The sequence below is a fragment of the Schistocerca piceifrons genome, chromosome 6 (assembly GCF_021461385.2).
Source record: "Schistocerca piceifrons isolate TAMUIC-IGC-003096 chromosome 6, iqSchPice1.1, whole genome shotgun sequence".
NCBI lineage: Eukaryota > Metazoa > Arthropoda > Insecta > Orthoptera > Acrididae > Schistocerca > Schistocerca piceifrons.
In genome coordinates, this window is record NC_060143.1 from 189079361 (window position 1) to 189223539 (window position 144179).

The 144179-nt window shown below is 40.4% G+C and overlaps 1 protein-coding gene across 1 annotated transcript; it reads right to left on the bottom strand.

Moving 5' to 3' along the window:
* Positions 1-4062: 4062 nt before the first annotated feature.
* On the bottom strand, positions 4063-121062 carry LOC124803225 (ornithine decarboxylase-like). Its single transcript, XM_047264405.1, has 9 exons — positions 120928-121062; positions 120686-120782; positions 120430-120506; positions 87034-87206; positions 43113-43410; positions 42610-42861; positions 28606-28621; positions 4385-4577; positions 4063-4186 (listed from the first exon to the last, which is right to left on the bottom strand). Exons 1-9 carry the CDS (start codon positions 121015-121017, stop codon positions 4063-4065), a joined length of 1320 nt encoding a protein of 439 aa, XP_047120361.1. The 5' UTR covers positions 121018-121062.
* Between the last annotated feature and the right edge of the window lie 23117 nt (positions 121063-144179).

Sequence of the window (144179 nt, forward strand, 5' to 3'; positions counted from 1 at the left end):
CTTTACAGAAGCTCTCCTGCAGACCCTGCAGAACTAGCACTCCTGAAAGAAAGGATATTGTGGAGACATGGCTTAGCCACAGCCAGGGGGATGTTTCCAGAATGAGATTTTCACTCTGCAGCAGAGTGCACGCTGATATGAAACTCCCTGGCAGATTAAAACTGTGTGCTGGACCAAGACTCGAACTTGGGACCTTTGCCTTTCACGGGCAAGTGCTCTACCAACTGAGCTACCCAAGCACGGCTCACGCCCCGTCCTCACAGCTTTACTTCTGCCAGTATCTCGTCTCCTACCTGCATGGTCCACAGGAGAGCTTCTGTAAAGTTTGGAAGGTAGGAGATGAGGTACTGGCAGAAGTAAAGCTGTGAGGACGGGGCTTGAGTCATGCTTGGGTAGCTCAGTTGGTAGAACACTTGCCCGCGAAAGGCAAAGGTCCCGAGTTCGAGTCTCGGTCCGGCACACAGGTTTAATCCGCCAGGAAGTTTCATATAAGCGCACACTCTGCTGCAGAGTGAAAATCTCATTCTGGAAACATCCCCCAGGCTGTGGCTAAGCCATGTCTCCACAATATCCTTTCTTTCAGGAGTGCTAGTTCTGCAGGGTCCACAGGCGAGCTTCTGTAAAGTTTGGAAGGTAAGAGACGAGGTACTGGCAGAAGTAAAGCTGTGAGGATGGGGTGTGAGTCATGCTTGGGCAGCTCAGTTGGTAGAGCACTTGCCCGCAAAAGGCAAAGGTCCCGAGTTCAAGTCTCGGTCCGGCACACAGTTTTAATCTGCCAAGAAGTTTCATATCAGCACACACTCCGCTGCAGAGTGAAAATCTCATTCTGAATGCATTACTCATAATTACAGATGCTGGCTAAATACCTTCATCTCATAGGTGGTAAGCTAATTAGCTATACTACATCATGTACATAATGTATGCGCTATCACCTGATCATAAATCTTGAGGCAAAATTACAAATTGTGTTCTGTGTAATGCAAATTGGATGGTATACCAGAAAGCTGTCTTATGCAGTACTGAACATTTCATAAAGTGTCACTCATTAAGCCCTATTACAGCTCTATCCCATTCAGTTTAACTTTTACTACAAATTACAAAGCAAAAACAAACTTCCACTGCATGAGACACCAGCAATGGCTACACAAACCTCTAAGAACAATCATTTCATATACACAGCATCTCCACGATGTCACAGAATGATAAATAACATCACTACTCATTTCACTCAAGATCACTTGAGCTATACACTTAGGTTTCTGGCTAACCTCAGCCTCAACAAACTTGTCACATTACAAAAAAATTGAAATAACTGTAAGAAACAACGTGATCTTTGTAATCAATTATTGTTTTACATTCAATAATTTAAATTGTTCTCTTAAGTTTCTGACTAAACTTACTCTCAGAAATAGTGCCAAATACAGAAAGAAATAGCCAAATATTTGACAGAAAAGAATAAAAATATAATCACTGGTAGTTTACTTATCAATAATTTAAGCTGTGCTCTCGGGTTCCACCCCAACCACACTGTCATACATCATGGCATATTTGGAATAAGCAGCATAGTTCACAAATATCATAGATTACACTAAATACTAAGACAACTGAAGATAAAATTTAATAATTTGCAGTTGTATCCTTAGTAATGTAAGCTCATGACGTCAAACAGAATGTCTTTGGTCAAAGCAGATGCTTGAAATCAGATCATGTACTGGACCTTAGATGTGACCACTAATGAACTGTCCTCACAAACGAATGGCCACAACAAAATTGTGGCCAATAACACTGCCAGAACATGCAGCAGAGCATGACTTGCTCAATTCCAATGATCACTTCACATCCTGTATCATCTTGGTCCTTACCCTTAGCAGAAGCTTTTCTGAACTTTGTAGATGGGAGTTTTGCTTGCAAAACTTCCTTCATTCCTATAATCCTCCTGGCCTCAATCTCCAATAACCCCCTGCATCACACCTGTCTCCAACATGCCCCATAACTCCAATTTGACCCATCCTGCACTCACATCCTCTTCCCCATAGTCACCTTATCCTCTGTTCTGCCCCCCTCCCAGTTCACTCCTCTACAACATTGTCGTCATGTGCTGCATGAACTCATTGGGGATAGTGTCCATCATGTCTCTAATCTCTGTCCCACGCACCACGCACCTGCAGCCTCTCCCTGTGTGTGTGTGTGTGTGTGTGTGTGTGTGTGTGTGTGTGTGTGTTGGTGTTACTGCAATGATCCTTGTTTCTGTTAAAATACCTTTGCAACAGTGAAATGGTCTATAACATGCAATCAATAAAGATGCAAAAAACAAAGCACACTGTAGTCCAACAACTGCAAGAGGCAAAATCACTGTGATGTAGTTGCCGTCAGTCTAGGCACAGCTCAGCATTGTGTTGGTGTGCAGCTCTTCCATTGTTTTCACTGAATCCATACACTAGGTGCTTTTCTGCCAAGTTTTCATCAGTAAACTTATCCATAATACTGCTGTGTATCATTGTTAACCCAAAATTAACACTGTACAGAAACAACATTTTTGGCAGACCTGAGCTGTACTGAATGTCAGCTTGAGACTAATAGGTTGAAGAGGACATTACTGTTGTCAAAAGCATTTACCATATAGGAATGAAAACACAACACACAGTGAGTACCACCGACATCTGCACCATTGTGCTGTATTTTTAGTGTAATAATGATACAAAGCTAACTGGGGCAAGGCATCAAATGCAATGCAATAGCTGTAACAAGCTGCCAAAGACCATGGTTCCCTTATACCAAAATACTCAGAAGGTATTCACGGAGCTTTGCAGTTATGTATCACTATTTCTGAATCACAAAATTTATTTACATCATTATATCTATCTAATTAACTATTAAACAGAGAAAATTTTATGAAAATAAATGCCTGTTATGGGTGAAAAAGTATAGTAACCCAAGACAAAGAAAATAAAAAGGAATAAAACTTAAGGAAGCCAGGTTCGAATTTAATATCCCTAAATGTTAGAGTCACTATGGATATATGAATTTAGCTACAAACATAGAAGGATTATTTGCATTTTAACAGACACAAAAAACAGAGAAGTCATCTCTATGACACTAACTAATGAGGACCACCCTAACGATGTTTCAGAGCAGCTACACAGAGTTCTTCCCAAGAATTAAGTATTTAAACATTTAACAGTGATAAAGTAGTTAATATAAAGATGTTTTCAATTTTCCACACTGAAAAATGCACAGAAAATTTCATTGCACTGAACAAAGGATCATTTGAAACCCTCCATCTCATTATGCTATTGCAGGAGATTTTGAACTGCACTCCATTCACATGCCGCAGACAGTTAATATCCTTGAAGAAATGCATGCAGTTCAAATAAGAACTAGTATGTAATCACATTTAGCATTTTTAAAAAGGTATTTTTGAATGAACTGTGAATCTCAAATGACCAAAATGTTTGTGAACATGACATATATGGAGATTTATAGCTCAGTTGCTTTATTAAGCTTAACGCATCAAGTAATGGTATACAGTGCACAATGTTATTTAACAAACCATGCCTTAACAGTCTGACAAAACATATACTCAAAAAATATACATGAAAATCACATTATGAATCCAGTCTTGTGTAACACCACACATGTCATGTTGTGCCTAAGACTGCAGTGTTCTTTGTGGCATTTAAAAATAACCTGCACAGAAAAAGGTAAGATTCTGCTGTAATAATACTAGACACTTACATCAGATCCATACAGATACATACAGAAATGCTATACATAACAAAGTGTTGCATCTATACCACCAAGAAAGGTTGTGTATACATTGGAGTTTGTCAAAATGAGACATTAACGTAAAGACCAAGTAACATATGGCTGTTGATGTAGCTATTAGCGTATCTTTGCACAGAAGATGAGCACAACAAATGTTTATCTGTCATTCATGAAGCACAAAAATACAATTTATATTGCAGCTGTCATGTTCTGTCTAATAATAATTTCAAAAATCTTGTATATATAATGTCCCACCTCAGTAGGTTAATATACAAAACCTGAAAATATATTGGAGTCTTATGTTGAGAAGACAGACTTTTCATCAATGGTGTCCCTGCCAGTCCCTGGAGGCAAGTTTGGTGGGGAGTTTCCAATGACAAAATGAGTTTCTTTCATCAGATCCTTATTTCTAAGCAGCCTCCTGGAGTCAGAAGTAAAGAAACAAATGTCATAATATGGGAATCAAGTAGAGAATAAATATTTTCCATATCTGATTAGATTAAATTAAACAATGAATAAAATAACTTGACTGACAAATAACTGAAACTGTTTCAAAAAGTTTCATGTTCATAAACACATTAGACCCTATAACTAATTTTTAATGAAAAATTTCACTCACCAGCCATGTTCATCAATCACTGTGTGCACTTTTGGGGTGGGAAAGCCACTAAAGGGAGATGCCACTTGTAAATTGTAAGCACCCATATTCTCAAATACCAGCCAGTCACCAATGCTCAGCTGTGGCAGCAAAATTAAGTTTACTACTTTATCTATGTCTTCACAAGTTGGACCCCAGATAGAACTGGGGTATACTGCATGCTTTGTTCCCTTTAAAAGAAGTATTAAATTAAATTAAGAGTGGTTTAATGCACATTGTTAAATAACAAGTCATAGTATGGCTGCTTTCAAAGTCAATAATAATACATCTGAAGATATTTAAAAAACAAAATTATATGTAGAAAACTGTATTCTGATAATATTATCCTTTAACATTAATGGTTTGATTGTATGACAGCTGCATTTATTGAATTAGACTGAAATCCAACTTCGTGATTTGTTAGAAACAAAGGAAGTTTGTCAATGATGATGATGCATGCAGTATTCCATAAAGCAAAACTACAAGAAAATACAGTCATCTCACCAGATTAAAACACTGTGTGAAAAATTATACAAATATGCTATTTTAAGAGACAATATTTAAGAAAGGCTGTTGCTTTTCTATTTTAAAATACCATGTTTAAGTAATAGCTCCCTCTCCAATGGAAATCAACTTTTCAAAGTAGTGACCATGCAGGCAGGGAGACTTGCATGTTCGCATGAAGCTGTGGGCTATGTCGGCTGTAGCACAGCTACTGGCAGGGTCTCCCACGCTGGAGAGGTGTCAGCAGATGAATCATACATAGTGCATCCCAGAACACCCAATCTCTCCCACATCAATTCCCACAGACCTTCCCCAGGTACCCATTCAAAAGTGTAATGCAATCCATGCTGAGGGGTGCATGGTACATGGGAAGATGTGTCATGAATGGAACCTCAGGGATACTGGTCATCCTCCATTAGCCTTGCACCTTGTGGGTACCCATGGTGTGGACTTAATATATCCCCAATTCACATGGGGCCAAAATGGAAAACACGGAACAAAACCAAACAAAAACTGAGAGCTTGGTGAGACCTAAAACACCAAAGCATCAGGACTGGAAATGATGGAAGTTCTTCCACAACAGAATTGGGCACCAGACCAGTTCGAGAAGTGGAAATTGTCACTGAGAAATTGGACAGGGTCAAGATCAAAGCCTTGGTTGTGACTCAGAGAAGAAAACTTCTCAGAGAACAAAAGGGAAAGGAAGGAAATGAATGGCTTCTGAAACATAAATGGAATGGATTAAGGGTCTCAAACCTAAAACCTCCAAAAAAGACTGTCTCAGAGTGAAGGGACTAAACAGACTCCTTCTACTTCCAAGACAGGCAACAAGGATTGAGTCTAATACTCCCACTTCTCCGAGCAAATGAATTCAGAAAAGTAAAGGCAAGAAATAGGAAAAGAGACCTATAGTGCTGCACTCTCAGTTTTCAGGATGGCGGTTACAAAACAGGGCTAACCACATCAGGTGGAACTTGTTCAGATGGCTCTCTTTGAGAGGGTCAAAGGGAGGGTTGCACATTCAGGTCCCAAATTCAGGATGATGTATCTGGACAAGAGTGCTCAATTTTTTTTGGGGGGGGGGGGGGGGAGGGGGGCCAAGAACAGTGAATTGGCTTAAGGAGATGTTGACCAAAATATCATCATGGGAGGAGGTGAAGCTGCTGGTCAAGACAGCTCCTGAACTCTTAAAGACCACTAAGATATCAGTTTTGGTACCGAAACTTCTTAAGGATACTTACACAATGACTTTGTTCATGAAAGTATGAGTGCAGGACCAGAAGGTCTCAATAGAGGACTAGAGTGCAACTAACCAAAAGGTTATACTGGATGGCCTAATCCTTGAGGTAAAAGTCAGTGAAGAATACCTGAGAGCCATGAAAGAACAGGACCTGAAACTGTGCTTAGGGCTCTCATAGTTTACCAGCAGGATAATCAAAGCCATTAGGAATGGTCATGGCTGCAAGTTGGTGGCTACAAGTGTTGCAGATGGACCTGCAGTGCAGCAAGGAGGCCACTGCTGTCCTGAGTTGCCTTCTGAGAGGACAGGTGGTGGACATTACACTTATCTAGGAAAATTTGATTTATGCTAGAAATCTAAAGAACTACAGAACATGCATTTATGTCAACAATGTAATTTCATTCATGCTGATGGTGGACATTTGTGTCAGGGACTTAGTGACTATAAGGATGCTGCAAAAGGAAGGTATCAAGAGGGAAATTGCACTGGCCTTGGCTTATATTCCTTATGAGGACAGTGTTCCTCCTTCCAAGGACATGAGGAGACTGGTAGACAGCTGTTCACAGCTAAATGAACAGCTGTTGGTTGGTTGTGGTGCCAATGCACACAACTTGCTGTGGGAAGTAGTGACACCAAAAGCAGAATTGAGTACCTTCTCGAATATTTACTCTAGAGTGACCTGGAGATCCTGAACAGGGGTAGCAAACCTTCCTTCAGGAATAGAAGGAGAGATGAAGTAACTGACATAACTTTTGGAATCATCTTAATAGATAGTTATATCAAACAGCATCCTGTGGTGGTGGAACCATCCTTATCTGACTAGGTGTATATCAAGTTCTTGGTTGAAATAGGTCCTAAACAGACCATGACCAACAGAAATCATAGGAAAACAGACTGGGACTTATATAAAAAAGACTAACACTCAACCTATCTGAAGTCAGAACTACAATACAGTATCTAATAGCTGTTGAAAAGTGTGTGTGAATGTTTAGTGCTTATGGACACTTAGCAGCAGGGTTATCAGCACCCTTACACGCATTAAAAGAAACAAATGTGGAAAAATATTTTAAAATGTGATCATACCCACTAAGACAACAGGAAAGAATAAAAGATGCAATAAAGGAGACTAAAACATAAGTAAAACAAGAAGGGAGCAAAAAGGAAGGCACAGGAAAATGTCAATCGCTGATCACTTACATAAAATGTGGACAAGCCAGTCACCCTGCAAACATATTAAAACCACCTCTCTAAAATCTTGATAAAAAAATTTGACAGTTCAAAAAACTTTAATACTCTAACCATATTCATCTGATCATCACCTAAAATATATTGCAGATCGGTCAGAAAATCAGCCAAGGCCCACCGGTCAGAAAATAAAATGCAGTCCAATAAAAGACGTCACACAATGATCTATACACCTCAAGTGCCACATACTGGATGGTCCTCTTGCCAGATCAAGAAGCCATGCATCATATGGCTGTGGCCTATGCAAAGTCAAGTGAAGAAAACCTCATCCTGTGTATGTGGATGGAAGGAAATACACCACAGCCGTGGTGTGGGCTTTACTACACGGAGCTTATAATCAGTCACTTCGAGCCACTCGTATTCCCACCGATGCAAGAATCTTGAGCTCAACAACAAGGTGATGGCATGCAGAGGGATACCACAATGAAATACCTGAGGATCAAGACATGCCTCCTTGGCTGCTAGACCTGCCCTTTTGTTACCTGCCCTAGTACATAGCGTAAAAACACCTCCTTCCCCAGTTGTTGCAGTTGGAGCAGGGCATCCTGGACAGTCTGGACTACATTATCTTCTGAGTACAAAAGTTTCAGCACATGGAGCATACTTAGAGAATGTGAACAGACAAGAAATTTAGCATTGGAAGATCATATCATCTGCTCCAGTTTTTGTGATGGTACGTTTTCCGTGAAATGTTTGTAAGATGATAGTTGACTTTTTGTGTTGGCTTCAGTCATCTAGTGAAAGTAGAATGCAGTTTCATCGGCTGCAGAAATGACCTAGTTCAATGTGTTTGCCTCATTTTTGGTGCTTCAAATACCATTTCTTCGAATGTGGTTCCTTCTTGATGTTTATATAAAAAAAAGTAGTACCATAATTCATTTTTCCTGTTCACTAGCAAATTATTACAACGGCGACCTGCACATTGTTCCACTCTCACACACACCGAGAGTTCACTGCTGACTGACTACAGTCAAAGATGACTCCAGCATCAAAGACATTTCACACAACACACAAGCTTCCACTTGTAACCAGTCTCTTTGATATTCTTCGTCACATCTACTAATATTAATCAATATGCTGTCACTCTCAAACATATAAGCAAATTAGTATAAAATAAGGAAAATTACAATTCACAAAAAAATATTCTGCCAAAAATATAAGAAAACATTTACAACCTCCATCATTAGATTTGGTATCGACAAATCTGGTAGAAAATAACACATCTCCCAGATCCATGACACAGTGCACGCAATATCGCATATAATTCTGTATCAAATATAGTAATGGCTTAAGGCAGTGGGACCTAGAGGCCATGATCCAAGAAAACAACAGAGCAACCAACACAGTTCCTCAGTTTTGATCCATCAGTAAAAACAACTACATAGTTTTGGTGCTCGGATAAAATGTCAGAAAATATCGCATTAAAAACAGAAGCAGGAGTGCAATATCTCCTCCACTGCACTAAATCTAAAATTATGCTGGACCTCAGCAGTAACCAGGGTAGCAGATGGTGGTGGTTGTTGTTGTTGTTGTTGTTGTTGTTGTGGTCTTCGGTCCAGAGACTGGTTTGATGCAGCTCTCCATGCTACTCTATCCTGTGCAAGCTTCTTCATCTCCCAGTAACTATTGCAACCTACATCCTTCTGAATCTGCTTAGTGCATTCATCTCTCAGTCTCCCTCTATGATTTTTACCCTCCAAGCTGCCCTCCAATACTAAAGTGGTGACCCATTGATGCCTCAGAACATGTCCTACTGACCGATCCCTTCTTCTAGTCAAGTTGTGCCACAAACTCCTCTTCTCCCCAGTTCCATTCAATACCTCCTCATTAGTTATGTGATCTACCCATCTAATCTTCAGCATTCTTCTGTAGCACCACATTCCCTTCTTGTCCAATTTATTTATCGTCCAGGTTTCACTTCCATACAAGGCCACACTCCATACAAATACTTTCAGAAACGACTTCCTGACACTTAAATCTATACTCGATGTTAACAAATTTCTCTTCTTCAGAAACGCTTTCCTTGCCATTGCCAGTCTACATTCTATATCCTCTATACTTTGACCATCATCAGTTATTTTGCTTCCCAAATAGCAAAACTCATTTACTACTTTAAGCATCTCATTTCCTAATCTAATACCCTCAGCATCACCCAATTTAATTCAACTGCATTCCATTATCCTCATTTTGCATTTGTTGATGTTCATCTTATATCCTCCTTTCAAGACACTGTCCATTCCGTTCAGCTGCTCTTCCAGATCCTTTGCTTTCTCTGCCAGAATTACAATGTCGACAGTGAACTTCAAAGCTTTTATTTTTTTCCCATGGATTTTAATTCCTACTCCATATTTTTCTTTTGTTTCCTTTACTGCTTGCTCAATACACAGATTGAATAACATCGGGGAGAGGCTACAACCCTGTCTCCCTCCCTTCCCAACCACTGCTTCCCTTTCATGCCCCTCGACTCTTATAACTGCCATTTGGTTTCCGTACAAATTGTAAACAGCCATTCGCTCCATGTATTTTACCCCTGCCACCTTCAGAATTTGAAAGAGGGTATTCCAGTCAACACTGTCAAAAGTTTTCTCTAAGTCTACAAATGCTAGAAACATAGGTTTGCATTTCCTTAATCTATTTTCTAAGATAAGTTGTAGGGTCATTATTGCCTCATGTGTTCCAACTTTTCTATGTAATTCAAACTGATCTTCTCCAAGGTTGGCTTCTACCAGTTTTTCCATTCGTCTGTAAAGAATTCATGTTAGTATTTTGCAGCAATGGCTTATTAAACTGAGAGTTCAGTAATCTTCACATCTGTCAACACGTGCTTTCTTTGGGATTGGAATTATTATATTCTTCTTGTAGTCTGAGGGTATTTTGCCAGTCTCATACATCTTGCTCACCAGATGGCAGAGTTCAGTCAGGGCTGGCTCTCCCAAGGCTATCAGTAGTTCTAATGAAATGTTGTCTACCCCCATGGCCGTGTTTTGGCTTAGGTATTTCAGTGCTCTATCAAACTCTTCATGCAGTATCATATCTCCCATTTCAACTTCATCTACATACTCTTCCATTTTCATAATACAGGGTGATTCAAAAAGAATACCACAACTTTAGGAATTTAAAACTCTGCAACGACAAAAGGCAGAGCTAAACACTATCTGTCGGCGAATTAAGGGAGCTATAAAGTTTCATTTAGTTGTACATTTGTTCGCTTGAGGCACTGTTGACTAGGCGTCAGCGTCAGTTGATGCTAAGATGGCGACCGCTCAACAGAAAGCTTTTTGTGTTATTGAGTACAGCAGAAGTGAATCGACGACAGTTGTTCAGCGTGCATTTCGAACGAAGTATGGTGTTAAACCTCCTGATAGGTGGTGTATTAAACGTTGGTATAAACAGTTTACAGAGAATGGGTGTTTGTGCAAAGGGAAAAGTTCTGGACGGCGTAGAACGAGTGATGAAAATGTAGCAGGCATGTTGTGAGATGTTAGAGAATTGGCTGTTCCCTCAGCTCGAACAAGAAGCACAACAATTCATATTTCAGCAGGATGGAGCGCCACCACATTGGCACTTATCTGTCCATAACTACCTGAACATCAACTACCCGAGGCGATGGATCGGCCGCCAGGCAGCCCGTGACAGAGCACTTCATCACTGGCCTCCAAGAAGCCCTGATCTTACCCCCTGCGATTTTTTCTTATGGGGGTATGTTAAGGATATGGTGTTTCAGCCACCTCTCCCAGCCACCATTGATGATTTGAAACGAGAAATAACAGCAGCTATCCAAACTGTTACGCCTGATATGCTACAGATTGTGTGGAACGAGTTGGAGTATCGGGTTGATATTGCTCGAGTGTCTGGAGGGGGCCATATTGAACATCTCTGAACTTGTTTTTGAGTGAAAAAAAAACCTTTTAAATACTCTTTGTAATGATGTATAACAGAATGTTATATTATATTTCTTTCATTAAATACACATTTTTAAAGTTGTGGTATTCTTTTTGAATCACCCTGTATTGTCCTCAAGTCTATCACCCTTGTACAGACCCTCTATATACTCCTTCCACCTTTCTGCTTTCTCTTCTATACTTAGAACTGGGTTTCCATCTGAGCTCTTGACATTAATGCAAGTGGTTCTCTTTTCTCCAAAGCTCTCTTCAATTTTTCTGTAAGCAGTATCTATCTTAACCCTAGTGATGTACACCTCTACATCCTTACATTTGTGCTTTAGCCATTCCTGCTTAGCCATTTTGCACTTCCTGTCGATCTCATTTTTGAGACATTTGTATTCCTTTTTGTCTGCTTCATTTACTGCATTTTGATATTTTCTCCTTTCATCAATTAAATTCAATATATCTTCTGTTACCCAAGCCTTTCTACTAGCCCTCATCTTTTTACCTACTTGATCCTCTGCTGCCTTCACTATTTCATCCCTCAAAGCTACCCATTCTTCTTCTATTGGATTTCTTTCCCCCATTCCTCTCAATCATTCCCTAATGCTCTCCCTGAAACTGTCTACAACCTCTGGTTCTGTCAGTTTATCCAGATCCCATCTCCTTAAATTCCCACCTTTTAGCAGTTTCTTCAGTTTTAATCTACAGTTCATAACCAATAGATTGTGGTCAGAGTCCACATCTGCCCCTGGAAATATCTTACAATTTAAAACCTGGTTCGTAAATCTCTGTCTTATATAATCTATCTGAAACCTTCGAGTATCTCCAGGCCTCTTCCATGTATACAACCTTCTTTTATGATTCTTGAACCAAGTGTTAGCTATCATTAAGTTATGCTCTGTGCAAAATTCTGCCAGGCGGCTTCCTCTTTCATTTCTTACCCTCATTCCATATTCACCTACTACGTTTCCTTCTCTTCCTTTTCATACTACCGAATTCCAGTCACCCATGTCAATTAAATTTTCATGTCGCTTCACTATCTGGATAATTTCTTTTACCTCATCATACATTTCATCAATCTCTTCGTCATCTGTGGAGCTAGTTGGAATATAAACTTGTACTACTGTGGTAGGCATGGGCTTCATGTGTATCTTGGCCACAATAATGGGTTCACAATGCTGTTTGTAGTAGCTTACCCACACTCCTATTTTTTACTCCTGCATTACCCCTATTTGATTTTGTATTTATAGCCCTGTATTCACCTGACCAGAAGTTTTGTTCCTCCTGCCACCAAACTTCACTAATTCCCACTATATGTAACTTTAGTCTATCCATATCCCTTTTTAAATTTTGTAACCTTCCTGCCTGATTAAGGGATCTGACATTCCACACTCCGATCCGTAGAACGGCAGTTTTCTTTCTGCTGATAACGACATCCTCCTGAATAGTCCCCACCTGGAGATCCAAATGAGGGACTATTTTACCTCCGGAATATTTTACCCAAGAGGACGCCATCATCATTTAACCATACAGTAAAGCTGCATGCCCTGAGGAAAAATTACAGCTGTAGTTTCCCCTTGCTTTCAGCCGTTCGCAGTACCAGCACTGAGGGGCCGGTTTGGTTAGTGTCACAAGGCCAGATCAGTCAATCATCCAGACTGCTGCCCCTGCAACTACTGAAAAGGCTGTTGCCCTCTTCAGGAACCACACGTTTGTCTGGCCTCTCAACAGATACCCCTCCATTGTGGTTGCACCTACGGTACGGCTATCTGTATCACTGAGGCATGCAAGCCTCTCCACCAACAGCAAGGTCCATGGTTCATGAGGGGGGAGCAGATGGTTAGCAGATGGTTAAAACCATGGATTTGGGGTTGCAGTCACTCCACAACAAGTGACTCCAGTACATGCTACATGAGAATTCCAAACAGCATTGTCACTCATGGACAGCTGGAGAAAAGTTATTTCAGAAGCAGACGAGCTACTGTATGGTATGAAATTGAATTCAGCACTGCAAGGAGATTATGTGCTTGACACATCGTGAGCAGCTGCTGCTGGATGGTGAGTGGAAGTTCCCCAGCCTCAGCACAGAGACTGGGTATGGGACTGGTCCTGTATGCACCTGTGGCCAGCCAAATCGCCTCAGGGTGAAAGTGTTAATGATCTTCAAATAAGAAGCGCTCATCAATCCACATACTGTGCACCCACAGTGCAGCTGAGAACACATGAAACGCCTATAAAACTGGAGCAGACATGCCCTGTCCCCTCTCCAAGACCTTTGAATAAGACACTTTAAGGTATTTAGTGCCTTCAGGGTTCTGGCTATCAGATCTCTCAGGTGTGGCAACAACGACAATTGTTGATGTTGTTGTTGTTGTGGTCTTCAGTCCTGAGACTGGTTTGATGCGGCTCTCCATGCTACTCTATCCTGTGCAAGCTTCTTCAACTCCCAGTACCTACTGCAACCTACATCCTTCTGAATCTGCTTAGTGTAGTCATCTCTTGGTCTCCCTCTACGATTTTTACCCTCCATGCTGCCCTCCAATGCTAAATTTGTGATCCCTTGATGCCTCAACAATTATGAAACAAAAATGAGGCTCAGAAATCTCATTGAGTCTCTAAAATGTAGAATGGTGTCATTCACAGTAATACTGGTAAATTAAAAACACGCTGAGAACAATTAAAATGAATACACACATACTTATCTGCAGGAAACTGAAAACCTGTCTTTACAGCACACTCTAACCTCTGCACTGTAAGTTGCAACTGACAGCTTGCTGCTACAACACTGGAGGAGGAACACAAAACAGTGAATTCGTCACAAAGAAGGAGCACTGTACAGGACTCCATACTGTAGATGTGATGCTGTTTATGGCTATGGCAAAGAGGGTAACACTTAAAACCCTGTCCTGACTGGCATGGTACTCCTGCTCAAATCGATTGTGAGTCACCAAGTTAGGTCCTTAAAAGCTGCTGAGACAGGAAAGACTGTATGAAGTTGGGGAGATGGTCATGAAAGCCCCTTTGATGCATAATACGTAGTCTCCAAATGGTATCATATGCATTACTGACATTGAAGAATATGCCAACACACTGATTTTTCAATAGGAAAGCCTACTGAATCACTGTCTCTAGTAAAGTCAAATTGTTGACAGTGGACCAAAATCTTTGGAATCCATACCAAGAGTGGCTAAAGACTTGCCTGGCCTCTAACAACCTGACCAGATGATGGTTAACCATTTGCTCCAGGGTCTTTCCTATAACACTCGAAGACGGTACTCTGATAAGTACTGGGACATGTGTTGCCTTTTACAGTTTTGAGAGGATGTACCAAAGTTGCCTCTCTTCATGAGATTGGGATGTTACTTGTATGCCACATGAGATTAAAGCATTCAAGGAGGATTTCTTTTGATGCTGCAGGAAAATGTCTAAGACTGGTGTACTAGATCTGGTAGTGACTGGGTGCAACATCACAAGTCTGAGACAGGGGCCAGGGCTCATTTCAGCTCCCACATGGAGAAATGGTAGTTGTACCTGTAAGTCTTGGAATTGTTGGATCTAAATTCCAATTCTCCCCTCTCTACAATCGCACGTTAGTGACAAAATGCTGGATTCTGGCTTGCACAATTCTCTGCCAGCACCTGAGCGATGTCTCCGGAAGTTGTTTGGTGACACCCCTGTGCCAGTACTGTTGCTGTTGGTTAATGATTGCGTTTACCAGGTTACTGATTGCATTTTCCTGATGGCTTCCCGTACTTTCATAGAACAGGTGGAATGGCTAATGGAGACTAGAGACCTGTTCTTGCTCTCCTTAAGCATGCATTGGGCTTTGGCTTTAGCAACTCAGAAGGTTAGGGGACTGTATTAGATTAAATTAGATAAGATTAGTTTTTTGTTCCATAGACCAGTGCTGAGGAGATCCTCGTGGATGTGTAACATGTCAATATTTTTTTTAAAGCTCAAATAACAATACTAATAGTACGAATACATACAATACATCATTTGTTTCTATTAAAAATTCGTCAATGGAGTAGAAGGAGCTGACCACTAGTAAGTCATTCAGGCTCCTTTTAAACTGATCTTTATTTGTAACTAAATTTTTTATGTTTGCTAGCAAATTATTGAAGATGAGTATTCCTGAGTAGTGGATCCCTTTTTGAACTAAAGTAAGTGCTTTTAAGTCCTTGTGCAGATCATTTTTGTTCCTGGTATTGTATGTATGAACTGAGCTGTTTGTTGGAAAAAGAGATATATTATTTACCACAAATTTCATTAAGGAGTAAATATACAGAGAGGCAGTAATTAGTATACCTAGTTCTTTGAAGAGGTTTCTACAGGACATCCGTGAATTTACTCCACAAATAATACGTATTACATACTTTTGGACTCTGAAAACTTTTGTTTGACTTGAAGAGTTACCCCAAAATATTATACCGTATGACATTATGGAATCAAAGTAGGCAAAGTATGCAAGCTTTTTCATTTTTATGTCACCTATGTCAGCTAACACTCAAATTGCAAATACAGATTTGTTAAGGCGTTTCTGCAGTTCTGTGGTGTGCTCCTCCCAACTGAATTTATTATCAAGTTGTAATCCCAGGAATTTAAGACTGTTAACCTCTTCTATCTGCTCTTCTTCATACTTTATGCATACGCTGGGTGGAAACCTCTTACAGGTTCTGAATTGCATATAGTGATTCTTTTCAAAGTTCAATGTCATTGAGTTAGCTTTAAACCATTTATTAATATCCATGAAAATATCATTAGCTGATCTTTCTAGAACTACCCTTGACATACTATTTATTGCAATACTTGTGTCATCTGCAAACAGAACGAATTCTGCTTCTGGCAGTGTAACTGATGAGAGATCATTAATGCACACAAGAAAAAGCAATGGCCCTAAGATGGATCCTGGTGGGACACCACATGTAATTTCTTCCCATTCTGATGATGACTGATTACTTAATTCACTAGTCCCTTGCACTGACACCCTTTGTTTCCTGTTAGCAAGGTATGACTTGAACTGTTTTGCAGCACTGCCCGTGATACCATAGAATTCTAATTTGTTTAAAAGGATATTGTGGTTCACACAATCAAATGCCTTTGACAAATCACAGAAAATACAAGCTGCTTGTAATTTGTTATTTAATGAATTAAGTACATTTTCACTGTAGGTGTAAATAGCCTTTTCGATATCAGAACCCTTCAGAAATCCAAACTGTGTTCTTGATAATATATTATTTGTGGTCAGATGGTTTAGAAGCTGCCTGTACATTACTTTTTCTAAAATTTTTGAGAATGCTGGCAAAAGTGAAATCGGTCTGTAGTTTGATGGTATCTCTTTATCCCCTTTCTTGAATAGAGGCTTAACGTCTGCATATTTTAGCCAGTCAGGAAATGTCCCAGTTATAATTGACTGGCTACACAAGTAACTTAGAATTGTACTAAACTCACAAGAACATGCCTTAATTAACTTTGTTGATATTTCATCGTAACCACTAAAATGTTTTGTTTTTAAAGATTTTATTATGGAAGTTATTTCTTTTGGTGAAGTGAGTGACATATTCATGTACCTGAAGCTATTTGTAACAGCTAGTTTCAGAAATTCAAGGGCATTATTTACTGATCCTCACAATCCCATTCAATCAGTAACGGATATAAAGTACTTGTTAAATAGATTTGCCACACTATGCCCATCGGTTACTAATGTGTCTTCTACCCTTAATGCTATTTGCTCCTGTTCCTTTCTGGTTCTACCAGTCTCCTCTTTCACTATATACCATATTGTTTTTATTTTGTTCCCTGACATTGCTATCTTCTTCTCGTAGTGCATTTGTTTAGATGTCTGAATTACTGTTTTTAATATTTTACAGTATTCCTTGCATTTAGCTAAATCATCAGCATTGGAGCTGTTCTTGGTCGACAGATACATTTTCCTTTTTGTCTTACAGGAAATCTTTATTCCTTGTGTAATCCATGGTTTTATTATAGACTTCTGTATAATTTGTGTGAATTTTAGAGGAAAACAGTTTTCAAACATGGTACTAACATTGTTCATGAATGTGTTATATTTTTCATTCATGTCATGAGCACTATAAACATCTTTCCAGTTCATATCTTTGAGCAGTTTTCTAAAACAGTCAATTTTTGGTTGATTGACTACTCTCCTGTACTCAGATTTAGCAGTCTTGATAATCTGCTTAGAATTTACATCTAAAACAAGGAGCTGCATGTCATGATCTGATAGTCCATTTATTACAGGTTTTATGATATGATTTTGTTCCTTTGATTTGTCTATAAAAATGTTATCAATGGTTGTCTTTGAGAATTTAGTCAATCTAGTTGGAAAGTTTACAGTGTGAGTTAGATTGAAAGACAACATTACTAACTGCAGTAAATGTTTACTGGAAGATTGCATTAGAAAATCTGTATTAAAGTCACCAGTAATCAAAATTTCTTTGTTTCTTCCTGTTAAATAACCAAAAAGAGCTTCCAAATGATTTATGAATAGATTATAATTTCCTGCAGGTGCTCAGTAAATAGTTACTATTATGTAGGATCTGTTATGGAACTCTACTTCTGTTGCACATGCTTCTAGATTCTGCTCTAAACAGAATTTATTAATGTCAATGTTCTTGAATTTATGGCAGTTTTTAATAAATGTGGCAACTCCTCCTTTGTCCATACCTACTCTGCAGAAGTAGGAAGCTAGCTTAAATCCTGAAATGTCTAACATATCTATACCAGTGGTCACTTGACGTTCAGAGAGGCAGATTATGTCAATTTGGTTAGATGAATTCATTTAATCCATACAAATGAGTAGTTCATCAACTTTATTTCTGAGTCCTGGAATGTTCTGGTGTATTAAAGATAACTGATACTGCATACTAATGGCATTATTACTGCTTTGGTGAATATGAACTGGCAGTTTCTGATTCCTTTCTGTTAAACATTGTTCAAATGGAGGCTGTATGCTAAAATCTGACTCCTGTTCATCTGTTTTCTCAAACTGAGTGTATCTGCCAATCTCTCTTAAAACTCGTTTTCTTTCCCCCTTCCCTATCCTAAAAAAGGCATCTCTCTGACGCCTGTGACCACTGGTATTTTACCACTTGTGACAGTGTCCTCCCTTACGTTTTCTACAATCAACCCAGACAGTTTTCCCTTCCCTTTCCTATTGAGGTGAAGGTCATGCCTAGTGTAGTCCCACCTATCGATAGCATCCACAGGAATCAAACCGATATGGGACCCTATATCTGTCCTAAGCAGCCACTCCAACTCTAAGTTCACCCTCCTGATGGAAGAGTTCAAATCGGGCTGATCATGGCATCTCAATACAGACACAAATCCCACACTCATATGCTTCGTTGCTGATGCTATCTTCACCAGGTCACTCTCTATGGAATATTCAGAGTCTCTGTCAATGCTATGCTGTAGGGCAGCTTTTAAATCATCATCCACCCATTCCTGGATGCAGCTGCAATGCTCAAACACAACTAGCTGGCTGAACAGCATCTAGTTAGCCTTGATGACTTTCCATATTGGTGGCTTCCCTTCAGGTAGTGCTCCATCTGGTATGTGAAATTGAAGTGGGAAATGGTTAATGGAATGGAAGTCATCTATGACCTCCCACTGAAAAGAGTCTGCAAAGTCTGGAAAACAGAAAGAGAGGTTGGTGGCTCAGAATGAATCAGTTACAGTACAGAAATGTGTGTGAGTACCTGTGTTGATGATGCACAGCTCATGGGAGGTCATGAGGATCTCCAAAACCTGACTGTGAGGAATAGTAGAGACCGAACCCCACAAAACATGATGGGGATTGAAGCTTCCAGTAGGAGAAATGGTCACAGGAGTTGTTCCAAAAGATCTATGAGCGCCTCAGAGTCGATCACATCTTGTGGAGGGAGATACAGTGAGCAAACAATGATCCTCTGACACCCATGAATTTCAACAACAACTGCTTGCTGGTCAGCAGCCAGGGGGAGAGCAGAGGAGTGATGCATGTTATTGACAAACACAGCAACATCTCCCTTAAATCTGTTCCCAGTCAGGTGATCCTTGCAGTGAAGGCTACAGTCACAAAGCACAGGGGTGTCAGTGGCTTTGAAACGTGTTTCTTGTAAACACAGACACAGAGAGCGTTCCTGCCCTAGTGGTTTCACTTCCTCCACAAGTGTCCTGAACCCATTAATTTTCCATTGTAATATGGATGCCACCTATTAACGGGGTTGCACTTTCACCCTACCTTTACGCCAGGGAGGGAATCCAGTAATAGATGGGGGCTCAGTCTTGGGGCGAGATGATTGGCTCACTCAGACATCAAGCTCCATTGGTTCTACCAAAGGGTCAAGAGAGATGTCAGATGATAAGATGTAGACTCATTGGATCATTTACTTCCCAACTCCATCAGTGGTTGTTTTTTGGCCTTTGATTTTTTTCCCTGGCTAGCCTTCAGAGCCAAAACCACAGCAGTGGTAGTGGCACTGCTCGACAGTGGACTGGACTGAAACTATGAAGAAGCAGGGAGCACCGTAATGTGAGAGATAACAGACTTGTCTTATGTTTTGGGAGAAAAAGTAGGCTTTGAAAGAACTGCAGTGGCACAAGTGCACTGGCAAACGCAGGTGCTAGTGCTGACACTAGCAACCTCCATATGGGTAGCAGCTTCGGTTTCCTGAACTGATTGAGAACAAACATAATGGAGGTAGCAAACTTTAGGGGCTGCATGGCCTTATAGATCTTTCTGATATCTCCATGTGAGATACATTTAGTTCTTTTGGTTTCTGGTACCTTCCTATCTTCAAGAAAGAAACTGCAGTCCCTACTTCGGACAGAGTGATGGCCAACACCTTCAAGACTAACCTTACTACATCTGCCACATGTGGCTGTTCCCTTACAACCTGAGGTGGTGTGCCTAAAGTGCTGGCATGTAAAACAGCCATCGGGTTAGGAAAATAAGGCCGCACACCAAGGCAGAGGAAACCAGCCTTAATGTGCTCTGAAGTTTTGTACTGCCAAAAGTCAGTATAGAAATGTCTGATTTCAAGAGATCACCATCCATGCATTACATTATGTTCTGTAAATCAGTGATGCTTCCTGGGACCACTTGGGACCTCTCAGCTTTCAGTCAACCAGATCCCTGCAAGTCACAACACCTTTGCTATAGTTTAAGACGTTGTGAAGTTCATTTTCTATTGCATACTCCAGGGGTCACTAACCTTTCTGGGTATTATTCACTTGTTGGGAATTGGATGTTTCTACCGACAGTGTCCCATTTCAAAAACACTTGACAGATTTTAAGCTTCTAGCAATTCTTTCTAACCCTTTTTGTAAGTAAAAAGGTGAAACTTTCTCAAAGCTCTCTTCTTTCCGTTTAATTACAAGAAACACATTCTGGCCACCAGCAAACATTCTGTTACTCAATACTTATAGAGTCTGTGTAAAGCCTAAGTCTGGAGGAGTGGCTACATGAGCACCCTTGCTTGATTGGGTGTTGGTACCTTCTAGAGGCCCACCATTTCTGCTGGGAGGAGGAAGAAAATATTTTGAAGGATCTATGATGGCCCTGCAAGTAGCTAGGGAAATAAAGGTCAATCTAGACAGACGCCCACATGCCTAGCTAAGCCTTATACAACTGAAGTGCGGCAAGTTTCCCAGAGGTTGTCCGCTAACAACTATTCTACCTCAACAGCCATGCATCTCATCAGCACACAGCACCCTTAAGATTGGGAACTTTTTACAGAGGTTTTAGCATCCTCATGATCTGGGAGGTCAAGCCAATATCCCCATTCCGTGTGACACACAACATTCCACAACCACACTGAATGATGGTCACTGAAGCAGGCCCAGAGTTTATGGCGACAAGAGCACTGGCAGTGCTTACCAGTCCCCAGCTCAGGAACCCTGGGATCGCCAAGTCCATTCTCAGCAGATGAATGCTGAACCCCTGAGGGAGCTATTGAGGGAATGGTAGATGAAGTGACATCTGTCATTATGATTTCATACGTAGAAAACTGTCCTGCCACCAAGAAGTACACAAACTGGAATGTACCTTGGTGGGATGAGAACCTGGAACTGCAAAGGATGCAGGCAAGAAGACTGTTTAATGCTGCAAGAAGGAAAAGACAATGGGCAAAACATCAGGAGGCCCTTGGAAAGTACAACCTCATGACTCAACAAGCAAAACTATCATCCTGGAAGGTATTCTGTGAGAACATGGAAGGTACAGTAACATGCACCAAACTTAACAAAGTTCTCACATGAATACCAAATAATTCAAGAGGCACTCTAAGAGAAGAGGGTGATTCAATCCCTGGGAGGTACTGATTTGCAGGAAACCAACAGGAGAACTTCCAATCTGCCAGAGAATGTGTTGATTACAAAAAAATCTAGTAGACAGTGGGAATATTTTAACCATTAAAGTCACTAGGGCCACAGGGAATCTTTCTGGCTGGACTGCAACAAGCAGGAGAGAGATTAATTAGATTCCTACGCAGACTATTTAGAGTCAGCATAGCAGTGGGAGTCTTTCCTATTGTTTGGAAGCAGTGAGGGTTACTTTCATTCTGGATACAGTTAGAAGTAATCATACCAGATGAAGGATATGAGATTGATGAGCCTGGCTTCCTTCCTCCCAAGGACTATAGAAAGACTGGTTAACATGCAAGTTAGCGAAGGTAGGTTCCTCACCATATAAACAACATGCATATCAACTAGGTAAATCATGCAAAACACCACTCCACTAACAGATGGGATGGTGAAAAAACACTCCACTATCAGAAAATTGCTTTGTGTTCCTAGACATCATAAGGGCTTTTGGCACTATGACCTCCAAATCCATGGTTAGATGTTCAGATGTGTGTGAAATCTTATGGGACTTAACTGCTAAGGTCATCAGTCCCTAAGCTTACACACTACTTAACCTAAATTATCCTAAGGACAAACACACACACCCATGCCCGAGGGAGGACTCAAACCTCCGCCGGGACCAGCCGCACAATCCATGACTGCAGCGCCTTAGACCGCTCGGCTAATCATGCGCAGCCCATGGTTAGAGGTGTAGAAGAACATATCATTAAGACCACCATATGTAGATGGATTAAGACCCTGCTGAGTAAACAGAAGGTAGAAGCCATCATATTGAATGATAAAATGGTGGTCAATACCACCAGAGGGTGTCTACAAGGAGGGTTCTGTCCTCACCACTTTGGAACATAGCGATGAACAAACTCATTAAAGACTTAAATACTAGAGGTTACTTTTGCCAAGGATACATGGCTGACATAGTCATAGCAATACTTGGCAAACTAGAGACTAAACCAACAAAGTTTTCCACTGGAAGGGAGGAGAGGGTACTTAGTGGCAGCTAGCTGAAAATACTACTCATAGGGTATGTTGGAGAGGTCTGAAGTCCCACAACAAGGGCTCCATCCAGGATCTGATTGAAGGGCTAAGATTAGCCAGCACATGGATAGGCACAGAGAATCAGCAGAGTACTGTGGAGAAGTGGATGTGCACCTCCAGTGCAAGGAGGTGTACTTTTAGATCTATTTCTGCACATGTGACTCTATGGAGAGAAGTTGATCCTTTTTGAGGAGGACCCTCATGGAGCTTGACCCACTGTCTATCAGTTGCAATGTGATGCTCACCAGCGGCCACAGTAATGGGAGACCAAGCCAAGGAGGTATGCTTGTATGCATTGCCTTACCATCCACCTGGTTGCCTGCCCATCAGGCATACTACTAATATATGACATACCTCCTCTGCAAGATGAGGAGAGAGATGGTAGCCAGTCTCAAAGTCAGGGTCAACCTCCATGGTGTCAGCAGGTACTCTTGGCATGTGTTGGTCCAGGGCACACTGGCCTGTTGCCATTGGGGTTGACCAGGGAGTAGGCACTGTACAGTTGCCATATGCTTTTCAGTATGTAGGTAGTGATTGGGTGACACCTTCTGGCTTTGCAGTTGACGACACTGGAATAAATAAAATGGCTGAGCTCACATCGGAATCCAACAACACATGCCTGTGGCAGACTTTGTGCAGATGTTTGAGGCAGTACAAACCATCTGAAAGTTGTACTTCCACCACTGCTCAGCTCAATAGTCATGTAACTACCTGCAGAGTCCAACAGCGATCATGTTGGGGAAATCTCAGGGCCCAGATATCACCACGAAGGGAAAAATGGTGCCAGAGAGCCCACGAAGGAGGCTTTGTCAGCTGTCAGGCGTGCAGAAGAGGGAGGTGTGACTGCTGTGGATTCATTCAGCTCAAATGGCGCCCTCCTGCAGGAATGCCTGATAATAGGCCAGGAAGTTGGAGAGTGTGCCATCCAGTGAGTGTTGATGGTAGATCTTCAACAGTTGATACTTAAATATTGGATGAACCATTCTTCCAGATCATTGGACACAGAGTAAAAGAGCACTATGTGGATGAGAGTGATTCCATTGGAAACACAGAAGGATATAAGCTCTGTGGACGTAAACTAAGGCCTGTTGTCCATGACTAATGTTTTGGGAAGACCTTCAGTCATGAAGATCGATGTCACGGCTTGGATCACATGCATGGAGGACACACAAGACATCTGACAGATGTAGGGAAAGCCAGATTCAACATCATGAATCATGAATGATGCAGGAAAGAGTCTGCAAAATCCAGATGGAGTTGTGATGGTGTCAGTGCCTTTGGTGATGGGAAATAGTGACACATAGGCAACTTGCTTTCTTTGGCAAGATGTAAACGTTGCCACCATCGTGGCAATGTTGGCATCAGTCCCTTTCCAACACACACGTTGAGGCACCAGGCGTTTAGTTAGCACGAAGATCCAATGACCATGGTGAAGCATGTGTATGATCTGGCATTGGAATGAGAGCATGGGAATGAGCCTAGCCCAGCCATTTTCACCCTGGAGCAGCAGGAAGCCACTGAGGGCAAAGATTTGACTTGTGATTCCAATAACTTTGAAAGTCTTGGTTGACCAAGTTCCAGCAATCTGATGGCCATCACCACTGGACCAGAATGAGGAAGCTTGCAAACAATCTTGTCTTCTGCTGAAAGCCAGGCCACCTGTTTGCATCAATAGAGAGTGAGGCAATGGCTTCTTCATCATTGGCATCCAAGTGGCAGCAAACTTCCAGATTGAGTCGAAAGAAGAAGTCCTGACCCACTGACCATATTGAAAGTAAGTCAGCATTGGCATAGTGGGGCACAGAGTGGCACTGGATATGGCAGGTCTAACTGGTGAGAAACAAAGCCCACTGTTGAAGACAGTGAGCAAATTTTGTGGGAATATTTGCATCAGATCAAGATAAGGGCAGCAGTGGTTTGTGTTCTGCCAGTAGAGTAAAATGATGCCCATACATATAATTGTCAAATTTTTTCAAAGCAGAAATAATGGCCAGAGCCTATTTTTCAATCTGTCCATAACTGCACTGACTCGATTGTCAATACTTTTGAGTGACTGGCCATTCCACACCAACGACAATGTGCTAGAGGACAGTTTCTAATCCATTATCAGATGTGTCTGCTGTATCAACCCAGGGACTGTGGGACCATAAGCCATCAGAAGGTTCAGCAGTTTTGTGATTGTGGCAACATGGGGGATGAACTTATGATACTAATTCAATTGGTCCAATACAGACTGAAGTTGCTTCACATTCTTCAGAGGTGTAAAATTCTGCATATCTTTGACATATTTTGGGCAGACTGCCAAACAACAATTATGTCATCCAGGTAATTGGTCGCACCCAGCAGTTCCAATATATGATGTTCTCTATACCTCTGAAATATCACTGGGGCGCTCATAGTACCAAAGGGCAGTTGATTCTAGTGGAAGATACCGAAGGCAATGTTGATCATAAGCAAGTCCCATGATGCCACATCCAACGGAAGCTCTAAATATGTGTCCTTAAGATGAATTTTCATGAAGCTTTTGCCATCAGCTAGCTGAGCAAGAACCTTGTTCACCTTCAATATAGGGTAAGAATTAACTGTGCATTAATGGTGTTCTTGAAGTCACCACATATGTAGAGGTAGACGTCCAGTTAGTTGACCAGCACAGTGGATGGTGTCCACTGACTGCTGGAAACAGCCATCAAATGCCAGCATCCTGCAAATGTTGCACCTCTGCCAGTAACTTATCCCAAAGGGCAAACAGGACATTAAGTGCCTTGAAAAAACAGAGCATGACCTTCAGTAGGAGGGTGATGTGGGCTTAAAATCCCATGACACCAGTAGTAAAATGAACAATACTTTGAGTGAAGAATTTTCTGTGCTGGGCTGGATGCTATTGGTTGTATCATGCACTTCAAGCACCAAAAGATCAAACAGATAAAGTCCCAATAAGTCCGTTGCCCCTGGTGTATCAATTACAAGGAGGTGCATCATGCGTTTTGTAACACCATGCTGAAGAAGAGCTATTAACTGTCTTTTGACCACCACTATGTCATTGCTTTAACTGCCAAGGCACTGGTTGAATGTTTGAAGTGGAGGGTAGCCTAACTGCTGATAGGTGGTCCATGGAAAGATCAGACAGGTAGAAGTGGTGTACCCCTGAAAATTGCCTAGGTGGCCATCGACAAACACCTGCAAGGTCATTTATCAATCCCACATGGGGAGTACTGTGTGGATGTGGAGGACCTCTGAGTCTACCATGTCAAGTTCTTCTACTGGGAAGGATGTGTAAGCAGACTTCTACTTTGTGACCTGTTTCATCACACAAGGCACATTTGGCACGGAAAATCTCGCACTGGCACACAGGATAGATACTTCTTGGAAGTGATGTTGGTGAGGTCTGAAGTCCCACAGCAGTGACTCCATCCATGCTCTGATGGAAGGGCTAGGATTAGCAGGCACATGATTTGGCCCATAGCATCAGCAGAGAACTGCGAATGAGTGGAGCTGTGCCATTATAAATAGCAGGTATGTGGAGGTATACTTGTAGATCTATTTCCATGCATGTGACTCAGCAGAGGGAAGTACATCCCCAGTGAGAAGGATCTCTGGTGGTACTTACACGCTATCTATTGGTTGTGATATGACGCTCACCAGTGGCCAAAGTCCTGGAAGGTGACACCTTGGAGGTATGCACTTACATGATGCCTCTCTGCTTGCCTTGTTACTGGTCCATCAGGCTTGCTTCTGATATATGATATATGATAGAGGGGACAGTGAAGTATTTGAGGGTAATACTGGATGCGAAACTACCTTGGACCTCACACATAAAGAATATATGTTCCAAGATGAAAGGTACTCTTATGTGTGCTTGAAGAGCCTGTGGTAGAAATTGTGTTCTTTGCCCCAGGAGTGTGTACTGGATATACACCACTGTAATAAGATTTGTGATAAGTTATGGGGTTACAGTATGATGAAATAAAGTGCAAGAAAAGGTGACTGCTAAGGACCTTAGCAAGGTGCAGAGAGTGGCCTGCTTAGCCATAGCAAGTGGAATTAGCAGCACGCTCACTATATAGGGGAGGGGCCCAAACTGGCTATGCCTCCATTACACTTTTGGGTTATAATGGAGGCAGCAGCAGAACCATAAGTTTAAAAACTGGAAACAGCTGGAAGCTTTTAGGAAATCCAGAATCCCACACCAGTGTAGTGAATTTGGCAAATATACGAATGCTCAGGGAAATGCTTGTTGTCTATACAATAAGTTCCAGCTGCTTCAATACAACTTTCACGGTAATAATTAGAAGCAAGGCATTATGGAATAATGAACTGCAATACTGCTCAGAAGACAGTCTGGTCTGCTGACAGGCTGAAAACAGATGAAGATGCTGGGGTGGACTACATGTGGTCTATCCTAGATTAGAGAGAGCAGCCTTCTGGGGAAGCCAGCCACAGTATTCCAGGCAAAAATATCTGCTGTTAGAGTGTATATGAAAGAAAATCTGCAAAATTGCTACAAAAATTGTGGCACCAACATTCAATGAGACTGCCCACCAGCTCTCAAATCTCTATCAGCTCCTGCAACAAGATCAAAGATCATTTCAGAATGCCATGAGGCCATTGTAAGACTAGGGGAAAGCAACAGGGGGGTTCCTGGTCACTCAGGAAGCAGTGGAAATGAACAATCTGATAAGTTGGCAAAGCTGTCACTTAGGTGTTGGTACAAACAAAACTGTATTGCCAGAGTTGGAGGCAAAACAGACTATTGGACTAAGATCCAGAAACAGAAACATGTCAAGCTAATGATTCTAGAACCACATTTTCAGAGAAGTTGTATAATTCTGTGCTCATAGTAGGACTTTATGAATCACCTACATGTGATGGATATTGAGAAAGAAGTTCCTAAATGCAGACCATGTGGTAAGGGGAATGAAACAACGCCACATATAATCTTCTAATGCAAAGTGTTCAAAGCCAAGAGACACAGAATATTCAGGTTATTATTTCCAGAAGAAATTGTGCCTGATGAAAAAGTTATAATGAAAAAGTAGTAATAGCAAGCAATGGAAAATCGTAACAATATAATGAAAAGGATAGTTGCTACTCACCATATAGCGGAGACAGTGAGTTGCAGGAAGACAGAGCAGAAAGAATGTCAGATAGTAAGATTTTGGACAACAAGGCCTTTGACAAAGGTCTTGGTTGCTGAAAGCTAACTTTCTGACAGCCTTTTTGTTGTTCCTTTCTGCAACTCAGCATCTCTGCCATATGGTGAGCAGCAACTATCCTATTCATTATATAGAAGTAGTAATAAGCCTCTTGTAACTCTTTCATGGTATCAGCTGTTTACTAGATTAACAGAGAGAGAAACCACACATAAAACTCAGTTTTGATATGGGAAATAGTGAGCTAAGAACACTGTTGTTTTGTCTTCCTGCATAAATTAATCAATCAAGCAATAGCTATGAATGTTCAACAGCTTAAAACTATTTTGTATCACTTCCTAAATAATCTGTGTTGCCTAAGTCATCTCATTCATAAAAACTGTCAACTTTTTCTGCAAGATGTTCTAAAATAATCTTCACAAACACAATAATGTATGTTTCACAAATGGGGAGCGGTAGAAAGGTGTGACTTGTGGCACAATGCTCAGACACACTTAGAGTCTTAGTGGGCATTTAACAGACTTCAATGTGTGCACCATATGCAGCACACAGGATACCTGAACAATATTTCAGTTCCTCCTATCTCTGGTCTGGCATGTGCTCATTAATGTATGCAATTGCTGTTCTGATGTGAGCTCACAGTTTCTGCAGGTCCTGCAGTGGCATCTGGCAACAGTATCCTTCACAAAGCCCCAAAAAATCTAATAGGGTTGTATCTGGATACCTTGGGGACCATGATATGGGTCCTCCTTCGCCAATCAAGTACATTGGAAATGCGTTGTCCAAAGCCTTTCTAATGAACAAGACCCACTCAGTAGGGGTGCCACCCTGCTGTAGCATGATGTCTAGTTGCAGTTCTTTGACCTGTGGAGATGCAAACTGTTCCAGCATGTTCAGATAAAATCTCTATTGACACCTCTGCAAAGAAAAACAGTCCCACCACACAGTCATGAAGCAGACCACAACACATGTCTACTTTTGGAATGTCACACACAATTTCCACAATAAAATGGAAGTTTTCACAGCTCCAAATCCTCACATTGTTTTGGTTTACCTTCCAGGACACACGAAAGCATCACTTTTCCAGTTAGTCTGTGTCATAGTTGATTCAACTTGGACTCTCAATTGCAAATCTTTTTCACTTTGGTGTGCCATAGATTGAAGTGCATGCAGCAGCTGTAGTTTGGGCTCAAGGTAATTCTCTGTTGGACACATTCCACATCTACATTGCTCATGCTCAGATGCCCAGAACTTTTCCTCTCCATGACACTTCTGGATTCCTTTAACTCAGAGTACCACTGTCTTATGGCCAGATGTGATGGTGGTATACTTTGTGAAGTGTATGGAAATTCTACTGGACCTGGGTGTCAGATAAGATCGCTATCTGCCATTCTACACATTCTGCCATTTTTGGCAACAACTAACCTGGGAAGAAGAGCACAACTAGAAATAGAGACTGTTAGCCCTTTTCTACATAAATTACAAATTTATTTTGGCATAGAGATTCTTCAGATGCCTTAGGAAGTCATCGGACTGTTCATCACCATGGCTTGATATGACTAAGGTACCATCGACATACCTGCACCACACCTCAGGTTTACCAGGTGCCAAGTCCAGTACCAACTCAGCGAAGATATTGGCAAACACTGAACCCATGGAAATATAGTCTAGAAGTGTCTCAAAACACAACATTTGGCAAAGCAACACATGGGTAGAAGAAATATCAGATATGGCCATTCTGCCATACATTCACATGGTGATGGGCAGAACTGGCCACTTATTGTGCAAAAATGACATGAGTATGATTTACAAACCATCCAAGAAGATCAAAGTGTGTCTTTTGGAGAGAAAATCTGCTTTTCATCTTAATTTCCACAAATGTTAAGGAAAATGAACAATCAACTTACAAATTCCATTCTCGTAAAAATATGCTACCTGATTTGCCAACCTATAATGAACAATACCACTGAGTGAGGTGGCACAATGGTTAGTACACTGGACTCGAATTTGGGAGAATGAAGATTCATGTCTACATATGGCCATTCACATTTAGGTTTCCTGTGATGTCTCAAAAATGCTTATGGCAAATGACAGGCTGGTTCCTTTCAAAGGGCATAGGCAATTTTCTTCTACTTCATTCCCTATGTCTCTAATAAGCTTATTGTATCTGAGAAATTAAACTCTATAAACTTCTTTCCTTCCCAAACAGTACTTACCTAACCCTTTGTAACTGAATAATTTAAATTTAGGTAAAGTAGGTAAAATTGTGTACTTTAGTAAACATAGTATGAGAGAAAAATTATTTAAAAAAATAATTTCTCCACAATTTACACTGTGTAATTCAGTTTCTTATTATAGTACTAATGCTGAGGATCCCATCTTGGTGGATCTTGCAATGGTTCCTTGCTAGGTGTACAACTACATCTGAGGAAACTTCTGTATTTTCTTCTCCATCTCTTGCAAAATTTTCCTTGTCTGTTTCAACCTAAAACTTGTAAGCAAAGTCAGTTACACAACTGAACACAAAATTCTTTTTCTAACCACACTTTTGCAGTTTGACATGTACCATTTCATACTGTTATGAGATTTTGCTCAGCACATTTGTTCACCAACAGCCAGATATTGCTCAAGTGGCATTTTACAACACATATCACTGAGTTTATTTGCTAGCGGTCTTATTTTGAACAACCTGTTACAGACAGAGTCTTTAGTAGAAAGCAAATAGCTGTTATCGCTGAAGTGAATCAGCTCTCTCATCTTGAGCATCATGCATGAAATAGTTGATTTCTGAGGATCGTATTTAAACAATGTTGCATTTCTGGATCAGATAAATGTCTTCACTTATATGTATAAAGCAGAATAGTTTCCAAAATCTGTCTATCAGAGTGTATGACATGAAAGCATACCTGTTAAATACAGTGTCAGTTAAGTCTTACATAATACTTGTTTCTGACTTTTGTTCTGCAAAAACAGTGGACTTCAGATAAATATATTCTTGGAAAACAACTGACGAATACTTGCAGCAGAGATATTTGGTGGAATCCCTGGGAACTTATAAGGAAAATGGAATGCTGAAGCACTGCTACATTGTGAATCTTCTGTATGGGATATTTACTGCAAATTCAGGTACATCAGGCCCATCTATATCCCACTGGTCTTTGAAATGGAGATAGGAAGCTTAGTAAGTTCCTGTGTACATCAGGAGATACAAAAAGGCACTCATCTACAAACAGGTTGTGTCTTGTACATCAGAGGAGATCCCAAACAATCATGATCATCATGTGCATGTCAGTGTACTTAGCAATGTCAGCTATCAATTTATCATCAAAATAAAGACAGAAAACTTCCATTACAGACTTTGGTGGCTTATACAAAATTGTGTTGTGTAATTTGGGTCTTCTCCTATGACTAACTGGTTTTATCTGCCATTCAGTCTGCCCATCTTTACTGACGTAGCAATTTTTAACAACAAATGACATTGAAATTTATCACTTGAAGGGTAAACCACATCTGAATCCATACCATGCTCATTTATTTCAAAGTTGTCACTTCTGAACTTTCCTCAGATAGAGACTGTCATCAGTTCATTGCAAGTTTGATGTAAATCCCTCATCTGTGAGAAATGTTTCTGAAAGGACCTGAGAATCAATGTTGGAACATACTGTGTAAAAAAGGACACTCCCTGAAACATTAAACTAGTTATAAAAGTGATAACAACAAATTTACTTATGAAATGATGCACATAAAATACTGAGATAGTGATTGCCTGTAAATGCTCACATTGTATCACTTCACTGAAATACTGAGTAACACAGATTGTCATGTTGGATCAAAACACACAGTATAAGTAGATCTCAGGAGACAGTCATACAATAGAGGAATTAACATGGGGCAGGCTACCTTCTTCTGCGAAGCTTCTGTAAAATCTGGAAGGTAGGAGATGAGGTACTGGCAGAAGTAAAGCTGTGAGGACGGGGCGTGAGTCGTGCTTGGGTAGCTCAGTTGGTAGGGCACTTTCCCGCAAAAGGCAAAGGTCCCAAGTTCGAGTCTCAGTCTGGCACACAGTTTTAATCTGCCAGGAAGTTTCATATCAGTGCACACTTAGCTGCAGAGTGAAAATCTCATTCTGGAGACAATTAACGTGCGTCTGTTCACATGAGTGGCCACTGCCAAACTGTGGCCAAGAGACACTGGCCACCCAGTTGGTGAAAAGGCTGAGCAACATGATTTGTTTCACTTCAGTGATTGTTTCACACCCTGTTCTATCTAGATTCTCTCTAACAGCACCATCTTTTCTGAATTGCACAGGTGGGAACCCTTCCTACATAATATCCTTCATTTCCACGACATCCCTGGCACCAGCCTTCAAGTCCCTGTCCTCCACCTGCTCTTTTCCTCTCCTCTTCATGTCACCTCTTCCCTCACCATTTCCCCCTTCCTCAGTCCCATCCCTTCATCACAACCTCCTGACACTGCACCTAGCAGCTCTTCCTGTCCCCAGAATGGCCCTGTATGCCCCCACAGACAGCATTACATCTTCCTGCATTTGTACGCTGCTAGCCCTCCCTGCCCCATGCCTTCTCCTGTACTCACCACTCACCCCAGAAGGTGTTCATGTCATATACAGCTGCAGTCCACGGTTGGGCCCCAGAGCCTGAAGATAGTGGGCATGTGTGTATGAGTTGTGCTTGTGTAAATTTGTGTGTATTCTCTATTTCAGAAGAAGACCTTTTTTTCCAAAAGCTTAAATTTTTTTCATTGTGGCTGTTGCAACTCATTGCCATCTTTATGTGGTGAGTAGCAATCTATCTTTTCATATTGTTGTTTTTCTATCCTGGAGTCTCCAGTGTTTGTTTTATTTTATTTTATTTTACATGTCTAGTTCCATTGGACCAAATTGAGGAGCAAATCTCTGAGGTCATGGAATGTGTCAGTACATGAAATTACAACATAAAGGTAATGAAAGATAAAATAAAATGTTTATGAACGCAAAAGAAGACAAGCCATAAGTTTAAGTGAATGCAATCAACAATGTAACATAGGAATAAGATTAATTTTTCAAGGAACTCCTCAACGGAACAGAAGATGTGACCTATGATGAAACTCTTCAGTTTTTATTTGATAGCACATGGATTACTGCTAAGATTTTTGAATTCTTGTGGAAGCTTATTGAAAATTAAGTGTACTGCAAACCTTTCTGCACAACAGTCAAGGAAATGCGATCCAAACGCAGTTTGGGTTTCTGCCTAGTATTAACTGCGTGAAAGCTGCTATTTCTTGGAAATAAGCTGATATTGTAAACAAGGAATGACAGTACGGAATATGAGAGGCCAATGTCAGAATACCCCGACTAGTGAACAATGGTCAACAAGAGATTCACTAACTTATACCACTTATTGCCCGTTCTGCCCATATCTGAGCCAAAAATATCCTTTGAGAATGGGAAGGGCTACCCCAAAATACAATACCATATGACATAACTAAATGAAAATAAGCAAAGTAGACTACTTCTCATGTTGAACTATCACTTACTTCAGATACTGTTCAAATAGTAAAAATTGCAGCATTAAGTCTTCGAGCAAGATCCTGTATGTGGGCTTTCCACAACAGTTTATTATCTATCTAAACACTTAGAAATCTGAACTGTTCAGTTTCACTAATCATATGGCGATTCTGTGAAATGAAAACGTTGGGTTTTGTTGAATTGTGTGTTAACAACTGTAAAACGTGAGTCTTACTGTGATTTAGCGTTAGTTTATTTTGTACATGCCATGAACTTATTACATGAACTGCACTATTTGAAACAGAGCCAACATTGCACACAGCATCCTTTACTACCAAGTTACTGTCATCAGCAAACAGAACTATTTTTGAATTATCTATAATACTAGAGGGCATATCATTTATATAAATATGGAATAGCAGTGGCCTAAGCATTGATCCCTCGAGAACACTACATTTGACCATACCCCATTCAGATTCCACTTCACACCCATTCTCAACACTGTGAATCATGACCTTTTGCTGTCCATTGTTAAAGCAAGAGGTGAACCAATTGTGAGCTACTCCTCATATTCCATAATGGCCCAGTTTCTAAGGAAATATTTTGTGACCAACACAGCCACACCTAAGTTAAAACAAAAAAGATGCCTGGCATGCAAAACCTTTTGTTAATTCATCCAGTACATCACAGGGAAAATAAAACATAGTGTATTCAGTTGTTAAAACACTTGCAAGGCCGAACTGTACATTTGATAGCAAATTATGTGATAGAAAATCATCAATTACCCTGACATACACAGCCTTTTCAATAACATTAGTACACACTTATGGCATAGAAATAGGTCTAAAATTGTCTACATTATCCTGTTCTCCCATCTTATAAAATGGCTTTACTACTGAATACTTTAATTGTTTAGGAAACTGACCATTTGTAAAGGAAAAATTGCAAATATAACTAAGCACAGGGCTAACACATGCAGCAAAGTGCTTTAATATTCTGCTACACTCTCCATCATATCCATGAGAGTACCTAGTATTCAGTGATTTAATTACTGACTCAGTCTCACCCCTGTCAGTATCACAGAGAAGCATTTCCGACATCCGTCTCAGAAAGACATTTTCCAAGAGAGTTATATGATTCCCTGTAGAAATTAAGTTCTTGTTTAATTCATCAGCAATGCTTAGCAAATGAGTGTTAAATACTGTACATATATCTGAATTATCAGTAACATAAATATTTTTATTATGAACTGACTTTTTATTGTCGAACTTGTGCTGCGGACCAGACACTTCCCGCACAACTGACCATATGGTTTTAACTTTATTCTGGGAATAAGCTATTCTATTTGCATACCACATACTCTTTGCTTCCTAATAACAATTTTAATCACCTTATAATACTGTTTGAAATGGGCTACTGTAGCTTGATTGTGACTACTTCTACATTTTTCTATAATCCCCACTTTGTTTTACATTATATCCTTATCCCACTAGTCAGCCACCCAGGCCATCTTTTACTGCTAGTACCCTGTTCAGAATGTTCTAATGAAAAGCAACTCTCAAAGAGCATCGAAAATCTGTTAAAGAATGCATTATATTTGTCATCTATGTTTTTGGTACTATAAACGTCCTGCCACTCTTGTTCCTTAAGCAGGTTTAAAAAACTCTCCATGGCCATGGATTAGTTTTTCTACATAGTTTGTAATTATATACAACATTTGTTTGAGTACAAAAACCTTTTGGTGTTAAAGTTTGTGCATCGTGGTCTGAAAGGCCATTCACCTTTTTACTAACAGAATGCCCATCTAGTAATGAAGAATGAATAAAAATACTGTACATGGCTGTGCTACTGTTCTCCTGCATCCTGGTTGGAAAAAACACAGTCTGCATCAGACTATGTGAATGATGAGGGAACAGGATATGGTGAAGGTGCTGTAATGAATGAATATTGGCTTAGGCAGTCACCAGTAATTAGACTGTCAAAACAGTAAACCACTGAACTATTTCATCTGTATCAGAAAAGTGTGTCTGCATGAAAAATAATTAGGTATTCAGATTGATGGATTGATATAGCAGTAAAGAAGTGAACAGCAGACATCAGTGAAAATAGCTTACTGAGCTTTTGGTAGCTGACTGGATAGCGGTGCAGTATCACTCAGATGTATACTACCAGTACCCCAACATTGCAAATAATTTTAAATATGGTGAAAACTTCTTTTACAATATTTGCTAATTAACTGAAATTAAATAAGCACTATTTTGTAGTTCCAATTCAGTTCATGTGTTTTCTTTGCAGTGGAGAGAGCATTCTTTTGGTTGCTTTAGATGTTTTTATATGTTTTGTTGTGGCCAATTGTATTGAACTGATAACTCCCAGTACCTCACTGACACAATAAAAGAACCATGAATCTTCTAGACAGAAACAATACAAGAGCATAACAAAGTTTTCAACATTGACAATCTTTGTCTCATGGGATTTTTAATGTGAAATGAGGCTAGTGACCCTATTACAAAATATTGGATGAGAAACAAAGAGGATATTACAATGGCATACCTGGATTAAGAATAGCGGAGTAGCTTCTCCCTAATAGGAAGTTTTCAATAAAGTTACACATCTGCTCCAATCTTCTATGTGCACATAATTTGACGTGTTTCTTCAATTTCTCCCAGCATATATCTTGCTCAAATTGTCCACGGGTGTACTGCTGGTCCATAGTGTCCAATGGGCACAATATTTCAGTGATCAGACATGTTGCCATCATCAGGTACACTGACATACTGAGCTCCTGAGGGTACGTGGCCGTATTAAATCCCCTCCCCTTGTGAGGCGTTCTCTCAGCGGTCCGCACCCGCACATCAGCGGTCAGTGAGAAAATGGCGTCAGCGTCTGTGGTGGCGTTGGTGTAATTGCCTCATCCGCCCTAGTCACCTGTTCATTTCCTTTGCTGAGCATCTTTTTAATTAGACTCAATGCTGGTTCCAATGCCCTGCTGAGATTGTAGCCGCAATCTTGGTTGATGAGTCTACCACTGGTACAAATTTCGATAGCCCCTCTAACAACGCTGTCCCAGTATTTAGATGTCTGTGCCAAGACCCTGGTATGTTGGTAATCCATTTCGTGATTTAGAGACAAACAGTGCTCTGTGACTGCTTGTTGGGATACCCAAGTCAAGTGTTCCTCTGATGTTCTCAGCAATGATCTTTGATGGGGTGCACTGTAGGTCCAATATGTCTTCCCACATTGGCACAGAATCTGGCATATGCCGGCATTCCACAAACGGAGATCATCTTATAATATTTCAGTTATTATATATTACATATAACATATAATCTTCCTTCTGCTTTGGTCTCCATAGTGAATTTGATGTTCGGATGTATGGAAATCAGGTGTGTTGTTGCCTACTTTCAACCTTTGAACTACCTTATCCAGCCAGTTATAGGGAGACTTACAGCTGAAAGACTCAGATATCCTGGTGAATTTTGATGTTGTTTCATTATTTACCAGTGTACCCCTTCGATAGTCCGTTGAGCTTACTGCACAGAAATTTGACGAGAAGACGACTGACCTTTTCAAGCATGTTCTGACCTCCATGTGTTTCCATTTTAATGGAGATTACTATGAAGAAACAGAAGGAGTCGCAATGAGGAGCCGACTCTTGCCTGTGGTTGCAAATTTCTAAGTGGGAGTACTTCGAAGAGGAAGCTTTGGCATCATCCAAATGGAAACTTACTTGTTTTCTACATTATGTGGATGACACATTTGTGATCTGGCCCCATGGAAGAGACAAGCTCTTAGACTTCCTTACACACCCGAACTCCATACATCCAAACATCAAATTCACTATGGAGACTGAAGCAGAAGGAAGATTACCATTCCTGGATGTCATGGTCAAAAGAAGAGCAGATGGCACACTGGGCCATCGGACATACAGGAAGAAAATGTACACCAATCTGTATTTGCAAGTGGATAGCTGCCACAGAGGAATGGGGTGTTAAAAACGCTGGTGCACAGGGTGTGCATCATCTCTGATGCAGAGAGACTGCCTCAAGAGCTGGAACACCTCAAAACTGTGTTCCGGAAAAACAGGTACTCAGTATGGTAAAGCAGACACGCTCTCCACCCCACCTCTACAGTACAGCGTGTGGAGGTGGAAGAAGTCACAGAGAAAGAGATAGCCACTGCCTATATACCATATAGTGGTGCACTATCAGGGAAAACAGGATGAATATCGAGGAAACACCGAGTAGGAACTGTCTGTTGACCACCAAATAAAACGCGAGCAGTATTGGGAAGTGTCAAAGATGATACTGGTTTGCAGAAGGCCAGCATATACCAGATTCCATATCAATGTGGGAAAACTTATATTGGACAGACAGTGCGCACCATTGAAGATCGTTGCCGAGAACATCACAGGCACACTTGACTTGGGTACCCCAATGAGTCAGCGGTTACAGAGCACTGTTTGTCTGAAAATCATGAAATGGACTACCAACATACCAGGGTCTTGGCACAGACACATTGGGACAGCGTCATTAGAGAGGCTATTGCAATTTGTACCAGGGACGGACTCATCAACCTAGATTGTGGCTACAACCTCAGCAGGGCATGGGAACCAGCATTGAGTCTAATTAAAAAGATGCTCATCAAATGAAATGAATGGGTGACTAGGGCGGATGAGGCAATTACACTGATGCCACCACAGATACAATCACCAGTGTCTAACCAACCATTGACGTGCGGGTGTGGACCGCCAAGAGAATGCCTCGTGAGGGGAGGGGATTTAAGATGGCCGCCCGCCCTCAGGAGATCAGTTTGTCAGTGCACCTGATGATGGCGACATGTCTGATCACCGAAATATTGTGCTTATTGGACTCTACGGACCGGCAGTACACCCGTGGACTGTTCATGCATATAATTTGTTTAGGTGGCAGAGCAGAACTTTACTGAAAACGTTTTGGAAGTCAACCAACACTGCATTAATCTGGGTTCCACTAATTGCAGCCTTCTGGGTCTTCTGAATGGACAAAAGAAGCTTTGTTTCAAATCATCAGTAAATTCAGAACCCATAAGAAGTGCTTGGTGTCAAGAAAAGTAATCATACATGAGCACCGAGAGTTTATCATAATATTACCAGATATTGACATCAAAGAGACAGGGTGTAATTTCACACAACTCTTCTGTGACTCCTCTTAAAGGTTGAAATGATGTGCACCTTTTCCCAATTGCAAGTGCTGTTCTATTGTTTTAGCAACCTGTGACAGACTGTTGAGGAAATGAGTATTCCCACGCATTGAATATTAAATCTGATTGATCCACCATCTAGTTGACCTTCCTCAAACAGGAATTGTCAGTTGTTTCCTCAGTTCAGTGTTCATTTATTTATATATCTGTGATTCTTGTATCCACATAATGGTTGAACATAGGAACTGTGTAGTGATAATCTTCAGTGAAGCAATATCAGATCAGAGAATTTAGTACTTCAACCTAATTTTATGGCATTCCATTTCAGTGCCCTCATAATCAGTGCACATCTGCACATATGACTGATTTTATGTAGTATTAAAGTTTCACAATATACTGATAACTTGGCATCAGTGTTGAAAAAAACTGAGAGAATTAACATTTGGATGGATTTATCACATTGTTCTATTGTAGGTGAAGGTAGGTCATTTTGATTCATTTATAGTATTGGCAAAATAATAGTAAACTGCAGCTATATAATGAAATAAGTTTCTTATTAACCACTTGTGTGACATGCACCAAAACAGTCCTTAACCATATATGAGTATGTTGGGATCCATTGCACATTATGATAGCAGGATATGTAAACTATCAGATAGTCAGAGAAAAATGCTTATTACCTGTTGAAAATACACTCAAAAAATTTTCAGAAGTCATTCTCCGCAAAGAACTTAGGAATGTCTTAAGACTCACTACATATTACACCCTTGTAAGGATCTTTAAAATAAGATGAGGCTAATTACAGTCCTATATAATCTATTATTCTTTTTACACTTTCTCTATGATTGGAACAGCATGAAAATATAATATACAGGGTGAGTTGCTAACTATTGCCATCAAGAATAATTCCAAAAATATGGTAGGAGCTCAAAAGTTTGTGGGACAAAAGTTCCTTGGACAATGGGGGCCTTAATATGATGTTGGTTTTTCGTTGCTAGGTTGGGTCATTTAAGAGATATCAAGATCAGCTTGGTTTTTTTTAAATGGGATGCTATAGTCTGGTACTCAATTTCTGGTTCAAATGGCTCTGAGCACTATGGGACTTAACATCTATGGTCATCAGTCCACTAGAGCTTAGAACTACTTAAACCTAACTAACCTAAGGACAGCACACAACACCCAGCCATCACGAGGCAGAGAAAATCCCTGACCCCACCAGGAATCGAACCCGGGAACCCGGGCGTGGGAAGCGAGAATGCTACCGCACGACCATCATTTTCTGGTAACAGCTATCAGATGAATCCAATGATGTGTAACAGTAAGGTCTTTTGTAGGTCAATGAAGGTCACAAAGGTGGCATGAATGGCAATTTACAGAAGATGTTCAAAGTGATGACCATTGGTATCAATGCAGAGCTGCAATCCTCTTATCTTGGATTGATTGGTATTTCTTATCACATCGGCACTTATTAAAGCACATGCTCTGACAATTCTTTCTTGCATATCTTCTGATGTAGTTGGGAATTCTCTATAAACAATGTCTTTTATGAATCCCCACAAGAAAAAAATCCAGAGACATCAAGTCTGAACAAGCCGGCCATGACACATCTCCTCCATGTCCAACCCAATGATTTGGGAACTGTCTCTGCAGCTCATTTCTAGCCATCAGAAAAAAATATGCCAGACACCCATCATGTTGATATCACATTCTGTTCTTTGTTCCTAAAGGTATTTCTTCCAATAACAGACCTAATGTTTCTTGGAGGAATGTGGTGCACTTCCTACCATTAAGATTTCCTTCAATGAAATAAGGGCCTATAATTCTGTCCTCCGAATCCCTCACCATACATTCACCAACCAAGGTTTTTGGTGTGCAACTTGCCACAGCCAACATGGATTTTCAGTTACCCAATAATGCATGTTATGTAAATAACATTTTCATAGTTTGTGAATGTAGCCTCATTAGTAAATAAAATCAGATTAATAAATGTGTCATCCGTATGAATCTGATGTCGAGCCCATCGGCAGAATTCAATGTGACGCATACAATCCGTACCAGATAATTCTTCATGCTGACTGAAATGGTAAGTTTGACATTTATGGCGATGCAAAACATGAACAACACTACTCTAGCTCAAACCAGATTCCCTTGCAATTTGATGTGAACTAACACAAGAATCTCAAACCACAGTGGCAAGAGTACCAGTTTCCGTTTCCTTGTTAGTAGCTTTCCTTTGCTGGATATGTTTCCGATGCATTAAAGATCCAGTTGTTCTCAATTTATCATACGTATATTTAAATGTATGACTTGTAGGGTGAGTATATTGAGGATATCTTTCAGTATATAAGTCTCTAGCTCTCACTGAATTTCGTTGGCATTCTCCATAAATGAAAAGTATATCGACTTGTTCTTTGAAGGAATACATCATTCACATTCGCTTGATTCAACGATACTAGTCTTGCCATTCCCATTAGTGTTGTATTGTGAAACCATCGAATGGTGTTTACATGGCAATGGCACATTAGATGGATATGCCGTATTCGGCAAATATTTACTATTTGCACAATATATGAGAGAGAACTGTCAGAGCATGTGCTTTGATAAGTGCCAAAATGACAAGGAATACCCACTCAATCCATGATAAGAAGATTGAAGCAGTGCAATGATACCAATGGTCATCACTTCGAACACCTTCTGTAAATTGATGCTCATGCCATCTTTGTGACCGCTGGCCTTCTAAGACCTTACCGTTACACATCATTGGATTCCTTTCAATAGCCCTTATCAGAAAATAAGTACCAAACTATACCATCCTATTTAAAAAAAGAGAAACAAAGTTGATCTTCATATCTCTGATGCCACCCCACCTAGCAACAAAAAACCAAAGTCATATTATGGCCCCCATTGTCCTATGTAACATTTGTCCCACAAACTTTTCAGCTACTATCATACTTCCGGAGTTATTCTGGGTGGCAATAGTTAGTGACTCACTCTGTATAGTAGAGAAGTAAAAGTAACCTTTGCTACACATTTTGCAGTGACTTACAGAGCACAAGGTTCCTGGTGAGCTAGAATTAGATTCAGCTGAAGAAAGAGAATCATATGCACTGTCAATAAAAAATTGCACTGCATTATAAAGTGAAAGCTTCTGATAATGTTGACCATAATAAATCTGTTGGGCAAGAACATTAAATTGTGTGTTATTTAAGAGTAGTGGACTATGTTACATGTTTTCTCTTCATCACCATCATCATCAACAACAACACAACAATAATGATGGCAGCAGCAACAACATAAGAAACACAACATTACATTCCATGTGCACTCATTACAGTACACTGAGCAGTTAGACTTAAGAAACACAGCATGCAAGCTGCTGAAATGGCTTTAATTAGAAATGACTGTTCCAGTTACAAGCCATTTCGTACACCAAACCATTAATTACACAAGCAAATGTATTTTATAAAGAAGAACACAATGCATATATATGTGTATAACAGATCTTGAAAAGCAGTAATACTACTCACAGAATATTATAAAAATTTTTACACATTATTTTGCTATAGTGCCATATTATTATTCTTTGGAAAATGCCTGATTGTCAAATTAAGCCCACATTTTCAGCGAGGCATAAATACAATCCCAGTATGATGAAGTAACACAGATGGGACCTCAATTTTCCATTATGACATGCACTGTATTTATTATGTATGCATTTACAAAACAAATAACTACATGATTCTGGTGTGCATTGAGAACTGAAACAGAAGTAGTTCAGATTAAAAGTAATTCCAGTTAAAATACATTTGATCTGAATGATTACGTACGTTGTTGCTAAGTGATATATTAATAAAATTTGAAGTGAAGATAACTAATGTAAATGCATAACTCTGAAACAGACTATTAGCATGGCAAGAAGAAGCTGAAATGAAAGAAGCAGTGAATAATTTTTAAATTACTTAGAGCACAGTTTCTTTTCATTCATTTTAATTTGCTCCTTATTTTCAAGAAGCAGCATAGGGAAATTATAAGATGTGATTTACCCATTTCACACAATATTAATGATAATAATTATGCAAAAACTGTACCAAACTTACTTTAAGAGGAATTGGTGTCACTTTTGCAGGTGCATACAATATGAAGTTAAAACTACCATATACTCCATCATTTATATAGTATATGACTGACGTTATGGATCCATCCTTTACATTACTAAGTTCTCTTTTGGAGTGGACATTTGCAGCAAGTGTGTAAGCAGAAGCAACATAAAAGCGCCCTGGTTCTGCTATAACTTGTGTGCCACAATCAGGAAAGAATTCTTCCAGAGCATTATTCACCACCTCTGCTATCTGTAAAATTGAAAGAAAAATTATATGTTACACAACACTGTGTAGTGAATTTCTTTATATGTGAAAGTTCTACTTCAGAATGAGATCCAAAAAAAATGTATGTATGCTTGAAATATAGCAAACAACACTGTGTATACAGGAAATACAAAATAAGCTTTTGCAAGTATTTTTTACTTATTGTAGAAAAAAAATTATGCAAGGTTTCCGTAAACCAAGAAGTTCTCTAACAAGTAAGAGACTTATAATATTACCTTGTCTAAAGAACAACCCTTTTCACCAGGAAAACCACCACCAATATCAATTAGTTTCATGGAGAAACCCAGAAACACCCCATGGTCAAAAACCTTTCGGGATGCTGCAATAGCTTTGTGATAAATAGGTGGATCACCACAGCCAGAACCAACATGGAAACTGACACCCACAATCTCTAGTCCTAATGAGTGCGCCACATTCATTAGGTGTGGTGCCTCTCTCTCTGGGTCACAACCAAATTTCTTCCCCAGGCAGCTTTTTGCTATAGCTGCATCACATCGTATCCGTATCACCAGCCTAAAAAATGAAAGACCGAGTAATACATTAAACTAATTTCTTGATTTTTATTGTCTTACACAGTATTTTCAGAAAATATAGTTATCCAAGCAAACCAAATGTTCTTTCATGTTTCTTCTTACAATATTTATTTATTTATTTACATCAAAAGGAAAATTGATTGAAAAAACTGCAAATTACAGGGAGACAGGATGGTTGGTCACTACACACATTTAGAGGGTGAAATTCTAAGACTGCTGATATACATGCCCAATGAAAGAAAAAGAACAAATTATGCATTGCTTTTGGAAGTGTAAGGTCAAATGGTTCAAATGGCTCTGAGCACTATGGGACTTAACATCTATGGTCATCAGTCCCCTAGAACTTAGAACTACTTAAACCTAACTAACCTAAGGACAGCACACAACACCCAGCCATCACGAGGCAGAGAAAATGCCTGACCCCGCCGGGAATCGAACCCGGGAACGTGGGCGTGGGAAGTGAGAACGCTACCGCACGACCACGAGATGCGGGCAAGTGTAAGGTCAATCTGGTTCAGTGGCTTAGTGGTCAAGTGCCAGACTACAAATCCAAAGGTCTTGGGATCGATCTCTGGTCAGTTATAGGATTTTAACTGTAATTTACAACTTCATTCACTTCTAGCAATATTGTCTTATGTGAAAAATGCTGAGCTCCACCATGGTTCGGGATCCACATTACACTGTAGGTCTCCCTATAACTGGCTGGATAAGGCAGTTCAAAGGTCAAAAGAAGGCAACAACACACTACCTCCAACAGAACGATGCCTGGTAAAGTACATTACTGGGCATTAAAATTGCTACACCATGAAGATGACGTGCTACAGATGCAAAATTTAACCAATAGGAAGAAGGTGCTGTGATATGCAAATGATTAACTTTTCAGAGCATTCACACAAGGTTGGCACCGGTGACAACACCTACAACGTGCTGACAAGAGGAAAGTTTCCAACCGATTTCTCATACACAAACAGCAGTTGACCGGCATTGCCTGGTGAAACATTGTTGTGATGCCTCGTGTAAGGAGGAGAAATGTGTACCATCACATTTCCGACTTTGATAAAGGTCAGATTGTAGCCTATCGCGATTATGGTTTATCGTATCGCGACATTGCTGCTCGCGTTGATCAAGATCCAATGACTGTTAGCACAATATGGAATCGGTGGGTTCAGGAGGGTAATACAGAATGCTGTGCTGGATCCCAATGGCCTCGTATCACTAGCAGTCGAGATCATGCAGCCACGTCTCAATCCCTGAGTCAACAGATGGGGACGTTTGCAAGACAACAACCATCTGCTTGAACAGTTCGACGATGTTTGCAGCAGCATGGACCATCACGTCAGAGACCATGGCTGCAGTTACCCTTGACAATGCATCACAGACAGGAGCACCTGCGATGGTGTACTCAATGACGAACCTGGGTGCACGAATGGCAAAACGTCATTTTTTCGGATGAATCCAGGTTCTGTTTACAGCATCATGATGGTCACATCTGTGTTTGGCTACATCATGGTGAACGCACATTTGAAGCATGTATTCATCATCACCATACTGGCATATCACCCGGCATGATGCTATGGGGTGCCACTGGTTACACGTCTCGGTCACCTCTTGTTCGCATTGATGGCACTTTGAACAGTATACGTTACATTTCAGATATGTTACGACCCATGGCTCCACTCTTCATTCGATCCCTGCGAAACCCCACATTTCAGCAGGATAATGCACGACCGCATGTTGCAGGTCCTGTACAGGCCTTTCTGGATACAGAAAATGTTTGACTGCTGCCCTGGCCAGCACATTCTCCAGATCTCTCACCAATTGAAAATGTCTGGTCAATGGTGACCGAGCAACTGGCTCATCACAATACGCCAGTCACTACTCTTGATGAACTGTGGTATCGTGTTGAAGCTGCATGGGCAGCTGCACCTGTACATGCCATCCAAGCTCTGTTTGACTCAATGTCCAGGTGTATCAAGGCCATTATTATGGCCAGAGGTGGTTGTTCTGGGTACTGATTTCTCAGGATCTATGCTCCCAAATTGCGCGAAAATGTAATCACATGTGGTTCTAGTATAATATATTTGTCCAATGAATACCCGTTTATCATCTGCATTTCTTCTTGGTGTAGCAATTTTAATGGCCAGTAGTGTACTTTGGTGTTCAAAATAGTCTTCTTTAGATTGATAACTGCTTTCCTTAAGTCCTTCCTGAAGAAGGGAAGAAGGAAAGAAAGATAGGTTGGGTCAAGCATGTGAGGAGACAAAGACTGGGGGATTTGGGGGGGGGGGGGGTGGAGGTCAGAGAGAGTGGCTAAAAATAATACATTCAATAGAAAGTTGATAGATGAGGGAGCAAGAAGTAAATATGGATAATGAGTAAGAGATGAGTGCAGCGAAGAACTAGTATGAAATTGGGAAAGGAAACAGGGAAGCATCAAGAGAATGAGAGAGAGAGAGAGAGAGAGAGAAAAAAAATGTAGCTAAAAAAGGGGCATCTTAATGTATATTTAGTACAGAGGTAGGAGGATGCAAAGTCTTGTTGCTTGTTGGTGGGTTTTACATTTAGTGAGGTTTGGATATGAACTTTCATGACATGATGTTCAATGTCAAGGACTTGGAAAAGCACTAGATGAATTGAAGTTTGGGAATTGGAGTTACACTGTTGCAGGAATTAGAGAATTTTTTGCTTACCACACGCTCAGAGCACAAAGATGTTATTGCTTAACCTGTACAAAGCCACAGGGGGAGGGAGGAGCTGCATCTGGATGTTGAGGAGTACTTCTTCCATGCAGCCCAATCAAAGGGTGTCATAGGATGGGACCATTCCAGTTCCTGCAGCTGCTCCCTAATTTATTTGTAGACAAGGTCCTTAAATGCAAAGTAAGCTGCACAAAGGAATTAGCAGAGCATGTTTTCAAAACCCTGTGATATTTCCCATTGTTATGCAGAAGTGTGAAATTTGACTCAAAGGTCCCTAAAACCTTCCTCTGCAATGGTGCATAAGTGTGGCACCTTGTAAGATCACCCTCAGATTTGGCAATGCTTCGAACAGCAAGGCCAGAGCTCAGATATTCACGTGAGGTTTAAGCATTGACATGAAATGTCACCCCAATTCTGCCCTGTGCCACCAGGGCCATGTTACATGATGGTAAGGTTATCATACCCCTCTTAAACATATCTCACTCCCTCTCTTGATGCCTCTGTGATGTTGGTCAGAACTGCAACAACCAGTGTAGAATTCATGCAGTTTTCTTATGGTTGGCCAAGATAAACATATTAGACACACTGTCTCTAGCTATCAACATGAAAAAACCTCAGGAGGAAAAAAACCACCCCTTCCATTGGAGAGACATTTACACACATTTTGTGATTGAAAACGACAATTTCCAGTATAATGTGCAACAAAATGATGTTCTTGACAACCTTTCACACTGCTGACATTCCCAGATGAGTCAACCCTTATCTGAGAACATCATGGGACTGCAGCATATTTGAATGTGATCCAGTCCCTTTTTACTGTGGATTGACTGCAGTTTCTGCTCTAGTATATACTATGTAACACAAGGAACCTTTCAAAAACATTCAATAAAACTTGGACATGATCTGAAGCAGTAAATGTTATTTATCCCTTTTTGCACCCTTCTGCAGCATGATTACTGGAAGTCAAGCAGGGGGTGTGGGGAAGGGGGTGCGACATTGCTACATGCTTGAATAATATGGCAAAGATCCCTCTAATACCCCCCCCCCCCCCCTGCCCACCATCTCTCCGGTTCAATGTCAATTAAGTGCCTGTAGGCAGGCAACCACTCTGACATGCCACAGATTCTGCATGTCCCCAAGCAGACGCAAGAGCATTAGCATAGTGCCACTCAACTGAAGGTTGACAAAGAGTTGCCTGCTTGCAGGGGTAGGAATCAGTCAATGGCTGTCTCTGTACAGGAGGGCATAAAAGATTGTCAATAACATCATTCTGTGGCACATTACACTTCAAACTGTTGTTTTCAGTCATGAAATGCGTGTCAATAAAAGACCCAAGCAAAGGTGTGGTTCCATTGGTGGCCTGTGTACCATCTTCTGAGGCCTTTTTCTGCCTGTACTGAGTGGTGGTGTGTCCGAAAGGTTTTTCTTGGCCCCCCATAAGAAAACTACATGATTACCCTGCTGGGCAATATGGTTCTGATCTACACTGCGGACAAGTCAAGAGAACAGGTTAAATGAAAGTTGGGTGTGGTGACCTTCCCATTGTGGGTCTTCGTGCTTTTGTACCATTACAGTAGGCTTCTTTGAGCCAAATTTCACACTTCAGCATTGAAAATGATGGGGTTTCAAAACAGTGACTCTTTAATTATTTTGTGCAGTGTAGCAACAGATAAAAATCAAGCTTATTAGGATGTCAATACATGTGGTTTGAGGGGAGACGTACAGGTGGCAATTGATAGAGATAGAAATCTAGGATTGAGAAACCATTGGTACACGTTATGCTGTATAGATTAAGGTTGCATCGATAGAAATAAGAAGAGATCCAGTTGGGAGTGGGATGAGCATGGTTTTCAGACCTTCCAAGAAATTTCTGGTGTCTTCCGCATGGATGGGTATCTCTGTGTGATTGATTGGGAGATATGGGTCAACTGGGCTGCAATATTTCCAGTCCTAAAGTAATCAGTTTAGATTCCGTAGAAATGTTGGAACACATGAGGCAATACTGACCCTATGACTGATCTTAGAAAATACACTAAGGAAATGCAAACCATTTGTAGACTTAGAGAAAGGTTTAGACAATGTTGACTGGAATACACTCTTTCAAATTCTAAAGGTGGCAGGGGTCAAATGCAGGGAGTGAAAGACTATTTAAAATTTGTACAGAAACCAGATGGCAGTTATAAGAGTCGAGGGGCACGCAGGGGAACAGTGGTTGGGAATGGAATGAGACAGGGTTGTAGCCTATCCCCGATGTTATTCAATCTGTACATGGAGCAAGCAGTAAAGGAAACAAAAGAAAAATTTGGAGTAGGAATTAAAATCCATGGAGAAGAAATAAAAACTTTGATGTTTGCTGAAGACATTGTAATTCTGTCAGAGACAGCGAAGGACCTGGAAGAGCAGTTGAATGGAATGGACAGTGTCTTGAAAGGAGGATATAAGATGAACATCAACAAAAACAAAAGAGGATAATGGAATGTAGTCGAATTAAATCAGGTGACACTGAGGGAATTACATTAGGAAATGAGACACTTAAAGTAGTAATGGAGTTTTGCTATTTGGGGAGCAAAATAACTGATGATGGTTGAAGTAGAGAGGATATAAAATGTAGACTAGAGTTGCATTTCTCTCACATTGAACAATTCTCTTCAGTTGTCGTTTGTCCCATTTTTGCAGGTTCTTTTTCCATCCGCAGTGATGTCAGACATTTGATGTTTTACCAGGTTCCTAATATTCATGGTACACTAGTGAAATGGTAATATGGGAAAATCCCCACTTCATTGCAATCTCAGAGATGCTGTATCTCATTGCTTGTGCGCTGACTATAACACCATGTTCGAACTTGGTTAAATCTTGATAACCAATCGTTGTAGCAGCAGTAACTGATCTAACAACTACACCAGACACTTGTTATCTCCAATGCCGTATTCTGCCTATTTACATATCTCTGTATTTGAATATGCATGCCTATACCAGTTTCTGTGGAGCTTCAGTGTATAATATTGCTTTCAAGTTCATCTCCCCTGTATAGGCCCTCTATGTGCTCCTTCCACCTTTCAGGTTTCCCTTCTTTGCTTAGGATTGGTTTACCATGTGAACTCCTGATATTCATACAGCTGCTTCTCATTTCCCCAAAGGCCTCCTTAGTTTTTCTGTAGGGTGCATCTATCTTTCCTTATTGAAATATGCTTCTCAATCCTTACATTTGTCCTCTTGCTATTCCTGCCTATCAATTTTGCACTTCCTGTCACTCTCACTTATTAGACAGTTGTATTCCCTCCCACCTGCTTCATTTGCTGCATTTTTATATTTTCTCCTTTTTGATGAAGTTCAATATCTCTTGAGTTATCCAGGGATTTCTACTAGGCCTTGTCTTTTTAACTATTTGTTTCTCTGCTGCCTTCACTATTTCATGTCTTAAAGCTACCCATTCATCTTGACTGTAATCATTTCCCCTGTTCTAGTCAACCATTGCCTACTGCTCCTTCTGGAACTCTCAACAACCTCTAGTTCTTTCAACTTACCCAGATCCCACCTCATAAATTTCCTAACTTTTTCCAATTTCTTCAGTTTTAATCTGCAGTTCATAATCAATAAATTGTGGTTAAGAGTCCACATCTATCACTGGAAATGTCTTACAATTTAAAATCTGGTTACTAAATCTTGTCTAACCATTATATAAACAATCTGTAACTGTCCAGTGTCTCCAGATCTCTTCAATGTATACAGCCTTGTTTTATGATTCTTAAACCAAGTGTTAACAACGATTAAATTACACTCTGTACAAAACTCAACCAGGCAGTTTCCTCTTTCATTCATTTGCCCAGTCCATATTCACCTACTATTTTTCCTTCTCTTCCTTTTCATACTTTCAAATTCCAGTGCCCCCTCACAATTAGGAAAGAATTAATAATTACAAAAGATAGGTTTTTCATCATAATCTTTTTCTTCTTCTTTTTCTTTAAAATGACAATGGTGGTAGTAATTGGAATTTCATCCCCCAAAACTGACCCTTCAGTCCATCTCTTTGTAATTTTTAGCTTACGAGCATTTATTTAATTATTTTGCATGGAGTCATTAAAAACCAGTATTACAATAATTGTACATTTTAAAAATTAATATATTATAAATGGAATTTGGAAGTATGTGGAATATAGTTATAAAAATGACCTCAAAGTCTTGTAACACTAGCATATCTGCTGACATGTGTTGGTCTACATTCTGCAAAAGAAAAAATACACCTTTTTTTAAATATAAAAAGAAATTAGCTGTAAATTAAAAACAAAACAATAAGCAAAATAAAGGCAGTTTGTTTGAAAAAGGACATCTTGAAAATACAATTTGAAATGTAGTAAAGTGAGATAGCTGCTCTTGATCTAACATAACCTCTAATAGGAATAGTATTTTTTATTTTCTACTCTCCTTCCCATAATCAATAGTTCAAACAGAAAATTTTAAATCAAGGAATTACTGTACACTACAATCACTTTCGCCCTTTGTGGGTAACTTTGATCCACTGACTGCAAAAAATTTCAAATTGTTTTTCTCATGAAAATTACCTCATTAGCATGGTGTAAAGAAGGCAGTATGAATTTGAAATGCACACATAATGATCTGGATGGTTATGAGTTTCCTGAAGTAATATCATAGTTTAATATATACAGTCAAGACACTCTCTGGTACGAAAATTGTTACTGTTTAACAACTGAAGTGAGACCAGCACTTCAAGAAAACAAACATTCACATGATTTGTAAGGATAATGCTTTTTTTATTTAATTATTTCAAACTTAATTAATGAAAAGTTGCTATATTTTTGCATTCCATGTGGTAGTAAATTAACAATAGATATGAATTATCTTAAAATATGTGTAAAAAAAGCTGGATCACACTGATTCAATGACGTAAGGTACAACTTATTCATGAAGAAATACTTTCGGACATCTGCATATTTGCAGCTTATTCCACTGAAAGCAGGAGAATATAGACACGTATTTCATGCAGAAGCATATAATTCTGTTGTTGTCTGGTGTTATTATCACAAGCACTTTGTTTGACTATTAAAAAATTTTTATGGGGTCTAATGATTGGCCCATTCTTACACTTAACTCATCTTACTAACACAGGAATACTTTTGTAAGTGTAATCACTTTTGCTTCAAAAGCAAATGTGTTGAAGATTTTTGCATTTGTGACTCAGATTTAGCAACAATTGTGGAACTGGTTTCTTCTACATTGATTGATGACCAAGCTCTATCAGATGCTGCACTGTGGATCTTGTGGATGGTCAAGCTTCCTTCGGATCTACAGCTATACCAACTACCTCACGTAGCAGACTCTCCCAATGTTTGTCTATGCATGGCCGATCAGGCCTATGCAGTCATTCGTCACCAACACCATCTGTCACGGACAACAATGACTTTGCCTTCAGCTACATCCCCCATCCTCTCCACACCACCTCACCTCCAAGCTTACCCACTATGCACATACCATGCAACGTAAGGGGACGCCGCTCACAACTGTTGTGCACCCTGTGCATACCCACTTCAGGAATGATGTGGAGGGGTGTCCTTTCACTATCTACTCAGACCATAAACCCCTCGTTGACGCAATATGCAACTCGGCAAAGGATCTACCGCCATGACACTTCCAACACATGGTCTTCATTTGCTAACATTCTTCGGAAACTAGTTACATCCATGTTGTGGAAAATGTTGTAGCTGAGTATCTGTCTCATATCTTGGTGATCTCCACACCCTTGAACTTAGATGAACTGACTTGACTTCAGACTGAGGGCGCGGACATCCAATGACTGGTTTCAGATGATGAGTCTTTGCTTGCCATCAAACCTCTTACTCTGCAAGCATCGTCAACCCCTGTCCTCAACAACATCTCTACTGGCACCTCCCACCCCTTAGTGCTGTGCATCCTACGGTGCAGAATCTTCAATGCTTTACACAATCTGGACCACCTCAGGACATGGGCAATGACAAGACTAGTGACTGAACATTTCATCTGGCCATGCATGTGGCATGATTGCCACTCTTGGGCACGCACATGTGCCCCTTGTCAGCATAGTAAAGTGGGCACATATGTGCAGCCTTCTTTAGGACAGTTCGACATCCCCAATGGCCGCCTGCGGCATGTGTACATTGACGTGGTCAATCCTCTTCCCCTATCTGAGGGGTACAAATACATTTTGTCTATAATTGACTGCATAACCCATTGGGTTGAAGTGGTTCCTCTGGTTGACATTACTGCAGATACCATAGCTCGCACTTTCTAATCAGCATGGGTGGAGAGATTTGGCTGCACACTTTCACTTACTATGGACCAGGGATGACTATTCGATTCCTCGCTTTTTGCTCAACTGTGTGAGCTGTAAGGAGCAGCCAAATTTCACACGACAGCCTATCATCTGCAGGTGAACGACTTGATTGAGCGATGGCAGAGAATTCTTAAAGCTGCACGTTGCGCCATGGTGGGCTTTGGTCTTCGAAGGCTCTTCCTTGGGTCTTACTCGGCATCCACTCCACCCACATGGAAGACCTGAATGCTTTGCTGGTGGAGATTTTATATGGAGAACCTCTCATCCTGCCAGCTGAATTCATCAAGGACACACCTCCGCCCGCGCAACTGACCTTTCGGCCCTCGCAGAACGAGTGCGTACTCACGTTGCTCACCTTTGCCCACCCCCCACCTCATGTTCATTCCACCCCACCAGTGTCTGTACACAAAGACCTGGTGTCGTGCAAATTCATCATGCTATGAGACAACTCAGTTCGGACGGCCCTGCAACCACCAACTCCGGTCCGCACCGCATCTTATGCCACGGAGTTAATACCTTCGTGATAGTACTCAATGGACGACTGAATACGGTTTCAGTGCACTGATTAAAACCTGTGTTGTCCATCTCTGAGCCATGTTCCACTGCTCCCAGCCAGCCTGCCTTCACTGGCACCTTGCCCACTGATGCCACCACCTGAGCAGCTGTACAATGTGGCTTCCAATGCGCCCACTTCACGCGCCAGACGCCACCTTCATTTGCTGCACTGGCACAATGATTTTGTGCTGACATGAGCTTGCTTTGCCCCCATGCTCTGCACTGCCAGGGGTCACAGGGGGGGGGGGGGGGGGGGGGGGAGGGAGGGGGGACTCTGTGGCACCTCTGGCATGAAGCACCATGTCTTTGAACTGGTGTTCCTTGACTTTACTTTTAGTTCACTTTGTCTATGTCTCATTGAACGCCATGTTTGATAGCCTCTCTTGTAATTGCTTTGTTCAGAGTTAAAATAAATGTTGATTCGACTGCAAAAGTGTGTTCTTATGGTTTTACACCATGTAATACCCACAGACTCTTTACAGCAGTGCACCACCATTCTCATCTCAGCCTTCACTGCATGTAATTATCCCACTAGCCTAGTTAAAAATCAGATTTCCAGGGCCATCAGATCCAATCCTGATACTACTGATCCCTCCACAAAACAGCTTCGGAGCACACCATTGTTGACTCAGTATTATCCTGGTCTGGAATGTGTTAATCAGCTACTTCAACAGGGCCATAATATCCTAAAATCAAGCCTTGAAATTTGATCTATTCTGTCTAAAATTGTGCCCACCACATCTAGAATAGCTCTCTGTTGCCCTCCCAATCTCTACAATATTCTTTTTGTCAGGCCCTATGCTCCTTCTGCACCCATCTCCCTACCCAATGGCTCCTACCCCTGTGATGGTCCCTGCTGCAAGACTTGCCCTATGGACCCTCCTACCACCACCCATAATATCCCTGTAACTGGCAAAACATATACTATCAAAGGGAGAGCCACCTGCGAAATGACACGTCATACACCAGCTACACACATCAAAAAAAGTTTTGCATCACCCCGGTTCCCAGAACTACTGAAGGCAGACATTGACTGTGGATATTATATCACAGACACAATCCCTTTGACTGTTCAGAGATGTCACTAAACCCACCCAAAGATATAAACAACCATGCATGAGCAGTGTCTATCGGATGGAGGGTGATCAACAGCCGATCAGTTCCTGTCATTCTGCCAGGAAGGGGGTATATGGCTTGTGTTGTCTGTAATTCAACCATGCCTAGACAGTCAATACTGTGGTTTGACTGCATCTGCATTGTTACTTTGTGCCAGGAAGGGCTCTCAACAAGGGAAGTGTCAAGGAATCTTGGAGTGAACCACAGCAATGTTGTTCAGACACGAAGGAGATACAGAGAGACAGGAACTGTCGATGACATGCCTCACTCACGTTGCTGAAGGGCTACAACTGCAGTGAATGACTGCTACCTATGGATTATGGGTTGGAGGAACTCTGGGAACCCTGACAGCAATGCCACCATGTTTAATAATGTTTTCATGCAGCAACAGGACCTCATGTTATGACTGAAACTGTGTGCAATAAGCTTTGCAACAATGACACCATGCAGGTGGTACAGATGGGCCCAACAACATGCTGAATGGACTGCTTAGGATTGGCATGACATTCTCTTCACCGATGAGTGTTGCATATGCTTTCAACCAGACAATCGTCGGAGATATGTTTGGAGGCAACCCCGTCAGGCTGAACGCCTTAAACACACTGTCCAGCGAGTACAGCAAGGTGGAGGTTCCCTGCTCTTTTCAGCTGGTATTATGTGAGGCTGATGTACACTGCTGGTGGTCATAGAAGGAACTGTACAATACGTGAATGTTATCCTCCGGCCGACAGTGTAACCATATCGGCAGCATATTGGTGAGGCAATCATCTTCATGGATGACAATTTGCACCCCCATCGTGCTCATCTTGTGAATGACTTCCTTCTGGATAACGACATCACTTGAGTAGAGTGGTCAACATGTTCTCCAGGCATGAACCCTATCGAACATGCCAGGGATAGATTGAAAAGGGCTGTTTATGGATGACGTGACCCACCGGCCACTCTGAGGGATCTAAACCAAATCATCATTGAGGAGTAGGACAATCTGGACCAACAGTGCCTTGATGAACTAGTGGATAGTATGCCACAATGAATACAGGCATGCATCAATGCAAGAGGACATGCTACTGGGTATTAGAGGTACCAGTCAGTGTGTACAGCAATCTGGACCACTACCTCTGAAGCTCTGAAGGCCACACTGTATGGTGGTACAACATGCAACATGTGCTTTTCATGTGCAACAAAAAGGGTGGAAATGGTGTTTATGTTGATCTCTATTCCAATTTTCTGTACAGGTTCCAGAACTCTTGGAACTGAGGTGGCGCAAAACATTTTTTTATGTGTGTACTATGTAAACACAGTTCAGCTTTCTACATCAGCATGACTACCATCAAATTATCAATTAGGATGAATGTACATAGGCAGAGGGTATATACTGGCAACTCGCAATATCCTGTTGTAGAGCTTCTTGGCACCTGTTTCACCACATGGACCATCTGGATTCCTCCCCCAGACACCAGTTCCTCAGAACTGTGCAAGTGGGAACTGGCACTAGAATATGTCCTTGGTTCTCACTACCCACATGGCCTTAATTAACGTTAATTCCTTCTGTCTCAGCTTTTCTTCACTGTAACTTCTCTTTGCTTCACTCCATTTTAGTTGTCTACATCTTTCATTGTCTTTCCCATCTATTTTTTCAATGCTCCCTCCCACCTCTATTATGTACAATGTTCTTAGCTTCTCACTCTTATTAACTCTTGCATGATGTTTTAATAGTAATCTCTGTCTTGAATATTACCCTGCCTTACACCTTTAAGCTCTCGGGTTTTAAAATCTCATCTGATGCAGTCGCTACAATCAGTCTTTCCTTCCCATCCTGTATGGTAAGCCTTGCCTGACCCGCGGTTCTGGGTGACTTTCCCAAAATCTACCCATTTTCCTAGATCTCTCCAATCCTTTTCCTTCACTGGCTCCAAAAGCTTGTCAATCACAACAGTCTTTTATGTGTGTGTTCTGCCACTGCTTGGTGAGTAGATTTTTTATCAATCCAATTGAATAATTTTTCAATAATCAATTGTTTTCATTTTTAAATAGTGTAGGTATTAAATCCCATGTGGGTTTCTTCCATTCCACATTCACTGCTTTGGCTGAAAGTGTAGTGAACAAACCTGTACTTTGTTCAGTAGATATATGAAGTCTCTCTACAAAAAGTCAGATCTTATAGTGTTTACCAGCATTTTTTGGTTATTAAAGGAAAACAACATTATTCATTAAATGTCTGTACCTTACAAGAGAATGGTAAATAAATGGTACTGCAATGTACTGTTTTGTATCTCCTAGTGTCATTAGGAAACTAAAGATGTGTGGCTTGCTGACTGCTTGGGATGCTACCGTTGCTGCAGGTACCAGAAACGAATTGGAGTATCAAAATTGTAATGTTAGACTGTGGTAATATTGTGTCTGCCGCACTGGACTCAATGTTGATCATATATATTTTGACAGATATTACACCCTAATAACTTCTGCCTGAAAGGTTCACACCAGTTAGCTAAAAATACAGTGAGTGTAATTTTGCATTCTGTCAGTACTAGGTATCTACATCTACATCTACATACATACTCCACAATCCACCATACGGTGCATGGCAGAGGGTACCTCATACCACAACTAGCATCTTCTCTCTCTGTTCCACTCCCAAACAGAACAAGGGAAAAATGACTGCCTATATGCCTCTGTACGAGCCCTAATCTCTCTTATCTTATCTTTGTGGTCTTTCCACGAAATGTAAGTTGGCGGCAGTAAAATTGTACTGCAGTCAGCCTCAAATGCTGGATCTCTAAATTTCCTCAGCAGCAATTCATGAAAAGAATGCCTCCTTTCCTCCAGAGACTCCCACCCGAGTTCCTGAAGCAACACTCGCATGATGATCAAACCTACCAGTAACAAATCTAGCAGCCCGCCTCTTAATTGCTTCTATGTCTTCCCTCAATCCTACCTGATAGGGATCCCAAACGCTCGAGCAGTACTCAAGAATAGGTTGTATTAGTGTTTTATAAGCGGTCTCCTTTACAGATGAACCACATCTTCCCAAAATTCTACCAAAGAACCGAAGACAACTATCCGCCTTCCCCACAACTGCCATTACATGCTTGTCCCAATTCATATCGCTCTGCAATATTACACCCAAATATTTAATCAACGTGACTGTGACAAGCACTACACTACTCATGAAGTACTCAAACATTACAGGATTCTTTTTCCTATTCATCTGCATTAATTTACAGTTATCTATATTTAGAGTTAGCTGCTCGTCTTTACACCAATCAAAAATCCTGTCCAAGTCATCTTGTATCCTCCTACAGTCACTCAATGATGACACCTTCCCGTACACCACAGCATCTACATCTACATTCTACATTGATACTCCGCAAGCCACCCAACGGTGTGTGGCGGAGGGCACTTTACGTGCCACTGTCATTACCTCCCTTTCCTGTTCCAGTCGCGTATGGTTCGCGGGAAGAACGACTGTCTGAAAGCCTCCGTGCGCGCTCTAATCTCTCTAATTTTACATTCGTGATCTCCTCGGGAAGTATAAGTAGGGGGAAGCAATATATTCGATACCTCATCCAGAAACGCACCCTCTCGAAACCTGGCGAGCAAGCTACACCGCGATGCAGAGCGCCTCTCTTGCAGAGTCTGCCACTTGAGTTTATTAAACATCTCCGTAACGCTATCACGGTTACCAAATAACCCAGTGACGAAACGCGCCGCTCTTCTTTGGATCAGCAAACAGCTGTACATTGCTATCCACCCTATCCAAAAGATCATTTATGTAGATAGAAAACAACAGCAAACCTAAGGTGAGATTCTGTCATTTGCATGACATTCAGTTTGGAAAATGTATTTAATGCATCTATAACATGGTACACATTTTTGAAAAATATGGGGTTACCTTAGCCTGGGTCAAAGTAACCCTAAAATGAAGAGTAATTGGTGTTAGAATCTGATGGTGATTCTGAAAGTTTCTCTGATGTACAAGATGATGTCCAGCTCCACAAAATGTTGAAATGTAAATTAGCAGTTAGGTAATATGCTAGTTTTGTACAAAAAAGTGGAGTGTTCTGGAACTGGGACTGAGGTGATTAACAATATTGCTAAAGTGAACTGTATGGGAAAGACAATGTTCTGTTGCAAATGGTCAGAACAAAAAGATACACTATTTTATTCTTCAGAGGATTTGATGAAAAGTGTCAGTCCAACTGGCAAAATATGGCTATTTTCAAGTACCAGAGCTTCAGTACTGTAATTTGTATAATAAGGTTCACATCCATACAGTACAGTATTCTTAACATAAGATTCTATCAGCATATAGTTACCATTAAGTAACATGTAAGTCAAAAATTAAATAGTCACTTCATGAAATATACTACACCTGATTGTTTACTGTGTCACTTTGTGAATGAGTTCAATATTCCCTGTCCTTCCCTTCAAAAATTCAGTGCTTTATATGTTCCTCATGCGCGTGTGCATGTGTGTGTGTGTGTGTGTGTGTGTGTGTGTGTGTGTGTGTGTGTGTGTGTGTGTGTGTGTTTTTGTAGCTTATGGGCACTTAACGGCGAGTTTATGAGTACTCTTACACACATTAAAAGAAACAAATGTGGATAAAACAGTGAAAATGTCAATGCATGTGCTAAGACAATGAAGAAATAGTAAAATGTTCTATACATGAGGTTAAATGACAGAGGAGATAAAGAAATGCACAGAGAAATGTGACTGGCTGACCATTTAAAAAAACATGGATGAGCCAGTCACTGTGTGAACACAATAAAACCATTTCCCTATAATCTTGGGAAAAGTATTGGACTATTCACAGAATTTTGAAACTCAAACCAAATTCATTTGAACATTACTTAAAACAGAGCACAGACCCAGTGGCAAATCCGCTGTGGCCCACTAGTCAAAAAATAAAATCCAGTCCAATAAAATGTGGCACACAAAGATCTGTACACCAAAAGCACCACACACTGGAGGATCCTCTTGCCACAGCAGGAATCCATGCAGCATTGGGCTGTAGCCAATACGAAGATGAGTTAGAAAGACTTCCTCTCATTGAAATGGCTGGAAGAAGGTATCCCATTGCCAAGTTGTGGGTTTTACCACATGGAGCTTATTTTCGGTCATTTCCAGCCACTCATCGTCCTGTCAATGTATGACTTTGTACCTCAACAGTCAGGTGACTGCATGCAGGGGGATGGCACATTGAAAGAACTGAGAATCACAACACGCCTCCTTGGCTGTTACATCTGCACTTCCATTCTCCTCAATACCCATGTGCCTTGGTACCCAGCAGAAAGACACCTCCTTCCCCAGTCATTGTAGTTGGAGGAGGGCATCCTGAATATTCTGATCTACTTTATTTGCTGGGTACACGCTTTGGAGAGAGTGAAGGGCACTCAGATAATCATAACAGATAAGAAATTTAGCACTGGAAGAACGTCTCATCTGCTCCAGTGTCCACAATATCACATACAATTCTCCATCAAAGACAGTAAATTCTCGAGGCAGTCAGACCTTGAGGACAAGACCCAGGAAAATGACAGAGCAACCAATGAAGTCCCCCTGCTTAGCCCCATCCTTAAAGATAAAGCTAAAATTTATAGAAGGGGAAATTGTTACCTTGAAATAGGAACACCAAAATTTTGAATAGAGGCTAGATTCCATGGAAAATTTCGAAAAAGTTGCTACTGTAGAAGTGTTACAACTGAAAGAGCTCAACAAAGTTTTCGTAAAGAAATTCACAGAAACAGACCACAGTATACAAAATTTCACTAAAATCGCAAATGAGAATTTCACAGAATTAAAATAAGATGTAGGCACTTGTTTAGGTAAAATTTTGAACTTCAAATCTAAATTCCAACAAATCGAAGAGTCCATTGCCATGAAATCTTTCTGTAATTACAGTCCATTGTGGAATAATGTCAGAATAAACACATTTTCAGAGGAGGGCAATATACATCCAGTTGATTTCATGTGCCAGATAAAAGATAACTTCAATGATAAAATGAGTGATAATTTGAAAATTAAATTTTTTTATTAAAGTTTTTAGATGGGGGGCCTTTGTCATGGGTGAACCAAGGAACCAAATCTGAAATGTCATTTAATGAGGTAGAACGAGCTTTCATGAACAAATTCTGGTCAGAAACTAAACAAGTCAGAATTTTTGAATGCCCCAAATTTCACACAGAGTAATGGTCGCATGAAAACCTTTTGTGAACAACAGTTAAGAACTTTAGTAAATCTTGATAAATCACTTGATGAAATGATCCAAATAGATGCTTTAAAATGTAGATTGCCACACAGGATACAGTGGAGTCTGGCCTATGGGCCTGATGACACTATTGAGGAATTTTTAAGATTTGTAGACAAATTAGACTTAGCCTGGGAAAGAAACGAAATCTATAATGACAGGCAAGATGACAGTAGAAGTAGAAACACAGCCTTCAATTTCAGATGGGGAAGGGATAGTACACATAGGACATATCAAAATTTTGTACCCGGAACACAACCTAAAGTGAATAGAATGAAGTTTGATGGGGAATTTTGGGAAAATTTTTTGTCCGAAAACAACAATGAACTAAAAGATAGAAGAAAATCTGAGTTTATATTAGAAGAAAACACTCCGACAAATTTCTTTGACAATAGTAATGCAGCAATAGTTACTGATAGTGATGAGAACATATCTGATGAGTATGGTTTAGTGAGAATGTTGAGTGACTGTGAAATGAGTGAAAAAACTGATACTGGTGCTGTATGTGTGGAGGCTGATGTTCATGTGCTTGGCAGTGGAGACGAGAATGACAGTGTAATTCCAGATGAAATTCCAGTAGACAACAGTCAGAAAAATGAGGATGTGTCAGAATAGAATGGTCACAGTGTTGAGGTTGTTGAAGAAGTGTGTGAGGAGCTAAATGAGTTTGGTGTTAAAAATAATATCAAGTGCAATGATAATGTTTCTGATGATGATGACAATGATGCTGATGATGATATGTTGCTTACAGAATTGGGTGGGATGGTATATGTAGAAGTTAAAGTTGATGATTTGATGCTGAATGATTCTGGAAATTCTGACGTGTGTTCAAGTAATGAGTTAGAAACCAGTAGAGCAGTGCCAGATAGTTTAATATTGCCAGTTGATGTCAGTGATTTGTCTGAATATGATGGTGAAAATGGAAAAGATCTAATTAGTGATAAAGTACTAAGTGTGGTTAGTGACTTTAGTAGCAAAAGTCAGTATGGTGATTAAAAGTTTGAAGTCATAAATGAAATTTGTCAAAATGTGCATATAGGAAAGGAATGTTGTTTTGGAAATTTGGAACAAGTACCTAATACTAATTCAATCAGTGAATGTGTACAAGTAGTGGAGGAAGGGAGTGTGTGTGTTGAAATCAGTAGCTTGCAGACACATTTGAGGGAGCTTTACAAAAACAAATACCTAGTTAATGAAAGTACCGCAAAACCGAATAAACAACCAGCAAATAGTAAACTTGTGTTGAAGAATGTATACTCTATGCCACACATTCAAATCCATGTTGTACACATTGTCATGCCACACTACGAATATTCTGACCCAGCAGTAAAAAAAAACACTAATTGAAAGAAAATTACAAATCATAAAAAGTGCAGTTAATGTTCACTGCTTTCTGCAAATTCAAACACTGAGAAGTGAGAAACTGGATAACTTAACACAATTGAAGCTAATACTGTAAAATATTTTTTTGTACTTTATATTCATATTTCTTTTATGTGTGAATATCTGCATATTTTACCTATATTTTGTCTATTCATAGAGTGGGGGTTGAAAAGGATATATTTGAACATTTGTGTATGCTTCACATAGATTGAGGGTTGTTTGATTTTTATGTAGGACCATTTGAATTTGTTGATATTTGGACTTAGGAACATGACACAGCTGAAATTGTGCAGACAACCTCAATCACCCATTTAGCATCATGATATTTGTTCTTTGACATTTGACACACCATTGGAAATTTATTTGTTATGCATCTTACTTTACACAGTCAAGATCATACAGTATACTTTACCAAACTCTACGGTGAGTACTGTAACCCAGTGAAAGTGAAATAACCATTAAGAGGAAATTTATTTTCATTTTTGTTATCACTGAATATTTGAACATTTTTATTGAATTCTTATGTCCATCATAAATTATGGATTAAATAGTGATTTGAGGAGTTGAAATAGTTGAGAATACATTCTGTGCAGTGATTTGAGGAGTTGAAATAGTTGAGAATACATTCTGTGCACTGAATAGTCAAGGCAAAATCTGGGTTGAACATCCTCTCAGAAACATTTTTCAGTAGTTTTGTGGTGAAGTTTAACAGGTATGGGATCTGTGGTACTTTCACAGATACACCATGTGGCATATGGTGCCTTGCCCCAGACAGCGACTCCATGTTTATTTTCTGGAATCACTCATCTTTTACTACCCCATCTTGTTAGTAAGAGCAGTTAGGATCCTTCTACAATCCTAGTGTATACAGTGTGCAGTTCGTAAGACACAAGGCTATATCTTGACCATGCATTTAACTTAGAATGTGGAAGAACAAAACAACACTAATTTTAATTTTTTTAGAAACCAGTATTTTCCAAAAAAAAATCCATTTTTCATATTAAGATTCATCAGGTAGTGATTTGCTACTGTGTACCAATAAAATACGAACATAGTAATTTAGTATATGTCCCTTCAATGTGAAGGAACAGGATTTATTACATGAAGCTTTTAATGAAAAAGCAGATGATGTGACTGACTGTTTGTATGGCATGGATATTAAATATCTGACAGATGATGTTCCAAAATATTGTGTGATTCTATGAAAGCTATGAATTCTGACGAAACATATAGTGACAAACATAACAATTGTGTGAGGACAGTAAGAACAGAATATTATTTCAAATGATGACAACCTCAAATCATTCTAACAAAATTTTCCTCAGGTGGTTGCAAACTCTTTTTGCAAATTGGGGGTGGCGAACCCAAGGCTCCGAGCTGGTGTGACCCTTTCCTTTTCAAGTCACATCCTCTCTTACTTTTCTGTCCAAACTGACCCTCCTTCCACTATTCATGTCCTCCAATAGCTAGTAAGTCAATGACTATGTTGTTTGAATGAATACAGGTAGTCAGAAGATGTTGCACTGCAACATATTTATGAATTTTGAGGAGAGTTGGCGTGATATTTATTTATTATGTGTGTGCAGTTATAATGAAGCTCTGTTACATTATGTTTTGGATATAATACTCTCATTGTGCTGATAATGTTATATTCTCATTGTGCTGATGATTTTGTGAAAAGTTGAGAAAATGTTTAGAGTTGGTGTAAAGTTTACTTGAGATATCTGTGCTGTTAGAGTGAAATTCTATCACTTTACATCTGGGATGTGATTACAGTTAGGTTAGACTTTTTGTAGTCTTATATATGTGTTCTCATTTTGTTTGTCCTGTTACTATATCTATTATGTGAAAGTCACTGGACAGACATTGATTTACTATCAAGTATGAAAATACTCTATGTCATGATCTTGTCCTTAACATGTATTAGATCTATTGTGTAATTGGCGAAGGAACATTTCTCAGAAAGAAATTTATTATGTTTGTATTACTTGAATGGTTCCATCTGTGGAGCATAAAGAAAATGGAATTTTTTGTTGGAGATAGTTACAGGGACAGAAATGTTTCTGATTCCCAGGATTTGAGATTCACAGTCTTATTTTCATGTTATTTACACCGCTTCAATGACCATTATGATCAACCATTGGTAGTCTTATTTAATTATTCTTTTACCATCTCAGTACTATAAGATAGGGATGATGTTCGTTACATGTCTGGTATCTGTATATGTCATGCTATCTCCTTAGTATAGATACAAGGTGTTCTTTGTCACAATGTCTACACAAATCTGAAAAAACGGCTCAGCTATCAGCTTCATGTGACACAAAATGTTTGAGTTAGGTACTGTTCAATACTGCTGTATGTTACAGCAAGTCAATGCTTTTCAATATAAAAAAATCAATCAGGTTTCTAAGCATTGTAACTTGAGATTTCCATAGATAAATGTTAGCTTACAATCTGGTTCTTAGTGAAAACTGGTTAAATTTCTCAATTATCTTATTGAAAATACTCTGATGACCACTAACGATTCATATGTAATGAGCAGCAAAGGAAAAACAAAAGATTGAGGATTTGTATTCATGGTATAGTTATGGTTCTTGCAGACATCTACTTTCAATTGAAGTCTAGTTGATTCATTAATACGTTAACTAATCATACCTTTAGAATGGCTGAACTAATCATTTTACTCCTAATTTTGACCCATTCATATGTAACCAGTGTTACTTTACCCATTGCCCTAACCTGTGTTGGAATTTACCTTACCTATGCCCAGTTTTCCAAGCTGTTGGATCTGATGATCATGCATGATGTCAAATGTGGTGATGATCAATGAGAAATATGCAACTAGTCATTGAACAGTATGCGTTCTGGAAGTAACATACTGACACTCAATTTACCAATGTAAATTGAAATCTAGAGTCACATGTGACCATGTTGACTCACAGCTACCACTGAAAAAGGGTGAAAATGTGGAACGACTACATCTAAGCTACGAGAACATGATGCCTTTGACAGTAGTGTGGGCAAATCTTTCTATCAATCCTTGTGGTTTCCTCACCTGAAATGTTCTTGTTAATCCAGTTACTCTGAGGTTCGAGGTTGACTTATAAATAAGTAAGGACTTTTGATCCTGCAAATGGTACAGTCATTATGACTTGATGTATTTCAACATTTGAAAACTAACATAATTCTTCCATGAAACTAGATGTCTGAAAGACTAACAATTACTGTTTCTTGTAAGTTGATTGACAACCACTTTCACTTGATACGATGCACGCTATAGTCATTTTGTTTAATCTGATCTATCTATACTTAATACAATGATATACTGTTACATGCAACATGGTTCTCAATAACCACTCATTATCAATGCTCTTTCCCTTTCAAGAGAAAAATATTTACTTTAATTAGATCTATAACATATGAAACAAAGTTAGAACTAGCAATGTATTGGCATATATTATACCATGATGTGCTGTCACATGCGACCTAATTCTCTGTAATCATTCATTGTCCAAGAGGTAAACTGCTTTCTTGTGGTATACAGCCTACCCCAGCTATTATTAAGAGCAATATAATGACTATAATTGATTTTATCACTCTGCTAATGACTGTTTATTTATACGTACTGCCACTTGAAAAACATATATATCTTTGATCTTTGCTATATATAAAATTTTGTAACATTATAAACACATGAAATATGTCCTTTAACTTAAAATAAGACTTATATATGCCTTGCCAATTGGAAAGGGAAATTATATGTCACTTGGTTGAGATTCCAGTAACTTTAATTTTATATCTCAGACCTGCCACCTGCTTAATTTTGAAAGTGTAACAAAAATTTCTTTTGTCATTGTCACACTTGACTTTGTGGTGTTTAGCAAATATATTGATGCATAAGAAAGTACTTCACATAATGCAAACATTATAACACTTGGATGATCTGTGTAATAAGGCAATTGACATTGTTTATTTATTGATATGAGATATGCTGTAATTCGATGCATTTGGCTACCTTATTTTTATGTTTTCATGCTTATGTACTAATTTATGTTTGAGCAGCAACAGATATCAGAGGAACACAGTAATTCTGTACCTCGCTTTAGTATTTTCATGTTTATGTCTCAGATATGTCACAGGTTTCAATATTTCATGTTTATGTAATTGATTATGTTTGATCAAACTCAGGTACTAGAGGGACTACTTGTAAGTCAGCTGGTAGTATCTAGCATTTGTTACTTGAATTAACCAATACAGCATTATATATGTCATTAACTCTGTCCTGCAGAATGCTAATTGTTCACCCTTCATTGATGTGTCAGTAGGGAGTGTTGGGGTTAATTTTCAGGGACTGGGAAGGTGAAGCTGTGGCAAGTCTGTTCTACAGGGTATGCTGAACACTCTTCTCTCTCCAGTGCCACAGTGAATAACTGGAACACTGGGGGTCCAGGTCAGAGGGGTAGAGGGGTTTCCTGTCTTTGAGGTCTGTCATCTTTTCTTCTCCAATTCCAACTCTCCTAGTCTTCTATTGCATTTCTTACTTCTCATAAGTGTTCCAAGCTGGATCCCTCTCTTCACATGCATATGTCTCTATTGCTGAGAAACTTCTAATTTGCTGTGTCAGCTTTATTAAGGATCTGGGGAACAAGCTAGCATTTCTGCATTATTAGATGTAGCTATGCTCTTTCATACTATATTATGTATTTATGTCTGATTTTGTTGTATGTTGTCACCCAAATGGTAAACATTTGCTTTGCTATACAGGGTGTTACAAAAAGGTACGGCCAAACTTTCAGGAAACATTCCTCACACACAAATAAAGAAAAGATGTTATGTGGACATGTGTCCGTAAATGCTTAATTTCCATGTTAGAACTCATTTTAGTTTCGTCAGTATGTCCTGTACTTCCTCGATTCACCGCCAGTTGGCCCAATTGAAGGAAGGTAATGTTGACCTTGGTGCTTGTGTTGACATGCGATTCATTGCTCTACAGTACTAGCATCAAGCACATCAGTACGTAGCATCAACAGGTTAGTGTTCATCACGAACGTGGTTTTGCAGTCAGTGAAATGTTTACAAATGCAGAGTTGGCAGATGGCCATTTGATGTATGGATTAGCATGGGGCAATAGCCGTGGCGCGGTGCGTTTGCATCGAGACAGATTTCCAGAATGAAGGTGTCCCGACAGGAAGGCGTTCGAAGCAATTGATTGGCGTCTTAGGGAGCACGGAACATTCCAGCCTATGACTCGCAACTGGGGAAGACCTAGAACGACGAGGACACCTGCAATGGACGAGGCAATTCTTCGTGCAGTTGATGAAAACTCTAATGTCAGCGTCAGAGAAGTTGCTGCTGTACAAGGTAACGTTGACCACGTCACTGTATGGAGAGTGCTATGGGAGAACCAGTTGTTTCCTTACTATGTACAGCGTGTGCAGGCACTATCAGCAGCTGATTGGCCTCCACAGGTACACTTCTGCGAATGGTTCATCCAACAATGTGTCAATCATCATTTCAGTGCAAATGTTATCTTTACAGATGAGGCTTCATTCCAACACGATCAAATTGTAAATTTTCACAATCAACATGTGTGGGTCGACAAGAATCTGCACGCAATTGTGCAATCACGCCATCAACACCAATTTTCTGTGAACGTTTGGGCAGGCATTGTTGGTGATGTCTTGATTGGGCCCCATGTTCTTCCACCTACACTCAGTGGAGCACGTTATCATGATTTCATATGGGGTACTCTACCTGTGCTGCTAGAACATGTGCCTTTACAAGTACGACACAACACGTGGTTCATGCACGATGGAGCTCCTGCACATTTCAGTTGAAGTGTTCGTACGCTTTTCAACAACAGATTCAGAGACCGATGGATTGGTAGAGGTGGACCAATTCCATGACCTCTACACTCTCCTGACCTCAACCCTCTTGACTTTCATTTATGGGGGCATTTGAAAGCTCTTGTCTATGCAACCACGGTACCAAATGTAGAGACTCTTCGTGCTCGTATTGTGGACAGCTGTGATACAATACGCCATTCTCCTGGGCTGCATCAGAGCATCAGGGATTCCATGCAATGTAGGGTGGGTGCATGTATCCTCGCTAACAGAGGACATTTTGAACATTTCCTGTAACAAAGTGTTTGAAGTCACGCTGAGACGTTCTGTTGCTGTATGTTTCCATTCCATGATTAATGTGATTTGAAGAGAAGTAATAAAATGAGCTCTAACATGGAAAGTAAGCATTTCCGGACACATGTCCACATAACATATTTTCTATCTTTGTGTGTGAGGAATGTTTCCTGAAAGTTTGGCCGTACCTTTTTGTAACACCCTATGTACCAGCACTCGTAGTTGTGAACACTTACTTATATGCAAACATGCTATGTTAATATATCTTCATGAGGAATGGCTCATTTATACTATTCTCTGTCATATAATTATGTTTCATGAGTTAAGCTGTTTTAATCTGTGGGGTCTGTCATCTTTTCTTCTTCAATTCCAACCCTCCGAAACTTCTATTTCATTTCTTACTTCTCACTAGAGTACCAAGCTATCCCTGCCTCTGTGCACATGCATATGTCTCTATTGCTGAGACCCTTCTAATTTACCATGTCAGCTTTATTAAGTGACTGAAGACTATTTTATAGGAGGATCCGGGAAAAAAGTAAACATTTCTGTGTTAATAAATTTAACTACACTCTCTCATACTACATTATTTATCTATGTCTGATTTGGTTGAGTATTGTCACCCGAATGGTGAACATCTACTTATTTATATATATATGAATATAATAGAGGGAAACATTCCACGTCGGAAAAATATATCTAAAAAAAAGATGATGTGACTTACCAAACGAAAGCGCTGGCACGTCGATAGACACACAAACAAACACAAACATACACACAAAATTCTAGCTTTTGCAACAAACGGTTGCTTCATCAGGAAAGAGGGAAGGAGAGGGAAGGACGAAAGGATGTGGGTTCTGCTCCCGGGATTGGAATGACTCCTTATCCTCTCCCTTAAAACCCACATCCTCTCGTCTTTCCCTCTCCTTCCCTCTTTCCTGATGAAGCAACCGTTTGTTGTGAAAGCTTGAATTTTGTGTGTATGTTTGTGTTTGTTTGTGTGTCTATCGACCTGCCAGCACTTTCGTTTGGTAAGTCACATCATCTTTGTTTTTAGATATATTTTTCCCATGAGGATTGTTTCCCTCTATTATATATAATAGGGAAACATTCCATGCGGGAAAAATATATTTAAAAACAAAAAAATGTCTGCTTGTGTCTGTGTATGTGCGGATGGATATGTGAATGTGTGCGCCAGTGTATACCTGTCCTTTTTTCCCCCTAAGGTAAGTCTTTCTGCTCCCGGGATTGGAATGACTCCTTACCCTCTCCCTTAAAACCCACATCCTTTCATCTTTCCCTCTCCTCCCCCGCTTTCCTGATGAGGCAACAGTTTGTTGCGAAAGCTTGATTTTGTGTGTATGTATGTCTTTCGTATGGTAAGTCACATCATCTTTGTTTTTAATTATATATATATATATATATATATATATATATATATATATATATATATATATATATATATATATATATATATATATATGAATTAATAGAGCGAAACATTCCACATTGGAAAAATATATCTAAAAACAAAGATGATGTGACTTACCAAACGAAAGCGCTGGCACATCGATAGACACACAAACAAACACAAACATACACACAAAATTCTAGCTTTCGCAACCAACGGTTGCTTCGTCAGGAAAGAGGGAAGGAGAGGGAAAGATGAAAGGATTTGGGTTTTAAGGGAGAGGGTAAGGAGTCATTCCAATCCCGGGAGCGGAAAGACTTACCTTAGGGGGAAAAAAGGACGGGTATACACTCGCACACACACACACACACACACACACATATCCATCCACACATATACAGACACAAGCAGACATATGTCACCTTCCTTACCCTCTGGCTCCTATCCTTGTAACCGCCCCCGGTGTAAAACCTGTCCAATGCACCCTCGCACCACCACCTACTCCAGTCCTGTAACGCGGAAGGTGTACATGATCAAAGGCAGAGCCACGTGTGAAAGCACCCACGTGATTTACCAACTGACCTGCCTACACTGTGAAGCTTTCTATGTGGGAATGACCAGCAACAAACTGTCCATTCGCATGAATGGACACTGGCAGGAAGTGTTTGTTGGTAATGAGGATCACCCTGTGGCTAAACATGCCTTGGTGCACGGCCAGCACATCTTAGCACAGTGTTACACCGTCTGGGTTATCTGGATACTTCCCACTAACACCAACTTGTCAGAACTCCGGAGATGGGAACTTGCCCTTCAGTATATCCTCTCTTCTCGTTATCCGCCAGGCCCCAACCTCCGCTAATTTCAAGTTGCTGCCGCACATACCTCACCTGTCTTTTAAAAACATTTTTGCCTCTTTACTTCCACCTCGACTGACATCTCTGCCCAAACTCTTTGCCTTTACAAATGTCTGCTTGTGTCTGTGTATGTGCGGATGGATATGTGTGTGTGTGCGAGTGTATACCTGTCCTTTTTTCCCCATAAGGTAAGTCTTTCCGCTCCCGGGATTGGAATGACTCCTTACCCTCTCCCTTAGAACCCACATCCTTTCGTCTTTCCCTCTCCTTCCCTCTTTCCTGATGAGGCAACCGTTGGTTGCGAAAGCTAGAATTTTGTGTGTATGTATGTGTCTGTTTGTGTTTCTATCGACCTGCCAGCGCTTTCGTATGGTAAGTCACATCATCTTTGTTTTTATATATATATATATATATATATATATATATATATAATAGAGGGAAACATTCCACGTGAGAAAAATATATCTAAAAAGAAAGATGATGAAACTTACCAAACAAAAGCGCTGGCAGGTCGATAGACACACAAACAAACACAAACATACACACAAAATTCTAGCTTTCGCAACCTATGGTTGCTTCGTCAGGAAAGAGGGAAGGAGAAGCAAAGACAAAAGGATATGGGTCTGTATGTGTGGATGGATATGTGCGTGTGTGCGAGTGTATACCTGTCCTTTTTTCCCCCTAAGGTAAGTCTTTCAGCTCCCGGGATTGGAATGACTCCTTACCCTCTCCCTTAAAACCCACTTCCTTTCGTCTTCCCCTCTCCTTCCCTCTTTCCTGATGAGGCAACAGTTTGTTGCGAAAGCTTGAATTTTGTGTGTATGTTTGTGTTTGTTTGTGTGTCTATCGACCTGCCAGCGCTTTTGTTCGGTAAGTCACCTCATCTTTGTTTTTTTTTATATATATATATATATATATATATATATATATATATATATATATATATATATATATATAGTTTTAATAGAGGGAAACATTCCACGTAGGGAAAATATATCTAAAAACAAAGATGTAGTGACTTACCAAATGAAAGTGCTGGCAGGTCGACAGACACACAAACAAACACAAACATACACACAAAATTCAAGCTTTCGCAACAAACTGTTGCCTCATCAGGAAAGAGGGAAGGAGAGGGAAAGACGAAAGGATGTGGGTTTTAAGGGAGAGGGTAAGGAGTCATTCCAATCCCGGGAGCGGAAAGACTTACCTTAGGGGGAAAAAAGGACGGGTATACACTCGCACACACACACATATCCATCCACACATATACAGACACTTGTGTTTGTTGCGAAAGCTTGAATTTTGTGTGTATGTTTATGTTTGTTTGTGTGTCTGTCGACCTGCCAGTACTTTCATTTGGTAAGTCACTACATCTTTGTTATATAAAAACAAAGATGATGTGACTTACCAAATGAAAGTGCTGGCAGGTCGACAGACACACAAACAAACACAAACATACACACAAAATTCAAGCTTTCACAACAAACTGTTGCCTCATCAGGAAAGAGGGAAGGAGAGGGAAAGACGAAAGGATGTGGGTTTTAAGGGAGAGGGTAAGGAGTCATTCCAATCCCGGGAGCGGAAAGACTTACCTTAGGGAGAAAAAAGGACGGGTATACACTCGCACACACACACATATCCATCCACACATATACAGACACAAGCAGACATATATATATATATATATATATATATATATATATATATATATATATATATATATATATATATATATATATATATATATAAAAACCCACCTCCTCTTCCTCAAAATCACCCTCTCCAAACCTTCCAGGAATTTCTGACTTCCAGCCTTGCATCTCAATCCTTCTTAAAAAACCTTAATCCTACACCCAACATCACCACTGCTGAAGCCCAGGCTCTCCGTGATCTGAAGCCTGACCGATCCATCGTCGTTCTTCCGGCGGACAAGGGTTCCACGACCGTGGTACTTGATCGTCAGGAGTATGTGGCTGAGGGACTGCGTCAGCTTTCAGACAACACCACACACAAAGTTTGCCAAGGTAACCCCATTCACGATGTCCAGGCGGAGCTTCAAGGAATCCTCAGAACCTTAGGCCCCCTGCAAAACCTTTCACTGACTCCATCAACCTTCTGACCCCACCGACACCCTGCACCCCTACCTTCTACCTTCTTCCTAAAATCCACAAACCCAATCATCCCGGCCGCCCCATTGTAGCTGGTTACCAAGCCCCCACAGAACGTATCTCTGCCTACGTAGATCCACACCTTCAACCCATTACATGCAGTCTGCCATCCTTCATCAAAGACACCAACCACTTCCTCGAATGCCTGGAATCCTTACCCAGTCTGTTACCCCCGGAAACCATACTTGTAACCATTGATGCCACTTCCTTATACACAAATATTCCGCACGTCCAGGGCCTCGCTGCGATGGAGCATTTCCTTTCACACCGATCACCTGCCACCCTACCTAAAACGACTTTCCTTATTACCTTAGCCAGCTTCCTCCTGACCCACAACTTCTTCACTTTTGAAGGCCAGACATACCAACAATTAAAGGGAACAGCCATGGGTACCAGGATGGCCCCTTCGTATGGCAACCTATTCATGGGTCGCTTAGAGGAAGCCTTCTTGGTTACCCAGGTCTGCCAACCCAAAGTTTGGTACAGATTTATTGATGACATCTTCATGATCTGGACTCACAGTGAGGAAGAACTCCAGAATTTCCTCTCCAACCTCAACTCCTTTGGTTCCATCAGATTCACCTGGTCCTACTCCAAATCCCATGCCACTTTCCTTGACGTTGACCTCCACCTGTCCAATGGCCAACTTCACACGTCCGTCCACATCAAACTCACCAACAAGCAACAGTACCTCCATTATGACAGCTGCCACCCATTCCACATCAAACAGTCCCTTCCCTACAGCCTAGGTCTTTGTGGCAAACGAATCTGCTCCAGTCCGGATTCCCTGAACCATTACACCAACAACCTGACAACAGCTTTCGCATCCCGCAACTTCCCTCCCGACCTGGTACAGAAGCAAATAACCAGAGCCACTTCCTCATCCCCTCAAATCCAGAATCCTCCACAGAAGAACCACAAAAGTGCCCCACTTGTGACAGGATACTTTCCGGGACTGGACCAGACTCTGAATGTGGCTCTCCAGCAGGGATACGACTTCCTCAAATCCTGCCTTGAAATGAGATCCATCCTTCATGAAATCCTCCCCACTCCCCCAAGACTGTCTTTCCGCCGTCCACCTAACCTTCGTAACCTGTTAGTTCATCCCTATGAAATCCCCAAACCACCTTCCATACCCTCTGGCTCCTATCCTTGTAACCGCCCCTGGTGCAAAACCTGTCCCATGCACCCTCACACCACCACCTACTCCAGTCCTGTAACCCAGAAGATGTACACGATCAAACGCAGAGCCACGTGTGAAAGCACCCATGTGATTTACCAACTGACCTGCCTACACTGTGATGCATTCTATGTGGGAATGACCAGCAACAAACTGTCCATTCGCATGAATGGACACAGGCAGACAGTGTTTGTTGGTAATGAGGATCACCCTGTGGCTAAACATGCCTTGGTGCACAGCCAGCACATCTTGGCACAGTGTTATTACACCATCCGGGTTATCTGGATACTTCCCACCAACACCAACCTATCCGAACTCCGGAGATGGGAACTTGCCCTTCAGTATATCCTCTCTTCTCGTTATCTGCCAGGCCTCAATCTCCGCTAATTTCAAGTTGCCGCCACTCATACCTCACCTGTCTTTCAACAACTTCTTTGCCTCTATACTTCCGCCTCGACTGACATCTCTGCCCAAACTCCTTGTCTTTAAATATGTCTGCTTGTGTCTGAGTATGTGTGGATGGATATGTGTGTGTGTGTGCGAGTGTATACCTGTCCTTTTTTCCCCCTAAGGTAAGTCTTTCCGCTCCCAGGATTGGAATGACTCCTTACCCTCTCCCTTAAAACCCACATCCTTTCGCTTTCCCTCTCCTTCCCTCTTTCCTGATGAGGCAACCGTTGGTTGCGAAAGCTACAATTTTGTGTGTATGTTTGTGTTTGTTTGTGTGTCTATCGACCTGCCAGCGCTTTCGTTCGGTAAGTCACTTCATCTCTGTTTCTATATATATTTTTTCCCATGTGGATATTTTCTTATATGCAAGTATGTTCTGCAATGTTTTTAATTATCGTGAGGAATGGCTCACTTACTATACTCTGTATTACCATGCATAATGTTTCTTAATTATCATGAGGAATAGCTGACTTACACTACTGTCTATCACATAAATATATTTCATGACTGTTGTGGGGTTGTTGTTGTTGTTGTGGTCTTTAGTTCTGAGACTGGTTTGATGCAGCTCTCCATGCTACTCTATCCTGTGCAAGCTTCTACATCTCCCAGGTCCTACTGCAGCTACATCCTTCAGAATCCGTTTAGTGTATTCATCTGTTGGTCTCCCTGTAAGATTTTTACCCTCCACACTGCCCTCCAGTACCAAATTGGTGTTCCCTTGATGCCTCAGAACATGTCCTACCAACTGATCCCTTCATCTAGTCAAGTTGTGCCACAAACTCCTCTTCTCCCCAATTCTATTCAATACCTCCTCATTAGTTATGTGATCTACCCATCTAATCTTCAGCATTCTTCTGTAGCACCACATTTTGAAAGCTTCTATTCTCTTCTTGTCTAAACTATTTATCGTCCATGTTTTACTTCCATACATGGCTACACTCCATACAAATACTTTCAGAAACGACTTACTGACACTTAAATCAATACTCGATGTTAACAAATTTATCTTCTTCAGAAACGCTTTCCTTGCCATTGCCAGTCTACATTTTATATCCTCTCTACTTCGACCATCATCAGTTATTTTGCTCCCCAAATACAAAACTCCTTTACTACTTTAAGTGTCTCATTCCCTAATCTAATTCCCTCAGCATCACCTGACTTAATTCGACTACATTCCATTCCTCGTTTTGCTTTTGTTGATGTTCATCTTATACCCTCCTTTCAAGACACTGTCCATTCCGTTCAGCTGCTCTTCCAAGTCCTTTGCTGTCTCTGACAGAATTACAATGTCATCGGCAAACCTCAAAGTTTTTATTTCTTCTCCATGGATTTTAATACCTACTCTGAATTTTTCTTTTGATTCCTTCACTGCTTGCTCAATACAGAGATTGAATAACATCGGGGAGAGGCTACAACCCTGTCTCACTCCCTTCCCAACCACTGCTTCCCTTTCATGTTCCTCGACTCTTATAACTGCCATCTGGTTTCTGTACAAATTGTAAATAGCCTTTTGCTCCCTGTATTTTACCCCTGCCACCTTCAGAATTTGAAAGAGAGTATTCCAGTCACCATTGTCAAATGCTTTCTCTAAGCCTACAAATGCTAGAAATGAAGGATTGCCTTTCCTTAATATTTCTTCTAAGATAAGTCGTAGGGTCAGTATTGCCTCACATGTTTCAACATTTCTACGGAATCCAAACTGATCTTCCCCGAGGTCAGCTTCTACTAGTTTTTCCATTCGTCTGTAAGGAATTTGCATTAGTATTTTGCAGCTGTGACTTATTAAACTGATAGTTTGGTAATTTTCACATCTGTCAACACCTGCTTTCTCTGGGATTGGAATTATTATATTCTTCTTGAAGTCTGATGGAATTTTGCCTGTCTCATACATCTTGCTCACCAGATGGTAGAGTTTTGTTAGGCCTGGCTCTCCCAAGGCTGCCAGTAGTTCTAATTGAATGTTGTCTACTCCTGGGGCCTTGTTTCGACTTAGGTCTTTTGGTGCTCTGTCAAACTCTTCACACAGTATCATATCTCCCATTTCATCTTCATCTACCTCCTCTTCCATTTCCATAATATTGTCCTCAAGAACATCACCCCTGTATAGACCCTCTATATACTCCTTCCACCTTTCTGCTTTCCCTTCTTTGCTTAGAACTGGGTTTCCACCTGAGCTCTTGATATTCATGCAAGTGGTTATCTTTTTTAAAGGTCTCTTTAATTTTCCTGTAGGCAGTATCTATCTTACCCCTACTGTGATAAGCCTCTATATCCTTACATTTGTCCTCTAGCCATCCCTGGTTAGCCATTTTGCACTTCCTGTCGATCTCATTTTTGAGATGTTTGTGTTCCTTTTTGCCTGCTTCACTTACTGCATTTTTGTATTTTCTCCTTTCATCAATTAAATTCAGTATCTTTTCTGTTAACCAAGGATTTCTATGAGCCCTCGTCGTTTTACCTACTTGATCCTCTGCTGCCTTCACTATTTCATTCCTCAAAGCTACCCATTCTTCTTCTACTGTATTTCTTTCCCCCATTCCTGTCAATTGTTCCCTTATGCTCTCCCTGAAACTCTGTAAAACCTCTGATTCTTTCAGTTTATCCAGGTCCCATCTCCTTAAATTCCCACCTTTTTGCAGTTTCTTCAGTTTTAATCTACAGTTCATAACCAATAGATTGTGGTCAGAGTGCACATCTGTCCCTGGAAATGTCTTACAATTTAAAATCTGGTTCCTAAATCTTTGTCTTACTATTATATAATCCATCTGAAACCTTTTAGTATCTCCAGGGTTCTTCCATTTATACAACCTTCTTTCATGATTCTTGAACCAAGTGTTAGCTATGATTAAGTTATGCTCTGTGCAAAATTCTACCAGGCGGCTTCCTCTTTCATTTCTTCCCCCCAATCCATATTCACCTACTACATTTCCTTCTCTTCCTCTTCCTACTGTCGAATTCCAGTCACCCATGAGTATTAAATTTTCGTCTCCCTTCACTATTTGAATAATTTCTTTTATCTCGTCATACATTTCATCAATTTCTCCATCATCTGCAGAGCAAGTTGGCATATAAACTTGTACTACTGTAGTAGGCATGGGCTTTGTGTCTATCTTGGCCACAATAATGTGTTCACTATGCTGTTTGTAGTAGCTTACCCGCACTCCTATTTTTTTATTCATTATTAAACCTACTCCTGCATTACCCATATTTGATTTTGTATTTATAACCCTGTATTCACCTGACCAAAAGTCTTGTTCCTCCTGCCACCGAACTTCACTAATTCCCACTATATCTAATTTTAACCTATCCATTTCCCTTTTTAAATTTTCTAACCTATCTGCCCGATTAAGGGATCTGACATTCCATGCTCCGATCCGTAGAACACCAGTTTTCTTTCTCTTTATAATGATGTCCTCTTGAGTTGTCCCTGCCCAGAGATCCAAATGGGGGACTATTTTACCTCTGGAATATTTTATCCAAGAGGATGCCATCATCATTTAATCACACAGTAAAGCTTCATGTGGTGTATACCACTATATGTTAACATTTACTGTGAAGGAAGAGGCAATGATTGCAATTTCATAAATATTCATATTCATAAAAATAATCATTATATGTTCTGTAAAGATGGAAATGAAGCATTGGAAGTGTCTTGACAAATGAAAAATGGAAAGATTGGACATTGGTCAGACATTTCATTCTATGCATGCAGGCTGAATTATGCCAAGTATTGAGGAACTGTACTCCAAGAATTTAATTGTACTATATGATAATAATATATTTGTTATTCAAATATAAAATGCAAAGAATAGAGCCATAGCACTTAAAAATTTTGTACGAATATGATTTTAGTGATATGTCATCAAAGAACAAGTTAAGATTGCAGTATGAGATTTAAGACAGGAAATGTTTAAGTATGAACAGTTAGAATTTTGCTGAATTGAATTATTCTATTCAAAACAATCAATTACACAATATATGATGGTCACAAGGAGTGGATTATGAGCCACATTTCAGGTTTTTTCAACGAAGAACTTCTGACGAACAGAGATCTACAGTGCTCTTCATTGCACATAGAGGAGACTGAACACTTTGTTATATTATGATCTAATACTACATGTACTTGCCAATGATAGGAAGTGGCTAAATACAAACTAATATGGATTTCGAGTATTGTAGTAGCTGATACTAATGCTTGTTCCACAATGCGTCGCCAATACTGAGAAAGAGTTATACACACCAGTGTCTCCATTGCACTCAGGAGTATCTGGAGGCTCTAATGACAGACATAAATATACAGAAACAAGGCCAATTCAGCTAACATCCAATAGATAATTTTCTGATTGAATTAGATTTAGCTCATATTCATGTTGTAATGCAAGCTGCAGGCAAATTCTGCAAATTAACTCAGAAACTGCAAATCAACAAGGAAATTGTTTCTGAAAAAGAGAAATTTGTTAACATCGAGTATAGATTTAAGTGTCAGGAAGTCATGTCTGAAAGTATTTGTATGGAGTGTAGCCATGTATGGAAGTGAAACACGGACGATAAATAGTTTGGACAAGAAGTGAATAGAAGTTTTCGAAATGTGGTGCTACAGAAGAATGCTGAATATTAGATAGGTAGATCACATAATTAATGAGGAGGTATTGAACAGAATTGGGGAGAAGAGGAGTTTGTCGCACAACTTGACAAGAAGAAGGGATTGGTTGGTAGGACATCAAGGGATCACCAATTTAGTATTGAGGGGAAGTGTGGAGGGTAAAAATCGCAGAGGGAGACCAAGAGATGAATACACTAAGCAGATTCAGAAGGATGTAGGTTGCAGTAGGTACTGGGAGATGAAGAAGCTTGCACAGGACAGAGTATGATGGAGAGCTGCATCAAACCAGTCACAGGAGTGAATACCACAACAACAACAACAACAATTTGTTCTTTCTTTGTGCTATTCATTAATATTTTGTTTAATCTAGTTGAATCTAATACAAAATTATTTGTGATAATTTTACATATTTGGTTGGTCATATCTTTCACAAATTGTTTGTTCATCCAATTGATTGTAAAATGAGTGCTGTTACATAGACCTGTCAGAAAATGTTTTGTTCAACTTTCAGTTGTACAAATCCTTTTGGGGGTTGTTGAAACATAATAGTCTAATTGAAACCCATTTAAATGCATAAATGTTAACCATAAACAGTAATTTCTGACATAGATCTATATGGAAATATGTAACTGTGTAAAAGTTACAAAGAAAATAATTATGGAATCTTAATTACACTAATGTGTAGAAACTTTGTAAATGAAGGGAACATTTTCCATGAAGACAACCTCTAGTAATTAATAAAATATGAAAATGCATTATTGTAATTTCGTATTCGAGAAGTTATACTCGAATAAAATGATGGACAAAAACTAATATAGAATTGTACTTGCTGTTCTGGAGCAAACATGAGTTCATATATGCATTTTCAGTTTTTATATGTTAATTTTAATTGTTACTTAATTAAAAAATCATTTTAAAAAATACTGGATTGTTTGGGATTGTTAAGAAAGTATATATAGTTACAGCCATATTGGCATAGGAAGTCAGTCTGGTTTTGGTTTTTGAGCAGTGAGCATGTAGCTGATCCTTTTGTATTGTAAGTATTGTTTGCCTTTGTAATAATACTTTACAGTTTCTGAAAACTTAGGACTTCTGCTGCAACAGATCATGAGCAACAATGAGTATTTTAACTATAATCAATGCAGTCAGTTTTAGATATGCTGTTTACCCAGCTAACATCCCTCATGACACAAGTAAAGTTATTATCTTAGTCAGCTAATACATAAAGTTTCATGTCAGCAGTTTACAAAGAGAATTAGTGTGTACTCAGCCACTGCAATGCTATAATTGTACACAGTCATTTGTGTAAACTTCAAGTAAACATTAACTACAATGTATTTATGTAACTGAGACTCATCCTAGAGGATAGCTGTTTAGTGATCTGTATTATTACAAGTATGCATTAGATACAAAAAACTGTTTCAATGTTGTGTAAAGTTATTCAAAATTAGTTCAAGCTTGTAGCAATCAACAATAGAACTTCAGAAAAAGAGGAAGGCTTGTGACAAACCACACATTAATTCAAGACAGTAAACTTACAAGCTGAGTACAGGTTTGACACGATACGTGATATCAGTTCATTTGATCATGCCATATTGTGGGTACATGACACGTAGGACACCCTATCACAGTGGTCATGCAGATGCTGAGAATCTTACAAGCCAACGTGTCAAGTGTGGACCATGAGTAGGTGATCTTCATTCAATGATAACTGTGTGGCCACCAAGAATCAACACCCATGAACAACAAAAATATGCTCTTGACAGGCATCAATGTTGTCTACCACAAATTATACCAGTTAATACACGTTCAAAGTGCAGCATTTGGTGCACAATAAACACAATCATTAAGCAACTAACCATCTGGTTGCACTCTGTATGTCAAGGGCCAAAAGATTACCACAATTGCAGGATCTCGGCTGTTCCAAGAACTGGAAAACACCTGTACTGCACTGTCATGGTAGACACTAGTACATATCTGTACATATCTGTATGTCAAGGGCCAAAAGATTACCACAATTGCAGGATCTCGGCTGTTCCAAGAACTGGAAAACACCTGTACTGCACTGTCATGGTAGACACTAGTACATATCTATGATACAGTATGAGTGCACAGAAAGACACTGAAAGCAACATAACCTTCCAGCCCACAGGAAAGTTGTGAAAGTATTCTCATGCGTAGATCTTCATAAACTTCAGACTGGTGTATGGCCTCTCAGGTCACATGTGAAATGTTACTAAGTGAAACATGTGCACCTTGGAAATCACAAGATGTGAATTAGTATGTTTCCCCAAGTATTTTGGCACTGCATGGAATACACACTTGCATTATCAGTACAAAAGATGGTACTACCTATAGTTATGTAAGCGTCTCTAACTTATCTGTCCAGTGTCCTGCCACTTTCCTAAGTCTGACCATATGGCCACAACAGAGTATCTCCCTTGTAACTCAGTACCACCCGGTACAGGACCAACTGAATTACATTCTCCACCAGGGTTTCGACTACCACTCACCATGCCCTGAAATGAGAAATGCCCTGGCCACTATCCTTCCCACCCCTCCCACAATATACTCATGCATCCCTACACAACCCCTACTCCAAACCCCAAACTTCAAGGCTCGTATCCCTGTACTAGACCTAGAAGCAAATGCAAGACCTGCCCCATACATCTTCCCACCACTAAATACTCCAGTTCGGTCACATGCATCAACTGTCTCATCAAAGGCGAGCTACCTATGAAACCAGGCACGTGATCTACAAGCTAAGCTGCAACTGCACTGCTGCATTCTATGTGGGCATGACAACCATCAAGCTGTCTGTCCACATTAAAGACCACCAACAAAATGTGGGCAAGAAACAACTGGACCGCCCTGTTGCTGAGCACACCATTCAATGAGACATTCTTCATTTCAATGACTCTTTCACAGCCTGTGCCAAATAGATCCTTCTCACTAACATCAGATTTTCTAAACTGCGCAGGTGGGAACTCTCCCTGCAATATATCCTGCCTTTCTGTAACCCGTCTGGCCTTCATCCTCCGTTAGTCATTGTCCTCACCCGCCCAGCCCCTTCCCTGTTTCCATTCCAGCTCTACACAGCCATCTATTCCACCAATGCATCCAGTCTTTTTACATCACTCCTTTTCTGTTACCCCCCTCCCCCCCCCCTCTCCCCTGCCCCTTCTCTAACCTCCTGACTGCACCTAGCAGCCCTACCCTCTCTCCACTTCATCCCTGCACTCTCCCCAGCAGCACTTCAACATCCCCAACTCCTACCTTGGTATCTCTCGCCCTCCACACTCAACCTCCTCCTTACCCCCACCCAGCTAACTCTCCCATGATGCACTGCCACTGCAGTACACAGTGTGGCTTCAGCTGCCAGAGACTGCAGTCATATGTGTGTGAGTTGCAATTGCTTGTGTGTGTGTGTGTGTGTGTGTGTGTGTGTGTGTGTGTGTGTGTTGTCTGTTTTTGACAAAGGCCTTGTTGGCTGAAAGCTTATTTTGTGACAGTCTATTCATTGTGCCTATGTGCAACTCAGCATCTCTGCTATATAGTGAGTAGCAACTATCCTTTTCATAATATTGTTACGTTCCATCCTGGATTTTCCATTGCTTGATTTTTATCTGATGGCTTTTCTTCCATCCTACGCCAGTGCTGTTCTCCTTTGATACTATTTCTAATGCTGTACTATACTCAGTGTCTGTCCTTCATACTCTTCTTTCCTGTGTTTCTCTTTTTGACTTACAAACTTCACTGTGCACTCTACTTACAAGCACACAACAGACTGCTACAAGAGCATGCTGATTGTTGATGTAGCATTGTACATCCCACATTACTCCCGCTGATATCATTAATCCTATACCTTCAAATTCATCACTCTCCCTGCGTCACTCCCCAGTATTTTCGTGTGTTATTTCCCACACCTTTCCGTTGCCACACAATCTTGTATCTCATCCTACAAACACCACCCCACTCCCACTCTTTCTCCGTTCTATCCCAGTTTGCACCCACTATTTCACCTCATCCAGTCACATCTGTCATCGGCATTCTTCACACTTGTCAACCCTCAGACCTGCTACCCATAGTAAAATAATTTTTTTTTATTTATATCTTTTCTTTAGTCTCATTGTCACTTCATGCCAATTTTAGAGATTTTTCGCTTTTCACTATCGCCAACTCCCTCAGATTTCATCTTTCTCATCCGTTTCATCCTTCTTGTGGATTTTCCCATGTATCTGGGTGTACTTTTGGGAATTTTTTCGTGTGTAATTCTACATTATTTACGTAATTTTTAGGGTTTTTTCCCCAACTCCATGGATCCTTGCTCCTTTCATCTGCATCAATAGAGAAAAGTTTCCTTATCCCTAGCTAGAAGCCCATCCCACATACTGTTTCTGCATTGTTGCTTGGCTCATAGAATCCCCCAAATTGCCTTACCATCAAATTAGCCATCTCTGGCTGCCGCCCCTCCTTATCACCTCCATCTGTTCAGATTCCACAAATTCATAGCCCACACCAACATAGTCCCACAAAACCATATCACCAAGCCCAAACCTCCTTGTAGTACCTTCTCTCCATTTGCAATTTCTCCTGCTATGTAATCCCAGATTCATGGAACCCATTGTATACATTGAATCTCTTGCCCTCCAGCAACTAGGGCAGCATGCACAATGCCACCTCAAAAAACTCTCCATCCTGCTCACTTCCTACTCCCACCTTGGAGTACCACTGTCCGCCTCCTCTACAACAATCTCCAAATCTACCCCATGTCCCCTAATAGCTGACAAACCCTGTCTCTCAAAACTACTACATTTGCACTACCCTTCAGAACTCCCTCCTACCACCACAGAGAATCCAGAACCTAAACAGACCCGAAACACTGTCATGAACCTTTCCTCCAGAAGCTTTATCCCCACAGAAATACAAGTCCTTTCGAAAGGCCTCGTCTTTTGCCCCACTCCCAAATTCAATCACGCAGGAATTGTTAGAGACATTCTCTCCTTTTCCCAGTCCCTACAACCGAAAAACTTTTTCACCAGCAACCCTACCAATCAGACTCAACCAGAGACCAACGTTGAACCCTACCTGACTCACTTCACTCCTCCATCCAACCATGATTTACCCCACCGCTCCCAAATCACCCCTTGTTGACTTTCCAGAATTTCTTAACCTTGAACCTTGCCTCTACATCATTCCCCAAATCACTAAAGATGCAAACTAACCTTACATATGTGGAAAGAACTGCAGTCCACCATCTAAAAACTTATCCCAACCTTATAATCCTACCTGCGGACAAAGGCTCCACCACTGTTCTTTTGAACTGCCAGGATTACCTGGCTGAAGGACTCTGCCAGCTGTCTGATGAGTCCACTTGCAAACCTTGTCACAATGACCCCGTTCCAGAAATCCAGCAGGATCTTCAGTCTCTCCTCAAATCCTTAGGCCCATCCCAGAACTTCTCCCTGGGGTTCATTCTTCATTTAAATGTCTGCTTCACAGCCTGCGCCATATGGATCCTACTCACCAACAACAGCTTTTCTGAACTGCGCAGGTGGCAACCCCCTTGCAATATATCCTGGCCTCAACCTCCATTAGTTGTTGTTCTCACCCATCCAGCCCCTTCCCTATTCTCATTCCAGAGCATGACACACCGCTCTAATTCACCAACACACCCAGTGGTTTTACTTCTCTCCTTTGCCTCTACCCCATCCCTCTCCCCTCCCCTTCGTCTAACCTCCTGGTTGCACTCAGCTGCCCTAACCTGTCTCCACCTTGTCGCTGCTTGCTCCTCCTCAGTACTTCAATGTCCCCCACTCCTACCCCACTATCCCTCTCCCTCCCTGACCCAGCCTCCTCCTTACCCACAGCCAGTAGCCTCTTCTATCATGCACTGTTGCTGCAGCTCATGTGTGCATTTGCATGAGTGTGTGTGCATCTGGTATCTATTTTTGACAAAGACCTTGTTGGCCGAAAGCTTATTTTGTGACAGTGTTTTTGTTGTGCCTATCTGTGATTCAGCATCTCTGCTATATGATGACTAGCAACTGCCCTTTTCTTGATATTGTTACATTCCATTCTGGGTTTTCCATTGTTTGATTGATGGATGGTTGAAACATGAGGTGTTTTGGAAAGTCGTGCATACACAAAGGAGTGATGTCATTAAAAGTCCTCTTGACAGAGCCAAACAAATTTGCATACTGAAACATCCAGATGTCAAATTAAAATATTTGAAGCAGGCTTTCAAGAAAAATGGGTATTCAGGCAAAGAACCCCCATGAACAAATAACAGTAGGCCAAAGGACAGTGATAAAACTCAGGTGGTTTCTGATCCCTTTATCAAAAAGTAACTGACCAACTAAGAAAATATGTCAAGCACTCCAGTCTGTAAAGGATAAATCCTCTCCTTTGTTGGCATGTAGGGTGTATAAGCATTCTGAGTACACATTGGAGCTACCAAGAGAAGCACTGAATGAACATGAAAGTCTCTGTGGACTAGGGAAAACAGAAAAATCTACTGTACCAAAGCAAGCTCTTCAGTCAGGAAATCATTAAGTGAAGTTTTCTGAAATCATAATTTTATTGACAATGACGAACTATTATCCATGGTTGTATAGAGAAGACATTAAAATATATAAGTGAGGGGGTAATTTTAACAGAAAACAGGAACAAATGAAACTTGATAATGTACAGACAATGGCTCTGCAGAAGTGATAGCTAAATTTCTATCACTGACATGAGACAATCAATAGCTATGCTTTATTTCTGAGAAGGATTATTTCTTCTGATCGCGTGTAAAATTGAACATGCCCATTTTACACAGTATTTATGTCACTCTCTGGTATCCAAATTGTTATTTGGTAAGACCCTTCATCTCCTGCAGCACCCCCAAAATGTACACTGCAGCTCTGGATGAAATGACAGGAACCAAAAAGTTTCTTTGACCATGGCTATACAAACCAGAAGACTCACCAGCAATCAACATTAGTTGATGGCATGTTTACTTTCACTATATGTTCTGCCAGAAGGAGAAGTGCTTCTCTTGCACAAATGCATGGAAAAACACATTAGCAATGCTTTGATCAGTGGTAGGAATGAATATAGAAATTACAAACTCAAATTAGTTCTAAGTGCATATATCTGGAAATAACACAAATTTGTTTCATGTACATGTATTTTCTACCACAATGTAAGCATACACCACTATCAAACAGCTTGTTAACTGGTGATAACTTGGCTGAATCAAACACTGGAAATCCAGGATGGAACGTAACAAAACTATGAAAAGGAAAGTTGCTATTCACCATATAGTGGAGATGCCAAGTCACAGATAGGCACAACAAAAAGACTATCACAAATAAGCTTTCGACCAGTAAGGCTTTCGTCAAAAATACCAAAAATACCTGTATACAACAGACACACACACACACACACACACACACACACACACACACACACACACACACACACACACACATTTAATCACAACTCACACACACATGTCTGCAGTCTCAGGCAACTGTAGCCACACAGTGTGGCCGAAAGTTAACTTTCTGACAGTCTTTTTGTTGTGCCTTTCTGTGGCTCAGCACCTTCGCCGTATGGTAAGTAGCAGCTATCCCTTTCATTATATTATTACATTCCATCTTGGGTTTCCCATTGGTTGACTGATATATGAATTTTATTTTTATTGTACACAATGAGTAACACAGTTTCTATTTCTATGTCTGTGACCAGTTCATAATTCGTGTGTTTTGCTTTAATATCTTCACTCATGTTTCTGTGCCAGAAGAAAGGCTGTTCACTGTTGGCTGAAACTTGAAAGTTTTTCATTGCTTCTTTTGAAAGTAGCATTTTGGGCTGGTGAAGACTGCCAAGCTGCTCAACTCAAATTTTACAATTTATATTTGAAATCTTTTTGAAATTATTTTGTATGATCAAAAATTGAAGTGTGTTAATGAACTGCTGTGACAAGTTAGTTACAAAAATCTTTTGAAGTGAAGTTTAACTTTTACTTTATGTAACTATGTAAAACCATTTTTACTGTGACAATAATGTAAGGTTACGAGTCTTAAAGACCTAATGGTAACATAAGAATCACTGTGTTTGATGTGGAGGCAATAAATGACTGGAAGTATGCATCTTATACACATATTTTTCATTTCTGAATTATAAACCACATCATACCACCTAGATGTCATTTATTGTTCAGTGAGCCACATCTTTGCTGAGCAGCAATAAAAAAGCAAGTGCATTGGGAACATCTTTTTCATTGTGTTACCTCTCTCAGATATTTTTGATGCTTTACATTAGCAATGGAACAGCTCGAAAAGTGCATTTCAGTTATTGACATTTTTCAGTGTTCCACATCAAGTGGTTATACATTATTACACATTACTGAATGAAGGGTGATCAGAACATCTGTTCCATATGCCAAGTGAAATATTGGATACAATTCTTACCCATTAAACTACTCACTTTGCAGTAGGAAACACGTTTTTTATTTTGTGAAGCTCTCGTTCACCATCAAAAGTCATTAGATCAACACCTACAGCTGCTGCATGGCGAAGGTGGGATAATGGTTTTGCAGGATGTGCAAAAATTATGCGACTTGGATCCACACCAACAGACAGAACTTTATTGATTTCAGCCTATAACAAACCAACGTTACAAAGTTAATCCCCACACAAACTGTATCTGTGAATTTTAAATCAAGGAAAACCTCCATAAACACAAAATGTGTTTAAAAAAAGGTTTAAAATATTCCTTGTTGCACTTGTTACCAATAAGGTTGCAAAACATCTTTATGATACACATAGTTTTTGAGTAAAATATTGTCAAATTATGAGTCAAAATTGCTGGCCAGTACTTGTCTTGAGGAGAGAAAATTTGTAGTTCTGTGAAGAGAAACACATAATAATAAAAGTGGCATACTACCTAGCTTTCAGAACCAGTTCCTCCTTTGAAGAGGAGAGAGGAATGTGGTGGGGAAGGTTAAAAAGGAAGGTTGGGCTCTCAGTCCCCTGGATGAGAGGGACCTGTCCACAGTGAGGTTGAGCACAAAGATATTCAACATTATATTTAGCAAGTTTAATTTTTCTGTAATTAGCTTTGAATTTTACAAATTCTCATTTTTGCATTTGTATTTTGTAGAAGGTTGTAATGCTGATAGTTGTACTTTCAATTTATGAATTTTTTGCAAAATTAATGGAATAAGGACATGATAATTTGATGTTACAATTAATAATGAAGTATTTGAATTAAGTCAAAAATGTTCAGAGTAACTTCACCAGAAAAGTCTTCATTTCTATACTTAAATATGAATCAGTTCTATAACACAACATTTTATTTGTCAACAATACCTATTCTTATTTATGTAAATAGTCTGATAAAGCTACTGCCCCCAAAAAACCTCTTATTAAGTTAAAATTCTTTTTACGTCTAGTTACACAATGTACAGGAAGGTTGACATAAGTATCCTTCATGAACTATAAAGCACATAATATTTCAGTAGGTTAATTAACACATTCTTTTGAACAAATTCATGCAGTTGTAAAATGTTATCTTATCAGTAATGTGAATTAGCAAACAAAATTCCCACTTGTTACAGTTTCAATCACTGCATGTAATTTTGTGGTTAAAAACATAGTTAAAGGAAAATATCATGCAAACATTGTTCTAACATTAATGAACAATAATTTGTTTGATTGTCTTTATGCAGTTAAGTGGCCAATCATGGCAATTATACCCACAAGACACCCCAGAACTTGACACAATCTATTATGAGTGGGATTCCATCAACAATTTCATATAATTGGATTATGTTGCATAGCTAATTCAAAATTCTCACAGTAATTCTATAATTCAAAATTCTCACAGTAATTCTATAATTCAAAATTCTCACAGTAATTCTATCTGTAGCCATAAACTGATAGCTAAGAAGTGAAAAACACTTTGATATGTGTGCATTTACTCTAGCGTGTCCCAGGTAATACTTGTTATAATAAAGACTTCAATTACTGTAATAATTAAATTAGCTAAATATACTGGTTTCAGCTGAAGTGTCAAATCTAGATTCCTTTAAACTTCTGCCTATGGCTGGATGCATTAGACATTAATTTATTGTAATGTTTAATGAGTAAACTGTTAAATCAGCTACACCAAAATTAATTTTTTTGAGATAGTAAGTTGTACTACAGAAACAGTTTTGCAGTAGGATAGTCAACACATGGTACTGTCAGGTACTGTACTGTTAATAATCAAATATAAAGGCCACAGGTTTTAATTTTTGCTAATGTACAGAGAGCACCTATGAATTTTTATTCCAGTAAGTATACTAGATCAGTAAATGTGAACCAATACATGGTAAAAAAGAAAACAGAAATTCAACCTTAAACACTCTTTTTTTCCTCAAAGCACTTTTTTCTCCAGAAGATGCTCCAGCCTCCAACCTCTAATATTGCTGCATAGTTGGCATCATCAAAAAAGTCTTAAGATGTGTAGTCTGACAAAACAACATTGCTACACACACTCAAACACCTTCACATACCAGACAAACCTCCACGCACTCATCATTGTTTGGCTGTCATTTTATGGCCATAGCTCCACAATGGTGCATTTTTGACCTACATCATTTGGAAAACTATGTTTTATTTCACTTTCCCTTTTCTGACCTTACTACCAAATTGTTTTTCTCCACCATGTATAAAATTCTAAGGAAAACAGTGATTTTAAGAAACTTTCCTGCTGTAGTTGAACATACCTATCACAATAATTACATCTACATCTATACAATGGACATTAAACTACTATGTGACACAGAGTATGAGCAAATTAACTATTTGTTATCCAAAGTTCCTTTACAGTGTATCAGGGATTCTTACAATGGTGCCAAGAGGAGGAGAATATCTCGATCATAAATACCTTGAAGACACATGTTTAGTGTGTTTAATACATATGACTAGCTCTAATCAATATTTAAAAGTGCAATACAATAAATGATGCAAAGTTATTGACTGTGTCTTGAGAATGATGAAAACCATGCTCTGCACACAAAAAATGCCTAAGAACAAAGCAAAGACAATTTCAGGAATTATTAAGCATGTAACATGTGAATTCAAGGCACTTCAACGCTCTGATGATATCATCAGTGAAACACATTAAATCCAAGTCAGTCGCACTAAACACAATTTATCCTTCCTAGCAATAAACGGGAGAAGTGACAAAACTTGGGCCATTGCCAGCAGATCTATTAGATTTACTTAGACGGGTACAGTGTACATCACCAGCAAACTTATCTTGCCAGATCAACTGTTAAAGAGACCACAAAAATCATTAGATCACTGAAAAACTTTCTCTCTCTCTCTCTCTCTCTCTCTCTCTCTCTCTCTCTCTCTCTCACACACACACACACACACACACACACACACACACACACACACACACACAGCTTCCTTGAGTTATTTTCCTAACCAGTCAATAAGTCAAGATTACTTCCTAAAATGATTGAAATATGCAGAAGCAATATCCATTTTTTTGCTTCCTCTGGTCTCAAAAAGTTTTGGAAAGTAGCATATAAGATAATAATGAACCATTTTGCTGATTTTAACCTTTCAATAAATCATTAGCTTAACTTCTGTAAGGAATCTCTATAGAGAAAGCAATGCATTATCATACGAGCCTAGTCCTGTTAGAACTAAGTAAGAAGAAAATCTTGCTGACTTTTTTACAACCTTGCCATGACCATCATTTATGTAGATCACAAAATTTTACTTGTGAAAATTAAACTATTTTAGTGTTTAATACATTCTGCCTACATCAGTGTAGTTGGTTGGTTGGTTGGTTGAACTTGGGGAGGAGACAAAACAGCGAGGTAATTCGTCCCATCGGATTACGGAAGTATGAGGAAGGGTGTCGGCCATGCCCTTTCAATGGAATCATCCTGGCATTTGCCTGGAGCAATTTAAGGAAATCATGGAAAACCTAAATCAGGATGGCTGGACATGGGTTTGAACCATCATTCTCATGAATGCGAGTCCAGTGTGTTAATCACTGCACCATCTCACTTGGTGTCAGTGTAGTCACATATAAACAGCATATATGACAGGAATGATAGTAAATGAGGAGCAGAAAAAATTTGGTGTTCTGCAAAGATCAGTGCTTGACACACTGATGTTCCTGACTTACAAAATATGATGTTTGCTAATAACACAAATACACTGACAGAGATCCAAAGACATCCACACCAAACACAGCCAGGAGAATGTTTAAACATTATGAGAACTGTTTCACAGCAAACTGATAACTCTGAATACAACAAAAACACATATTAAGCAGATACAGACAACTAAAGTGACCAACTGATGCCAAAAGAAGTGCAATACCACCACTGTTTTTGGGCATTACTGTGGAAGCATAGCAATGTAGCACTACCTAACCTACTGCCAGCCAGTGAGTGCACGATGTCAGCATGCCAGTTAAGGTAGCAGTGTTGTTTAGACACTACAAGACAGACTAGGCCTACAATGTGGATCAGTAATGATTAGACTTACTGTGTTATAGGTTGCATGGGGTGAGGGACAGTGATGTGAGGTCATTAGGCGAAGGCTATCAACAGTGAAGTACTGGTGCAAGATTCATCTGTCTTAAAGTACAAATCAATTGAATTGTGTACAAAAATACTGAAGTTTGATTTGCATGATACTGTGCTGGAGGACACAGGAGAGTTGCTTTAGATGGATGTGAGAGCAGAGTTTCCTGTTGATATGTTGTGCATAACGGAGCCACTAGAGGAAAACCATGTATTGGAAGCATCATGTTCTTTGTTAGTAGAAGCATTGTAGGAAAGTGGAATGGTGAGAAAGTGACATCTTGGATACTTTGCTGCTGATGAAGTAAGCCTAACAAAGAGACTGTCTGTAGCAATTTTGATGTCCTGGAGGAGAATGACTGGGACACATGAAGTATGAAACATGGGCAGCCACATATCACTGCTAAAACTGCATTATGGAAAAAGGGTGGTGTACTTAGGAGGGACAGAAAGGGTAGAGAATAAGAAGTTATTACTTTAGTCCAGAGACTTGTTTTATCCTCAGGGTCCATCACCAGCGTTGCCCATAATGCAACACTGAGTTACAGCAGGGACTGAAGCACCAGTGTATCACAAACCATATCATATACCTTGGCATATAGAGGCAATTATGGATGATTTCACTAAATAATTAACAGTTAGTTGATGGAATAATAGAGGAGAGCACTAGTCCACATTGTAACCATGACCAAAAAATCAAGGAAAGGTTTCAAAAAATATAGATTCTGGTGTGATTAATGGCATCTGAATAGTATAACAGTAACCAATGCGTACCCAACATCCAATATCATTGATAACTTACATCAGTGACGGTACGTCTCTTCCACAGGTTAAGGAATGGATACCATTAGACCAATGCCAGCATTCACAGTTACTTGGGGACACTGGCAATTGTGAAGGATGCCATTTTGGTTAAGGAATGGACCACCAATATTTCAGGCCTAAAATTTTGCAAATGTTTGGCGTACCTCAGTGACACAATTGTGTTTCCAAGGTTACAGAAGAACATACCAAAAGTTGAGAGAGGTTTTTGTTATATCCTAGCCAGTAATGCCACCCGAGCCCGCTGCCAAAAGGTTGGCAGCATCAAAGTCCAGACGCCGTCCGCATAAGCAGCGCCAGCGAGACAGGAAATCGCCGCAAGTCTGCGCGCGCCACCGCTGGCTTCTGGCTTCTTAAGCGCTGGAGTCGCGAGCGCTAGGACAGTTCTGTATTCGCTGCTCAGTTGTATACTCGCCACCGAATTGTGTACTTGCTAGTCAGTTGTGTGTTCATCGCAGCAGAGTTGTTGTTTGTCGTCAGCCGAAGCTGACCTAGCCGCTCCGACTCAAACTAGATAGATCTCTGTAGACACGGAGTTCACTATTGTGTTTCTGTATCTTCATCAATAAAGATAAGTACCGACTTTTATTTAATCAGAGTGTTTGGGTTTTCATCTTTCTGTTCACTGTTCCAGCGGACCGGTCGGCCCGCTAATAAAAGTGTGGCGGTGACTTCGTAAGCCATTTCTACAGCGAATTGTTTGTCGCTACGAATACCGCCACAAAAGTTTCTAAGAGGTTACAGGCCAAAAATACTACACTGAGCATGGAGAAATGTCATTTCACCTAGTAGGAAGTGGGTTACTTAGAGCATCTTCTGCAAGTGTTCTAGCCTTCTCCTGAGCCACTGACACCTCTCATCAGCTGCCACCACTTTCAGAACTGAGTTGCATGCTTTTAGCTGGTCAGCTGATTTTAGAATTCTGGAGTACAATATCACCATCATGTAACTCGTGGCCACTCACGGTCTGCCAGCGGCCTCCACACCGCATGAGCCTTCTGTACCACTTGCCAAAAGATGTGCTGCAGCCACACCGTGACATGCAAGTGTAACCACATGAGTTGCAATGAAGTGATAGGCTTTTAATATTGTTTCAATAAGCTATGAATGGTCCTGCATTCCAGCCAGAGTCCTTGCATGACCCTTGCCCATTGTCTAGTGCTGAGTGCAAGTAGCTCACACAGCCCTGGGACTACTTCATGAGAGTACAATGGACTCTCATTAAATGAAACTTCATGCAGAAGCTTGATAGTACGACACACTTTTAGTCCCTGGAGTTGCCTTAAAGCTTGCCAGTGCACCAACAGCCACCAGTATCACAATGGCATTGGAGCAAACTGTCATACAGGGCACCAAATTAGCAATGTCGCAACTACCACTATGCGATTTAGCAGCCAACAGAATCAAAACAATCTGTCTTTAAGATGCTATTTACATGCACCCATCCAGCCACCAGAGCATGCATCATTCTGTTCCACACTGCTGATGCTGTATCTGGACAGCTGACATGCACTGATTGTTTGGCAGAAATTGCGATTGAGCAGTTTGGTAACTGTGAAATCAGATCATCCATCTGTTTGGCATCTGCTAGGCAGCTGACATTCGTTTTTCTACTGCCAGTCCTAAGTCAAGATTCAGGGCTTGGTGTCACACTGACTCACTGCTGCCCACAACATTATGATTTCAGACATCAGTACTGTACAGCTCAAAGTCATGGAAGTGTCAGGCAGCTACAATCATTCCATGTCAGCAAACATCTGATGCAGCACTGCCTAAGATACTACCAACCTAACTCTGTTTCCCAGCTGGATCCTTGGGTTTCTCACTGTGACTGATTTCCTGCTGCTGATTCACTCCCAGTGTTCTAGGGGTGAACATCAGCTAATGCTTGCAGGAAGTAGACACCTATTTGGTTCCATCAACATGACGTTAATAGCAATTTGACACAACAGCTGGTGTATTGCTGACTGGATATTAACTGCAATAACCACTGTTTGAGCCTGAAATGCCTAGATGAGGAGCAGCCACACCACCCTGACCAACAGAAGAACAGCTACCTATTGATAAAGTAGTCATTCCACAACATCACAATACAGCCACGTGAAAATCCTAGGCATTCAGATGGATAACAAACTGAAGTACCAGCATCATGCAGGTAATTTAATCAAGAATTTCAGCTCTCCCTGTTCTATATTCAAAAATCTCTCTCCCTGTGCTGATCTGCTGATGGCACTTTTACATTGATTTACATATTTTTATTCAGTACTTCCCTGTGGCCTCCATCCCCTGAACCATAGGTGCAATCACAATGGAGGGGTATCTGTTGAGAGGCCAGACAAACATTTGGTTCCTCAAGGGGGGGAAACAGCCTGAATGGTTGACTCATCTGGCCTTGTAACATCAACCAAAACAACATCACTGTGCTGGTACTGCTAACAGCTGAAAGCAACTGGAAACTACAGCTGTAATTTCCGCTTGCCTTCAGCCGTTCGCAGTACCAGCACAGCGATGCTGTTTTGGTTGATGTTACAAGGCCACATAGCTGTAATGTAAGCCCCCAGTAGCTGAATGGTCAGTGTGATGGATTGTCAGTCCTCTGGGTCCTGGTTCGATTCTGGGATGGGGAATTTTCTTCGCCCAGGGACTGGGTGTTGTGCTGTCCTCATCATCATCCTGTCATCCTCATCGACTGCAGGTTGCCAAAGTGGTGTCAAATTGAAAGACCGACACCTGGCAAACAGCCTGCACAGTGGGGGGCCCTAGCCATACAATTAAATAAAACAGCTGTAATTTTTCCTGAGGGCAGGCAGCTTTACTGTATGGTTAAATGATGATGTCATCCTCTTGGGTAAAATATCCCAGAGGTAAAATAATCCCCCATCCTGATCTCTGGGTGTGGACTAGTCAAAAGGACATCATAATGAGGAGAAACAAAACTGGTATTCTACGGATCAGAGCGTGGAATGTCAGATCCTTTAATCAGGCAGACAGGTTAGAAAATTTAAAAAGGGAAATGGATAGGTTAAAGATAGATATAGTGGAAACTACACTACTGGCCATTAAAATTGCTAAACCAAGAAGAAATGCAGATGATAAACGGGTATTCATTGGACAAATATATTATACTAGAACTGACATGTGCTTACGTTTTCACACAGTTTGGGTGCATAGATCCTGAGAAATCAGTACCCTGAACAACCACCTCTGGCCGTAATAACAGCCCTGATATGCATGGGCATTGAGTCAAACAGAGCTTGGATGGCGTGTACAGGTACATCTGCCCATGCTGCTTCAACATGATACCACAGTTCATCAAGAGTAGTGACTGGCGTATTGTGACGAGCCAGTTGCTCGGCCACCACTGAGCAGACATTTTCAATTGGTGAGACATCTGGAGAATGTGCTGGCAGGGCAGCAGTCAAACATTTTCTGTATCCAGAAAGGCCTGTCTAGGACCTGAAACATGCGGTCATGCATTATCCTGCTGAAATGTAGGGTTTCGCAGGGATCGAATGAAGGGTACAGCCACAGGTCGTAACACATTTGAAATGTAACGTCCACTATTAAAAGTGCCATCAATGCGAACAAGAGGAGACCGAGACATGTAACCAGTGGCACCCCATACCATCACGCCGGGTGATACGCCAGTATGGTGATGACGAATACACGCTTCCAATGTGCGTTCACTGTGATGTCGCCAAAGAAGGATGTGACCATCATTATGCTGTAAACAGAACCTGGATTCATCTGAAAAAATGACGTTTTGCCATTCGTGCACCCAGGTTTGTCATTGAGTACGCCATCGTAGGCACTCCTGTCTGTGATGCAGCATCACGGGTAACCGCAGCCATGGTCTCCGAGCTGATAGTCCATGCTGCTTCAAACGTTGTCGAACAGTTTGTGCAGATGGCTGTTGTCTTGCAAACGTCCCCATTTGTTGTCTCAGGGATGGCTGCACGATCTGTTACAACCATGTGGATAAGATGCCTGTCATCTTGACTGTTAGTGACATGAGGCTGCTGGGATCGAGCACGGCATTTCGTATTACCCTCCTGAACCTACCGATTCCATATTCTGCTAACAGTCATTGGATCTCGACCAACGGGAACAGCAATGTCGCAATAAAATAAACTGCAATCACGATAGGCTACAATCTGACCCTTATCAAAGTCAGAAACGTGATGATAAGCATTTCTCCTCCTTACACGAGGCATCACAACAACATTTCACCAGGTAACGCCGGTCAACTGCTGTTTGTGTATGAGAAATTGGTTGGAAACTTTCCTCATTCCAGCACGTTGTAGGTGTCGCCACCGCCACCAACCTTGTGTGAATGCTCTGAAAAGCTAATTATTTGCATATTACAGCATCTTCTTCCTGTCAGTTAAATTTCGCGTCTGTGACACATCAGCTTCATGGTGTAGCAATTTTAATGGCCAGTAGTGTAGTTAATTTAGGAGGCAAGAGGAACAGGACTTCTGGTCAGGTGAATACAGGGTTATAAATACAAAATCAAATAGGGATAATGCAGAAGTAGGTTTAATTACGAATAAGAAAATAGGAACGTGGATAAGCTACTACAAACAGCATAGTGAATGCATTATTGTAGCCAAGACAGACACAAAGCCCATGCCTAGTAGTGCAAGTTTATATGCCAACTAGCTCCGCATATGGTGAAGAGATTAAGAAATGTATGATGAGATAAAAGAAATTATTCAGGAAGTTAAGGGAGACAAAATTTAATAGTCATGGGGGACTGGAATTCTATAGTAGGAGAAGGAAGAGAAGGAAAAACAGTAAGTGAATGTGGATTGGAGGGTAAGGAATGAAAGAGGATGCTGCCTGGTAGAATTTTGCCCAGAGCATAGCTTAATCATCACAAACACTTGATTTAAGAATCATGAAAGAAGGCTATATATGTGGAAGAGACCTGGAGATGCCAGAAGATTTAAACTGATTACACTAGCTAACAAATTTAAACTTTTTTTCTGCCTCTGGTTTGTAAATGGCTGGATTTATCTAATTTTTGGGTGCTGAATACACTGGTAAAATCATTTTTTCTCTATGACATCACATTTACTAGATACACAGCAGAATAGAAAATGGTAATAGTGAAAATTGACATAATTAAGTCAAACAAAAATGCACATTCAGAACATTTGAAATCAATACTATTTTGTATGTATCATGATGTCAATAAAAGATCCAAATTAGTTCAGAAGATACTTTCACTTTTAATCATCTTTGGTATTCGAAAAATGCGACGACGGAGCTCTTCTTTTGTTTGCTGTTTCCTTACTATCCCTAACAAGGCCCAAGCAGTGGTCCCCCATCATTGAAGGGTTCCTATGGCCTTGGTAATGGTGTTCCATGGTAAGAATGTCATGGTGCAAGTATTCGCCATGCTCATCACTTATGGATCCCAAATTTTCTGAGAAGAAATCAAGGCAAGAATGTAAAAAGTGAATTTTAAGTAACATTCTACACCCTATGTTCTTATAGTTGTCCAACAGATCATTCACCATGTTAACATAGTTTTTGTCTTTTCTGTTACCCAAAAAGCCCTTCACAATTGCTTTAAAAGAAGACCAAGCAACTAATTGGACATCTGTGAGTTTGGTATCAAAGTTTGGATCTTTCAGCAATTTTATTAATTGTGGTCCAACAAATATACCTTCTTTCAGCTTTGCCTCACTTAATTTGAGAAATTATTCTTTTAAGTGATTGAATGCCTCACCTCCTTTATCCAGAGCTTTTACAAAATTCTTGATAGGGCCCAACTTGATATCAAGGGGAGGCAAAATGATTTTATCAGGTTCAACCAATGGGGTATTGTTCACATTTACGTTTCCAGGAACATATGACTTCCTTATAGGCCATTCCTTGACTGTAAAGTGGTTCTTGGTGTCATGGCTGACCCAAAGGCGCAAAAAGCAGCAGTATTTCATGAATCCAGCCTTTTAAATTACAGCAAAGCTGCCATTTATGATCCTCATATTTGTTTGCCTCTAGCACCAAGGCCATGGATTCATAAGTTTATTTCATATCTACTGCATAAACCAAAGGTACTGATGGAAATGCATTGCCGTTATGCAGTAGTACTGTTTTCATGCTGGTTTTACTGGAGTCAATAAATAGTAGCCACTCCTGTGGATTATGTTGTACACCTAGCAACATTGTCAGACCATTGACATCTCTGCATACATACACTGTATTCAGCATATTGAAATATTGAGCAAAGGAAGCACCCCTTGATGAAACAGGAAATTTTTGTCCCTCAAGCTACAAGCTCCCATTGTTGCAGTCTGAACCCCAAGAGTTCAGCTTCCCATTTCAAAACTTTTAGATGGCAAACCAAATCATTCAATTCACAGGAAACACTCACTAAGGATCTCTTTCACACCACTGGATTACCACACCAACCATTTACTGATTATTTGTAGATGTTCTAGTTCTCCTCTGCAAAGCAAAAACAAACAATCAAACATCAAAACAGAAGAACAGCAAAAAGTGAAATACTGAATACAAAAAATAAAAATCCCTCAAAAACTCAAAACTGGTATGTGCTAGAATATTTTGAAACGTATATTCGGATTCTACACACTAAAATACATACTAGTTGATGTATCACATCCCAGATAGCTGTTGACTAGTGATATATAATGGTAAGACAGAGATTTAGGAAACAGGTTTTAAATCATAAGACAGTTCCAGGGCCAGATATGGACTCTGATCACAATTTATTGGTTATGAACTGCAGATCAAAACTGAGGAAACTGCAAAAAGTTAGGAATTTAAGGAGATGGGAGCTGGATAAACTGAAAGAACCATAGGCTGTAGAGTCTTTCAGATGGAGCATTAGAGAATGATTGACAAGAACAGGGGAAAGGAATACAGTAGAAGAAGAATGGGTAGCTTTGAGAGTTGAAATAGCGAAGGCAGAAGACGATCAAGTAGGTAAAAAGACTAGGGCTAGTAGAAATCCTTGGGTAACACAATAGATACTGAAATTAATTGATGAAAGGAGAAAATATGATAATGCAGTAAATGAAGCAGGCAAAAAGGAATACAAATATCTGCCCAAACAATCCCCAGGAGTAGACAACACTCTGTTAGAACTACTGATAACCTTGGGAGAGCCAGCCATGACAAAACTCTTCCATCTGGTGAGCAAGATATATGAAACAAGTGAATTACCCTCAGACTTCAATAAGAATATAACAATTCCAATTCCAAAGAAAGCAGATGCTTACAAGTGTTAAAATTAGTGAGCTATCAGTTTACTAAGTCACAGTTGCAAAATACTAACACAAATATTCTTTACAGACAAACGGAAAAACTGGTAAAATCTGACCTCAGGGAAGATATTTTTGGATTCCATAGAACTGTAGAAACATACAAGGCAATACTGAACCTATGACTTATATTATAAGACAGATTTAGTAAAGGCAAACCTATGTTTATAGCATTTGTAGACTTAGAGAAAGCTTTTGACAATGTTGACTGGAATACTCTCAAATCCTGAAGGTGGTAGAGGTAAAACACAGGGAGTGAAAGGCTATTTCCAATTTGTACAGAAACCAGATGGCAGTTATAAGAGTTGAAGGGCACAAAAGGGAAACAGTGGTTGAGAAGAGAGTGAGACAGGGTTGTAGCCTGCCCTGATATTCAATCTGTATACTGATCAAGCAGTAAAGGAAGTAAAAGAAAAATTTGTAGTAGGAAGTAAAATCCAGGAAGAAGAAATAAAATCCTTGAGGTTTCCCAAAGACACTGTAATTCTGTCAAAGACAGCAAAGGACTTGGAAGACCATTTGAACAGAATGGATGGTGTCTTGGAAGGAGAATATATGATGAACATCAACAAAAGCAAAATGAGGATAATCAAATGTAGTCAAATTAAATCATGTGATGCTGAGGGAATTAGATTAGGAAATGAGACACTTAACATAGCTGATGAGTTCTGATATTTGGGTAGCAAAATAATTTATGATGGTTGAAGCAAAGAAGATACAAAATGTAGAATGGCGATGGCAAGGAAAGTGTTTCTGATGAAGAGAAATTTGTTAACATCGAGTAAAGATTCAAATATATGGAAGTCTTTTCTGAAAGTATTTGTATGGAGTGTAGCCATGTATGGAAATGAAACATGGATAATAAACAGTCTAGACAAGAAGAAAATAGAAGTTTTTGAAATGTGATGTTACAGAATAATGATGAACATTTAATGGACAGATCATGTAATGAAAGATTAACTACTGAATAGAACTGGGGAGAAGAGGAAATTGTGGCACAACTTGACTAGAAGAAGGGATCAGTTGGTTGGTCATGTTCTGAGGTATCAACAGATCACCAATTTAGTACTGGAGGGAAGTGTGGAGGGCAAAAATCGTAGAGGGAGACCAAGAGATGAACACACTAAGCAGATTCAGAAGGATGTAGGGTGCAGTAGTTACTCAGAGATGAAGAGGCTTGCACAGTAACATGGAGAGCTGCATCAAACCATTCTTTGAACTGAAGACCAGAACAACAGAGAACTGCTCTGTGGCATAATCTTCTGTCACAGTGCTGCTAACGTTAAAAGAATATCTATTCTACAGAAGTGTGACATATAAATACTGTTGTCCAATATGGTGTAGGAGTGGTATAATTAAGATATGACATAGTATGGAATGATAATAACTCTTTATTGCTTCAATATTACATGGTAAGATAAACACAACCATTCTACCAGAAAGCATAGAAGGCACTATTGTACAACACACCCAGGTCAAAGATGTGAAGTAGAATAACTTGTCAGCATCCTATGTGGTACACGGTTCTGGTAACGGGATTGTGGTGTGATGAGGTGTGATGACTGGCAGCGGAAGCTTGCACTGAGCTCAGGTTTTGGTATGTTGTCCTCATTCTCCACCATTGCTGCTGTAGTGGGTAGTGATGTTCAAGGGATGGTAATGGTCAGAAACCCTTAAGAAGATAGCATCAATGAGATGTCTCATGTGTCAAGGTTGTTAAGCACTGTATAAGAATAGGTGAAATGGTGGCTTTCTCAGTCTTGCAACAGGGTTAAAACTTTGTCCACAAGGGAGTCTCTATAAGTTTGATACTCAGGTCATTGCATTGTAAACCATTGATGTCAAGTTTTACCACAAAGTCAGTGATGGGCACGACATGCATGGTCACATTGTCATGGGGATCAGCAGCAATCATGTCAGTGATGGATGGATTGTCCTGAAGCACCCATGTCAATTGCAAGTGGTTTATCCATAATGTGCTTGGGTTTGCTATTGAAAAGTTAGTCGAAAGTATGAGCGTTGCGTTTTAGCACCTTGTGCAGGCCCATATAGGATCCTGCAATGTGGAACATGATGTGGGAGCAATATGCAAGTGCTATATGGATAAAAATCTTGAGGTGCTGTAAGGTCATGGAGGCAGAATTTTCAGGCAGGCAGTATGTTCTTTAACCCTCATAATGAGGGTGGGAAATTCAGTGGTATCTGCCAGTAGTGTCTAAAGCATGAAATCAGTGGGGAGGACGAGTTATTTTCTATGTGAGGAATTGGTTAAGGATTCGTTGAGTTCTTCCTTGTATGTGCTGTGTATGCCTAGAAACACCCACGGCAATGCTTCTGTCCAGTAATCTCTATGGGATATTAGAGCAGCCTTTAATGTACAATGCCACTGTTCCACCATACCACTGCTTTGAGTCTGGTATGCAGCAGTTAAGTAACAGTGGGTGTTATAGAGAGTGCACAGTGCAGAAAACAAAGTGGACTTGAACTGTAGGCCTTAATTGGTGGTAATAGACATACGCCATCCATAGTGAGCAATCAAGATGTTGATGAAAGTTGTTCTGCCAACATGTTGTGTAGAGGAATAGCTTCTACCCATCATGTGATGTGGTAAATGATTGATAGTATATATCAGTAACCCTTGGATTTGGGAAGGGGTCCCAAAAAGTCAGTGTGGACATGATGAAATCACCTTTTGGTATGGTAAATTGTCCAAGTGGTGGTTGTGCATGTCATCTCACTCAGCTTTTCTGACAGGGTATACATGTACATTTCCATTCTCAGCAGTGTAACTTTACATGTGGCCATAGAAACTGAACAGTAACAAGTTTTGTTGTTAATCTGATGCTGGGATGTGTTAAGTTGTGCAGTTGGTCAAAAATGAGTTACCAAAATTGTCATGTTATTAGGGGATGAGTTGAATTTTGTGAGATGTGACTCGAGATCTGTCTTGTTTACATGGTAGGAGATGATTTTCAATCTTCAGGTTCATGATTGTGTCACTGACTAGGTCTTGAATTGCTGTTGTGCTTCCATGGACTAATCATAATTGATTTGTGTGGAGATAGCATTGATGCGTGATAAGTAATCAGTGACAACATTAACTCCTCACTTTAGGTGATGTATGTCCATTGGGAATTGTGCAATATGGTTGAAGTGTTGGAAACATCTCAGACACAAGTCTTCTGGTGGGTTGCAGATTGAATTCACTACTGGTCAATGGTCTTTGTAGTTAACAAATGGTCTACCTTCAGCATCATCCTTAAACTGGCAAACTGCCTCATCGACTGTGAGGACTTCATGGCCATAAGCTGACTTGCGTTCTGAAGCAGTGAGTTTCTGGGGAAAAAAATCTAAGTGGCTTTTGGATGCCTGCTACATCCTGTTGGAGAACTGTGCTGATTGCAAAGTCACTTTCATACACCATTATTGATAATGGTGCATGAAGCAGCAGATGGGCCAAGATTGTCACATGGGTAAGGCAGTCCTTTAGTTCTGAAAGCTGTCTGCATGACAGGAGTCCATTTGCCATTGGTGTTTCCATCTTTTAGTGCCTCTGTTATTGGGGCATTTAGGGTAGCACCATGCTATAGGTGGTGCCTGCAAAAATTTATCATCCACAGGTAAGGATGTAATTCTTGGTAGTCATGGGAAGGAGGGGACTGATGGATAAGATCTGTTCAATGAAATGTTGGGTGGTTGCCTGTGGTATTAACTCATGATCCAGGAAGACAACTTTGGTTTGTCATAATTGGGTGTCATTATCTGCTGATTAGATGAGAATGTCATCCAGGTAAGTGAAGTGAAATGACAGCTTGAGTAGGATACTGTTTAGAAACCATTGCCACACCCGGGCTGTATCTTTTGAGGCCATACAGCATAAAAGGATATTCAAACAGTCCAAACAGTGTAATGATTGCTGTCTTTTGAACATCCTCTGCATACATCAGTATTTCATGATAAGCTTGATTACAGTCCGGAATACTGAGTAGAGATGTGCCAACAACGTAGTGAGTAAAGTTTTGTATATTGGGTGCCAGGTAATAATCAATGATACTGCATGCATTAAAGATTCTGTATTCACCACATAAGCATAAAGAACCTTCTTTCTTCAGAGCTAGTTTGATGGATGAAGCTCATGGATTGTCTGAGGGTGTGATTTTAGAAGTTCACTGACTGCTGCTTTCACCATTTGGAGTTTATTGGGTGAAAGCCAGCTTTGTCAGTGTCAAACCAGGGGATGTGGTAAGGATCTGGTGTACAGGCACAATGAGCAAAATACACTTATGAAAGATTTGTAGGTGACTGCACATGCAGACTGGATGCAGTATGTGTGAGGTGCACTAGTGCGAGGAGTGCATTACTAACTTTATTGATATGCAAAGATTGCAGAGGCAGTGGTGCTTCCCGCCAGACAGGTAGATATGTGCCACAGCTGTGTTTTGTGTGTGTGTGTGTGTGTGTGTGTGTGTGTGTGTGTGTGTGTGTCATGAAGTCATCATCAATGACTGGATATGATTGCAGCTTTTGGAGATGGTATCATGCTGTGGCGAGCACACTGAATATTTTTGTATCATTAGTCGTAGTGTTTCATTATCCTCAATGAAGCATAGAGACTCTATCCAGGTTTTGATGTAACGAAATTGGTTTTGTCCAATTTATTTGATCTCGGGGATGCAGTCAAGGAGATGACAGTAATGTTGATCTGTTTCAACACTCTATCATTCATCATTTGAAAGTGGTGTGGTTGTGTTGTATTGATTCTGACAAAGGGTGTGGTTGATGATGCCAGAGACTAATGTTGATCTGTTTCAACACTCTATCATTCATCATTTGAAAGTGGTGTGGTTGTGTTGTATTGATTCTGACAAAGGGTGTGGTTGATGATGCCAGAGACTATATGGCTGGTGATACATTGAATTAGTCTGCCTTTGTAACATTCCATAATAGCAGATAAATCAACTCCAAAGATGGCTTCACTGACCTCCGCAATTTGAAAATTCCATGTCGACATTGTTCCAAATCCCAGGTGTAAGATGTATGTTTCAGTGCCGTAAACAATGACAGTCAATTTGTTCATTGCATTAAGCTAAATAGCTGTTTTGCTGTAGGCTGCAATGGGTGAGTTCAGGGGTGCTGCACTAACTTCTGAACCTGAATTGATTAAGTAATATTGTTGTCTGAGTTGATCCAGGGTACAGAGCCTGCCATTATTCCATGATGATGAGACATGCAGTGAATGGTTGATGCTTGAAACAAAGAGGCTTGCATGGTAACTGCAGCTTGATGCACCTATAATAAGCTACACATCTTTTGGGTGGTCACAGGGTGAGTGATAGTTAAGTGTGGTGTCGCCAAACTGTGCACGATACAAGCAGTATTTCAGGGTGGCAGCATGTGGAGCATGGTTGAAAGTAGTTTTTCTTTTTGTTGATTCAGTTTCCGTCTTAATTCTGCTATTGGTTGCCCTAAACACTGTCCCAGGCAGAGGTTGTGACATTGCACTTGGTAGCAGTCATGTCGGGAGCATTGCGTGGCAAGTCTGGTGCTGCTGGCTGTGCATGGTGGCACTGTTGTCAAGTAAGTAAGTACATTGACTGTGTTGTGTAATGACAAAGATTCTATCCACTAAACTGAGTTTATGTTCCAGCAGTTACCACTTTTTGGTAATCATGATGACTTGTATCTGGGTTGGAGTTTTGCTACCACAATGTCCACAATGTGTGATCGGGTATTAACTGTGGGTCAATTGGTGTTCATAGTCAGTGTCATAGTTGAGACGGCATTCTATCTGTTAAATGTTCATTGCATATTACTGTTGCAATTGTTCTTTGGGCATCCTGGAGAGACACTGCAGGAGTGTTGATTTTTCTGTTTAATATTTATTTTCTGTAGGTGATGCTAAGACAATATTGCTGCTCATGCCTGCACATTGATGAGGAGTTTGACAAATTTAGCTGCATCAATTATGACATTGTGGACAATAAGAATGCTATCGACAATAGTGAGTCATATGAAGTATTGATCCAGTGGAAGTTTGGGATGGATGCCAAATCATGATTGGGGTAAGGACACAATTGTTTAGCCGTGACATTGCTTATCAATTCATTGCATTTTTGAGTGCCACTGACACTTTTAATCAAAACATTTTGTTGAAAAGCTCATTGGGGAGCACCATATGCCACCGTGTTGCATTCATGAAAGAACATTGCAAATTGTAATGCTCAATGGCTACACATCAGCTGCATTGTTGTTGCATAGTAGCCAGTTCATTACATATCCACTGTGATTTGCAGTCACTGAGGGTCACAAATGCTGTCTGATACAGTGCAGGTACTGTATAATTAAGAAACAACGTGGTATTGTATAATATTGACTCTTTATCACTGAATATTACATGGTAAGACAAACACAAATCTTCTACCACAAAGCACAGAATGCAGTGTCTGAGTAAACAGCCAGGCAAAAAATCATACACTGTAAAACAGAATCACTTGTCAATAGTTATATGTGGCACAGAATTCCCACATGTCTAAAGCAGAAACTACACATTTTGCAGATTTCGCATGAATGTTTTCAGGGGCCAACACATTCTCTCACTAAGAGCAGTTGTCGTTCATGATACGAATAAGTTTATGATCAACCATGGGATTTGTAACAACAATACTACACTCCTGGAAATTGAAATAAGAACACCGTGAATTCATTGTCCCAGGAAGGGAAAACTTTATTGACGCATTCCTGGGGTCAGATACATCACATGATCACACTGACAGAACCACAGGCACATAGACACAGGCAACAGAGCATGCACAATGTCGGCACTAGTACAGTGTATATCCACCTTTCGCAGCAATGCAGGCTGCTATTCTCCCATGGAGACGATCGCAGAGATGCTGGATGTAGTCCTGTGGAATGGCTTGCCATGCCATTTCCACCTGGCGCCTCAGTTGGACCAGCGTTCGTGCTTGACGTGCAGACCGCGTGAGACGACGCTTCATCCAGTCCCAAACATGCTCAATGGGGGACAGATCCGGAGATCTTGCTGGCCAGGGTAGTTGACTTACACCTTCTAGAGCACGTTGGGTGGCACTGGATACATGCGGACGTGCATTGTCCTGTTGAAACAGCAAGTTCCCTTGCCGGTCTAGGAATGGTAGAACGATGGGTTCGATGACAGTTTGGATGTACCGTGCACTATTCAGTGTCCCCTCGATGATCACCAGTGGTGTACGGCCAGTGTAGGAGATCGCTCCCCACACCATGATGCCGGGTGTTGGCCCTGTGTGCCTCGGTCGTATGCAGTCCTGATTGTGGCGCTCACCTGCACGGCGCCAAACATGCGTACGACCATCATTGGCACCAAGGCAGAAGCGACTCTCATCGCTGAAGACGACACATCTCCATTCGTCCCTCCATTCACGCCTGTCGCAACACCACTGGAGGCGGGCTGCACGATGTTGGGGCGTGAGCAGAAGACGGCCTAACGGTGTGCGGGACCGTAGCCCAGCTTCATGGAGATGGTTGCGAATGGTCCTCGCCGATACCCCAGGAGCAACAGTGTCCCTAATTTGCTGGGAAGTGGCGGTGCGGTCACCTACGGCACTGCATAGGATCCTACGGTCTTGGCGTGCATCCATGCGTCGCTGCGGTCCAGTCCCAGGTCGACGGGCACGCGCACCTTCCGCCGACCACTGGCGACAACATCGATGTACTGTGGAGACCTCACGCCCCACGTGTTGTGCAATTTGGCGGTACGTCCACCCGGCCTCCCGCATGCCCACTATACGCCCTCGCTCAAAGTCCGTCAACTGCACATACGGTTCACGTCCACGCTGTCGCGGCATGCTACCAGTGTTAAAGACTGCGATGGAGCTCTGTATGCCACGGCAAACTGGCTGACACTGACGGCAGCGGTGCACAAATGCTGCGCAGCTAGCGCCATTCGACGGCCAACACCGCGGTTCCTGGTGTGTCCGCTGTGCCGTGCGTGTGATCATTGCTTGTACAGCCCTCTCGCAGTGTCCGGAGCAAGTATGGTGGGTCTGACACACCGGTGTCAATGTGTTCTTTTTTCCATTTCCAGGAGTGTAGAAGTCAAAATAATTGCCATGTAGGCTCTGGATCCCTGTCTAGGGTTCAGAAAGGAGATTTATACTGTTGTGTAATCACAGTAGTAGCAGTAGTACTGGGTAGCAGTAGTAGCAGTTGTTTTATTCATACTAACAAAATTTGTTTAACAAGGATAGGACAGGTTGCCAGCCACAGCATCAAAGTTGAACCATCTCATTATTTGACTTATTCAAGTAAACCATAGAAAACTTAAATTAGGATTTCCAGACGGAGACTTGAACTTCCATCCTACTGAATGTAACTTCATTCATTTTATCCCTAATGTGCAATATTGTTTTGTTTAAACATTCTTGCAAAGAAGTTATATCGTAATGCAAAAAGGAGAAGGTAATGGTATGCTATTAATTCACTAATCAGTGACAGCCATTACAGATAATGCACACGCTAGACACCACACACTATTTCTTACACTTAACACTGTCAGCTGACATAGGGAGCCTGAGGACAATGTTTGGTTTCCAGCTTATATGCTGAAACTTTCTATTTGCTTGCCCGAAAAACCGAGCCAGCATCTCTCCATAATTAGTGAGACACTGAGCTCACAAAGACAATATGATGTTTGTGCAGCAATGCCCTGGACTTATGCAGTAGGTGGGGTTGAGCGATAACCAAGCAAACAAATTATTTTCAGGTGGGACCAGAGATTGGTCATAGTTTTTTTCAGATACCATTTAAATTTTTTTGTGAAATAACATTCCAAGGTTGTCCAATAATTCTCATAGCATCTAAAATATGGAATCCATTCCAAAAATCTTTATGAGAGAGCTCATTGTTTTGTCTCAGAATTTCATGTAGATGTGCAAACAATCATCTCATGCAGTAAGCTTTAAAAAATTTAATGACTGAATGGTCGCTCAGTTGAAGCAAGCTGGTGGTATCCAGTGGCAAAAATATAACTTTCACATATGGGTGGAAATTAATGGAGTAACAGGAGGATGACTTGGTTCTTTGTTGATTAATATCAGCACTTTAAACGAGATTTGTTTTAATTAACAATAACATTTGACTTCAGACATGAAGTGTTGACCAAACCTGACCTCAAAAAGGGAAGCTGTTGCCCAAGCTTTAGTATGCGACTTCCAAATCATGGGCAACTTTAGATGCATTTTTAAAGCTCATGAACTTTCTGAGCAATAAACTTAGAGATGTTTCAATTTACAATCACCAGCTGCATTCATGCCAATCATCATTGTCACTCCATCTGGAAAAGTTTTCTCTTCACATGTGATAAAATTCTTTTAGGCATCTGTTGCCAGAACAGACCAGTTTCATCTACAGAAAATATGGTTTAGACAGTATAACCACTTTCATTGGCTTGAGATCCTCTGGATAGAGCAATGCAGTCTCTTTATTGGTGCTTGCTGCCTCTCCCCTTCCTGTAACACTATGTCAGTTACTGTGACTTTTGAATCACTTAAACCAACTGTTGCTAGCTTTAAACAATTGAGCTGTAGCCACTTTCCCAACTTCTTCTTTTCAATATCTCAAAAATCAACTTAGCCTGAGAGCACACCATGCCCAATCAATAGGACAATTTTTCACTCTTATTTGAATATCACACCATAATGTTACCATCTGAGTATTAACACCTAATACCATGATGTTTATGAATTATACTTGAATTCAAAGATTGAGCATTTCACAGATTTAAAAATTTTAATGACTGCCTGGTCCCTCAGTTGAGGCAAGCTGGTGGTATTCAGTGGCAAAAATACAACTTTCACATGTGGGTGGAAAAAATTGTTGTGATTGTTGATTCCAGTAGATCAAACTTCTTTGACTATTCACAAATCTTAATTTTTGCATCAAAGTCTTTGATAATATTACATTTACATTCCAAAGATAATGAATTTCTTGTCTTATTTTATGGAAATGAATCAATTATGTTTCATTTGGATGACACAGTTAGAATCTATCAATCAAGCCAACTCCTTGGATAAAATGATTCCACACGAAAATACATCTGTACCTGTAGTAACTCAAACACTGTTGTTGTTGTCGTTGTCATCGTCGTCATTGTCATTTTTGTTTTTGTTTACTCGCATAACATTTTTCAGCAAATCCCTACTTTGTGTTATCCAAACAATCCTTCGCCATATAGAATGTATTGCTTATGAGGTACACATACTGCTTGTTTCAGTAATGTCATTAAGATCCTAGGGAAATTTACCATACTGTTTTATTCCTTGGTAGTAAATGCAGTTTTGAGTTTTATGTTTATTCTTTCTTGGTACTTGTAAGTTCAGTATAGATCTTTCTCCTTAGTCATGCAGTAATTAACAAAGTTATTACTGATACATAGTACTTGTAAATGTGCTCACATGGTGCAGTTAAAATCCTCAATAGTTTCAACAGACCTTTACAATGAGCCTGATTACTATTTTTGGTTATTATTCTTATGGCTCTTTTCTGTAGTTTGAAAGCTATGTTAATATTTTGTAGATATGTTCCCTATAAATGAATTCATATCTAATAATTCACTGTGCATATGAAGAGCATGTAAGTAAGAGGCACTGGCTGTTACACACTGATGACGGAGTCTATGGCCATTGCACGCTGATGATATTCTGTTTGCTTTAGCATATTTCTGTGCTCACTTCAACTGACAACCAACATTCATCCTTATAAATTTTGCGATTGTTATGCAGTCTATAAAGGTACTATTTGTATTAAATTTAACAGTTTCATTTTCCCTCTTCAAACTAAACTTCGTGGGGTTTATCTTCATAATGTTCAATCTAGCGTTACTAAATATTCTACAAGTGCAAATTTCCTTGAGGTTGCCATTTGTTTTCTCTGCAAGGAATTCTCTCATTTTCTCAATGAATATAAGCACTACAATTCTAATAAAGAATTGACAAACATACAGATAAAATAATGGGAAGTCCAGGAAGGAATCACAGTAACATGGGAAGGATAGATTGCTACTCACCACATAGAGAAGGCGATGAGTCCCAGACAGGCACAATGTAAAAGTATGCTAGAACTTTTCAGCTTTCAGACTATGTCCTTCACCATAAAAAGAAAACCATAAAAAGTCCAGGAAGGAATCACAGTAACATGGGAAGGATAGATTGCTACTCACCACATAGAGAAGGCGATGAGTCCCAGACAGGCACAATGTAAAAGTATGCTAGAACTTTTCAGCTTTCAGACTATGTCCTTCACCATAAAAAGAAAACACACTCACATCGACACATTTTCATGTACCCAAAGTTCACAATGGCCACGTGTGTGTGAGTTGTGCTTGCATGAATATGTGTGTGTGTGTGTGTGTGTGTGTGTGTGTGTGTGTGTGTGTGTGTGTGTGTGTGTGTTTTCTCTTTCTGATGAAGGCATAGTTTGAAAGCTGAACAGTGCTTCCATACTTTTTCATTGTGCCTGGCTGCAACTTGATGCCTTCTCCATGTGGTGAGTAGCAATCTACCTTTTCCTGTTGCTGATATAGATAAAATAGTTGGACACACTACAACATGAGTCATTACCCTAAAAAAAGGCAGCCGAAGGGAGGTTAGATGAAAAATTCTGGGTATAGGCTTAGATGTTAATAGATACGAGGTCTGTTCAAAAAATTCTGAAACCTTGTTCACAAAATTTTCTGCACTTACTTTTCACTTATTGTGCATGGCCTCCTTTGAAATGCTCTCCTCCACAATTGATATACCTCTCCCAATGCCTTTTGTACTTCCAGTATCAGTACTGGTATGCCTACTGCTGGATTTCATGAAGCGCCACCTGCGAATTTTCTTTTACCTCATGTATCATTGCAAATATTCATCCTTCTGATGTGGTTTACAACTTTGCAAATTAAAAAAGCCAGGTTTGGAGAGTATAGAGGATGAGGCAGCACAGTGATTTCATTTTTTGTGGAGTAGTCATGAACCAACAGAGATAAATGTGCATGTGCGCTACCGTGATGCAAGAGCCATGAATCGTCTCACAACATTTCAGGCTGTTTCCTTCTTGCATTTTCTCCAAGGCATCATAACATATCCTGATAGTATCATCAATTAGCAGTTTGTCCCTGTGGCATGAATTCAAGATGAATTAGTTCTTCAAAGTCAAAGAAAACTATCAGCATGGCTTTGACATTTGACCTGACCTGATAAGCTATTTTTTGTCTTGGAGGACCTTTCCTGACCAATTATGAAGGCATAATCTTAGTCTCAACATTACAAATGTAGACCCACATCTGATCATTTTATAATTTCTTAAACAACATCTCATTCTCATTTGCACAATCCAAAAGCTCTTCACAGTTTGTAAGGTGAAGGGCTTTCTGGTCCTGACTCGTGAGCTGTGGGATGAACTTGGTGGTAACTCGGTGCATTCCAAAATGCTGTGTTAGGATTGGCACACATGATTTCTTTGACATTCCTGACATCGTCATCGGCAGACATCGAAGGACATCCTGAGCGAGGGGCATCTTTAACTTCTGTCCAGCCATTTTTAAACCGTGTGAACCAATTGTAACACCAAGTATGGCTTAAGCACCCACCACTGTAGGCTTGCTGCATCATTTGGTGTGTCACTGTAAAGGTTTTCTTGAGTTTCAGGCAAAATGTAATGCAGACTTGTTGCTCCTGTAACTCTGCCGTCTTGAAATTCGCAAACTGTGCAACACAATGTTCTACTCAATACAGCACTGAACAATAAGTGACAGATATACAACAATATAACTTCCAGCAGTTACATGTTAAACACAGGCATGTGAAGGGATGCCAACCACATTTTGCTCCAACATACCATTGGCATGAAATTACGAATGTTCTGGAAGTTTTTGAACAAACATCTTATAGCAGATCATACGTGATGTGGAATGCAGCAGTTTTGCTGAGATGCAAAACTATTTTCACCCATTATGCAATCACAAGTGGATGAATAGTATATGTATATGCATGTAAATAAATTTACACTGCACATGAAATTACTGTTTGCATCTTGAATTGGTTAATGGTTACTGGCCAATTTCTTTTCTTAAAAAAAAAAGGGGGCAGCTACTTTGAGAACTTTCAAACCATGCACATTCAAAATGTGAGTAAACGCAGGTAGAAGAGGCTAATAGTGCTGGGTCTTGGCATTTAGAACTTTTAAAAAATTAAGTTGAGAAGATTTACCTCATCATCATCATCAGGATTTCCATCCAGCAAACCAGCTAGGAACTTTGTGAACGATATGCCTCCATTGGTTTCTGTCCTGGTATAGCTTTGCCCTCTCCACCACATCCCACATTACTCCTCTCCTCTTGTGATCTTCCTTAACCTGATCTGTTCATCTCTTTCTAGGCCACCCAATTGGTCTTCTCCCTGGTACCTCCATCTCCAAATACTGGTGTGGAGTTCAAGTCAGGTGCATTCACTTCACAGGACCAAACCACTTCAGTCTCAAAGCAATCATTCTCTCCTCTGTAATCAATGTCACCTGCAGGTTTCTCCTTAGATAATCACTCCTGACTCTGTCTCTCCTAGTTTTTTGTACAGCTGACCTAAGGAACTTCATTTCACATACTTGTATTTAACTCTCTTCTCTCTTATTTTTGACACAGGCCTCCAGACTATACATCATGATTGGCTGGAGATAAGTTTCTTTCATGGTCTGTTTGGCTTTTTGAGGGACTTCCTTGTCCCAAATTAGATTTTGTACTTGGTGGAAGAAGCTAAAGACTTAGACTTAAGACTTCTAGTTTGGAACTTCCATCGCGTGATATGATGTTACCCAGATAATTGAAGCTTTTCAGACATTCAACCTTCCTCCTCACCAGTATGATGTGACAAGGTGTGGGTGTCCTGCTCATCTTCATTGCCACTGTCTTGTTCCAACTCACAGTTAACTTGAATTTTTTAAATTTTAAAAACAAAATCATTGGAATCTTCATTTTCTTCTTCCTAGATTTCATTCATGATTGTGTCAATAAGTGTAATGAAGAGTAAATGGGAGAGTGAACTGCCTTGCTGAACACCTCTCTTTGTCTTAAACCATTTTGATCTTCCACCTCCTACTTGTACACTGCTCTCACAACCATCATTCAGCATCTGGACGTTTTTAATTAATGAATCAGGAACATTATGTTTTCTCAAGCATTCCCATATTTTATCCCTTGGTACACTGTCACATGCTTTTTCCAAATCCATGAATACTACTATCAAGTCCTTTCCTTTTTCCCAATATTTCTCCATTAACTGACAGAGGGAGAAAATGAGACCTATTCTTCCCCTATTTCTTCTGAACCCATGCCATTGTTCCTGTAATTGGTGTTCTAGAATTTTCTGCAATCTTTTTTCTATGACCTTCTCCATTACATCTACATCTACAGGGTTACTCTGCAATTCACACTTAAGTGCCTGGCAGAGGGTTCATCAAACCATTTCCATACTACTTCTCTACCATTCCACTCTCAAATGGCATGTGGGAAAAAGGAATACCTAAACCTTTCCATTCGAGCTCTGATTTCTCTTATTTTATTATGATGATCATTTCTCCCTATGCAGGTGGGTGTCAACAAAATATTTACACATTTGGAAGAGAAAGTTGGTGATTGAAATTTTGTAAATAGATCTTGCCGCAGAGAAACCTGCCTTTGATTCAGTGACTGCCACCCCAACTTGCATTTCATATCAGTGACACTCTCACCCCTATTGCATGATAACATGAAATGAGCTGCCCTTCTTTGCACTTTTTCGATGTCCTCCGTCAATCCTACCTGGTAAGGATCCCATACCGCACAGCAATATTCCAGCAGAGGACAGACAAGTGTAACGTAGGCCGTCTCTTTAGTGGGTTTGTCGCATCTTCTAAGTGTTCTGCCAACAAAGCACAGTCTTTGTTTCGCCTTCCCCACAATATTATCTCTGCAGTCTTTCCAATTTAAGTTGCTTGTAATTGTAATTCCGTTGAATTGACAGCCCTTAGACTTGTGAGATTTATCGTATACCCAAAATTTACCGGATTTCTTTTAGTAGCCATGTGGATGACCTCACACTTTTCTTTGTTTAGTGCTAATTGCCACTTTTCGCACCATACAGAAATTCTCTCTAGATCATTTTGTAATTGGAATTGATCGTCTGATGATTTTATGAGAAGGTAAATTACAGCGTCATCTGCAAACAATCTAAGGGGTTGCTCAGATTATCACCTAGATCATTTATATAAATCCAGAACAGCAGAGGGCTGTGACACTACCTTGCAGAATGCCTGATATCATTTCTGGTCTACTCTATGATTTACCATCTATCACTACGAACTGTGACCTCTCTGAGAGGAAATCTTGAATCCAGTCACACAACTGAGATGATACTCCATATGCATGAAATTTGATTAATAGTCTCTTGTGAAGAATGGTATCAAAAGCATTCTGGAAATCTAGGAATAAGGAATCGATCTGAGATCCCATGTTGACAGCACTCACTACTTCATGGGAATAAAGAGCTAGCTGTGTTGGACAAGAACGATATTTTCTGAATCCGTGTTGATTATGTATCAATAAGTCATTTTCTTCAAGGTAATTCATAATGTTCAAGTACAGTATATGCTCCAAAATCCTACTGCAAATTGAGATCAGTGATATGGATCTGTAATTCAATGGGTTACTCCTATTTCCCTTCTTGAATATTGGTGTGACCTGTGCTACTTTCCAGTCTTTAGGAACAGACCTTTCGTCAAGTGAGCGATTGTGTATGATTGCTAAGAAAGGCACTGTTGTGTCTGCATACTCTGAAAGGAACCTGATTAGCAGCATATTGCATTGTTGTCCACAGTAAATTTCGAGCTTCCGTGAAACTTAGCCAGTCTTTCATTATCTTAAGGCACTGTGATAACAGTGTGATTCCTCAGTAGTTGGTGCATTTCTTTCTACTACCATTCTTGAACAATGGTATTATAATTCCTTTTTTCCATTCATCCAACACTTTGTTTTATTTCCATATCACCCTCAGCACCTGGTGTAACCAATGTATTCCATGGATTCCTGCAGCCTTAATCATATCTGCTGTCAGCTCATTGCCTCCAGCTGCCTCCCCATTTTTCATCTGTTTCAGGGAATTCTCAGTTCCTAACCAAGAGATTGGATCCTGCTCTTCCTCTAATTCAATGACTTTGGTGTCACTTTCTTGTGCATCTTCCCCATTCAGTAAGATTTCAAAATAATTCTTCATCTCTTCTCTGATACCTTCCAAGTCCCTGATAATAACCCCATACTCTGTTTCAATCACTTTTACATCTCCTCTATCAGATCTTTTACTTTTCAATAACCCATATAGCAGTTTGGCCAAAGGAGAGGAGCCAGATGAAATGTGTCCCACGACAACCTTATCTATCCTAAACCTCTACCTCTTCCTTACCATTATCAAACCCTTGCCACAGATATGGCGAAGTACTTAATGGCAGCTATGGCACAGAAGAACATCTTTGGTATGGCATAGCTGGCGGAGGAGGCACCCTTTCCCTCCTAAGGGCAAATGAGGAGTGGAACCACTGCCTTGTGGTGAAGAGGGATCTTCAAAGGCTGAGGGAGTAAACTCTGAGAGAAAATCCTCAGATGCATTAGGCTTAGCAGGTCAGCAGATGAGTAAAAGTTGTCATTGATTTCAATCAAAGAACGGGCCTCAGATTAAAAATACCTAATGTAGACAGCACTTATTGTTCTCCTGGAATGAATGACAGCTCTTCACGGCCTGAAGAAAAACCAAGGAATGCAAGAAGATACACTAAACAAGAACAGAAAACTATAACCCAACAAAAACACAAAAACAAGTTGAGAGTGGGAACATTAAATGTAATAACCTTGACAGGAAAGACTGAAGAGATTGTATACATGATGAGAGGAGAAAGATTCATATCCTTGGATTGAGTGAGACCAAGTGGAAGGGAAAAAACTCTTAATTGCTGACAGGTGGGTACAATAAAGAGGCAAAAAATGGAGTGGGGTTTGTGTTTCACAAAGACATTGAACCAGTTGCAGATGAGAGCTTTGTGAGTGAAAGGATAATTAGAGCAAGAGTGAACTTGGGAAAGAATAGTTTTATTATACTCCAAGTGTACGCACCTCAGCAATAGTGCAGAGAGGGGGGGGGGGGGGGGGGGGAATTTCCCTGAAGAACTGGAAGACCAAGAAAGAGAAGATAACACTATGATAATTGGCGATCTGAATGCTCAGATCGTCATGCATAGAAATGGATGTGAGGAGGTGATGGGCCCTTTTGGATATGGAAGACGAAATGTTGAGGGCGAGGAAATTCTAAATCTATGTATAAGGAATCATATTTTAGTTTACCAAACAAAAGCGCTGGCAGGTCGATAGACACACAAACAAACACAAACATACACACAAAATTCTAGCTTTCGCAACCAATGGTTGCCTCGTCAGGAAAGAGGGAAGGAGAAGGAAAGACAAAAGGATATGGGTTTTAAGGGAGAGGGTAAGGAGTCATTCCAATCCCGGGAGCGGAAAGACTTACCTTAGGGGGAAAAAAGGACAGGTATACACTCGCAAACACACACATATCCATCCACACATACACAGACACAAGCAGACATTTGTAAAGGCAAAGAGTTTGGGCCAAGGGTTGCAGCCAGAGATGGGAACTTTAAGTGTGAGGCCTTTGGGGGTGATGCCAAATGTCAGACAAGCCTGAGAAAATAAAATATGGGAGTGTAATCTGGCTAGGGCGAAGGCATGTTTGCGGAGGGAATGTAAATAAAACTTAATGGGGTCGTTGTGAAGGTGTTGTGAGGGTGACATGGTACTAGAAGGTGAAAAGTGGAACACGAGGCTGAAATGAAAATGAAAATAAATATGAAAAAATATATGGGGAGAGATAAAGGTAAAATTAGAAAGCAAATGGAGATCTGGTGTGAAAAAAGGCGAAAAAGGGTTGGTTAGGGCTGGGCTATGTTGATCCTGTGGTGAACTTGTGTAGGTAGATAATGATGTGCATAAAGGTTAGGTGGTTGTGTTGCCGCCAAAACACGTTAAAGGGTGGAGAAATTCGGGAAAATTTCGAAAAAACTACGTGAGGATGTATTAAAAGGAGTGGTTTGGTGGTGGCAGATTATAGAAATGAAGCTAACAATTGTTTGATGAAGAAATAATGACGTTAAAACCTGTGGGAAGCGGCTAAAAATGATCGGTGATGTGAGAAAAACGGAAATGGAAATAAAGCAAAAGTTATTAAAACTGCCGAAAGGGTTGTTTAATAGCTAAAAGGAACTGTTTGTGGACTGGAAACGGTGGATTTTATAGCAGCAAAGCGGAAAAAAAAAAAAAAAAAAAAAGCGGAAAAAAAAAAAAATTTTTGGTTATGGTTTCGAAGTGATTTACGTATTATTACGTATTATTGAGTGTATATCGACGGGATAAAATTGTATACTGGATTACGGTAAAAAAGGAGAAGGTGAATAGAAAGTGAAACTGCTGGCAAAAACAGAAGGAGGAAATAAGACGACAGAAAAGACTTCGAAATGTAACAGTGACAATAACAATAACGATAACAATAACAAACGTGATTGTTGGCTTCAAATTAATGATATGAATATAATAGAGGGAAACATTCCACGTGGGAAAAATATATCTAAAAAGAAAGATGATGAAACTTACCAAACAAAAGCGCTGGCAGGTCGATAGACACACAAACAAACACAAACATACACACAAAATTCTAGCTTTCGCAACCAATGGTTGCCTCGTCAGGAAAGAGGGAAGGAGAAGGAAAGACAAAAGGATATGGGTTTTAAGGGAGAGGGTAAGGAGTCATTCCAATCCCGGGAGCGGAAAGACTTACCTTAGGGGGAAAAAAGGACAGGTATACACTCGCACACACACACATATCCATCCACACATACACAGACACAAGCAGACATTTGTAAAGGCAAAGAGTTTGGCCCAAACTCTTTGCCTTTACAAATGTCTGCTTGTGTCTGTGTATGTGTGGATGGGTATGTGTGTGTGTGCGAGTGTATACCTGTCCTTTTTTCCCCCTAAGGTAAGTCTTTCCGCTCCCGGGATTGGAATGACTCCTTACCCTCTCCCTTAAAACCCATATCCTTTTGTCTTTCCTTCTCCTTCCCTCTTTCCTGACGAGGCAACCATTGGTTGCGAAAGCTAGAATTTTGTGTGTATGTTTGTGTTTGTTTGTGTGTCTATCGACCTGCCAGCGCTTTTGTTTGGTAAGTTTCATCATCTTTCTTTTTAGATATATTTTTCCCACGTGGAATGTTTCCCTCTATTATATTCGAATCATATTTTAGAGAAGAATACATTCTTAAAGAAACAAGATAGCCATAAGGTTACTAGATATGGTTGGAATGGCAAATGTAAAACAATTATAGACTATATATCAATGGACAAATTAATTGGAGGAAAAGTAAGGGACACTAAAAATCTTACCAAGTGAGCACTTGGTAGCGACCACAAGCTACTAGTAGCTGCTCTACATTACAAGATGAAAAGTTTGAATGCTGTATAAAGAATCTGACAAGTTAAGGAGTGGAAGTTGAAAGAAGAAGAAAATCAAAAAAGTTTCCAAAATCTAGTAACACAAAAATTGCCAAAAACTGAAAGGGGTAGTGTAGAGGAAGAGTGGAACCTATTTGAAACATCAGTTGTTAACAGTGCTGTGCAGGTATGCGGCAAAACAAAGGGTAAAGTGAAAGACAAAGAAACCGTTAGTGTAACAACAGAGTAAAAGATGCAATTAAAAAAAGTAATATGGAAAAGAAAAACATGGAGTTTGAAAAAAGAAATCAGAACCAGGAGCTGGTACCAAAAGATGAATGCAAGGTGACAACACTGAAGAAGGAATACTGACCAAAGAAACACCAAGCAAAGAGAATTGTGAAAGAAGAAAAGGAGAAGAGTTGGGAAATATTCACCCAGAAACTAAAGCAGGATAGCAGAGGGAACCAAAAACTCCTATATGGGTTATTGAAAATATTTGCCTCATAATTGTTAAAATAATTGAATAAATTATTTCTAATGGGACTAATATCAGATGCAGACAGCACAGAAGCTACCACACTTTGAATTTTTTTTATCAATTATGTAACATGGTATCATATTATATGGGGTAACATCTCATACCAAACTGAAGTTTCCAGGTCAAAAAGTGTGTAACACTAGTTATATAAAACTTCCTGGCAGATTAAAACTGTATGCCCGACCGAGACTCGAACTCGGGACCCTTGTCTTTCGCGGGCAGGTACACTACCAACTGAGCTACCAAAGCATGACTCACGCACGGTGCTCACAGCTTTACTTCTGCCAGTATCTCGTCTCCTACCTTCCAAACTTTACAGAAGCTCTCCTGCAAACCTTTCAGAACTAGCACTCCTGAAAGAAAGGATATTGCAGAGACATGGCTTGGCCACAGCCTGGGGGATGTTTCCAGAATGAGATTTTCACTCTGCAGCGGAGGGTAGAGCACTTGCCCATGAAAGGCAAAGGTCCCGAGTTTGAGTCTCCGTCGAGCACACAGTTTTAATCTGCCAGGAAGTTTCATATCAGCGCACACTCCGCTGCAGAGTGAAAATCTCATTCTGGACTAGTTATATAGTTTATGAACTAAAGACAGTCCCAAAAGTTGCCCAATATTAGGAATATAAACATTCAGCAATGTACCACTAAGCACAAAAAGTTTTACTAAGAACAAAGTACAGTTCAATAAGAGCCTGACTGTCATGTTGATGGCTGGCTGTTGCTGCATCAATGAGTTTTTTATCAGGACCAGCCGATATATATAAGAGTAATAATAACCAAACAATATGAATGTCATGTACTATTCAACTTTTATACATCTAAACTGCAGAGATCTGTCTATTATAAGTAAAGGCTGTAACTAATTTAATTTGATGATGTTTGAATGTAATTGCCTAGGAATTATTTACAAGAGTAAGGTACATGTTCTGTATCATTAGAATTTATGCTATGTTCTGCACCTCTCGCTATCAACCTACTATACCCATAACAAACTACATGTCTAATATACTATTCTGACAACACATAAATGATATGAAATGACCAATTAAAGAATCCACTCATCAACTCACCTTTGAAGCACAATCAAAGCAAGTTCCTAGTGCAGCCAGCACTCTGATCACATTCAGACTGTCATTGCATTTCACTGCTGCAAAAGTAGCAGAGGTTGTTGAAAATTTGAAACAAACTGTAAATATGTAATTTATTAAAAATATGGTGCACTGGGTTTAAAGATACACAGTTCTCAAAAACCAATTAGTGTGAGAAAAAACTTTATCCTTAGGGAAATTTTTATTATACTATGTAAAAAAACAGATTGAAACATACCATAAAATGGTTGGATTCTGGGCATCTGCACTTTCCATTCCTCATGTTTCTTTATTACATCACTAATATCGCAAAGACAGAATGGGTCCTCCTGTAGCTAAAGAAAAAAATTCACAATAATAGCATAATTTTATCAAGTCAGTGAATAATGTTTAATGTAATGTGAAATGTGAAGTGGAAGCAGTTTGTTTATGAAGAAAAGATAAAATTGATTTTCATTTTAAGAGACATTTACTACATACTCCTGACTCTGTAATGTCCTTTATGACGTTCCACACATTTGTACTGGCATCCATGACATGAATGTGTTCATCATGTTTACTCAGCTGCATGCTAGGTATTGTCTGAACCGCTGATGAAGAGTATCTAAGACAAACTGTAGCTGATAGACACCAGTTTTGAAGAAACTTGTTAGAACATCTAAACTGAAAGAAGAGATAAGAACAGCAAACATCAGATTCAGAAATATTTTAAGCAAAAAATGTATGAGTGATCCTTTATGAAAAATTCAAATCAAGTGCCCTTTTTAGTGAAATATGATGTTTATAAAACCTTGTACTGTTGAGTAAAATGTGGAAATTCAAAAGTTAATGTTGTCAGTTGTGGCAAAATTCTCAAACTTACAACAACTGTCACTGCTGTTGTCCTCTTACTACCAAGACGGGCAATGTGTCCACTTTGGGTGTCCACTTTATATACACAAGGCAGCAGTGTCCAAAGATTAGATAACATTAGATTCAGTTTTTGTTCCATAGACCCAAAAAATGAGATGATTCTCATAGGGATGCTTTCATGTGCAATTAGCAGAGGGTGCTTCATGACTTGGCAGAATATGCTAACCATTTAATATTTTGTGACAAGTTTTACACCCTTTAAAATGTAAATATACTTAAGATTTTGTCTTTTTTGACTGATTCCACATCCACAAGTGCAACTTTACTTGGGATCTGTGGAAGGTACATTACCAAATCTGTTCTCATTTTGCAAATATTTATTGTGTATTCTTGTTTCCAGACATGTTCCATATCCCAGAGGATCTCCTCTCTATGGAGCAATTGGAATGAAAAATACATGTAATCTAATCTAGCAGCATTTCTTCCCTACAGTAGCATTGTGACTAGTAAAATAGGATGCATTCTTCAGAGGTATTGGTTGAAACTGGCGTTCCTGCCCACTCATGATGCATGAAAAGTTACAAGATTGTTTTTAGAGAGTCAGGTGTGTACAACATTTATGTAGGGCAAACCGTATGCACAGCTACCAAGCAGTTCTGCTGAACAGAAGCACCATACACCATACAAAGAGACCTGGACAAGTCAATTAAAAATCTAATCACCAAACAGCAGCAGGAGACAACACATGAAAATGAACAAAATGTGCAAGCTTTCAGAGCCAGTGGTTTCTTCTTCCAGTGGAAGGGTTGAAGGGGAAGGAAAAAGGATTAAGGAAATGGACTGGGGATGTTTAGGAAATGAGGGAATTATGGAAAAGTTGCCCAGAACCCCAGGCCAAGAGAGACTTACCCTATAGAATGAGAAGGAAAGACTGATTGCTGCAGACTGCATTGGATGAGATTTGAAAACCTGAGAGCTTAAATGTTGAAGACAGAATGATAAGCAAGACAGAGATTACTGATGAAACATCAAGCAAGGGTTAATAACATCATGAAGATAAGTTTGTATTACATGGCATAGGTGGGGGTGGACAGGTCAGAAAATAAAAGATATAGACAACTTGTAAGGGATCTATGATCCCATGAAGATAGGAGTCGATTGTCGAGCACTGCACGAAGCAGTGAGATTAGTGTTGAGTGAAAGCAGTACTGGAAAGACTGCAAAAAAAAAATAAAAAATTGGTGGTCGAGCTGAAATGGCATCAATGGTGGATGTGCCAAGTGAGGAGTAAATTGTAAATTCACCGGAGTGTGACAAATGACCACGTCCCCTTATCATCGTGGGGTTGACCCTCATCAATACCAATTCATGAGTGATATAAAACCAAAAGTGACAAGTGCCAAATTACGTGTTTTGTGTCAACCGTGTCGGCCAGCAACAACCATGGATTGCAGTGAGGATTGTTGTGAGTGTTAACCATCATCATTGCATGTGATGAAGTACTTAAAATCAGCAACCAATAAAAGGTATAACCATTATTAAACATGTAAGGTGAATGTAGCAAGTGTCTCAGAATTTTTGTGTTAATAGAAATTACATATAATTTTGTATATCGCAATCTTTGTGGTCCTTAATAATAGAAAAACTTTCAATCATTAACTATTCCGTCTCAGAACAGCCACACTCTGTTGAAATACCCCCAAACCCACAGCAGAAAAACTGATGGCCTTTCATCCATTAAGAACACGGTCATATATTCAAAATAATTAACTGTTTGGCAGATTCAGTAAATCACACAAAACCCAGTAAAGGATATAACAGGGATTATCAAACTACAAGGGACTGAAGAAAGGAACAGTTACTGAGAAGAAATATTGAGACCAAAGAACTAAGTGTAAATTAAAGAGCAGATGGGTGGCTGAGCACCCAGGAAATGTAGTAACGCCAATTCCCACCTGCAGATTCTGAGAAACTCCCTTTGATTGTGTATGTTTTGCCAGTACAGAGCTGGAATAGGTGGTGGCAAGAGGTTGCATAGGGAAAGTCTTACAATGGTGACAGTCACAGGGATGGAACCCATAGGGTAGAGAAATGGGTCCAGAAGGAGTAGAGAGCAGAGGATCTGGCCAGGATATTGTGGTGATTGGGGGGGAGGGGGGGGGCGGGAGAGGACAAAAAGATTCTCTAGGTGTGGTGGGCAAAATGTCAGACAGAACGGACATGTTTTTAGGAAGTCATAGACTTTCTGAAGTAGCTGATTAATACATTCAAGACCAGGATAGTACTGAGTGACAAGAAGTGTACTCCTAAGTTGTTTTTTGGAGGAATCGCCAGTACAAAGTTTGGATGTGATGACCTGAGAAATCTACTTTTTAACTAGGCTGTGGGGTAATTAGATCCAGTGAAGGCTAAGGTGAGAAAGTTGGCGTGTTGCTGTAGAGAGTCTGCATCTGAACAAATATGTTTGTCTTAAATGCCAACGCTGTGTGGTAGGGAATGTTTGACAAGGAAAGTATAGCAACTATCAGAATGTAAGTACTGTTCTTTGTTAGCAGGTTTAAGGCAAACAGATGTGTGTAGCTGACCCACAGCAAGAATGTCATCACAATTAAGGAAAGTGGCATGAGATATGCAACAGGACCATTTGAAATTTAGCTGGGAGAATTTATTTAGAGATTCTAAAAATTTTATCAGTTCAGCTGCACCATGGGTACATATGCCAAACATGCCATCAGTGTATGTAAACCAAACCAAGGGCTGAAGGCTTATGCATACCAGGAAAGCCCCCTTCAAGTAACCCATGAAAAGGCTGGCATAGGAAGGAGCCATCCTGTTTCTTGTGACCATGTCCCTGTCTATTGGTCTGTCTACCCACCAAATGCAAAGTAGTTGTTTGTAAATGTAATTTTATGTAGGTGAGCAGGAAAGACGTTTCGAATCCAGTGGAAGCTGGTTGATGTAGTCTCCAGCAGCAGAGAAACCATGGTGCATCTTTCTTCCCTAAAAACTGAAGATTCCATGATTATCTTCTCAACAGTCAAGGGGCCTACCACTGTGGTACTTGACTGATGGAAGTATGAAGCCAGTGTTATGATGGTGATCCCATTAGCACCATTTGCAGCCAACCTGTTTATTGAGCACTTTGAGGACACTGGCCTGGACACAGCTCCTACAAAACCTAGTTGCTATTATCATTACATCAACAAGACTTTTGTTGTCTCGCCTCATGGACAACATCAGTAATATCCCAACAACATAAAGTTCATGATGGAGGTAGAGACTGATGGTGCCTTGCCTTTCCTTGACATCCTCACCCACCTTTAACCAAATGAATGTGTCAGCCACAGTGTTTACTGAAACCTATCCACAAGGACCAATATCTGTGTTCTAACAGCTACCATTTTTCACAGAAATGTCATGTTCTGAGGAGCTTGGTGGTCTGAGTGGCAGCCCTCTCAGATGCTGAAAACCTTCTGAAGGAACCAATTCACTTAAGGAAATTGTTCAAGGAAAAAGGCTACCACAACTAGTAGAATTTGCAAGCTATCTTTCCAAAACATGGAAGCAGAAGGACTCTGAGGAGGACTCAAAGGAGCTTCCATTTTTGCCTTTCTTTTTTCGAATATTGTTCAGGGATATTTTCTGAGTATTTTGATACAAGAGACCTTTTGTCTCTTGTCGCTTGTTACATACTAATTTGTTTGATTTATTGACACGTTTATCTTCATTGTACTGAAAATATTTGCAAAACAGTGCAAGTGTCGACGCATGAGCTGTCCCTAGTACTAACATTTTAGTCTGACTTGTGTCATTGGTATTGTAGTGCCTCATTCAATGGGTAAACTCCACAAATTAAATAGTATCAGATGTAGATGGCATCCACACTCACACAATCCTGCCTAAATTTTTATCAGGATTATTTTCTCGATAAGATGAGAAGCCACATTTCAGCATCCTGTTCCCTTCTAGCGATATCAATTATCCTGATTTGGGTTTCCCTTTTGTTTCCCCAATTTATTTCTGACAAATTACAGGGTGGTAGCTATTATAAGGCCATAGCTAACTGTCCCATCCTTGACATTCCAAATTTGTGAGTCTGTTAATGAGAATTACTTTAATTTTGTTGTTCTTAAATTGTAGTAATAAGACATATGAAATATCCTTATAAAAGTGATCAACAGATAAATAAAACTTCTGCTAGTACCACCATAACTAGTAGTATGTATTTGCTTTCCATTATTTTACTGTTCTTTGGGTAGTGGACACTGATGTTTGCATATCACTATAACCTGCTGTATGGAGAATGTATATGTAGTTGGATATCAAAATGTATTATTTCTACTCTTATTTCTATGAAGCTTAATTCCAATCCTCATTGTTAGTAACTGTAGTAATGGTAGGAATAGTTTTAGTTCCCTTTGGATCATTTTTGTGAGGATACTGAACACGTCATGGTATTAAAATTTAAGAACAAGGGAAATCATATATATATATATATATATATATATATATATGAATATAATAGAGGGAAACATTCCACGTGGGAAAAATATATCTAAAAAGAAAGATGATGAAACTTACCAAACAAAAGCGCTGGCAGGTCGATAGACACACAAACAAACACAAACATACACACAAAATTCTAGCTTTCGCAACCTATGGTTGCCTCGTCAGGAAAGAGGGAAGGAGAAGGAAAGACAAAAGGATATGGGTTTTAAGGGAGAGGGTAAGGAGACATTCCAATCCCGGGAGCGGAAAGACTTACCTTAGGGGGAAAAAAGGACAGGTATACACTCGCACACACACACATATCCATCCACACATACACAGACACAAGCAGACATTTGTAAAGGCAAAGAGTTTGGGCAGAGATGTCAGTCGGGGCGGATGTACAGAGGCAGAAATGAAGTTGAAAGACAGGTGAGGTATGAGCGGCGGCAAATTGAAATTAGAAATTAGCGGAGATTGAGGCCTGGCGGATAGCGAGAAGAAAGGATATGCTGAAGGGCAAGTTCCCATCTCCGGAGTTCTGACAGGTTGGTGTTAGTGGGAAGTATCCAGATAACCCGGATGGTGTAACACTGTGCCAAGATGTGCTGGCCGTGCACCAAGGCATGTTTAGCCACAGGGTGATCCTCATTACCAACAAACACTGTCTGCCTGTGTCCATTCATGCGAATGGACAGTTTGTTGCTGGTCATTCCCACACAGAACGCTTCACAGTGTAGGCAGGTCAGTTGGTAAATCACGTGGGTGCTTTCACACGTGGCTCTGCCTTTGATCGTGTACACCTTCCAGGTTACAGGACTGGAATAGGTGGTGGTGGGAGGGTGCATGGGACAGGTTTTACACTGGGGGCGGTTACAGGGGTAGGAGCCAGAGGGTAGGGAAGGTGGTTTGGGGATTTCATAGGGATGAACTAAGAGGTTGCGAAGGTTAGGTGGATGGCGGAAAGACACTCTTGGTGGAGTGGGGAGGATTTCATGAAGGATGGATCTCATTTCAGGGCAGGATTTGAGGAAGTCGTATCCCTGCTGGAGAGCCACATTCAGAATCTGATCCAGTCCCGGAAAGTATCCTGTCACAAGTGGGGCACTTTTGGGGTTCTTCTGTGGAAGGTTCCGGGTTTGAGGAGATGAGGATGTGGCTCTGGTTATTTGCTTCTGTACCAGGTCGGGAGGGTAGTTACGGGATGCAAAAGCTGTTTTCAGGTTGTTGGTGTAATGGTTCAAGGATTCCGGACTGGAGCAGATTCGTTTGCCACGAAGACCTAGGCTGTAGGGAAGGGACCGTTTGATGTGGAATGGGTGCCAGCTGTCATAATGGAGGTACTGTTGCTTGTTGGTGGGTTTAATGTGGACGGACGTGTGAAGCTGGCCATTGGACAGGTGGAGGTCAACGTCAAGGAAAGTGGCATGGGATTTGGAGTAGGACCAGGTGAATCTGATGGAACCAAAGGAGTTAAGGTTGGAGAGGAAATTCTGGAGTTCTTCTTCACTGTGAGTCCAGATCACGAAAATGTCATCAATAAATCTGTACCAAACTTCGGGTTGGCAGGCCTGGGTAACCAGGAAGGCTTCCTCTAAGCGACCCATGAATAGGTTGGCATACGAGGGGGCCATCCTGGTACCCATGGCTGTTCCCTTTAATTGTTGGTATGTCTGGCCTTCAAAAGTGAAGAAGTTGTGGGTCAGGATGAAGCTGGCTAAGGTAATGAGGAAAGAGGTTTTAGGTAGGGTGGCAGGTGATCGGCGTGAAAGGAAGTGCTCCATTGCAGCGAGGCCCTGGACATGCGGAATATTTGTGTATAAGGAAGTGGCATCAATGGTTACAAGGATGGTTTCCGGGGGTAACAGACTGGGTAGGGATTCCAGGCGTTTGAGAAAGTGGTTGGTGTCTTTGATGAAGGATGGGAGACTGCATGTAATGGGTTGAAGGTGTTGATCTACGTAGGCAGAGATGCGTTCGATGGGGGCTTGGTAACCAGCTACAATGGGACGGCCGGGATGATTGGGTTTGTGAATTTTGGGAAGAAGGTAGAAGGTAGGGGTGCGGGGTGTTGGTGGGGTCAGGAGGTTGATGGAGTCGGGTGAAAGGTTTTGTAGGGGGCCTAAGGTTCTGAGGATTCCTTGAAGCTCCGCCTGGACATCAGGAATGGGATTGCCTTGGCAAACTTTGTAAGTAGTGTTGTCTGAAAGCTGACGCAGTCCCTCAGCCACATACTCCCGACGATCAAGTACCACAGTTGTGGAACCCTTGTCCGCCGGAAGAATGACGATGGATCGTCAGCCTTCAGATCACGGATAGCCTGGGCTTCAGCAGTGGTGATGTTGGGAGTAGGATTAAGGTTTTTTAAGAAGGATTGAGAGGCAAGGCTGGAAGTCAGAAATTCCTGGAAGGTTAGGAGAGGGTGATTTTGAGGAAGAGGAGGTGGGTCCCGCTGTGACGGAGGACGGAACTGTTCCAGGCATGGTTCAATTTGGATAGTGTCTTGGGGAGTTGGATCATTAGGAGTAGGATTAGGATCATTTTTCTTCGTGGCAAAGTGATATTTCCAGCAGAGAGTACGGGTGTAGGACAGTAAATCTTTGACGAGGGCTGTTTGGTTAAATCTGGGAGTGGGGCTGAAGGTGAGGCCTTTGGATAGGACAGAGGTTTCGGATTGGGAGAGAGGTTTGGAGGAAAGGTTAACTACTGAATTGGGGTGTTGTGGTTCCAGATTGCGTTGATTGGAATTTTGAGGTTTTGGAGGGAGTGGAGCTGGAAGTGGGAGATTGAGTAGATGGGAGAGACTGGGTTTGTGTGCAATGAGAGGAGGTTGAGGTTTGCTGGAAAGGTTGTGAAGGGTGAGTGAGTTGCCTTTCCGGAGGTGGGAAACCAGGAGATTGGATAGTTTTTTAAGGTGGAGGGTGGCATGCTGTTCTAATTTGCGGTTGGCCTGTAGGAGGATGCTCTGAACAACAGGTGTGGATGTGGGAGAGGAAAGATTGAGGATTTTTATTAAGGATAGGAGTTGATGGGCGTGTTGATTGGCTGAGTGGATGTGTAGGTGAAGGATTAGGTGGGTGAGGGCAATGGATTGTTTGGTTTGGAACTGGTATAGGGACTGATGGAAAGAAGGGTTGCAGCCAGAGATGGGAACTTTAAGTGTGAGGCCTTTGGGGGTGATGCCAAATGTCAGACAAGCCTGAGAAAATAAAATATGGGAGTGTAATCTGGCTAGGGCGAAGGCATGTTTGCGGAGGGAATGTAAATAAAACTTAATGGGGTCGTTGTGAAGGTGTTGTGAGGGTGACATGGTACTAGAAGGTGGAAAGTGGAACACGAGGCTGAAATGAAAATGAAAATAAATATGAAAAAATATATGGGGAGAGATAAAGGTAAAATTAGAAAGCAAATGGAGATCTGGTGTGAAAAAAGGCGAAAAAGGGTTGGTTAGGGCTGGGCTATGTTGATCCTGTGGTGAACTTGTGTAGGTAGATAATGATGTGCATAAAGGTTAGGTGGTTGTGTTGCCGCCAAAACACGTTGGGGTGGAGAAATTCGGGAAAATTTCGAAAAAACTACGTGAGGATGTATTAAAAGGAGTGGTTTGGTGGTGGCAGATTATGGAAATGAAGCTAACAATTGTTTGATGAAGAAATAATGACGTTAAAACCTGTGGGAAGCGGCTAAAAATGATCATCGGTGTTGTGAGAAAAACGGAAATGGAAATAAAGCAAAAGTTATTAAAACTGCCGAAAGGGTTGTTTAATAGCTAAAAGGAACTGTTTGTGGACTGGAAACGGTGGATTTTATAGCAGCAAAGCGGAAAAAAAAATTTTTTTGGTTATGGTTTCGAAGTGATTTACGTATTATTACGTATTATTGAGTGTATATCGACGGGATAAAATTGTGTACTGGATTACGGTAAAAAAGGGGAAGGTGAATAGAAAGTGAAACTGCTGGCAAAAACAGAAGGAGGAAATAAGACGACAGAAAAGACTTCGAAATGTAACAGTGACAATAACAATAACGATAACAATAACAAACGTGATTGTTGGCTTCAAATTAATGATATGAATATAATAGAGGGAAACATTCCACGTGGGAAAAATATATCTAAAAAGAAAGATGATGAAACTTACCAAACAAAAGCGCTGGCAGGTCGATATATATATATATATATATATATATATATATATATATATATATATATATATATATATAAAAACAAAGATGAGGTGACTTACCGAACAAAAGCGCTGGCAGGTCGATAGACACACAAACAAACACAAACATACACACAAAATTCAAGCTTTCGCAACAAACTGTTGCCTCACACACGCACATATCCATCCACACATACAGACACAGGTGGAATGTTTCCTTCCATTATATATATATATATATATATATATATATATATATATATATATATATATATATATATAGGCATGTACATGTGTGACCTAAGTTTCTCCCAGTACATGAGTGTTCAAATAAGTTAACAAAATTCAGCAGGATGACAACATTGACAACAACAGATATTTCAACAGGTGATCATCCTGTCATTTTAAAGGCAAAACTTCAGCATGCTAAGGCCAATGCAACTTTGGTTTGCAGAGCCCTTCCAGAAAGATCACACACACACACACACACAAACTGTGTAAACACTAACACCACCATACAACCAAAAATGACCAGTGTCAGAAGTTATCTATAGCGAAGGTGAGGTAGCATTAACTTTGTCCCTTTGTTTTTTGACAAGGGGGGGGGGGGGGGGGGGGGGGAATATTCCACATAACACACTTTTCTATTTACCAGGTTACTAGTTAATGTAATTTCAACTGCTTCCTTAACAACACTTGGAAGGTTACAAGCCATCTGGCCTGCTTCCATCCATTAATATGTTAAAACTATCTGCTTCTTGTCATGTCCAGAGATATGTGGAACACATGATTCTCGTCACTTTATTTAACTCTGATTACTGTACTTAATAATGGGTATTGTACTTGATAAAAAAGTGCAGGGGATTTGTGGGAACCTTAGAGTTTCCTTCTCCAGGAGTTGGGGAATGGCTGAGATACACAACACTCACAACTCAGAGGTTTAATTCCTTGGTGGTGGGGACACTCAATTGAAGCTTGCGAGACTCTCATGTCACTCAGAGGAGGACAGTATTTTAGATGTTTTGGTGAATGATACAGTCAAGAGTGAGCATAAGTAATTTAACACAGCCAGATTTACTTTTTTTCTAGTTCTTTATTCACAGTCATATGGTAGAATTTTATTGTATAATTTCACAGTGTTTTAAAAACTACTTCGCAAGCAATTGTGTTAATTTTTTTAGATCCATGTTATTTACAGATTCCTGGCTCCTATTATTAATTTTAACATGTATATTTATTTGTGCTCATATTTTGGTCTTGTGGGTTCTGTCCCATGTCTGTTTCTTGTTTCTGTTGCATCAAGAATCATTACTGTAACTTCAGAAGATGTCTTTTTCTTTCTTTTTACATGATTGATATGTATTGTGGTTAGGAATTTATAGGTATGTTAGTCTTTGACAAATCATTTATTTTTTGATGCTAAGTTTAAAGTTTTACATAAAGTGATATTCTGTTATATTATCACATAAAGCAAAGGTTGGGTAGTGAAAAATTTTGCCAAAACTGACAGGATAGAGACTGTGGAGCACAGTCAGCCACAAAGTTTCACAAACACAGGAGGGGATTAGATGAAATACCCAGACTCAAAAGAGAGGGACAACCACACAGTTGATTGGAGTCAAATGTAATTTGAGGCAGATGTACACCACAGTAATGATAGTGGGAATGAATACAAAGATGACATCGCGTTGTGACACAATTATGAACTAGCAAACATACTGGGCCACAGGGGTCAGAATAGAGCAAGATCCATCATGCTGAGTCAATGAGTCTCGCAATCGAGTTTGCATACATCCTTGCATAAAAATAGGACTGAAATTAAGCAGGACGACCTACAAACCCTTTTAAAGAAAATGTTAGACAGGGCAATGAAGTTGGAACACGAGTTTAAGAAAAAAGTGGAAGACAATGCAGAAAAGAGGGCAGAGGAAGTGATCAAGAAAATTAGAACAGAAATGAAAGAGGAAGGTAGGAGGACCCAAAAATTAGTTGTGCAAGCCTCAAAGAAGCACCTGAGGCAAAACTGTTAGTGATGGCAGTGGATAAGGAAGCAAAGATGGCACAGAAGGAAATGAAGACAATGTTGCAAAATATTGAGCAATTAAGAGATCAAGACTGAGAGCTAATTAAGGAAGAGATAAAGAAAGTAGGTGCAAATTTCAATGACTGTTGTGGAGAAACAGCAAATGAGTTTGTAAATTACAATAATACAAGAATGCATGGCACAGATGTTAAGAGGAGAGCAAATTACAAGTGGTATAGATAATTGCCCACCACTAAGCAGAACCAATGACTGGGTGAGCTATGTATTGAGTCTGTGAGTAAGTGACACTGGTATTTCAAGAACTAAATCATTGCAGGACAGTCTCACAGGATCAACATTGTGTGGATGAGTGGATGGTGCATCTGACTTCAAACACAAAATTATGGAGGTAATGGCAACACTTCACAGCTAAAGACATCTATTTCACAATTTGACATGTTGTAATCTCCCCCTCCCCCCCCCCCCCCCCCCCCCAACACAGTATTCACTCAAATGCAAATTAGATTTTGCCTGTGGGCACCCTGAAGCTGGTGTAGAACATTGTGTCACACAGTTTGCAAATTTCGAGATTGTACAGTTAGAGGAGCAATGAGTATGCATTAAATTTTGCATGAAACTGAAGAAAACCTTGACAGAGATGTGCCACATGAAGCAGGAAGCCTATGGTGATAAGTGCTGAAGCTGCACTCAGTGTTATGAATGGTTCACTTGGTATAAAAATGGCAAGCAGAAGGTAAAGATGACACTTGTTCAGGTTGCCCTTTGATGTCTCCCAATAACACTCATATTAGGAATGTCAACAAAATTGTGCATACCAATCAAAGATTGACTGTCTGAAAGATTGCAGAAAAATGTAACATTCCAGTTGGATCATGTCTTGAAATCTTGACACAGCATCTCGGAATGCACTGTGTTGCCACCAAGTTTGTCCTATAGCTCATGAGTCAGGACCAGAAAGATCTTCATCCTACAATCTGTGAAGAGCTTTTGGACTGAGCAAATGAGAATCAGGTGTTCCTTAAAAGAATCATATCTGGTGATGAGACATGGGCATATGGTTATGATGTTGAGACCAAGGTTCAATCTTCGCAATGGGTCAGAAAACATTCTCCGAAACCAAAAACAGCTTGTCAGGTCAGGTCAAATGCCAAGGCCATCCTGATAGTTTTCTTTGACTTTGAAGGGTTAGTTCACCATGAATTTATTCCACAGGGACAAACTACACTCCTGGAAATGGAAAAAAGAACACATTGACACCGGTGTGTCAGACCCACCATACTTGCTCCGGACACTGCGAGAGGGCTGTACAAGCAATGATCACACGCACGGCACAGCGGACACACCAGGAACCGCGGTGTTGGCCGTCGAATGGCGCTAGCTGCGCAGCATTTGTGCACCGCCGCCGTCAGTGTCAGCCAGTTTGCCGTGGCATACGGTGCTCCATCGCAGTCTTTAACACTGGTAGCATGCCGCGACAGCATGGACGTGAACCGTATGTGCAGTTGACGGACTTTGAGCGAGGGTGTATAGTGGGCATGTGGGAGGCCGGGTGGACGTACCGCCGAATTGCTCAACACGTGGGGCGTGAGGTCTCCACAGTACATCGATGTTGTCGCCAGTGGTCGGCGGAAGGTGCACGTGCCCGTCGACCTGGGACCGGACCGCAGCGACGCACGGATGCACGCCAAGACCGTAGGATCCTACGCAGTGCCGTAGGGGACCGCACCGCCACTTCCCAGCAAATTAGGGACACTGTTGCTCCTGGGGTATCGGCGAGGACCATTCGCAACCGTCTCCATGAAGCTGGGCTACGGTCCCGCACACCGTTGGGCCGTCTTCAGCTCACGCCCCAACATCGTGCAGCCCGCCTCCAGTGGTGTTGCGACAGGCGTGAATGGAGGGACGAATGGAGATGTGTCGTCTTCAGCGATGAGAGTCGCTTCTGCCTTGGTGTCAATGATGGTCGTATGCGTGTTTGGCGCCGTGCAGGTGAGCGCCACAATCAGGACTGCATACGACCGAGGCACACAGGGCCAACACTCAGCATCATGGTGTGGGGAGCGATCTCCTACACTGGCCGTACACCACTGGTGATCATCGAGTGGACACTGAATAGTGCACGGTACATCCAAACCGTCATCGAACCCATCGTTCTACCATTCCTAGACCGGCAAGGGAACTTGCTGTTCCAACAGGACAATGCACGTCCGCATGTATCCCGTGCCACCCAACGTGCTCTAGAAGGTGTAAGTCAACTACCCTGGCCAGCAAGATCTCCGGATCTGTCCCCCATTGAGCATGTTTGGGACTGGATGAAGCGTCGTCTCACGCGGTCTGCACGTCCAGCACGAACGCTGGTCCAACTGAGGCGCCAGGTGGAAATGGCATGGCAAGCCGTTCCACAGGACTACATCCAGCATCTCTACGATCATCTCCATGGGAGAATAGCAGCCTGCATTGCTGCGAAAGGTGGATATACACTGTACTAGTGCCGACATTGTGCATGCTCTGTTGCCTGTGTCTATGTGCCTGTGGTTCTGTCAGTGTGATCATGTGATGTATCTGACCCCAGGAATGTGTCAATAAAGTTTCCCCTTCCTGGGACAATGAATTCACGGTGTTCTTATTTCAATTTCCAGGAGTGTATTAATCAATGGTACTATTGGGATATGTTGCGATGCCTGTGAGAAATTGTGAGAAGGAAACAGCCTGAAATGTGGTTTAACAATTCATGGCTCTTGTATCACGATAACGCACCCACACAATCATCCCTGTTAGTGTATGAATATTGCACAGAACATAAAATCACTGTGCTGCCTCATTCTATATACTCTCCAGAACTAGTTTCTGTGAACTCTTTTTTATTTCCGAAGTTGAAAACCCCACTGAGAGTAAAAAGATTCGCAACAATAGACCAGATAAAAGGAAGTTGGCAGACAGGGCTTTGTCCAAACCAGCAAGAGGCATATCAAGACTGCTTCTGGAAGTGGTAATGGCATTGGGAGTGGTGTATCAGTTATAAAAGAGAGTATTTCACAGGACACTATGTGCAATAAACAAAAGATAAGCATTGAAAAATGTTGTGGACAAAGTTAGAGAATTTTTTGAACAGACCTCATACATCTGAACATAGTAGGACCACTTCCCTACTACAGTGGGTACAAATACTTGTTAACAATAATATATCAGTTTACCTGCTAGCTGGAATCTAGGGAAATGACTGATATTTCAGCAGAAATGGTGGCTGAAGAATTTGTCTGCATGTGAATCACAGATTTGGAGTTCCAGCCACAGTGATCATGGACTGCAGTCAACAATTTGACTGTTTTCTTTTTACTAATCTCACAAAACTAAGTGGAATCTCCCATCTCAAAACCATCAGCTATCACCCTCTGACCAACAGGATGATAGAATGAAAAGTAACACTTATGTACCCCAAAACTGCCTGGGCCAGCACACTGCTTGTCATATTACAGGGTTTAAGGGCATATGTATGTATAAATTCTTGGCTGTTTAACTGAATGATTTTGTATATGATGCATTATATTTCAGGCTAAAATGTGTAAAAAGAAATTAATTTGTTAGAATCGATATGCACTAACAGTTAAAAATTATTCTTGTTTTAGAAATATTTGACGTTAGAAATTGTAGCATACTTAAAATTCATATTATTAATTGTGCAGTCTAATGCTAACCATTAAATTTATTTCTGGAGTCATTTACAGAATAATGATATGTCTTAGTAAAGATTCTTCATTTGCAAGTATATTTGTAAACACTTCAAAATATTGTGAGTACCACAGAATGTAAGTAATAGTGGACATGCCTCTGATGGAAGTAGACAAATTTCTAATCTTGTCAACAACAATGTGAATTTATGTTCTGAAAATGAAGATTCTAAAGCCAGTGTGATGTAGAAGAATGGGATACAATAAAAAGATATTGACAGTAACAGGCAGATCTTCATCACTTATTTAGTTATCAGGAACCTGTTAAATCAAAATTTCAGCCACAAGAATGTACCCCTAGATATAACAAGAGGGGAAAATGAAGAGACAAAAAAGTTTTTTTCTTTTGTATATCTTATGCCTCTCGAAGCATTTGAAAATAGTGAAGAGGCTAAGAGAATTTTAATAGTAATGTGTGGAAGGGTAAGATTACAACACACACCACACACATCCTGCTAGAGTTTGCTTGACAATGCAGTGCACAATGCCACTCATTCCAGAGCACCAGCTCATCTTGACAACAAGAAAATATTTTTTGTAAGGACCTCCAGAGCTGTTCGCACATTTGGTTATGTGTTGATAAGTTAAGCAACTGCCATTTCCTCTTTAGGTTGGGCTATATCAGGTATTACATCGTGGCTTGCACACCTTCATACAATACTTCAAGATGGCAAACCACAACAGGCTCCATAGAGAGAGTGAAGCCTGCACATGTTACAGGCAAAGAGTCTTCAGAGATGCCACATACAAATCCCCCAACTCAGACCCCTCTAGGTGAGCAACTCACAGAGGACAACACCACAACAGAATCTCTGAATGAGGATACCAATGATTCAGTTATACCAGCAACACCTGTGGGATGCAACTCACTAACACCCAAGGCTCCACTCCCCGAGGTTTTATTACTCAAGCATGTCGAAAAGTACGGGGCACCCCCTTCTTTTGCTCAGCATATCTCCAATGGACACACTCCGAGTAACCTTATTCTTATTCTTTATTTGTCTGTGGATAATTTCTTACAATGATATTGGACACTTCATATATATTTTTGCTTGTGTCTGTGTACGTGCGGATGGATATGTGTGTGTGTGTGTGTGTGTGTGTGTGTGTGTGTGTCTTTCCGCTCCCGGGATTGGAATGACTCCTTACCCTCTCCCTTAAAACCCATATCGTTTCATCTTTCCCTGTCCTTCCCTCTTTCCTGATGAAGCAACCTTGGTTGCGAAAGCTTGAAATTTGTGTGTGTGTTTGTGTGTTTATTGTCTCTATCAACATACCAACGCTTTCATTTGGTAAGTTACAGCATCTTTGTTTTTAGATATATTTTTCCCACATTGAATGTTTCCCTCGATTATATAGAAAGAAACATTCCACATGGGACAAATATATTAAAAACAAAGATGCTGTGCCTTACCAAACAAGAAAGTGCTGGTAGATAGACACAATAAAAAAAACACAAACACAAATTTCAAGCTTTTGCAACCCACGGTTGCTTCATCAGGAAAGAGGGAAGGAGAGGAAAGACGAAAGGATGTGGGTTTTACGGGAGAGGACTGGAGCAGATTTGTTTGCCACGAAGACCTAAGCTGTAGGGAAGGGACCCCATTCCACTAAGAGTGTCCTTCTGCCGTCCACCTAACCTTTGTAACCTCTTGGTTCAACCCTATGAAATCACCAAACCACCTTCCCTACCCTCTGGCTCCTACCCTTGTAACTGCCCCCAGTGTAAAACCTGTCCCGTGCACCCTCCCACCACCACCTACTCCAGTCCTGTAACCAAGAGGGTGTACATGATCAAAGGCAGATCCACATGTGTAAGCACCCACGTGATTTACCAACTGACCTGCCTACACTGTGAAGCCTTCTATGAGGGAATGACCAGCAACAAACTGTCCATCCACATGAACGGACACAGGCAGACAGTGTTTGTTGGTAATGAGGATCACCCTGTGGTTAAACATGCCTTGGTGCACGGCCAGCACATCTTGGCACAGTGTTACACCATCTGGGTTATCTGGATACTTCACACTGACACCAATCTATCAGAACTCTGGAGATGGGAACTTGCCCTTCAATATATCCTCTCTTCCTGTTACCCACCAGGTCTCAACCTCCGTTAATTTTAAGTTGCCGCCCCTTGTACATCACTTGTCACTCAACAACATCTTTGCCTCTGTACTTCCACCTCGACTGACATCTCTGCCCAAACTCTTTGCCTTTACATATGTCTGCTTGTGCCTGTATATCTGCGGATGGATATGTGTGTGTGTGTGTGTGTGTGTGTGTGTGTGTGTGTGTGTGCGTGCGAGTGTATACCTGTCCCTTTTTCCCCCTAAGGTAAGTCTTTCCGCTCCCAGGATTGGAATGACTCCTTACCCTCCCCCGTAAAACCCACATCCTTTTGTCTTTCCCTCTCTTTCCCTCTTTCCTGATGAAGCAACCGTGAGTTGCGAAAGCTTGAAATTTGTGTGTGTGTCTGTGTGTTTTTTATTGTGTTTATCTACCAGTGCTTTCTCATTTGGTAAGTCACAGCATCTTTGTTTTTTAATATATTTTTCCTATGTGCAATGTTTCTTTCTATTATATTCCTATCATTAATTTGAACCCAACACTTACGTTTGTTATTGTCACTGTTGCATTTCGAAATCTTTTCTTTCACCTTACTTTCTCTTTTTGTTTGTGCAAGTAGTTTCACTTTGTATTCACCTTCCCTTTTTTCTGTAATCTACCATACAATTTATCCTGCCTATACACTCAATAATACGTAATTTACTTCGAGACCATAACAAAAAATTTTTAACACTTTCAACACTACTGCTGCTATAAAATCCACCGTTCCCAGTTTACAAACATTTCTCGTGTAACCTCTTGAATACTATTTCACAGCTTCAGTTTCTTTCACCCATTAAATAACCATTTCAGCTAGTTTTAACAACTTTTGTTTTATTTCCATTCCCATTTTTCCCACATAACTGATCATTTTTTAGCAGCTTCCCACAGGTTTTAACGTTATTATTTCTTTGTCAGACAATTGTTAGTCTCATTTTCATAATCTGCCACCACATAACCAGTCCTTTTAATACATTTACACGTAGTTTTTTTTCGAAATTTTCCCATATTTCTCCACCCTTTAACGTGTTTTGGAGGCAACACAACTACCTAACCTTTGTACACATCGTTGTTTACCAACCTAAGTTCACCACAGGATCAACATAGCTCACCTTAAACCAACACTTTTTCGACTTTTTCCACACCAGAACTCCAGTTGCTTCTAGTTCACCTTTATCTCTCCCCATATATTTTTATTTTCACTTTATCCTCATGTTACACTTTCCACCTTCTAATACCATGTCACCCACACAGCATCCCCACAATAACCCCATTAAGTTTTATTTACATTCCCTCCGCAAACATGCCTTCGCCCTAGCCAGATTACGCTCCCATATTTTATTCACTCAGGCTTGACTGACATTTGGCATTACTCCCAAAGGCCTCACACTTAAAGTTCCCATCTCTGGCTGTAACCCTTCTTTCCATCAGTCCCCTATACCAGTTCCAAACTGAATAATCCATAGCCCTCACCCACCTAATCGTTCACCTACACATCAACTCAGCCAATGAACACACCCGTCAACTCCTATCCCTAATCAAAGTCCTCAATCCTTCCTCTCCCACATCCACACTAGCTGTTCAGAGCACCCTCCTAAGGGCCAACTGCAAATTAGAACAGTATGCCACCCTCCACCTCAAAAAACTACCCTATCTCCTGGTTTCCCACCTCCGGAAAGGCAGGTGAGGTATGAGCAGCGGCAACTTGAAATTAGCGGAGGTTGAGGCCTGGTGGGTAATGGGAAGAGAGGATATATTGAAGGGCAAGTTCCCATCTCCAGAGTTCTGATAGGTTGGTGTTAGTGGGAAGTATCCAGATAAAATCATTGGGGGAAGTGGCAACAAAACGACTATTCACATTGGTGTATAGAATATATGAGTCTGGCGATATACCATCTGACTTTCGGAAAAGCATCATCCACACAATTCCGAAGACAGCAAGAGCTGACAAGTGCAAGAATTATCGCACAATCAGCTTAACAGCTCACGCATCGAAGCTGCTTACAAGAATAATATACAGAAGAATGGAAAAGAAAATTGAGAATGCGCTAGGTGACGATCAGTTTGGCTTTAGGAAAAGTAAAGGGACGAGAGAGGCAATTCTGACGTTACAGCTAATAATGGAAGCAAGGCTAAAGAAAAATCAAGACACTTTCATAGGATTTGTCAACCTGGAAAAAGCGTTCGACAATACAAAATGGTGCAAGCTGTTCGAGATTCTGAAAAAAGTAGGGGTAAGGTACAGGGAGAGACGGGTCATATACAATATGTACAACAACGAAGAGGGAATAATAAGAGTGGATGACCAAGAATGAAGTGCTCGTATTAAGAAGGGTGTAAGACAAGGCTGTAGCCTTTCGCCCCTACTCTTCAATCTGTACATCGAGGAAGCAATGATGGAAATAAAAGAAAGGTTCAGGAGTGGAATTAAAATACAAGGTGAAAGGATATCAATGATACGATTTGCTGATGACATTGCTATCCTGAGTGAATGTTAAGAAGAATTAAATGATCTGCTGAATGGAATGAACAGTTTAATGAGTACACAGTATGGTTTGAGAGTAAATCGGAGAAAGACGAAGGTAATGAGAAGTAGTAGAAATGAGAACAGCGAGAAACTTAACATCAGGATTGATGGTCACGAAGTCAATGAAGTTAAGGAATTCTGCTACCTAGGCAGTAAAATAGCCAATGACGGACGGAGCAAGGAGGACATCAAAAGCAGACTCGCTATGGCAAAAAAGGCATTTCTGGCCAAGAGAAGTCTACTAATATCAAATACCGGCCTTAATTTGAGGAAGAAATTTCTGAGGATGTACGTCTGGAGTACAGCATTGTATGGTAGTGAAACATGGACTGTGGGAAAACCAGAACAGAAGAGAATCGAAGCATTTGATATGTGGTGCTATAGACGAATGTTGAAAATTAGGTGGACTGATAAGGTAAGGAATGAGGAGGTTCTACGCAGAATCGGAGAGGAAGGGAATATGTGTAAAACACTGATAAGGAGAAGGGACAGGATGATAGGTCATCTGCTAAGACATGAGGGAATGACTTCCATGGTACTAAAGGGAGCTGTAGAGGGCAAAAACTGTAGAGGAAGACAGAGATTGGAATACGTCAAGCAAATAATTGAGGACGTAGGTTGCAAGTGCTACTCTGAGATGAAGAGGTTAGCACAGGAAAGGAATGCATGGCGGGTCCCATCAAACCAGTCAGTAGACTGATGACAAAAAAAAAAAAAAAAAAAAAAAAAGTCCAGATAACCCGGACGGTGTAACACTGTCCCAAGATGTGCTGGCCATGCACCAAGGCATGTTTAGCCACAGGGTGATCCTCATTACCAACAAACACTGTCTGCCTGTGTCCGTTCATGCGAATGGACAGTTTGTTGCTGGTCATTCCCACATAGAAAGCTTCACAGTGTAGACAGGCCGGTTGGTAAATCACGTGGATGCTTTCAACAACATCTTTGCCTTTGTACTTCCACCTTGACTGACATCTCTGCTTGTGTCTGTATATGTGCGGATGGTTATGTGTGCGTGTGTAAGTGTATACCTGTCCTTTTTTCCCCTAAGGCAAGTCTTTCCACTCCTGGGATTGGAATGACGCCTTACCCTCTCCCTTAAAATCCACATCCTTTCATCTTTCCCTCTCCTTCCCTCTTTCCTGATGAAGCAAGCTTCTGAAAGCTACAGTACATACTGACAAAACTAAAATGAGCTCTAACATGGAAATTAAGCGTTTCCGGAGTGTGTGTGAGGAATGTTTCCTGAAAGTTTGGCTGTACCTTTTTGTAACACCCTGTATATATACTGATGCTACTGTTAAAATTTTTAGCTCCCTGAATTTATTTCTGCAAGATTCTCTAGGTGATACTTTTGCGATGCATCATATGGCCCTCTTTTGTAATGTTAATATGCTTTGTGTGTGCACATTTGCACCATTTGCCCAAGCCAGGATGCCACAAGAGAGGTGCAAATGGACTAGTCCATAGTTCATTGTTTGTAGAGTGTGTCTATTTACTGACTTTGACATTTTTCTCATCAGGAATATGCTTGAACCTATTTTGATGTACATGTTATTTATGTGATTCTCCCATGACAATTACCTACCCACTGTTATAGCCGTCTGTCCCCTTTAGTTCTAGGCCTCCAAGCCTGACTGTAATGTTGTCCAAAGTGTGTTTTTTGTTTGCAGGTATCTGCATACATGTTTTTTTTTTCCATTTATAAAGAGATTGTTTTCCTTGAAATAATTGTTTCCACTTTTCATATTGAGCAACTCTTTATCTTGCCAGTCATTTGTTGTAGAACTTGTAACAACAAATGAAGTGTCATCTGAATACAAGACTACACTATCAGATATTGATTTGGTCATATCATTGACATACAAAATGAAAAGTAGTGGACCAAGGACAGATCCTTGAGGAACTCCATATTTCACAATTTCAAAATTTGAAAAGACACTTTTAATATAATTTTCTAATTTTTGCTTTATTTCTACACAATGCTTTCTATTTTCCAAAAATGATTTAATGATGTGGCTTTTCCTATTATACCACAATGATGAAGCTTTTCTAATAGGATGTCATGACATACACAATAAAATGCTGTAAATAGGTCCAGGAACATACCACAGACTTTCTTCTGTTCATCAAGTGTTTTTGTTACATATGTTTCAAATTCAGCTGTTGCTGTTTTGATAGATTTGCCCTTTCTGAACCCACCTTGTTCATTGTTGATAACATTGATATTTGTATAAAATTTAATATTCTGTCTTTTATTGTGGTTTCTGTTACTTTAGAGAGTAAAGATGTAATAGTTATAGGTCAGTAATTTCCTTGGTCATACTGCAGCCTCCTATATGTACAGGGAATACTTTACTGTTTTTCAGGCACATTGGGAATATTCCTTTTTCTATAGATAAGTTTAGCACACTTTACTACCCATTGTAAACAGCATTTAATTAGTTTAGTGGATACACAGTCCAGTCCCTCAGTGTTTTCTGTTTTTAGACTATGTATTATTTCTACAATTTCTGATTCATTATTCAGTGTTAGGAATAAGCATTTTGTCTCATATAGAATGATTATTGCATTTACTTTGAGTTATTAATTTTCCCACAACTTCAGTATAATGTTTGTTTAAAGTACTGCTGACATTTTGTGCATCCCTGAGTTCCCTCCCATTTACCTGAAGTGTTATCTATAGATCATGTAGCAACAGATATTGATAGTAAAAAATTTCATATTGTTGTCCAAAACCAGGGCCTATCAGACCACCTCTGCCAGATCTTAAAAACTAACATTCATGTAGAAACTCCTCCTAAACTGTGTACATACAAAAGAATGTTTTCCAAATCAGCCCTGTATGTGTTTAAATGTCAGCAAGAATATGAAGAATGGGGGGAAGTCTATGCAAAAATTACTGCAAATCAGAAATTTATCAAGTTCATGTCAATTTTTAAACTCAGATTTGAAGAGATGTTTCCCAAAACTCTTTATCAAATTAAAACTACAAAGAGAAATCAATGGGTGACTACAGGTATCAAAAAATCCTCAGAAACTCTTAGATATCTCAACTCCATAAAAAATAATCAATCTAACACAGAAGTTCTGCAATTCTACAAAAAGTACAGGAAAATATACAGAAAGGTGCTGCTAGCCGCAAATAAACTTTCAAACAACAAAATATTTCTTCAAGTTGAAAACAAGTGCAAAGCAGCCTGGAACATCGTCAAACAGGAAACATCTAACTCTGCTAAAAAGGACCTCAATTCACATATTAAAAACAAAGACGTACCACTAGGTAACCCTAAAAAATTAGCTGATTTTGTAAACTCATGTTTCAGTAGTATTGCAAAAAAATTACAGCAGAAATTTCCAGATACGTATGATTTACCTACTCAGAACCAGCCAACAAACTCAATGGTGCTCTTGCCAACTTCAGAAAGGGAAGTGGCACACCAACTAAAAAATAAAACTTCAGTAGGACTTGATGAAATCCCAGTCTGCGTAATTAAAGAATGTATAGACTCCATAAAGGGCCCATTAACAGACATAATTAATGAATCTTTCAAATCTGGATACTTTCTGGAGTACCTTAAAAATGGAGAGGTGGAAAATGTAGAGAACTACAGACCGGTTTCTACACTGTCTATCATTTCTAAAATAATAGAAATACTATAGTTCAATTCTTTTATCTTGGCGGCTCGCGCATGCCCGCCCAGACGCTGGAGATTGCTGCGTTGCCAGTTGCACACGACGCACGCGCCAATAGAAGCAGCGCCATAGTATAGCATAGTTCGCAAGCTTACGTGTAGGGGGGGGGGGGGGGGGGGGTGGGA

Coding starts and splice junctions, on each gene's coding strand:
- LOC124803225 (XM_047264405.1), bottom strand. CDS start 121,017: ATGCAGCTGAGTAAACATGATGAACACATTCATGTCATGGATGCCAGT. Junction 43,411..87,033: donor AACGTGTTTCCTACTGCAAA/GTGAGTAGTTTA, acceptor TTCATTTTTTAG/GCTGGTGATACGGATACGAT. Junction 4,187..4,384: donor GTGATTGATGAACATGGCTG/GTGAGTGAAATT, acceptor TTCTGACTCCAG/GAGGCTGCTTAGAAATAAGG.